The following is a 144,179-nucleotide window of genomic DNA, read 5'->3' on the forward strand; positions in this document are numbered from 1 at the left end:
CTGGATGGTGTCAAGCTTCTTAAGTGTAATTGAAGCTGCACCCTTCCTGGCAAGTGGAGAGTGTTCCATTACACTCCTGACTTGTGCCTTGTAGATGGTGAACAGGCTTTGAAGAGTTAGGAGGTGAGTTATTGGCCACAGGATTCCTCGCCTCTGACCTGCTCTTGTAGCCACAGCATTTATATGACTAGCTTAGTTCAGTTCTTGGTCAATGGTAACCCCAGGATGTTGATAGTGGGGGATTCAGCAATCGTAATGCCATTGAATGTCAAGGGTCAATGGTTAGATTCTCTCTTGTTGGAGGTGGTCATTGCCTGGTACCTTGTGTGGTGTGAGTGTTACTTGTCACTTGTCAGCCTAAGCCTGGATATTGTCCAGTTCTTGCTGCATTTGTACATGGGCAGCTTCAGTATCTGAGGAGCCGTGAATGGTACTGAACATTGCAATCATCAGCGAACATCCCTGCTTCTGACCTTATGATGGAAGGAAGATCATTGATGGAGTAGCTGAAGATAGTTGCACCTAGGACACTACCCTGAGGACCTCCTGCAGTGATGTCCTGGAACTGAGATGATTGACCTCCAACAACCACAAACATCTTCCCTTGTGCTAGGTATGACTTCAATCAGTGGAGAGATTTCCCCCTGATGATTATATGACAACCAGCTGTACAAATTAGGAAGGCTGGATTAATGTGCAGCAACAAAATACTCAACCTATTTTTGTTTACAACACCCCACATCAAGATGCTTTTGTATTAAAGATTAGAAGCTATGGAATGATTAATTACCAAAGATCCTTGGCCATTCTGACACACTGCTGCCATGAAAAAAGAATATCCTAGAATTTATATAGTGCCTTTCACAACCTTAGGACATTCCAAAGCACTTTATAGTCAGTTAAGTACTTTTGAAGTGTAGTCATTGTTGCGGTGTAGAAATTGGACAACATATTTGAACATGGCAAGTTCCCACAAATAACAATGTGATAATGACCAGACTAACTGTTTTTTTGGTGATATTGTTGAGGGATAATTACCAAGGCACTGAGGAAAACAGTCCTGGTCTACCTGAAATGTTTACATGGACATTTTTATGTCCACCTGAGAGAGAAGGAAAGGCCCAGGTTTAACATTTCATCCAAAAGACCGCAACTTCAACAGTGCAGTGCTGCCTCAGTACTGTGCTGGACTGTCAGCTGAGGTTTTTGCATTCAAGTCTTTGGAGTAGGACATCAACCCATAGCTTTCTGACCCAGAGGAAAGAATACTGCCAACCGAGCCACAGCTGGCACTTAACTGCCTTCACTGGAGTTGGAGCATGCAGGAGGAACAGCAATTAGATTGGACCTGAAATACTAGGTCCAGAACTAATGCCAGGATTTGCATGGAACCGTGTAAGGAGGACCCTCCCTTCACCCCTTATAAGGCCACGTATACAGGAGGATACTTGGGGACAGCAAATCACAACAGTGAAATTACCTTTGTCCTTAGAGTTCAGAGGGACCCAATGGAGCATTAATGAAAAAAAATTCCAGTGTTAGTCTTGTTAAGACCACATCCGCTGTCAAAGAGCACATGTGGGCCCCACCTTGGGGTCTGGGTTGGGATAGTCTTAATCCCTGAACGTGGATAAGTTTTGTGAGGGGGTGGTGTGGGGGTCAATTTTAGCTCCCTAGAATGAGAAAAAAGTCAGAAGGTTGTTGACACCCTGTCTACAGATGGGCAAATTCTGTTACACAGTGCAGCTACAGGGGGATGCTGGCTGCCCCAATTACAGCTTCTGTGCGTAGGCACCAACTGAGGCTATGCAACTGAGGGGACCTTCCACTGACCTCACAAACTCCAGTCGGGTCGGTATGGAAGTTACCAAGCAGGTGCGCCCAAACAATTCTTTGGATTTTTATCCTCATGTATTTTTTATTAGGAAAATAATTTCCAAAGCAAAGCAATTAAGCAGAAGGGCCATTTTCACATAACAACTGGGGATATTGCATCTCATGGATAACATGGGCTACTTCTGGGTGAAGAGAGCAAGATGATTTCTTGAAGTGACTAAAGAGTGATACTTCAGGTGTTTAAGCTTCTCCGGGAAGTCACTAACTCCTTCAGAGCAATGACAGCCTACCATTACTAAGAAGGTCACTGAACTCTTTCACTTCCAGTATCTTCCAAGCTGCCATAGGGAACATTAATGAATAGTATCAGTCAATCTGCTGTCCATTGGTGTATAGATGGCCAATGTGTTGTTTGCAAGATAAATATCTTCTTTCCTTCTCTTATGGCTTTCCAGAAGAAGCAGGAAAGGACCTATGGTTTACATAGATTGCAGGATTTCCCACATTCCAGGATATTCATAACTTGCATGCCTAGTTGCCCCAATTTCTCCTTAGCACAATATTCTATTCTTCATGATTGCAAGAACTTCCACTTTGCAAAACCTGCACAAATCATGCTAGTAACCTTTCTGGCAGCTCTTATGATGCCGCTATTATGCCAGTCATCCATCCCCCATTGCTTGACTCTGGATAATGAAGAAACCTGCTTTGGACACCATGAAATTGGCTTTGTAAGCTAGAGTCTATCAGCAGCGAGTCTTTATTAACAACTCATAACTATATACATATATACAGTAGAGAGTACAGGTGTGGAGCTGACTCCATCCTAGGTCTTTACACATCTCTATCCATCTTTAGACTGACCCCGGCTCTGGATCATGTGTCTTCTTACATTACTGTGTGGGCGGTACTGTACTCATTATGTACCATATTAACCCTTTATGTACCAGACCCTAATACAACACCTCCCCCCAAATCTTTATGCTGTGGATATAAGGTTACTTTAGGTTACTTCAAATCTTACATTATTATAAGTCTTGTGCATTTACCTTATTGTTACACCCTTAACACCATTCCAACATTATTGCTATTGCAGAATTAACATTAACAACAGTCTCACTACCCCATCTCCCCCCTTCAAATCCTTGAAGTTAGAAGTTTAGGCAGTCTGGAGGTCTTCAAGAAATGCCTACCTTGAAGAAGTTTTGCTCTACTCTCCGTCAGGATTTTTGTATCTCTCTTTATAACCCTACCACATTTCATTGCCATCCTGTCAGGAGAATGGTAGGCTCTGGTGGTTCTTGTTGTTGGCTTGGAAGTTGGACTGGCATTTGGGTATGGTTTCATCCATTTCTTCCATTGCTTGATGTTAACCATGCCTGGTTGGTCTGGTTGGTTTGATGGTGCATTGTTGTGTCACTCTTGATTGTTTCTTAAGGGGTGGATGAAAATGTTATTTCTCTATTTGTGGTGCCTTTCATTCTTTTTCCATTTGGGTTGTTGGGAAGCTCTCTGAGGCTAAGGAAGGTTATTCCTGTGGCAAGATGAAGATTGAGTAGCATGCTCACCTCTGTTTTTTTGTCATTGTTTGTGCGAGACTGCTACGAGGTTCCAGCGTTCCTTGTGGTTCTGACACACTGGCTGGAAGTTGCCATGTGTGCACAGTGGTTGGTGTGTCTAACCGTACCATTGTCATAGTTGGAGGGTGAGGCTCCTCAGACTGTTGATCCTTCTCTGGTACCACTTTCCACTGAAGGTGCAATGGTAATCTTGTGTACAGTTGGTACGTCTGACTATTGGGGACTTTCCAGGACTTGGTATGATGATGGACAAATCTGCTCTGCAAAAAGAGGAAAGATCACAGGTGAAATCAGAGTCTGAATACTTTTTCATGTTGAGAACTCAGGACTGCGTTGTTTTGGCTGGCTAACAACAGTGGCTGTATTGACATCTCTGCCATCTGGAAGAGATCTTGGGCTATGCAGGCATCTCTGCTGAGAAGAGAGAAAGGCTGATTCTGGACAACATACATCAGCTCAAAGATCTGTTTGTTGCCATACCTCAGTGGTTCAAGCATCATGCCAACGATTGAGAGTTGAACTCCCTCTACTCCGTAAAGTGGACTGTCCATCGTTCGAACCCAAAAGCCTTGGAGTTATGGTTCCTCATCTGACAACACTGTCATGCTGGCTCCTGAATCTAATTTAAAGTTTGTTAGATGACCATTTACCAGGTTATCAGCATTCCAAGATGAAGAGCCGCATTCTCTGATGTCACCCGAGAAGCACGTCTGTGTGTCTTCAGGGTTTTCGGTCTTGACCTCGTGGATGACCTTTGGGACCACCGGAATCCCCAGTGCTGGGGTTTTGACTTGTACAGTTTACCAAAGTGTCTCTGTCGGTTGCATTGGAAGCATTGGGCAGTTCTCGCAGGTCCCGTGAGGGCGCTTTGCACTGCAGCACTGGCAAGGTCGCTCTGCTGGGCAGTTCAGGAGTTGCCATCTGTGACCTGATAAGCTGGACTGAGGGTTGGTTTCTGCCTTAATTAGTGTTCTCTCTCCTTAGTATGGTCCTGTGTAGTTCACATAGCTCAGACAGTCTAACTAGCTGGATTGCCTTGTCTATGGTAAGATCATCTTTGGTTTGCAGGATGTCAGAGAGTGAATCGTCCACAACACCAAATACTATCCTTTCTCGGGTGAGCTCAGACTTTAACTCGCCATATTCACGTCCTTCTTGCCAGCATGTAGAGATTGTTTAAGAAGGAATTGACCGGTTCCCTGGGCATTTGGACTCCTTGATTAAATTTGTCTCTTTCCAATATTTTGTTGGATCTCCATGTTGCAATAATCGTCAAAGGATTTTAAAACATCATCAAATTTGATAGATGACTTATTGATAGCTTGTCATGCAATGATGTCTGAAATTGGCCCAATCGAGTAAACAAATGTATTGACTTGTGCAATATTTTTGGATTTGGGCCCACAGATATGTAATTAGGCAGCTGAATATTTGTATGTAATTTTAAGATAATTTATTCAGTTTATTAAGATGCAACAGTTTAGATATGATACATTATCTAAATAGACAGAGAAAGGAATACGACCCGTAACAGCTTGTGATAACAGCATTCCACTCTCTAATCAGTGTTAGGAAACTCTTCCCTCAATCTCTCGATCTTACTTGACCTCTGCTGGTCCATCTTCCATGTGAAGAAGGCAGCTGCCTTACGAGCACTGCCACCTCACCAGAGCCTCAGCCTCTCACCAGCACCTCAGCTGCACCTCAGTCTCCTACCACCAGTATGACACCAATTTATATACTCTTTTCGGGGGGCTGGTAGCTTATCCAGCATCAATCATCTAACTATTCTGACCAATGGATACAGGACAGGTACTCAAAACATCAGGGTGGTTGCCACCCCCCCGCTTGTGTGTCACCCAGCTTGAGGTTTACATCTTGCTGAGGCTCGTATCCTGGTCCTTTTTAAACAATTGTATAGATAAGTGGGTACAGAAGACGCCACCTTAACTTAGGAATGACAATATGAACTCAGTGACCTTATCTGTTTCCACAGACTGCTTAAAAATTGTTGCCTTTTTAGAAAGCTTTTTAGGGGGGGCTGCTATATTATGCAGAAAATATATTTTTATTCAAGACCCCAATTTCTTACACATGTTGTGTTTCTGATTTTTCATTGAGGCCTGTAGCAGTGCTGTATCTTAAAAATCTTTTCCTCCAAAGACTCCAATTCTGTGACTGGTCTGGGCCATGAGTGAATCCCAGTGGAGCTGGAAGAGTGGAATTGTGATCCATTTTGAATATTTTCACAAGTGTGGGTAGAGCTTTAAAAGATTCCAGGCTTCCAAGGTGGCATTGCTATTCACTGCTGAACAATGGATGTCCCTGCACTTGCCACTTTTTGGCAGGCTTTCCAAAATGGCAGCAGGATGCTTCTTCTTGAAGAAGGGTCCGCAATAACTGTGTGGGTTGGCTGGCTACCGACAACTTAATCGGTGGTATAGCAATGCGAGTCAGAACACGTAGAGAAGAACCTCAGAATTGCTGTTTAGGAAATCAGACAATCATGAGGTACCCAAGGTAGACAAAATTAATTAGTAATTTAATTGTTTCTTATTTTCTTTGCTGAATGCGGGAGCCGCGTGTTGAGACTCGAAGTCAGGGATCGGCATTAACGACAGGTTTCTTCCAAACGACGCTTCTGACTGAATAAAAGAAAAGAGGTTTCTCAGGACTGGCTCACCTGGAATTTAAAAAAATAATCTCACTCTTGCAGGCTGAGTTCTGCTCATTGAAGCTGGACTTCCAAGGGAGATTCACTGGAGTCTTATGCTGGAGTTAAACTTCTACCTTTTTGCTTCGAGGATCTTCTCTCTCTGGAACTTTTTCTTTCTGGTGAATTTTCTCCAAGTCTGTACATTCAGTTCGGTGTTTGTTTCACTTTAGAATCTGTTGAAGATGTCTTTTTCTTAGTTTTTCTGCATTCTTGTGAGGAAAGGGGTTTTTGATCCCACCGCTGCCATCATGAAGAACCCTGCTTTAGACACCATGAAGTAGGCTTCGTAGTCTTGAGTGTATTAACAACAAGTCTTTAACAATTCATAACTATATACCTATTTACAGTAGAGGGTACAGGTATGGAACTGACTCCATCCTAGGCCTTTACACATCTCTGTCCATTTCTAGACTGACCCAGGCACTGGGTCATGTGCCTTCTTACAACACTGTGTGGGTGGAACTGCTCTCAGTCCCATATTAACCCTGTATTTACCAGACCCTACTACAGATAATGGATACAGTTTGGTTCATTGCTTGAAGACCAAGGGTGGAATTTTCCGTGCCTGTTGGCATCGGGTGTCTAGGTGGGCATGAGCAGACAATATGGCAGGAAGGCCAAAAATCAGTTTCATGCCGTCGTGAAAGTAGTTTGCAATCGTCCACTCCACCCACCAATGGTTGACCACATTTCCTGCTGCCGCACATCAGGAACTTTATTTTCATACATCTGCATATAATTACAAACTGTGCTCATCCGAATCATCGGCCCATGTCAAATTTACTGCTCATATCGGTGGGAAAATATGCTGGTGCAGAACACGTCTTGACAAGCGTGACATGCAGAAGTCAGAACTTACTGCCAGGGTCTTGTTCTTATTGCAGGCATCCGAGGAGCAGAAGCTACAGGAGCCTGACAGCAACGAATTGTTGGAAGAATGTGCATCACATGCTGAGTGGATTCTCATGGCTCCACTGCGAAGCAGCTCACAGAAGATGGAAGGTCATTGCTGAGGGTGTGCTTTGGGACATCAGCGTCTTGGCTATGGTCTGCTATGGATGATCGTTGAGGGAATGGAGAGGAAGGTCCAGCAGTGAGTGGGAGAGGAAGGTGTACCAGGGGAGTGGGAGGTGGGACAAGAAGGTGTACTGGGCGGCGGGGTGGGGGGGTGGGGGTGGTGGTGTAAGGTTGGGAGGTGGGGAACAATGGAATCATGGGGGAGTGAGGTTGGGAAGGGAAGGGATTCCAGGTGGGGGAGGGTGTAATGGGGGGAATGCGGCAACTGGAAAGTTGGTGTAAAGGGAGATGAAGGTGTAAGGGAAGGAGTTCGAAGGGGGGGAAGGAGGAAGGAGTTTGGAGAGGGGATGAACTCCAGGAGGAGGAAGGAGTTCATGGGGGCAGGACTTTGTGAGGAGGAAGGAGTTTGGAGGGAACAGGACTTCGGGGAGAGGAAGGAGTCTTGGGGGAGGAAGGAGTTCGGAGGGGGGAAGGAGGTTGGGGGGAGGAAGGAGTTGGAGTGGGGAAGGAGTCCAGGGGAGGAAGGAGTCCAGGGGAGGAAGGAATAAATGTAGGAAGGAGTAAGTGTGGAAGAAGGAGTAAGAATTGAGGAAGCAGTAAGGTAGGGGGTAATATCCAGGTGAACGTGCAAGGGAGAGGTCTGTAGAGTCAATGACTGCCTCCTGGGCAGCAAAATGAAAGTGGGTGTGGCAGGAGAGAATGGTGAGAATGAGTGAACCGGTAGGTTGGGAGGGTGAGGGTGCGATGGTAGCAGTAGAAGGGATGGTGATGGTGGTTGATGGGCATTTGATGGCGGAGACGGACACTGGGGGTGGGAAGGAGGAGGTTGGGGAGGTTGATGTGGATGGGTGTTGGATTCTCAGGAAGGTAGAGAATATGCATGTTCACCTGGATATCCCGGGAAGAAAAGGGTTCTGGCTGAGGGTGACCATGGGGAGGTGGAAGGTGATGCCGGGGGGTCAATAGTGATGGAGGAAAGGACATGGGTGACTGGGAGAGGGGAAAGAATGGGGGAGCTAAAGTCAAACTTCACCAGTGCCATGCTTCTAAAATCAAAAGTGAGAGGAGCCTCATATTTGACGGGCACAGGTGCTGCATGGGAGTACGATCAGTGTGTGGGCGGAGATGCAGGTCAGCTCAGATGGACAACTGAAAGTGAACCCTAGCAGGCAGTATTGAAAATGCTCAGGACATTGAGATGAGCATGATGGAGCAAGGATCTGTGTGTGTGGAAGAATGCTTGATCAAGGCTCCGAAAGACCCTGCCACACTCACACTTCCTCCTCCAGGATCGCTCATGGACCAACTGCAGAAGGAGAACTTGTGAAGCCTGTACATGAAGCTGAAAGACACCATTACACATTTTTCAGGAAAAGTGAAGATATTTTCAGATTATAGTGACATTATGTGTTAACCTGTACAACCACTTGTTATCAGGACTTCTTAAATTTTCTAGACCTAACACTTCTGGGTGCTGCCCAGAGATCTGCAGCAGGGGTGGAGACAGCCTGTGCAATGTTTGGCCCTGTTGCCTCTGATGACTTTGGCATGGGTCCTCTGAAGAGCTGAGGCCTCGGGGTTTGCTTTGGCTGTCCTCCTGTGAGCCAGCTGCTCTCTCTGTAGTGACAGAGGATGAGATTGTGACAGGCAAAGGAGACTCGAAGGGAGAGGACAGCCTCTGACATTCCTGAGTGGATGACCTGGTTACTGTTCCTCCTCCCTTCTGGTGCCCGAGTGCCCTGGCCTGACACCTTGAGGGGAAGGAGCACCTGGAGGAACGTCGAGGTGCCCCATTTCCTTCTTGCATTGCCACAGCAGGAACTCACCCATGGCTGCTGCAAGGGACTGCAGGTCTGTGCGCATCTCCACATTCTGCTGGATCAGGGTCTCCATAGAGTCCACCATTCTTCCCATGGAGACCTCCATATGTGCACACGTAGGCACAACTTCATCAGAGAGCAGGCAGATGCACTCCTCCAATTCACATGCCATTCTGTTGAGGGCTTTCTGAGTGATGTTTGCCCGCCTTCCACTGACTTTCCGCGAATGGGTTGGAAGGCAGAACCCAGAAGCTCAGCAACTGACTCGGACTTCACGGATGCTTCTTCCCCAGCAGTCCTCCAAGAGCCAGAGAGCATGGTTGAACCTGCTTCCTCCTGCTGCAGATACGTGTCCATGTGGTGACCACCAAATTGTGAACCTGAGCCGGGTTTAGATCTAGGTCCCACTGAGGTGTGTGTCTCTGTGCTGGTGGAGGGTGTGGGTAAGTGTGGGTGTGACGGATCTTCCTGGCTGCTAATTTCTAGCTCTTCAATGGAGGGACCTCTCCCTGCCGCTGTGAAACAGATGGGGGAGTGTGAGCCGGACACTTGGCACTGCTTGGGATGTGTGGTGAGCGGAGCCTTGGATGGGATGAGGACACGAACTCCAGAAGATATGAACCTGACAGAGATGTGAGGGTGTGTGTGAGAGTTAGTGGTGTTGGCCCTTGAGGTGTGAGATCCCTGTGGATGTGTGATGGGTTTGTGAGTGTGTGTGTTGAGAGTGATGAGAAGAGTGATTACCCTGGTTGAATGGACGAGACCATTCATCCTCTTTCGGCACTGGGTAGCTGTCCTCTTTTGCAGGGCCTTGGTGCTGACCACCGCTGCGACCTCCTATACAGTATTGATGACCTTGCTTACTGGCCTTTGCCCAGAGCCCAGGTAGAGGATATTGTGGCGGGCCTCCATTGCGTCCAGTAAGCATTCGAGAGTGGTGTCACTAAATCTAGAGGCAGCATGTTTCCTTCTTTTGGCAGCCAATGGTTTGCAGCAGCTTCCTATCCCTTTAAGAGTGCTAGGTCTTTGCAGGAGCGGCCTTTAAATAGGGTTTACTAAAGGCCTGAGGTAAAGGCTGGCCAAGAAAATGAGAGGCATGTTCCCCATGGATGCATGATTAATGAGGCCAGATTGGGACAATACAGCGTGAACAGCCGCCATTGTAGCCAGTGGGTAAAACGTTCTTTTCCCAGCTCACTAACGCACAGTGCAAATCTGGAACAATTCTGCACTAAAGCTTCCCAATGTTACCCTGGTTCATGTCATCCACAGGCACTTGCTGAACAAATGTTTGAAATCCATCTTCAAGAACAGAACAGGAATTGTGAAGTAACAACTTGAATAAGACTTGAATTGTCCAGGGGATTTTTCCAATGCAGCCAGTCAAAATGACTTGCATCATCATGTTTTGCTGTAAGACTTTATGTGATGAGGACTACACATGCAATATTCAAGAGAAAAAGACCTTCAGCCTTATGTAGTGGAAGACACATGCAGCTTTGAGGATACTGACAAGGCTGCTAACGAATGGCAGTTGTCAACTGTCAGAGCCACCTAGCAAGATTTTATTAATGAGTCCTTCACATAGTGTCCCTAGGCCCCTTTATTAACCACTTTATCCAATACTGCAAATAAATGCCTTCTCCTCCACAAGGTACACATACTCTACAGTTTTCAAACAAAGCATTTATGATACATAACACTTCAGTCGACAAAGGGGAACGGTTTCTTGTATTACCTGGTCACCACGCAGATGAACTGCCAACTGATTGTTTTGTCCTACATCACTATTGTTTATCACCCCAATGTTTAGCTCTGGTGCTCACTGAATCTAAGATGCTTCTATGAGGCTCATAGGCTCATAGACGTTTACAACACAGATGGAGGCCATTCAGTCCATCATGTCTGTGCCGGTCAACAAAGATCTGAATGCACTAATCCGATTTTCCAGCGCTTGGCCCATAGCCCTGGAGGCTATGGCAACACAAGTGAATATCTAAACACTTTTTAAATGTTGCAAGAGTTTCTGATTCAACCACCATTTCAGGCATTGAGTTCCAGGCTCCTACCACCCACTGGGTGAAAAAATTTCCCCTCAACTCCCGTCTTAGCCTTCTACCCCTTACCTTAAATCTTTGCCCCCTGGTTATTGACCCCTCCACTAATGGAAAAAGTGCCTTCCTATCCACCCTATTTATGCCCCTCATAAACCTATAAACCTCTATCAGGTCCCCTCTCAATCTTCACTGTTCCAAGGAAAACAACCCCAGCTTATTCAATATTCCCTCATCGCTCAGACCCTCCAGCCCAGGCAGCATCCTGGTAAATCTCCTCTGCACCCTGTCCAGTGCAATCATATTCTTCCTATAATCTGGCGACCAGAACTGCATACAGTTTGTGCTGTTCTTCTATTGGTTAAAGCATGGGATTTGGTAAACTGCTATGTTTCACAGAAAAACTCCTGAGATGAGGATATTTTTTGATACAAAAGCAAAAATACCTGGAAAAACTCAGCAGGTCTGACAACATCTGTGGAGAGGAATACAGCTAACATTTTGAGTTCGTATGACTCTTCACCAGAACTAAGGAAAAATAGAAAAGAGGTGAAATATAAGCTGGCTTAAGGGGGAGTTGGACAGGTAGAGCTGGATAGAGGACCAGTGATAGGTGGAGATTGCCAAAAGATGTCAGAGACAAAAGGACAAAGGGGTGTTGACAGTGGTGATATTAGCTAAAAAATGTGCTAATGATGACATTAAGGGAAGAAAGTAGGACTAGAAAGGTACAGATAGCCCTAGTGGGGGTGGGGTGGGGGGAAGGGCTCGAAATATGCTAAAAGGTAGAGATGAAACAATGGATGGAAATACATTTAAAAATAATGGAAACAGGTGGGAAAAGAAAAATATATATAAATTATTGGAAAAAGGGGGATAGGAAAGGGGCTGGGGATGGAGGAGAGAGTTCATGATCTAAAGTTGTTGAACTGAATATTCAGTCCGGAAGGCTGTAAAGTGCCTAGTCGGAAGATTAGGTGCTGTGCCTACAGTTTGCGTTGAGCTTCACTGGAACATTGCAGCAAGCCAAGTACGGACATGTGGGCATGTGAGCAGGGTGGAGTGTTGAAATGGCAAGTGACAGGGAGGTCTGGGTCATGCTTGTGGACAGACCGAAGGTGTTCCGCAAAGCAGTCACCCAGTCTGCATTTGGTCTCTCCAAAATAGAGGAAACCGCATTGGGAGCAGCGAATGCAGTAGATTAAATTGAGGGAAGTGCAAGTGAAATGCTGCTTCACTTGAAAGGAGTGTTTGGGCCCTTGGATGGTGAGGAGGGGGGAAGTAAAGGGGCAGGTGTTGCAACTTCTGCGGTTGCATGGTAAGGTGCCGTGGGAGGGGGTTGAGGTGTAGGGGATGATGGAAGAGTGGACTAGGATGTCCCAGAGGGAACGATCCTTGCGGAATGCCGCTGGGGGGGGAGGATGAAGGGAAGATGTGTTTGGTGGTGGCATCATGCTGGAGTTGGCGGAAATGGCGGAGGATGATCCTTTGAATGCGGAGGCTGGTGGGTTGATAAGTGAGGACAAGGGGGACCCTATCATGGTTCTGGAAGGGAGAGGAAGGTGTGAGGCCGGATGTGCGGGAGATGGATCAGACATGGTTGAGGGCCCTGTCAACCACTGTGGGTGGTAAACCTCAATTAAGGAAGAAGGAAGACATATCAGAGGAACTGTTTTTGAAAGTGGCATTATCAGAACAGATGCGACAGAGGTGAAGGAACTGAGAGAATGGGATGGAGTCCTTACAGGAAGTAGGGTGTGAGGAGCTGTAGTCAAGGTAGCTGTGGGAGTCGGTAGGCTTGTAATGAATATTGGTGGACAGTCTATCACCCGATATTGAGGCAGAGAGATCAAGGAAGGGAAGGGAAGTGTCAGAGATGAACCATGTGAAAATGATGGAGGAGTGGAAATTGGAAGCAAAATGAATAATTTTTTCCAGGTCCAGACGAGAGCATAAAGCAACACCGAAGCAGTCATCGATGTACCAGGGAAAGAGTTGTGGGAGGCGGCTGGAGTAGGACTGGAACAAGAAATGTTTCACACACCTCATAAAGAGACAGGCATAACTGGGGCCCATGCGGGTACCCATAGCCACACCTTTTATTTGGAGGAAGTGAAAGGAGTTTAAGGAGAAATTGTTCAGTGAGAGAACAAGTTCAGCCAGACAGAGGAGAGTAGTGGTGAATGGGGATTGTTCAGGCCTCTATTCGAGGAAGAAGCGGAGAGCCCTCAGACCATCCTGGTGGGAGATGGAGGTGTAGAGGGATTGGACGTCCATGGTGAAGAGAAGGCGGTTAGGGCCAGGGAACTGGAAATTGTTGCTATGATGTAGGGTGTCAGAGGAATCGTGGATGTAGGTTGGAAGAGACTGGACAAGAGGAAAGAGAACGGAGTCAAGATAGCAAGAAATGAGTCCCGTGGGGTAGGAACAGGCTGACATGATTGGTCTGTTGAGACAGTCCTGTTTGTGTACTTTGGGTAGGAGGTCGAAGCAGTTCGTCCGATGTTGGGAGACTATGAGGTTGGAAGCCGTGGAAGGAAGATCTCCTGAGGAGATGAGGTCAATGACAGTCCTAGAAACAATGGCTTGATATTCAGTGGTGGGGTCATGGTTCAGGGGGAGGTAGGAGGAAGTGTATTTTTCGATATCTGTAAATATAGGCCTGAGAAGGTTTCGGCCCATGCTGCTCCATTTCATTGGTTGCCAGTGTGGTCTGGCTACATTTGTTTTGCCACCAGTGAAGGTGCTGTTTGAGGAGAGCTCAAAGGTACAGAGGTGTTATCATTCATAGAAGCAACATTATCATTCATGACCTTTTTTAAGCAACCCCTGCTACTGGACGCTGACTCAACATAGAATCATAGAATGATACAGCACAGGTACAGGATATTTGGTCCATTGGAGCCTGCTGACTCCTAAAAGAGCTGTCCAATTAATCCCATTTATACTGTTCTTCTCTCACAATCCTACATCTTTTTTCCATTTCAAATATTCTTCTAATTCGCATTTGAAAGTTTTCATTGAATCTGATTCTATATCCTTTCAGGTAATGCATCCTAGGTGATAACAACTCACTGTGTAAGCATTTTATTCCTCATGCCCCTCTGTTTTTTTTGCCAATTAACTTATACCTGTTTCTCCTGGTTACCAGCCCTACTGTCACTGGAAACAGTCTCTCTTTGTCTACTCTTATCAAAACTGTTCACAACTTTGAACACTAGCAACTCGCTCCTTAACCTTTCCTGCTCACAGAATCACAGAATCACAGAAACACACAGTGCAGAAGAGGCCCTTCGGCCTATCGAGTCTGCACCGACAGAAACACCTGACCATCCAATGTGGGACCTTGTCAAAGGCTTTGCTGAAATCCATATAAACTACATCAACTGTACTACCCTCATCTACACATCTGGTCACCTCCTCAAAAAATTCAATCAAATTTGTTAGGCATGACCTCCCTCTGACAAAGCCATGCTGACTACCTTTGATCAAACCTTGCCTCTCCAAGTGAAGATAGATTCTCTCCTTCAGAATTTTCTCCAATAGTTTCCCTATCACTGACGTGAGACTCACTGGCCCTTAGTTCCCTGGTTTCTCTCTACAACCCTTCTTAAATAGTGGAACCACATTAGCTATTCTTCAGTCCTCTGGCACCTTCCCCGTGACCAAAGAGGAATTAAAAATTTGGGTCAGAGCCCCTGCGATCATCTCCCTTGCCTCCCTCAGCAGTCTGGGACACAAATCATCTGGACCTGGAGATGTGTCCACTTTTAAGCCTGCCAACACCTCCAATACCTTGTCACTCCCTATATCAATTTGCTCAAGAACCTTGCAGACTCTCTCCCTGAGTTCGATATCTTCATCCTCATTCTCTTGAGTGAAGACGGATGTGAAGTGTTCGTTCAATACTCTATCGATGTCCTCTGGCTCCACCCATAGATTGCCCCCTTGGTCCCTAATGGGCCCTACTCTTTCCCTGTTTATCCTCTTCCCATTGATATACTTATAGAATATCTTGGGATTTTCCCTACTTTTACTAGCCAGAGCTTTCTCTTATCCCCTCTTTGCTCTCCTAATTGCTTTCTTAAGCTCTACCCTGCACTTTCTATACTCCACTCATGCCTCCGCTGATTTGCTTCCCTTGTACCTGCTAAAAGCCTCTCTTTTCCTTCTCATCGTATCCTGAATATCTCTGGTCATCCACGGTTCTCTAGGCTTGTTACTCCTTCCTATCACCCTAGCGGGAACATGTTGAGCCTGTACCCTCTCCATTTCCTTTTTGAATGCCCCCCCGACTGCTCCTCTGTAGATTTCCCCACATGTAGTTGTTCCCAGCATACCTTGGCCAGATCCTGCCTTATTTTACTAAAATCCGCTCTTCCCCAATCCAAAACATTTTTTGCAACTTGTCTATTTCTTTGTCCATAACAAGCTTAAATTGTACCATGTTGTGGTTGCTATCACTAAAATGCAGCCCCACCATCACCTCAGCCACCTGTCCGGCATCATTCCTCAAAATTAGGTCCAGCACTGCATCGTCCCTTGTTGGACCCTCTACATACTGACCTAAAAAGTTCTCCTGTACACATTTCAAGAAATCCACTCCATCCAAGCCCTTAGCACTATGTTTATCCAATTAATGTTAGGAAAGTTGAAATCACCTAATACAATTACCCTATTGTTATTATTTTTACACACCTCCGCAAATTGTGCGCATATTTACTCCTCAATTTCCTGCTGACTATCTGGGGTCCTATAATAAACACCTAACAATGTGACTGCCCATTTTTATTCCTAAGCTCTACCCACAAAGCTTCATTCAATGCCTCCTCCTCTTTTATACCATCCCCTGTCTCGTTTGAAGATTCTATATCCCGGAACGTTGAGCTGCCAATTCTGCCCCTCCCTCAACCACGTCTCAGTGATGGCTACTGTAATCACAATTCCACTTGTCAATCCTCACCCTTAACTCATCTCTTTTTCCTGTAATACTCCTGGCATTAAAGTAGAGGCCATCCAGCCTTGCCTTACTCCTTTGAAACTTAATGCAGCTGTACTCCCTCTGACTTGATTGTTTTACTCGATTGTTTTTACTTGATTGCTCGAAAAAGAATATCCCTAGTTTCTCTAGTCTATCCACATAACTGAAGTCTTTTAGCCCTGCTACTATTCTAATAAACCTCATTTGCACATCCTGTAAGATCCTGACACAATACTCCAGCTGGGCCTAATCAGTGTTTTATGAAGGTTTAGCATAACTTCCTTGCTCTTGCACTCTAAGCCTCTATTAATAAGGCAAGGATCCCATAGGCTTTTTTAACATCTCAACTTGTCCTCAATCTTCAAAAGACATGGATACATAAACTTCGCCATTTATCACCAAGACTGCCAATATCCACCACCAAAACATCATCTGGCTCTGCTCCACCTCAGTTAATCTGCAGATGAAATCCTTATTCACCTTTCTGTTGCACCAAGAGGCTATTCCATTGCTTTCTTGGCTGGCTCCCCATTTTCCACACTACATAAACTTCAGCTCATCTAAAACTCAGCTGCCCATATCCCAATCTGTATTAAAGTCCATTCACCCATCATGCCTGTGCACGCTGACCTACATTGGTTCCCGGTCTGGCAATGCTTCAATTTTAAAATTTTCATCCTTGTCTTCAAATCTATAAGACCATAAGACCATAAGACATAGGAGCAGAAATTAGGCCATTCGGCCCATTGAGTCTGCTCCACCATTCAATCATGGCTGGTAAGTTTCTCAACCACATTATCCCGCCTTCTTCCTGTAACCTTTGATCCCCTTACCAATCAAGAACCTACCTATCTCGGTCTTAAGTACACTCAATGACCTGGCCTCCACACAGCCTTCTGTGGCAATGAATTCCATAGATTCACCACTCTCTGGCTAAAGAAGTTTCTCCTCATCTCTGTTCTAAAAGGTCTTCCCTTTAATCTGAGTCTGTGCCCTCGGGTGCTAGTCTCTCCTGCTAATGGAAACATCTTCCCCACATCCACTCTATCCAGACCTTTCAGTATTCTGTAAGTTTCAATCAGATCCCCCCTCATCCTTCTAAACTCCATTGAGTATAGACCCAGAGTCCTCAAACGTTCCTCATATGTCAAGCCTTTCATTCCTGGGATCGTTCTCGTGAACCTCTTCTGGACCCTCTCCAGGGCCAGCACATCCTTCCTGAGATACGGAGCCCAAAATTGCTCACAATATTCTAAATGTGGTCTGACCGGAGCCGTATAAAGCCTCAACAGCACATCCCTGTTTTTATATTCTAGTCCTCTCGAAATAAATGCCAACGTTGCATTTGCCTTCCTAACTAACGATTCAACCTGCAAGTTAATCTTAAGAGAATCCTGGACTAGGACTCCCAAATCCCTTTGTACTCCAGATTTCTGAATTCTCTCTCCGTTTAGAAAATAGTCTATGCCTCTATTCTTCCTACCAAAGTGCATCCTTCTATGGTCTCCCCTCTCTCTATCTTTCTATCCTCCTCCAGCCCTACAAGTCTTTGAAATCTCTACACTGGTACAATTCTGGCCTCTTGCAAAACCCCAATTTTAACCCCCGTACCACTGGTGGCCATGCCTTCAGCTGACTAGGCTCAAAGCTCTGGAATACACTCTCTAAATTTTTCTGCCTCTACCCCTTTTTCCTCCTTTAAGATGTTCTATAAAATCTACTTCTTTGATCAAACCTTCCATCCTCTGACCTAATATTTTCTTATGTTGTTTGGAATCCAATTTTCTTTGACATCACTCATGTAAAACTCATTAGGTTGTTTTATTATGTTAAAGGTGCTATATAAATGCAAGTTGTTGTTGTAATCACAACTGAAAAAACATGGAGAAAGTACATCTGGAACAGTGCAAACTTGTCCATGAACACATTCAGCAGCACCATTTTCAAGGCAGACCATTTCAACAGTTTGGTCTGTCCATAAAACTCTCTAATGGGATAAAAAATTACACACCCTTCAAATTAAGACAAAGTCACAAATGTAAAAATACTATCTTAAAGTAGAGGACTTTTTGGAACTTTAAGACTCCTAATCTCACAGATTACAGTGTGATTTCAATCAGATAATAAATGTTGACTTTATTTAGACATACTGGAATTACAAATCTTGGAATAAACAAATCTTCTTTAGCAAGATTATGTAATGTCTTCTTTGTCCTGAGTTGGCAGCTATGACATGCTGTGTCAGTGGCTGCATTATACCATCATAAACCCATTGCTTTATTTTTACACTGGTATGCTCCCTACATGCTGCAGGGCCAAGTTTGTGTTTGAAGTACCAGGGTACTAAAGGGCAGAAACAATCGCTGATGTGTCAGTACTCTGTACAGTAATGGTATGAGTGAGCTTGTCGATGTGGTATCAGTGTAAGTGTGGTGAAACTATGTATACAATACTGCAGGTTTGAATTTAGACCATCTATTACAGAATATTGGGTGTGAAGTTACTCAATGCAGTGCTCTGGCTTTGTAGGGAGTCCATACAGTGCTAGTGTGATTGGTGTAAAACTGGTTTAGAGAATGTCAATGCTGTTGCCGAAGTTATGACATATGACATTCCAGTAATGTTGGAGCGGACACTGGTCTGTACTCGTCCGTAGAGCATCAACATTGCAAGTGAAAACAGGCAACAATGGTTCTTGCAGTGCTGGTAATATGGAGAGAGAGCCAGTGTCAATGTTTCAGGAAAAGCTGTATAGAGTGCACTTTATTGGTGCAATGCTGAGTAAGGGAGCAGAACAGGTCCATGTGGTGCCAGTACTGTTGGAGGTGTATCAGACCTCACACTGCTAGGTAGAAGGGATGAAGTTTATTCTGCATTGCCAGAGCTGTTATCAGCAATAAGCAGCAATGTACAGAGGTTGTGTTGTGATCAGCAATTAGCAGAGTGGGTTTGTGCAGTGCCAGTGATGTGTTTTGTAATAAGCAGACCGGGTCTGTGCAATGCTGGCACTGTGATCAGCAATAATAAGAGTGGGTTTGTGCAATGCCAGTTGCCATGAAGATAAACTTTATGCCAAATAACCTGAATTATATTATTAAAAATTAGGCTTTTTAAAAACAGACTAAAACTGACTTGAACTCAGAGTCCAAGATGGCTATCCAAATTTGCATTACTATTCAATCATAATTCCAATTCATTGGAGTGGGCTCAGTCTGTCTGCAAGACCCATCAAAAACAATGCCTTCAGAGGAGTATGAAAGACTCACATCTTTTGTTTCATTAACAAGACATCTATGGCAATCACCTGAGGTATTCAGTTGGAGATGGGCCATTAAGACTCATTGATTGGGCAACGGGTCCCTGGCTAAGTTAGCTTCCAGACATGAACTAACCAAGTCGCCTTTGGAATATATGGACAATGCTTTTATTGAATTCCCCTGGCACTTGGAGTAGGAAGGTCACATAGTAAACCAACTCTTCGTATATTTTAAGCACGTTTTTTCAGCAGATCTGAGGACAAGCAGCTTAGGAAGAAGAACTGAGTGGGGTCCCTCCTCCCTACTTTTTTTCTTCAACACTCCTGGTAAGCTTCAAGCCCTGTTTTCTAATTGTGATCATTCAGGGATGCAGTGCTCTAGACAGAGATTTCTCAAAAGCATCCCATCCAGCACTACTGTCTCCCAAAGAACAGCCAACTCAGTTATTTACATCTTTAAATCAGAAGCATCGAGAGCATCGAATTCATCCTGAAGCCAGAAGTCACCAAATTACATAAGAACTTAGGAGCAGGAGTAGGTCATTCGACCCTTCGAGCCTACTCTGCCATTCTATAAGATCATGGCTGATCTGGTTGTCATCTTAATTCTACTTTCCTGTCTCTCCCCACCCCCCCGCCACCCCTCACAGCCCTTGGCTCCATTGTATCAAAAATCTGTGTAACTGCTTTGATTCAATGACCCAGCCTCCACTGCTCTCTGGGGAAGGGAATTCTGCATACTAACGACCCTCTGAGAGAGAAAGGTTTTCCGCATCTCAATCTTAAAAAGGAGACCTCTTATTCTTAAACTGTGTCCACTAGTCGTAGCCTGCCCCACAAGTGGAAACATCCCCTGATTATCTATCCTCAAGTTTCCTCATGATCTTATATGTTTCAATAAGATCAACTCTCATTCTTCTAAACTCCAATAGGTGTAGGCCCAACCTGTTCAACCTTTCTTCACAGGATAAGCTTTTAATCCCAGGAATGAGTCGAGTGAACCTTCTCTGTGCTGCTTCTAACACAAATATATATTTTTTCAAATATGGAGACCAAAACTGTACACAGTATTCCATATATGGTCTCACTCTGTACTGCTGCAGTTTTCTCTCATATTCAAGTTTCTTCCTTCATTACAAAACAAAATCAAAAACAGAATTACCTGGAAAAACTCAGCAGGTCTGGCAGCATCTGCGGAGAAGAAAAGAGTTGACGTTTCGAGTCCTCATGACCCTTCGACAGAACTTGAGTTCGAGTCCAAGAAAGAGTTGAAATATAAGCTGGTTTAAGGTGTGTGTGTGGGGGGCGGAGAGAGAGAGAGAGAGAGGTGGAGTGGGGGTGTGGTTGTAGGGACAAACAAGCAGTGATAGAAGCAGATCATCAAAAGGTGTCAACAACAATAATACAAAAGAACACATAGGTGTTAAAGTTAAAGTTGGTGATATTATCTAAAAGAATGTGCTAATTAAGAATGGATGGTAGGGCACTCAAGGTATAGCTCTAGTGGGGATGGGGAGAGCATAAAAGATGTAAATAAATAAATAAATAAACAAATAATTTTTTTTTCTCTTTTTCTCTTTTTATAATGGAAATAGGTGGGAAAAGGAAAATCTATATAATTTATTGGAAAAAATAGAAAAGGGGGAAACAGAAAGGGGGTGGGGATGGGGGAGGGAGCTCACGACCTAAAGTTGTTGAATTCAATATTCAGTCCGGATGGCTGTAAAGTGCCTAGTCAGAAGATGAGGTGTTGTTCCTCCAGTTTGCGTTGGGCTTCACTGGAACAATGCAGCAAGCCAAGGACAGACATATGGGCAAGAGAGCAGGGTGGAGTGTTAAAATGGCAAGCGACAGGGAGGTTTGGGTCATTCTTGCGCATCTGTTCCGATGATGCTACCTTCAAAAACAGTTCCTCTGATATGTCCTCCTTCTTCCTTAACCGAGGTTTTCCACCCACGGTCATTGACAGGGCCCTCAACCGTGTCCGGCCCATCTCCCGCGCATCCGCCCTCACGCCTTCTCCTCCCTCCCAGAAACATGATAGGGTCCCCCTTGTCCTCACTTATCAACCCACCAGCCTCCGCATTCAAAGGATCATCCTCCGCCATTTCCGCCAACTCCAGCATGATGCCACCACCAAACACATCTTCCCTTCACCCCCCCTATCGGCATTCCGTAGGGATCTTTCCCTCTGGGACACCCTGGTCCACTCCTCCATCACCCCCTACTCCTCAACCCCCTCCTATGGCACCACCCCATGCCCACGCAAAAGATGCAATACCTGCCCCTTCACTTCCTCTCTCCTCACCGTCCAAGGACCCAAACACTCCTTTCAAGTGAAGCAGCATTTCACTTGCATTTCCCCCAACTTAGTCTACTGCATTCGTTGCTCCCAATGTGGTCTCCTCTACATTGGAGAGACCAAACGTAAACTGGGCGACCGCTTTGCAGAACACCTGTGGTCTGTCCGCAAGAATGACCCAAACCTCCCTGTCGCTTGCCATTTTAACACTCCACCCTGCTCTCTTGCCCATATGTCTGTCCTTGGCTTGCTGCATTGTTCCAGTGAAGCCCAACGCAAACTGGAGGAACAACACCTCATCTTCCGACTAGGCACTTTACAGCCATCCGGACTGAATATTGAATTCAACAACTTTAGGTCGTGAGCTCCCTCCCCCATCCCCACCCCCTTTCTGTTTCCCCCTTCCTTTTCTATTTTTTCCAATAAATTATATAGATTTTCCTTTTCCCACCTATTTCCATTATAAAAAGAGAAAAAGAAAAAAAAATTTATTTATTTATTATATATTTTTTACATCTTTTATGCTCTCCCCACCCCCACCAGAGCTATACCTTGAGTGCCCTACCATCCATTCTTAATTAGCACATTCTTTTAGATAATATCACCAACTTTAACTTTAACACCTATGTGTTCTTTTGTATTATTGTTGTTGACATCTTTTGATGATCTGCTTCTATCACTGCTTGTTTGTCCCTACAACCACACCCCCACTCCACCTCTCTCTCTCTCTCTCTCTGCCCCCCACACACACACCTTAAACCAGCTTATATTTCAACTCTTTCTTGGACTCGAACTCAAGTTCTGTCGAAGGGTCATGAGGACTCGAAACGTCAACTCTTTTCTTCTCCGCCGATGCTGCCAGACCTGCTGAGTTTTTCCAGGTAATTCTGTTTCTGTTTTTGTTTTGGATTTCCAGCATCCGCAGTTTTTTTGTTTTTATTTTTTTTCTCCCTTTATTAGTTTGTTATTCTTTGTGGTTCTTAAAATCTGGACAATTTTCCAAACAGGCTGTATACTCTTTTACTTCTTTTATGAACTCTAATTTGGTGTTAGTGCAATAAGCAAAGTGGGTCTGTACAGTGTCAATGCTATGATCAGCAGTAAGCAGAGTTAGTCTATGCAGTGTCATTGCTGTGATTAGCAGTTGGTCTGAGTTGTGCCAGTGCTGTGATCAGCAGCGGGTCTGTGCAGTGCTAGCGCTGTGATCAACTGCGGATTTGTGTAATGCCAGTCCTCTGATCAGTGGTGGGTCTGTGCAGTGCCAATGCTGTGACCAGTGGCGGATCCATGCAGCGCCAGTTCTGTGACTAGCGGCGGGTCCGTGCAGAGCCAGTGCTGGATCTGTGCAGTTCCAGTGCTGGGGGAAGGGGGCGGTGCTTGGCGCGGGGAGTGTCACGTGATGCAGTGTTTACATCCTCAGCTGTTGGAGTCTGAGTTCAGGAAGAGCAGCGGTGGAGAGAGAGAGAGAGAGAGCGGGGGGTTGGGGGAGCAGCAGCTGCGCATTGTTTTCATCCTGATACAGCTCCGTTCACACGGTGTGTCTCCGGCTCGGTTTATTCAGGTGCTGTCGAGGGGAGCAGCCGCTTTGCCGGTCGCTCTCAGGGTTCTGATCCTGGGGTCCGGCTGACGCTGGAGTCGACGCGATGAGTTCGCCTGGACCATGGGACTGAGAAAGTGAGCCAGTGGCCTAGGGCCGGAAAATACTGGTCCGCCGCCGGGCCGGCTGGCCCCCCCTGCTGCTTTGTGTCCGAGCTCGGCGGGCGGCCGGCGCTTCGCAGTTTGGGCCCGGGCCTGGAGCGCGGGGCCTGCGGACTCGGAAGCGGCTGTTGAGAGTGTGAGGAGCAGACTCACAGGCTCCTTTTGTCTGGTTTGCTGCACAATGCTTCAGACTGATAACCAGAGCCCAGTAATCTCTCTCCACTGACCAGCTCTTCCACTTATTTCAAATTGTCCCATAATCAGCTGCTTTCTGTATTTGATCTTATCTGGTGATAAGGTTTTGTTTTATTAGTTGCGTATTATAATTTCCTTTCGCTAAAATCGTGCAGAAAACTTTATTTAAAATGGATTTGCCATGGCCTCTGATGCAGTCGTCATTGTTTTTGTGTGGCAGAGCTCTCAAATGTGGTGCCCTAGGAGTTAAACTTTTAAAGGGACTTATTTGCTTATTTTACTGTCCACGCAGTACTGGAAAGAAACATTTGAGGGGAAAAAAGGTTTAAAGAGTGCCTTCTGTTGTTTTTGTCGGTAAACTAGGAAATCGACATTTTTTTTGTTCCTTCGTTGTTGGCAAGCTTGAAGACCTATGTAGAAATGCTGCTGACATTTTTTCAAAAACCTGATTTTGAGACTTGCTTCCAAACTTCTAGCATGTACCTTGCAAGGTTAATTTGCTGTTAATCATACTGTTTTAAGGACGAACACTAACTAAATGCACTTATTGGTATAAGCATGACTGAGGTTTTGTGTGTGATTTTCTAAAAATAAATGGAATACATAAGATTTTTTTCACTGAAGTTTGTTGAGTTCACATTCATATGTTGCTGAAAATATGTGTGGACATCATAGTTCAACTGGCTTCTTAGTTCCGTTTTTTTAAAAAACTGCACTGTCTCCTGATCACTAGTTTCGTGATCAACAAGACTGCAAAGAGCCTGTCTGATCTGTTGCATATGGCGTGAAAGTTCCTCTCTGATCTCAGTGGGAATTCTATTGGGGATGCTCAGCTTGGAATTCAGATTGCTACCTAGTGACCCTGCTGGTAACAGCACACACTGTTGTTCCTCTTTCAGTCAAATAGCTTGTCAACAAACCATTATTAGGACTCACATGAAGAATGATTGCTTGGATAATAGAAAGCTGCTGCAAGTCTAGAGGTCTTGCCTTCAGGGGCAATGGAAAAAAGAAAAAACAAACTGAAGGGCCAATATTTGTTCTTGCATGAGCTTCTTGTGCTTGAAGCACATATTGGAAAATGGCAGACACGATTATTTGCTACCCGAGAAATTAGTAGACAGTGCACCTGCAGCTTTTTGAAGTGCACACTCAGCAGGTAAGGCCTGGATCATGGGCACACATTCAGAAAATTGGCCCATGCACTCCCCCTGAAGAGAATTACTTCTTATCCCAGGACTTTAGGTGGTGCTTAAGTTTGTTACTTGGTTTTCTCCTCTTGTTATAACTCTAAAACCATTCCAAACTGGAACAACTTATTTCCATGTATCAGTATACTGAGGGAGGAATAGTACAATGCTAGAGAGAAATATGCAAGGAGAAAAAGAACAATGCAGTGAATCTGAATTTGTATCCTGTATCTGGAAAATAAAATGGCGGGGGGTGGGGGGGCGCTTCTAACTTTTAAACAGATCTGTATGTTTGAACTTTTTTGAGGGCGCATTGTATCTACTTGCTATGAAGCCATGTTCTCTACGTAATTTTGTCTTGTGTGATGTGAAGAGCTTAAAATGTATTCAGATTGCAGCTGACTAGAAGGTGGTTTTGTTCAAAATGGTATAAATGGCCAACGCACTTCAGGAAATGGTAGCTTACAGAAAATAAGATTTGAAGTGATACTGGAAATGAGACTTGAATTATACATTAAAAGATTTTGGACAGCGCAGGAGTGTTGATTGAGCCAAAGACTTTGTCACCATGCACATTAATACAGAGTATCCAGAAATCAGAACCAAAGATTTCAAAAAAACCCTTGATAGCAGAAATGATTTATCAGGACAAATTAACTGGATGATATATTTTATTGTGAAGATACATTATTACTTGTATATACACTTTGCTATACTGTGTGTATTATCCCCTTGTGTTCTTTTCATGATTTAAAAAAATACATCACATTCTAATCAAATTTTTATGGAAACCTGATTGCAAATAATAAACATCTCATTATAGTAGCCTGTACTGGCAAAAAATGCACTAGACATTTTGCTTTAACTTCTCTATTTTTAATCTATTGCCTAAAGGAAATGCATTTCAGAGGCTTGGGATATAGTCTATAAATTATCTCATAAGTAACCCATGATAACTCAAGCACTACAATCTATTAGATCTGTTGCAGGTTATTATTTCTTACTAGAAATGCATCATGATGGAATTGGGGGTGGGAATTGGCACATGCAGTTTCTTTGAACGGCCAAGCTTAAAACTGAATACTGCACATGAATTTTGAAATAGCCACATTGCAGCATCTAAATTTCAGATTTAAATCTATGTTACAATAGGCTTTGAATACTATAATTCACAATCAAGTTTGAACATAAGAACCGGAATAGGCCATTTTGCTCCTTTAACCTGTTCTTTAATTCAGTTGGAACATAGCTGATATATACCTCAAATCTGTTTACCTTTGTTCCATATCTTTTGATACTCTTGCCCAACAAAATCGGTCAATCCCAGTCTTGAAAGTTACTGAGCATGCACTGCTGTTTGGGTGATTGGTTCTTGCTGACAGCAACCAAAAACAAATCAGATTCTATGTATGATGATAACCAGTTCTACCTCACAGCCATCCCTTGATCTTCCTGCTGTCTCTGGTTTGCCATTGCTTCTTGTCCAACATCTGGTATTGATTGAGCAGAAATTTTCCCCAATTAAATTATGGGAAGACCAAAGCCATTGTCTTTGGAATAGTCAAGTCTGGAGTTAACAATGCTCCTCTGGCTAGCCACCCATTGTTCACCTTGTAACTTGAATTCTCTCCTCAATCCTTTCTAGTGCTCTCATCTTTTAAGGCACTCCTTAAACTTACCTCTTTGACTTGGATTTTTGTTGCTTGTTCTAATATCTCCTTATTTAACTCTGCATATTTTGTTTGATAGTTCCAGTGATGTGCCTTGGGATGCTTTATTGTGTTTAGGTTGCTATATACTTGTAAGTTCATGTTTGCTGAGATCTAGATTTCCACTCTCCTGTCTGTGGAAAAAGCACCTCCTGAATTTTCACATCTAAATAGCCTGGCTATAATTTTAAGATTCTGGTGCCTTGTCTGCATTCTCCACCAAAGGAAATAGTTTCATCATTTTAGAGACCTCAACTTTCTAAATTCAAGGAATACAAAATTTGTGTAACCTGCCCTCATACCCTCATATATTTTAACTCTTTAATAGTCAGCATTTTCTGTGCTGTAACTCTCCAAGGTTAATATATATTTCCTGACATCCAAGGCTGAATGCAGTATGCCAGGTAGAGTCTGAACAAGGACGCACAACTGAAGCATCACTTCCTTTTATTTTGTATTCCACCTCCATTAACACAAAGGCCAGCATTCCTTTTGATTACTTTTTGTAATGGGGGACCAACAATGAGGTATGTGGGGGCAGAGGTATTAAATGAGTATGTTGCTTCTGTCTTCACTAGGGCAGAGGATGCTGTCAATGTAGCAATAAAGATGTTGGTGATGATATTGGATAGGATAAAACTGGATAAAGGTATTTAACAGAGTGATAGTTCTCCAAATAATAGTTAACTGGTCCAGATGGGCCACATCCCAGGGAAGTAGGGGTGGAAATTGCGGAGGATCTGGCCACAATTTTCAACCACTCTTTGATATGGTGTGTTGCCATAGGAATGTAGGATTGCAGGTTTGACTCCCTTGTGTTTTTTAAATTGGCAAGAGACCAACAACGGCCAGTCAGCCTAACATACGTAATGGGGAAACACAGATACAATAATCCAGGACAAAATTAATTGGCCTTCTGGGAAAAATATAGGTGAATAAAGTCAGCAAGAATTTTTTATCCTGTTTGATTAACTTAATTGAGTTCTATGATGAAGTAATAGTGTTGTTGTGGGCAGTACGGGTGATGTCTAAATCGACTTTGAAAATACTTTTTGTGAAGCACCACATAATAGACTTATTAGCAAAATGAAAGTCAGTGGTGTTAAAGGGACAGTGGCTAAAGTGCAGAGTGGTGAATAGTTTTTTCAGACTGGAGTCTGTAAATAGTGGTTTTCCCCAGGGGCAGGTATTAGAATCATGATTATTTTTGGTTATATATTAATGACTTGGGTATGCACAACACATTTTAAAAAGTTTTCAGATGAGACAACAGTCGGTAATGTAACAAATAATGAGGACAATAGTAACCCTTCAGAAGGACATAAACCAACTGGTGGACTAGGTGACATATGAAATTTAACACAAGTGACATATTTTGGCAGGAAGAATGAGGAGAGGCAATGTGAACTAAATTGTACAATGTTAAGGGGGATGCAAAAACAGATACCTGAAGCTGTTCACAAATTGTTGAAGGTGACAGGGTAAGAGAGAAGGCTTTTTTAAATTAAAAAAATGGATCTTGGCTTTATTAATAGTGACATAGAGTATGCAAGCAAACATCACTTGAGTCCCAGGAGGAAGTATTGTGTTAAATTTTCAGTACACACTGTAGGAAGGAGGCCAAAGCTTGGAGAGGGTGCAGAACAGACTTACTAGAACGAGACCAGAAATGGGAGACTCCATTTTTCTGGAGAGAGTGGGGTCGGCCTTAGAGCAGGGAAGGTTAGGTGGAGATTTGATAGAAATATTGAAAATTATAAAGAGTTTTGATAAAGTAACTAAGAATAAATTGTTTCCAGTAGTAGAAGGGTTGGTAACCAGTAGTTGGTATAACAGATTTAACGTGATTGGCAAAAGAGCCAGAGACAACATGAGACTCTTTCCTTATTAATGAGTTGTGGTGATCTGAAATGGTGATGGAAGCAGACTCAATAACTTTCAAAACTGATTAGTTAAATACTCAAAAGGGAAAAAATTATAGGGCTCTGGAGAAGACTGGAGGCAGGTGCGAGGTAGGTGGGTGGGACTATTTAGGTAGCTCTCCCAAAGATCTAGCACAGGCAAGATGAGCTGAATGGCCTCCTTCCACGCTGCACGTTGTATGATTCCGCCTCATTAACTTTCGGTGATTTGTGTACACTTTTTTCCCCCCCGCTCCACAGCTTCTGGCCTTTCACTATTAAGAAAACATTCTGATTTTTCCTTCTCAGAACCAAAGTGAATAACCATATACTTAACCACATTGATCTCTATCTGACATTTTGTTCTCTTCCTCCACTGTAAAAACAGATCCAAAGTACACATTCAGCGAGTCTGTCATTGGGCTAAAACAAGGCATTGATTGATTGCTTAACCCCAGAAATGGATCCTGTTTTCTTGTCAGTTCTTAAACCTTTTCTTCTAGAAAATTATCCTGAATGCATTTGAAAAATTCATTGGCTTTACAACTTGAACTATTCCTTTTCTCCCACTGTCTGCAAAAATTAAAATCTCCCATTAGAGCTCTGTTTATGCTGTATTTATGTATGTAGTTATACATTTCCCCCCTACAGCATTTTTAAGATGACTGTTGTCTAAAGAAATATGTGGAAATAAAGGATACGTAATTGTTAGTAATAAAATTAACTTTTTTTTTGTTGCAGTGAAACAAGTAGCGGCACTGTAGAAATGCTCCTACAGTTCTTAGAAACTCATTTTTGGGAATCGTTTGCCTTTGGAGGTGAAAGTAGGCCCAATATCAGCCTAAATAGAATTCCTGTTTGCCAGCTATACTAGCTTCACATCAATTCTGACTTCGGGGGTAAGTTTCCCAGCATATTCAACTCCCAAGGTACATTGTGAATGCTTCTTAGATTTTGATAGTTTCACCGTTCAGATTTTTTTTGCTTGTGTTCACATGCTGCTTCATATCTGATGTATTTCTCCTTCACTTAGTTTTTTCATTTATGCCAATATGGATTAGATTCCACGTTGCCAAAAGTAAGTCATTTTGAAGTGCACTCTCGCCACAAACCACCTGAACACTTTCCAATTAACACTTGTAATCAAACCTGGGACTTTTGGGTCTGCATGCCTAATTCTATGTTGCCTCTATCAACCCTGTCTAAAACTAGCCCAGAATAATATGTTAAACCACTGAATGTCAAAGAGAATGAAGAAATTTGGGAGGATAGGTAGAAAAATGTACAAGAGGAGGGCAGGAATGCTGTTGACCAATTTGTAAATGGAGCAACTACACTGCAAAAAGTAGCAATGTAGAGTACTGAGTCTAACTTTTTTTAACTGGATCTCTGTATAGGATTGGGACCTGTGATCATGGGTCTGTACCCCCTTTCTGTTTCCCCAGGATTTTGGGTGGTTTTCACAAAGGTGACGATTATATCCTATGTGATAATAGTTGTAGGCTGCTTCTTATCTTTGAAATGCCAGGGGGTCACTTCCACACACTGGCAGGCAGGGCCTCGGTTTTACATGCCATGTGAAAGACAGCACTTCTGGCAATATATTCAGTTACCAAGCTTGTGCAACTATTTGTTTTTGCATTTGGGTCTATTCTTTGGTTTTGGGGGAACTGTTTGAGCTTTTTGTTTGAAGCTGTTGATCTTCTGTTGCTGGGTTTTTTAGGTTTACTGTACCTGGTGTTAACATAAGGGTCTGGCACATACAGGGTTAATGTGGGAGTGAGTACAGTACCACCCACAGTGATGGAAGAAGGCACATGATCCAGATCTAGGGTCTGTGTGGTGTTGAATAGGGACATGTAAATACCTAGACATGGAGATAGCCCCTTGTCTTTACCCTTTATAGTTACTAGTTAAAATGGACTTGCTGTTAACATACTGAAGACTTTAACAGGTACATTCTGTAACCAACACTCAGTGCAGATAGCACCTAGTGCAGGTCGGTAGTAACCTTCTCAGAATAAACTATTTGCCCTATTTTTAAAAAACACTTTTTATTGTGATACTACAATAGGACCAGCATGTAGGTGATCTCTTGTTTGATGGAACTTTGAGAAACGCTCTGTGAAGGCTTTACATGATTCGAAAGTTCCGATTTTGAGCCTATTAAAGAGAACTCTTACGATGGCAAGTCACTTGCAATGCCAGCTTGCAAATTGCTGCTTTGTTCCAAAATTATTTACTGAATGGGTCAGGATTGTAAAAATTGTAGCCCAATGCAAAATTGTGATGCCAACATACTGTTGCACGATTTCTGAATGGAGACTAGTGATGAATTAGGTATATTAAACCAGGAAGATGGTATTGCAAAGCTGCTGGTTTGGTTACCTTTAGTAGAAACTGATTGCAGGTCCTCCTGCATGTTAGACTTGCTAAGTAACTGTATTGAAACAAGTGGAAGTGCAGTTTTTGAAAGCATGTATATTCAGTGTCTGAATTTGGCAGTCCTACTGTAGCTGCAATAATCAATGAACTGTTTTGTATGAATTTTGATGATTATTCCAATCAACAATTATTTTAGCCTGTATTAATATCATGGGCTATTTTGAATCAATTCAAATTAAATGCACATACCAATGTAAGTGTGACAGCAGAAATTTGATCAGAGTGAAAGAGAAGTACAGCTCACAACATGAGTTACTTCCTTTTTTGGTAACTTAAGTTTTCAGATATAGATTACAAATGGCTTCCTTGTTTCTTTACTAATAATTTTTGTCGTTTAATGTCTCCAACAGCAAGTAAAATGGAGTTTGTGTATTGCAGGTACTGTCGTTGACTATTGTTTGCTTTTCAGTTGAGCTTAAAAACTGAGAAATAGTGAAAATTGTCATTGTTCATAAATGGCTAATATTTATCCTCTTGGAAAGGGTTAATTATTTGAAATAATGTGAAGAAATCCTTGCAGTATTTGGCAAAGCATCAATATTAACTAAGGCAAAAAATGACTTTAATTCTGCTTTAAATTGCTGATTCTGTTTTCTTTAAATACCTGTAATAATTTGCATTGTTAAATTGGTCATGATGTGGCCTTTTTAATGATGCAAAGTAACTGTTTCCAATTAGTCAAAACTTGGTTTTCCTTTTTGGTCCCAAAATACCTTTTTAACTCCTTGCTTACCTGCCGGTTGCATGTTGAGCCGTTTGATCAGTGCTGCTCTCATTTCCTTACCCCATGCAATGAAGATGGAAATTGCTGCCTCAACATCCCTTGGTCTATAACATAGAGGATATTCTCATATCTTATTTTGTTGATAGGTTGTACAGGCATTTTGCATGTTGATGTATAATTACCTTCATCGCCACAAATTTAATCAGTGAAGAACCGCAAGCTTTTATTTTTCCATTTTTCTTCTGTCCTTACTACTGTGTGATTCCATTGATACATCAGCCCTCTTCATTTAACTAGCCATTCTTCATACATGTAGCTAGATACTAAGCTTTGACAGGAATTTGCTGTGCATTATCCTAAAATTTTATTCTATACTCCCGACATTTTTTTTTGTACTTTGCATCAGGGCATGTCAAGATGCAAACTGCCTGTGACACCTACCAACAAAATAAAGTCGGGGAATCTTGGCTACTCTGGTGAATTTATTTGACCTTTATCCTGGGAATTCTAAGGGCAAGTATAATGCCTGGTTAAAATCAGTGATTCCAACACAAACTAGAGTTTGAATCTATGATCTTAGTGATTTGTGTGGTTCACTGCAATATTCTGTGTAGATTTATCAAGTTATAATTCACAGTTAACTAGAAGATGAAGTATTTATGATATACCTTACAAAAGGATTAGTGTCTATTGATAGCCAACAAGTTGGAGGCAGGGCAAGATGTGGTGGGATTTGCAGCAAACAATTTTTTTTACAGCAAATAAAGTCGATTCAGAGTCTGTTTAAAAAGTCTGAGCAGGCATTACTTGTGACTGAAATTGCAGCAATTTCTAATAAAAAAACTTTCTCCAGCAGAATGCACTGACTGAAGGATAGTTACATTATAGCAATTATATGTGTACAGTCAATCCCAGTCACTTGCAGCAGTGTGGCATTCAGGTGTGATTAATGTGAGAAATTACTTAATTATCTCCTGTCTGGCGAGGGATGGTGGCATTTGCACCTCACAGGGATGCATTGATCTAGCCATTTCAATAGAAGACCTCCAGGCATGGGGGCAGTTCTCCCGACATTGTAAAGTTCGTTTCAATTAAACTTGCTGAGCAGATTTGAAGTATGTATAAGCTTTGCTGATAGGAACAGTCCAGTGCTTTAATTCATGGCATTAAATGGTATGAAGATTGACATGATGCAGAAGCCTTGAAACTGGCTACGAGCCTCATGCCTCCTCAAGAACATTTTCTATTGTGAGTGAGGTTGACTAACTATAATAAGCTGATTAGTAATTCCTTGATAGATGGAAATGCAGATGTGTGGCCGCAAGTATGTTTTGCCATGGGCATTTTAAAATATAAATTCACCTCTTAAATTCTGTACTTGGTAGTTCCAGTTCTCTTGAGAAAAGCAAACCCAAGAGCAATTCAATTCAGTGCTGTCTTACCCTCTGTGAGATCTTGCAGAGATTTTTTGAAGCTTGTTTGCCTCCCTGATCAATTTAGCCATTTAATCTCCGATATAGTTCTGGTGAACTTGCGCTGCATTACCTCCAACCCCAATATGTCGAAAACTGAATGTCGTTAATAATATGTAGGATGCTTTTGTAGACATTAGGGTTACAGCTAGATAGTGTTTTTTCTTTAAAAAATACCTGAGTAAAACCTGAACCACAGCTTTTGGGCTCTCTAGTTTTATTGCAGACCCTGTTCCAATTAGAATCTGCAATTTAAATTGATTGTTGCAGAGAAGTTTCCCAATAATGGCAAGCACGTCAGAAATTTGTATTTTTTTTTTCATGCTTGTATATTATAATCAACTCCATGAGCCCTTATCTTGTGTATTATCTTTTTGTGGAACACTTTTATCAAATTCCTTTTAGAAATCCAAGTGCACTACTTCAACTGGTCCCCCTTTACCTTCCCTACCAGTTACATCCTCAAAAAGAATCTAACATTTGCGACATCACGATTTCCCTATTGTAAAGCCATGTTGACTTTGTCTAATCATACTGAGTATCTAAGTGCATTGTTAAAACCCGCTTAATAAGAGATTCTAGCATTTTCCTGATGACTGATGTCAGGCTAACTGATGTGTAGCTCCCTGTTTTCTCTCTCCCTCCTTTCTCGAATAATGGAGTTACATTTGTTAACTTCCATTCTGCTGAGACCATTCTAGAATCTAACCGCCACATCCACTATCTTCGTAGCTCCCTGTTTTAGAACTATAGAATGTAGGCCATCAGTTACTGGGGATTTGTCAGGTTTTAGCCCCTTGTGTTTCTCCAGTACTTTTTCTCTGATGTTAACTCCCTTACCTTCTACATTCATATTAGTTCCTTGGCTACCCTCTATTTCTGGGGTATAATTATAGTCTGCTGCTGTGAAGACAGACAACATATTTGTTCATTGAGAACAGGAAATAGCATCAATACCATCATTGATATACTGGAAAAGTGAGGGAGGGGACCTGAGGAGGATTGGAACAAAATGTTCCAGATATGTTACAAAAAGGATCCATATGAGTTCTTATAGCAACACTTTATTGTTGGAAGTGAGTGGAGTTGATGAAGAAGTTGTTCAAGCTGGTAACAGGTTCAGCCAAATGGAGGGTGGTGATGAATGGGAACTGGTTGTGCCTCCGTTCAGCGAGGAAATGGAGAAATCTCAGATCATCCTGGTGGGGGTTGGAGGTGTAGAGGGAATGCATGCTCCTGGTGAAAAGGAGACTGGGTCAGGAAACTGGAAACTTTAAATTGGTGAAAAACATTTGAGGTGTCGCAATCGTACATGGAAAGAGACTGGACAAAGGGAGAAAAACTAGAGTCAAGATAGGAAAAGTATTTTCTGAGGGCCAAGAGCAGGCTGAACTATGTAGTTAACCAAGCAGTCCTGTTTGTGGAACTTGGGAAGGAGGGCGAGCAAGCTGCGAGGGGTTTGGAGGCTTTGAGGTTGGAGACCATGGAGAGCAGATCACCAGAGGAGATGAGATCAATGATGGTTTGATGTCTGATAGTGGGTTAGGGGCAGGAAGAAGGAGAAGCCAGCTGGTGTTCAGCCTCTAAGTAGATGTCAATTTGCCAAGCAGCAGTGCCACTCTTGCCAGTAGGTGTGCTGGCAGTGAGGGAGCTGGACCTTAGAGACCAGGGTTTTGCAAATTCAGAGGTCAATAAGTTAGTGCGCATGAGGGTGGCAGAGATTTTGACATTGAGAATTGCTGGTGCAAATCAGTAATGAAAAGATCTAGAGAGGGTAAGAGACCAAAAGGAAATGTCCAGATGAAGTGAGAATTCTGAGACTGGAGAAAGGGTCTGTTGTCTCGGGAGGAGGGGGGAATTCATGGCCAAATAGGCATGGATGTGTAGGCGATGGAAGAACTTGGTATCCTATTGAATGCAAAAGTTATTGACATGTAGGAATAAAGAGATACAGCTGAGGCCTTTGCTGAGGACTGATTATTTGGATCAGAGAGGGCATAGTGAGAGAACAGCATGAGGTGAGATTGGAAGAAAGAATGGGGGGTCAGAGGAAAGTGAAGGGGTGTTTGTATGGTTCTCCATCTGAAAGATTAACTTGTCATTTGTCATATACTGATACGTTTTGTGAAAATTTGCAGGATGTACAGCTTTTCATTGTAACTTAGATGTGATAGGTTTTTATTCTTTGTTCCCAATTTATTCACAATAGTGGAGATAGGATGATCTTAATAGATCTCTTTTCTCTTGTGATTGTTAGCAACATAGAAACAGGAGTGGGCTATTACCTTGAACCTGTTCTGCCATTCAGTGCGATCATGAATGATCTGCAACCTAACTCCATCTATGTCTTTGCTCCATATCCCTTAATACCTTTTGACTATCAAAAATCTATCCACCTTGTTTAAAATTGACAATGTAAAATCAATTGCAATTTGTGGAAGACTATTCTAAATTTCTACCAACTTTGTGTGAAGAAATGTTTTGAATTTTATTCCTGAAGTGTCTGTCTCCAATATTTTTTTGACTTTGCACCCTGGTCTAAGACCCTGCAACGAGTGGAAATAATTTCTCTTTATCCACCCCTTAATTTCTTTAATACTTTGATCAAATTTAGGGTAAACAAGAGAACCTCCTGCTGCATACCAAGTATCCCCCCACCCCCCAAAGGGGCTGATGAATCAACAATCCTCCATGTTGAACACCACTTGGAGGAAGCACTCAGGGTGGCAAGGGCACAAAATGTACTCTGGGTGGGAGACTTCAATGTACATTATCTAGAGTGGCTTGGTAGCAGCAGTACAAACTGAGCTGGCTGAGCCCTAAAGGACATAGCTGCTACACTGGGTCTACTGCAGGTGGTGAGGGAGCCAACAAGAGGAAAAAACATACTTTACCTCACCCTTTACCTAACCCTCACCAACCTGCCTGCCACAGATGCATCTGTCCATGATGGTTTTGGTAGGAGTGACCATCGCACAGTCCTTGTGGAGACGCAGTCTCATCTTCACATTGAGGATACCCTCCATTGTGTTATGTGGCACTATCACCAAGCTAAATGTGATAGATTTCAAACAGGCCTATCATCTCAAGACTGGGTATCCATGAGGTGCTGTGGGCCAACAACAGCAGAATTGTACTCGACTACAATCTGTAACCTCATGGCCCGGCATATCCCCCTTCCTACCATTACCACCAAGCCAGGGCATCAACACTTGCTCAATGAAGGGTGCAGGAGAGCATGCCAGGAGCAGCCCAGGTATACCTAAAAATGAGATGTCAACCTGGTGAGGCTGCAACGCAGGATGACTTGTGTGCCAAACAGCATAAGCAGCAAGTGATGGACAGAGCTAAGTAATCCCACAACCAATGGATCAGATCTAAGCTCTACAGTCCTGCCACATCAAGTCATGAATACTGGTGGACAATTAAACAACTCACTGGAGGAGGAGGCTCCACAAATATCCCCATTCTCAATGATGGAGCAGCCCAGCACATCAGTGCAAAAGATAAGGCTGAAATATTTGCAGCAGTCTTCAGCCAGGAGTGCCAAGTGGATGACCCATCTTGGCCTCCACAGAGGTCCCCAGCATCACAGATGCCAGCCTTCAGCCAATTTGCTTCACTCCACGTGATATCAAGAAATGGCTGCAGATGCTGGATACTGCAAAGGCTGTGGATCCGGGCAATATTCTGGCAATAGTTGTGTGTAGCTAAGCTGTTCCAGTACAGCTACAACACTGGCATCTAGCTGGCAATGTGGAAAATTGCACAGGTATGTCCTGTACGTAAAAAAAAAACATGACAAATCCAACCCAGGCAATTACCGTCCCATCAGTCTACTCTTGGTCATCAGCAAAGTGATGGAAGGGGTCACCAACAGTGCTATCAAGCTGCACTTGCTTAGCAATCACCTGCTCACTGACTCTCAGTCTGAGTTCCTCCAGGGTCACTTAGCTGCTGACCTCATTACAGCCTTGGCTCAAGTATGGCCAAAGGAGCTGAACTCCAGAGATGAGGTGAGTGTGACTGCCCTTGACATCAAGGCAACACTTGATTGAGTGCGGCTTCAAGGGGCCCTAGCAAAACTGGAGTCAGTGGGAATCGGAGGGGGGGTGGGTGGGGGACGTGGAGGGACTCTCTGCTGGTTGGAGTTAAACCTAGCTTAAAGGAAGATGGTTATGGTTGTTGGAGGTCAATCATCTCCATTCCAGGGCGTCACTGCAGGAATTTCTCGGGGTAGTGCCCTAGGACCAACCATCTTCAGCTGCTTCTCCAGTGACCTTCCATCATAAGGTCACAAGTGGCGATGTTCATCGATGATTGTACAATATTCAATACCATTCACGATTCCTCAAATACTGAAGCAGTCCATGCCTAAATGCAGCAAGACCTGGACAATATCCAGGCTTGGGCTGACAAGTGGCAAGTAACATTTGCGCCAGGCAATGACCACCTCCAACAAGAGAGAATCTAACCATCATCTCTTGACATTCAATGTCATTACCATCGCTGAATCCTCCACTATCAACATCTTGGGGGGTTACCATTGACCAGAAACTGAACTGAACTAACCGTATACATCTGGCTACAAGAGTAGGTCAGAGGCTAGGAATCCTGTACGAGTAGTCACCACCTGACTCCCCAAAGCCTGTCCACTATCGACAAGGCACAAGTCAGGAGTGTGACGGAATACTCTCCACTTGCCAGGTTGAGTACAGCTCCAACAACACTTAGGAAGCATGACAACATCCATGACAAATCAACCCGCTTGATTGGCACCCCTCCTACAAACAATCACTCCCTCCACCTCAGACATACAGTGTCAGCAATGTGTACCACCTACAAGATGCACTGCTGAAACTCACCAAGGCTTCTTAGGCAGCACTTCCAAACCCACAGCCACTACCATCTAGATGGTCAAGGGCAGCAGATACATGGAAACATCACCACCTGGAAGTTCCCTTCCAAGCCACTCACCATCCTGACTTGGAAATATGTCGCTGTTCCTTCACTGTTGCTGGGTCAAAATCCTGGAACTCTCTCCATAACAACACTTCGGGTGTGTCTATGCCATGTGGACTGCAGCGGTTCAAGAAGGCAGCATCCCACCACCAATTGGGGATGGGCAATAAATGCTAGCCAGCGATACCCACATCCCATAAACAGAACCATAGAAAAGTTACAGCACAGGAGGTGGCCATTCAGCCCATCTTGTCCATGCCAGCCTGAGGACACCCAGGTGCCCTTTCTAATCCCACCTCCCTTCACCCGGCCCATAGCCCCGCAGCTTACAGCATTTAAGATGCAAATCCAGGTACTTTTTAAGAGTTTAGAGTTTCTGCCTCTACCACCAACTTGGGCAGCGAATTCCAGACACCCACTACCCTCTGCATTAAAAAAAAAGTTCTTCCTCATGTCCCCTCTACACCTTCTGCCACTTATCCTAAACCTATGTCCCCGGTTCTAGAATTTTCCACCAAGGGAAACAATTTTATCCTGTCCACTCTATCTCTTCCCCTCATAATTTTGTGCACCTCAATCAAGTCACCTCCCAGCCTTCTTTGTTCTAAGGAAAATAACCCCAACCTATCCAATCTCTCCTCGTAGCTACACTTTTCTAACCCTGGCAACATTCTTGTAAACCTCCTTTGCACCCTCTCCAGAGCTAGAATGTCCTTCCTGTAATGTGGTGACGTCTATACCTCTGCCAATGAAGGAGAGCATTCCATATGCCTTCTTTACAACCTTGTCTACTTGAACTGCTGCCTTCAGGGACGTGTGTACCTGCACGCCAAGATCTCTCACTTCTTCTACCTCACTTAGTATACTGTGTAATCCCTGTAACTGTTTGACCTCCCTAAATGTATGACCTCACACTTCTCTATTTTAAAATCCATCTGCCACGTTAACACCCACTCCACCAACCCATCTATATCGTTTTGGAGATTATGGCTATCCTCTACACTATCCACTACTAGGCCAATCTTTGTGTCATCTGCAAATTTCCCAATCATGCCCTCCACGTTCACGTCCAAATTGTTAATATATAACATAAACATCAAGAGTCCCAACACCGAGCCCTGTGGAATACCACTTGAGACAACTTTCCATTCGCGAGGGCATCCATTAACCATTACCCCTTGTTTCCTGTTACAAAGCCAACCTTTTATCCAGTTTGCCACATTACCCTGAATCCCATGGGCTTTTACTTTCCGGACCAATCTGCCATGTGGGACCCTGGCAACATTCTTGCTAAAATCCATGTACACAACATCCACTGCGCTACCTTCATCAACTGTTCTTGTCACTTCCTCAAAGAATTCAATCAAATTTGTGAGGCAAGACCTTCCTTTAACAAATCCATGCTGACCATCCCTGACTAGTCCATGCCTTTCCACATGACAGTTAATCCTGTCTCACCACCGATGTAAGACTAACTGGCCTATAATTGTTTGACATTTCCTTTGATCCCCTTTTAAACAATGGAACTATGTTTGCATTTCTCCAGTCCTCCGGTACCTCCCTTGGATCTAGTGAAGATTGGAAAATCATCCTCAGAGCATCTGCTGTCTCCTCCCTGTCTTCCTTCAGCAGCCTCAGAAACAATCCTTCTGGCCATGGTAACTTCTCAACTTTCAAGGATTTCAACCCTTCGAGTACTTCCCCTCTCTTTATGACTATCCCGTCCAATATCTTGCAGTGTTCCTACTGGACTACTATATCTACATCCTCCCTTTCCTTTGTAGACACGGAGACAAAATATTTATTCAAAACCCTTCCCACAGCCTCTGCATCTACATTCAAGTTTCCATCTTCATCTCTGATCGGCCCGCTTTTTCCTTAACTAATCTTTTAGCATTAATGTATTGGTAAAATGAATGAAAAAAAACCAAATCGCTCTTTAACGCACTTCCCTCAATTTAGTCTACTGCATTCGCTTCTCCCAATGCAGTCTCCTCTACATTGGAGAGACCAAACGCAGACTGGGTGATCGCTTTGTGAAACACCTTCGGTCTGCCCGCAAGCATGACTCAGACCTCCCTGTCGCTTGCCATTTCAACACACCACCCTGCTCTCATGTCCACATGTCCATCCTTGGCCTGCTGCAATGTTCCAGTGAAGCTCAATGCAAACTGGATGAACAGCACTTCATCTTCCGACTAGGCACTTTACAGTCTTCCGGACTGAATATTTGGTTCAACAATTTCAGATCATGAACTCTCTCCTCCATCCCCACCCACTTTCCGATCCCCCTTTTTCCAATAATTTATAATTTTTTTTACAATTTTTTTTTCTTTTCGCTCCTATTTTTAAATTTATTTCGATCTATTGTTTCATCTTCACCTTTTGGCCCATTTCAATCCCTTCCCCCCACCTCACCCACACTAGGGCCATCTGCCACTAGCTTGCTTCCCTTAATGTCCCCATTAGCACATCCTTTAGATAATATTACCACTGTCAACACCCCTTTGTCCTTTTGCCTATGACATCTTCGGCAGTCTCTTCTAGGCCTCCACCTATCCCTGGCCCCCTTTCAAGCTCTCCTGTCCCATCCCTTTCTGCCAGCTTATATTTCATCTAATTTCTTTATGTCTTATTTCTGATGAAGGGTCTAACGGACTCAAAATGTCAACTGTATCCCTCTCCGCAGATGCTGTCAGACCTGCTAAGTTTTTCCAGGTATTTTAGTTTTTGTTCTAGACTTCCAGCATCTGCAGTATTTTGCTTTATCATTGTTTATGATACAATTTAACTTGGTGTCATCAGCAAATTTAGCCATGTGGCTTCTTATCTCATCTAGGTTGTTGAGGGATGCAGTGGATAGTTGAGGTTCCAAAACAGCAGATCCTTGTAGGACACATGGGCCTGAATTTTATAGTGTTGCATCGGGTGCATGGCGGCCCCAATCTCATAAATTCAAGCGAGATAATGTTGGGGACCACAAGGATCTTGGAAGCATGCCTGCCAACAATTAAAGGGGCAATCAGGCCAATTAAAAAGACAATTCACCAGGCTTTACGTGGCCCGTGTGATTTGCGCTTGCGGCACGAGTCACTCAGCCAGGCAACCATCTTGTTTTTAATTAAAATTCGATCCAGGGCAGGATAAAAAGCAAACAGGATCTTGGTAAGTTGATTTGGTAGGAATTTGACTGTGAATTGAATGGAGGTGGTTTTCAGACAGTTCATTGCATTTTCTCTGTTCTGGAGACTCTGGTTTATCAGCATTTCAGAGGCTTACTGCCGAGTTCCGCAGGGGTCAGTGTTGGGACCACAACTTTTTACTTTATACATTAATGATCTAAATGAAGGAACTGAGGGCATCTTGGCTAAGTTTGCAGATGATACAAAGATAGGTGGAGGGACAGGTAGTATTGAGGAGATGGGGAGGCTGCAAAAGGATTTGGACAGTTTAGGAGAATGGGCAAAGAGGTGGCAGATGGAATACAACATGGGCAAGTGTGAGGTCATGCACTTTGGTAGGAAGAATAGAGGCATGGATTATTTTCTAAATGGGGAGAGAAGTCAGAAATCTTGAGTGCAAAGGGACTTGGGAGTCCTAGTCCAGCATTCTCTTAAGGTTAACTTGCAGGTTGAGTCGGTAGTTAGGAAGGCAAATGCAATGTTGGCATTTATTTTGAGAGGACTAGAATATAAAAGGATGTGCTGCTGAGGCTTTATCAGGCTCTGGTCAGACCGCATTTAGAATATTGTGAGCAATTTTGGGCCCTGTATCTCAGGAAGGATGTTCTGGCCCTGGAGAGGGTCCATAGGAGGTTCATGAGAATGATCCCAGGAATGAAAAGCTTAACATATGAGGAATGTTTGAGGACTCTGGGTCTATACTCGATGGAGTTTAGAAGGATGAGGGGGATCTGATTGAAACTTACAGAATACTGAAAGGTCTGGATAGAATGGACGTGGGGAAGATGTTTCCATTAGTAGGAGAGACTAGGACCCGAGGGCACAGCCTCAGAGTAAAGGGAAGACCTTTTAGAACAGAGATGAGGAGAAATCTCTTTAGCCAGAGAGTGGTGAATCTATGGAATTCATTGCCACAGAAGGCTGTGTGGAGGCCAGGTCATTGAGTGTATTTAAGACCGAGATAGATAGGTTCTTGATTGGTAAGGGGATCAAAGGTTGCGGGGAGAAGACAGGAGAATGGGGTTGAGAAACTTATCAGCCATGATTGAATGGCGGAGCAGGCTCGATGGGCCGATTGGCCTAATTTCTGCTCCTATGTTTTATGGTCTTATGGAGAGCTCCCTTCAGTGCGCTATCCTGTGCAATCTGTATTTCAGCAAATAGGATTGTTTACTCTGCTGGAGGGACCTCCTCAGAAGATGGGGAGAGGAGGCCAGGTGCCCGCAGGCAACGTCCCAGAATGCAAACTGTGGGAAGAGAAATGGAGCCAGAGGGGTGCAGAGCCAGCAAGAAGTGCCAGGCAGAAGGGACCACAGAAGATGCCAATGTCCTGCAGCCAGAGTTTATAGGCAGTCCTCTTGTTACCTGGGCATGTCTGAGGTCCAGTGCTGAATGAAGTTCCACTTCTCCATGACCCCTGCCTCTCTGTAACCTCCATTTGCCAGAGTGAGGCAATATCTGGGACAAACTCTGTAGGTGGCCACCCTGTGCTAGTGGCACTTAAGGTTACAGTGGCACTGAAATTTTTCTGGTCAGGTTCTTTCCAGGGCTCAGTGGGAGATCTATGTGGTGTTTCCCAATCCTCTGCCTGCAGCTGTGTCAAGCTGATCACTGTTCAAATGGGTCAGTAACTTCATTAATTTCTGGACCAACGAAGCCAATCAGGCTGAATGAGCCAGAGACTTTGCTGCAGTTGCTGGGTTTCCCCACATCTAGGAAGTCATAGATTGTATGCATGTGGCCATAAAAGCGCTAGCATGTGAGCCGGCTGCAGTCTTCAACAGAAAGGGGTTCCATGCCCTAAAAACCCAGCTTGATTGGGACCACAAGACTCAGATATTGCAGGTCTGTGCCAGGTACCCTGGCAGCTGCCATGATGCATACATCCTGTGACACTTCCAGTTGCCAAGTCTATTCGTCGCCCCCAACTTGGTTGGATGGCTGGCTCCTGGGGGACAAAGGCAACCCCCTGAAAAGGTGGCTCATGATGCCACTCGGATACCCAAGGGCAGAAGCAGAGGAGAGGTACAATCAAAGTCATCCCTCTACGTGGGCATTAATTGAGAGGACCTTTGACTGCTTGAGCTGAAGTTCTGATGCCTCAACCAATCAGGAGGAGCACTTCATTATCCTCCAGAGCACAGCTCACTTGCCGGTGCTGTGCAGAAGGCAGCAGATAATCTGGCTATGCCAAGGGTAGACCAACTGGAGAATGAAGACAGCGATCCTGTTCCACAAGCTGCAGGGAACAACTCAAGTGCTGTGCCTGAGCACAAGGATGAGGATCCCTATTGGAGGCAGGGAGACCTTGATTAAGAACTTACAGCTAGGCATCCAATGCAAGGAGCCAAGGGTGGTGCAGCCTTAATCTTTCCTGATGAGACAACTCTATCACCCTTAAGTCAAGGTCGACCTCTGAAATAAAGTTTGATCCCTTCCTCTGTGTCACATGCAACCCTCAGGCCTATTCCCTTTCCACTCCATTTAGCACAATAACTCCATTGCACATAATCTTTTATAATAGTGTCACCATGTGCCAAGGAAACATAAATCACCTGTGATAGCCCCTTTTGTGATCATAGTGACTTTAGCTTCCATTTGCTAGTGCTACATCTTGGTTCTGCGCCCCTCCCCGGGCACTCCTCCCCTCACTGGCAGCTGGATTGGAGGCAGCCTAGTGACTGATGCCCTGTTGACTTTGATGATCTTAATGCTGTCCTTGGCCAGCAGAGCCTGAGCAGGTGCCATCTGGGCAGGAGAGTTCAGTGCCATGGCTGCCTCAATCATCGCAGTCTCATCAGATGTGACAGCCACTGGCTGGAGGAGCTGCTGCAATCATCCACACCGCCCTGAGAGGAAGTTTCAGATGTGAGCTGCAGCTCGTCTGCCAACATGAGGTTGGTTTGAACCTGCCTGCTCACCATTGATGGGCAGGCAGCTAGCAGAGTTATAGGTTCCTCATCCATCTCTCACCTGCTGAGGTCACTGCCAGTGTGTGGGATTGCAGGTCAGAACTCAACCTCTGAGTTCCTGGATCTGCCTCTCCATGAGAGTTGCCACTCTGAGGGGAGGAGTGCCCGGGGAGGGGCGCAGAACCAAGATGTAGCACTAGCAAATGGAAGCTAAAGTCACTATGATCACAAAAGGCGCTATCACAGGTGATTTATGTTTCCTTGGCACATGGTGACATTATTATAAAAGATTATGTGCAATGGCGTTATTGTGCTAAATGAAGTGGAAAGGGAATAGGCCTGAGGGTTGCATGTGACACAGCTCTGGCTCAACGCAGTGCTCATGCTCCACGTGGACTCCTCCAAGACAGACAACATGACATGCAGACCCTGAGGGATCTCTGCCAGATCTTCCCATGTATCCCGCCGGGCATCCAGCATCTGCCGCCTGATGGTTGACTCCCATAGGCTCATCACCTGTCTTGGACTCAGCACCGTTCGGGTCTCAAACAAGCCTCCGTCTGTCAGCATCCCCTGAACTCTCTTACCTCTGCCAACTCCTCAAGCGAATATGATATGCTCTCGCCACTGTACAGTAGCATCTGACCTGACATGCTAATTCCCACTGATGTGCCTGCGTATGTGCTGGTGCTTGGTGCAGAGGGAGGATGTGATGCGGGTACTTCTGTGAGCGGCTCCTCGGGTCAAGGGAGGGTCCTCGGGGATTGCCCGGCATTGAGGATGGCACATCTGAGGGAGGAAGAGAAAATGTCAGTAGCAGACATCATTATGAAGTCACAGTGCATGCACTGGTTGCTTCTCAGCTGGACAACTGCCTCGCAAAGGCATTGTGAATCGGCGAGCCCCCCACCCCCGCCTCAGTCTCTTCCATGTCCCCTGGACCCTTACCTTCCTTTTGAGACCCCTGCCTCTCTGTGACCTGTGGATCTGGCTCCATGCTCACAGGCCATCTCCAGGGCTCCTTCCTCTACCTGTGTCAAAATCAGGAGGTTGGGCACACTTCCACCCATTCGTGCTCGCTCTTGAGCATTATGACTCCTCTTCCCCTACAAAGACAAAAGTGCTTTCATGATTCCTTTTTATATACCAGACCCATACCAGCTACCCCAAGAGGTGCTGGTGCCCATTACATTGGCAGCCGCACTCTTGCATACATCCAAGCCAACTGGGCACATTTTTCAGTCCTTCAAGGCACAGAGGTATGTACCATTGGGCACTCTGCATTTCACACCCGTGAGTGCTAACAAGTCCTTCCATCCACTAAGACATCTATACAGAGTTTCCATAAGGACTCTGTACTCGTCCTGGCAGAGCGCAGAAGGTCACTGAATCTTTTCCTGCACTGGAGCCAAGTGTGGCATACAACATCATGGCCACTCACCTGGGCAGCCACCTCTGTCCACGCCACCTTGGTTTGGTGAGGTGGCCTCTTATCATGCTGCTGTGCACTCACTGCCTCCAGAAGAACATGTAGGCATTCATTTGGTTAAACAAGGAGCAGAGTGCCCATGAGCATTGCCTGGCATAAGATGCAGGTCCTGAGGCTATAATTACTGCTCTGACATGATATCATTCCAGGTACTGACAGACTCACATACAGCTCCCTGAGGTTTGACCATATCTTGGCAGCCATCAGGGAGGGAGCTCTCTGTCCACTGTTAAAGTCCATACCCACCCCTTCCACCTGGGAACCCCACTGGACTCAGCGCCTGCCTTGCTCCCTCCCCTGCTGGCAACTCTGAGCCAGCACTTTTCACGCTGGCCAGCCGTTAATTGGTCACAGTGTGAAATCTGATTGGAAACGGATATCACTTCCGATTCTGGGCCTACTGATGACACTCCCTTGCCAACTGTAAAATTCAGACCATGCTGCCAATTTAGAATACCTGCAAGTTATCCCTATCCTCTGTCTTCTAGAATTAGTTCAAAGGTGATCACAGCGAGAAAAGCATAAGCAACTGTTAAGACCGATGCAGTTGGTAAAGCGGAGTTACTTAAAAGCCCCAGAGGGAAACTTTAAACAACTGTCATAACCCAATAACTTTAAGTGTTATCTTTGAGATACGACTCTAAACTCAGAGATCAGACCACTAGTTCTAAGGGTTTTACATTAAACTAAATGAAACATTTTATTAATTTACACAGGTTAAAATATATGTACATATGGCTACAAATTACTACTATTATAACTTTTAACAAATTCCAAAACTAATCTCCATTAAGGCAACAGCAACAAATAAACTTAATCAAACACAGGCAAAGGTTTTTCACCTTACGAATTCAAAATGTGGTTCCTTTCACTGTGGAGCCATTTGGAGGCACTGCCTTTTGATCTTACATTGCCTCTACCTGCACACCTGAAAACTACTGAAGTTATACCGACCACCGATTGAATTCAAATTCTCATTGTCTGAACAGTCCCTTTGAACTTTACCTTTTTAACAATGAAATCCCATTTATTATACCAATTTTGAGTAATATAAACATATTGCTTGGTAGCTGTTAGAAAGGCATCAAATTTTCAATTCACTTCTTGAATGCTCTATTCAAAAAATGCACGCTATCTCTCTTACATATCAAAACTAGTACATAATCCAATTAAGACAAACTGGCAGACTAAAACTCCTTTAAAAGAAAATATTTTCCAAAATATTATATACATTAATAGCTTCATGACACAACTCTGTACCTGGTTTCACCACTTTTCGGAGGTAAAATGAAGAAACAAAGGAGGTGTGGAAGCAGTGTTAATTAGAGACAATGGGATTGATTTTTCTCATCACCCCCACCTGTGCCAGTTTCTAGTGCATTATGATGGTGCAAAATGGCTAAAGAACTGTTCCACCAGCCCATAGTTCCAATTAAATATGATGCACAGTTATACAAATGTAACAGATGGATGAGAAAATTTCTATCTGGGGGAAAAAATACACATTTAAATATTTAGTGTCAACCACTTAAACAGAATGCAAAAGTTGGCAATTTGGTGCAAGTGGAAATTCAATTCCAAGGTGGGAAAGGAGGTGTTGCTTTTTGTGCCCAATACTTATAGTGGGTCATGTAACCACAAAGTAGTAAGTATTTAACATTTTTGTCAAGTGTTTTAGTACTTAGTGCAAGTTAGAAATATAGAATAGAATCCGAATGGTTACGGCATAAGAGGAGACTATTCAGTCCTGTTGAGGTCATGTTGGCTCTGCAAGAGCAATTCAGCACTTCCCACTCACCTTCCTTTTCGCTGTAACCCTGCACACTTTTTATCTTCAGGTGTTTATCCATTTCACTTTTTGAAAACCACAATTGAATCTGCCACCATCACCCTCTCTAGCAGTGCATTGCAGATCCTAACCACTGGCTGCATTTAAAGGAAAGTTTATTCATGTTGACTTTGGTTAGTGTGTAGAAAAAGAAAAAAGTTATAAACTTAAAAAGTAGATTTAAAAAAAAAGTAGAGTAAGATATGGCACTAGTTGTGTTTGGAATGGTGAATGTGGGAATTCATAGGCTATTCAGAGTGCACACATCTACAATAGATGCCTCTGTTTCGAATCTCTCTGGTTCAAAATCATTGGGCAGCATTGTAATTGGAGACACTCCAACATCTTGGGGAAAGGAAACCATTTCTGGACAGTTTGCTCCAGACTTTGCTCACTTGGAGAGATGCAGATTTAGAGGTGGATGTGACAGATACTCCACAGAATAAGGGGAACTTGGGTAAGTTAAAGAATGAGGATCCACAGAAGCTGATTCTATCCAACAGGTACATTGTATTTTTTACCTGTGAGGGTAAGATTTTAAAAAAACTGTCAGAAAGATGGCCAGAATGCATGCCATGGTACCCTGGAGCAGGAGGCTGTTCCAAAGGTGAGGATGGGAGAGATAGGGAGGATAAGGTAGAGAATGCAGTGGTTGTAAGGATTTCAATAATTAGAGTTGGGGGAGGCTGTGCAAGGAGCAGATAGCACCCTTTTTAGGCATGATCAAGTATCTCATTTGGTACATTGCTTGCCTGATGCCAGGTAAAGAAGGTTTGAAAGTATATTGGAGAGGGAAGGGGAAGATCCAGTCATTGTGATCCATGTTGGAACCAACAACCTTTTTGGGGGGGGTGGTGGTGGTGGTGGGGGGTGGGGAGCAATCGGAGAATACCAGGAATTGGGGGGTAAATTAAGGAACAAGATCTCAAGGGTTATAATCTCTGGATTATTGCCCAAACAATGTACAAATTAGCATAGAGTTTGGGGAGGCAGTGGTGTCATGGTAATGTTACTGGACTAATAATCTAAAGTCCAAGGTAATGGTATGGGACACGAATTCAAATCCCACCATAGTAGCTGGTGGAATTTAAATTCAATAATAAATCTGGTCTCAGTAATTGCGACTGTGAAACTATCATCGATGGTCGTAAAAGCCCATCTGGTTCACTAATGTCCTTTAGGAAGGAAATCTGCCGCCTTTACCTGGCCTGGCTACATGTGATTCTGGACCACAGCAATGTGGCTTTCTCCTAACTGCTCCCTGCAATGGTCTAGCAAGCTACTCAGTTCAAGGACAATTAGAGATGGGCAACAAATGCTGGCCCTGCCAGCGACACCTACAGCCAATGAAAGAATAAAGAAAGCAGAATAAGGAGGTGAACATTTGGCTGGAGGTGTGGAAAAGAGAAGTTCCATTTCATGGGACACTGGCACCAGTATTGGAGCAGGAAGGAACTATACTATTCGGGCGATCTAAACCAGATTGGTACTGGGCCCCAGTGGAGAGGATAAATAGGGCGGTGATGAGGGCTTTAAATAAGTAAACGATGGGGGGAGGCGTAGGTGGTGCTGTGGTAAGCTCGGGTGAAAAGGTAGTATTAATAATTCAAAAACAAACGAGTTGAATAACAGACCTTGTGCTTTAAGCACAATCGATAAAGGAAAAACAAAAAGATGTAAAGTCACTAAACAATGAAAGAATTAAGAAACGTGAGTAAAACATTAGAGTGGAAAGACAGGTTAGGGTGTGGCCGAAATAAGCGTTCTTTATAAAAACTCTCAGAACATTAGGAACAATTGGAACAAATTGCAGGTGCCAATTCAACTTGGAAATGACTTGCTAGCCATTACTAGGACATGTCTGCAAGGTAGGATTTATCTACTGAAAGTTTCGGAAAAATGATGGAGGGATAGAGTAACTTTAATGATGAGAGGCTATAATGAGAGGTAAGCAGGCAATGTGGATAGCATTAAGAAATGGTAAAGGATTGTAATGTGGGTTGTGCATAGGCCTCCTGGTTGTAGTTTGTATAATTGCTGAGGTTAAAGAAGCATGCAGCAAAGGCAGACTGGTTTTAATGAGGAATTGTAACTTATACATTGGGATAAGCAGCCGAGCACATCACAGTAAGGTGAATTCCTTGAGTGTATCCAGCCCAATTTTGTTCTCTTGTCTTTTATATATTACCCTAATTTGGTCGATCATCCATGTAGACTGTAACATTACAGCTTTATTTCAACCGATGGGCTTGGGAACCTGTTCTTATATTGCCTTTTAAGATTCTAACTAAAAAGTTATACATTTTTTATATAAGTTGAGGCTTCTAAGTTGATTTTTTTTTGTACATTGCATTCCTTGTTATACTTTCTGTATAAATCGATGCATTGCAGATTTTTCAGGAAAGGGCCAAACAAAATCTATTTTTACAAGATTGATGTTTCCAAGCTCATGAAGCATTAAAAACACTTAGAAAATGTTTGCCCTTCTATACTAAACCTGAAGAGGGAAAACTGGCTAAGCAACCTGGGATTGGCGATTTATGGAAAGCTTTTATTCTTGGGATGCAAGTCTGCATCAGTGTTTATTTTTTAGCTAGTTTGTAGAACTTGGCAGTTGTGGTTTGAGAGTGTTATTTATCTCCCAACTTGTTGCTGTCATCTATAGATATGGCATTAGCTGCCATGTGTATGCTGATGACAGTGAGCTTTATCTCTCTACCACTTTCCTTAAACCATGAGCTGTTATGTGCTGTCTGCTTACATGTTCAACATCTAGTTTTGGATGAGCCCCAATTTCTTGCAGCTGAACTTTGGAAAGATGGAAGCTGTCATATTCAACCACCATTGCATTGCCTTTCCACCAACACCCTGGTTACTGTCGCAGGCTATTCACCACCTTGGTGTCCTATTCAAGAGCTGTTGGGCAGCTGACCTGTAGCCTCTTCATTAAGAAATAGTAAAGGATCTAAGATTTTAATGTGGGCTATGCATAGGACTCCTGGTAGTAGCTTTTAAAGTTGTAGTTTATATAATTGCTGAGATTAAGGAAGCTTGCAGCAAAGGCAGACTGGTTTCCCCTTCATCACAAAGATCGGTTTCCACCTTTTCACTAGGTCAATGCTGTTTTGGCTAACAAATTTGCTGTAATATTCAATTTGGCCAAAACACATGCTGCAATAAGCTCTCTTTGCCTTTAAAATATTGTCTTTGTCTTTGTTGATTTATGTTTCATCTTAATAGTCCCACCTGCTTCTCTTGCTACCGCATCTGCAAACTCTCCATTTCTCCATTCCTTCAGCCTCAGCTTGGCAATTTCCTTCATATGCCTGCTGTACCTTGTTGGTCATGAACAGCCTAGAAAAGGTTTCAAGAAAAGATCTTGCAAAATTTGAGGGGATGCTAAGATAAAATCCAGGTGGTTGTGTTTAAAGCTCAGCATATTTTAGCCCCGCTCCAACTATTGTAAATAGGGATTAGGTAGGTAGATCAGGTGTTTCTCACGTGTCGGTACAAACTCGAAGGGCCTTTTCTGCACTGTGAGATTCTATGAATGCATTTAATTACATAGTTCATTTTCATGTACTGTAATTGTCTTTTGCAGGTTTCTACACATAACACTGTGTTGTGGTACTGCGATGCTGTCCTAAGGCCCCAGTATCCAGACTTGTGAAGTGCTACACTCTTATCATCGTCTGCTCATGCATTACTATTGCACTCAATGTTCTAACATTTCGTGGGTCTAATCTGAATTCCAACACAAGAAGTCATGGGTGGAGCTGTGAGTGCTGGTGAAGACAATGATGATTTAATTGACAACTTAAAAGAAGCCCAGTACATTCGTACTGAGAAAGTGGAGCGAGCCTTTAGGGCCATTGATCGTGCAGATTATTATTTGGAGGGATACAGGGAAAATGCTTATAAGGACTTGGCTTGGAAGCACGGAAACATACATCTGTCAGCACCTTGTATCTACTCTGAAGTTATGGAAGCACTGAAACTTCAACCAGGATTGTCTTTCCTGAACCTTGGCAGTGGAACTGGCTATTTGAGTACAATGGTGGGCTTAATTTTAGGTAATTCAATTTTATGTTTTTCAGGTTCCATTTTAAAATTTAAATTCAATGTTGTCATTGTAGAGTTGCCTAGAAATATTAAGGTGGTAAGCAATAACTTATTATAAAACCTAATGTCACTCGGTTTAATCATGTTGGGTTAGTCTTAATCAATAGTTTCATGGTCACCATTATTGAAACTAGCTTTAAATTCCAGGTTTGTTTTATTAATTGAATTCAAATTCCACCAGCTATTGTGGGTTTTGAACCCATGAATCCAGATCATTAGATTGGGCCTCCGGGTTGCTAGTTCAGTGACCTTACCACTATACCACTGTATCCCCCTGTAATTATTGATCTGTGGTATCCATCTCAAAGTAACTGCAAGTCTTTTCTAAGATATTTAATCTCGGCAGGGGAAAGAACATTGGCAACTATATAAAAAATAATATTGAAATAAAAGCAGAAAGTGCTAGAACTACTCAACAGGTCAGGCAGCGTCTGTTGCTTTTGTGAGAATAGCATTGTCTTGATTAAAAAATAATGTAAAGTTTCATTTCAGTCATCTGAGCTTCTGACCGTTTAATATATTTTAAAGGGAATTAATTGCGTTTTCATAGCTTGTACAATTGTGAGCCCACTGTTCTACATTTTATTCCACTTAATGACATAATATTTTTGAAAAATTTACTTCTTATCTCCAGTGTAAAGTTAATTACATGTTGAAATGGGTAGTTGAGAAATGTGTGGAGATAGTAGCATAACGGTAATAACTAGTAATTAACAGGACCAGTAATGCCACAATGTCTAAGATTCCATATTGTCATGATATTTAAAGTGCCACAAAATGGTGCATCTGAAATCTAAATTGCTTTCATCCCTTGCTTAAAATCTACAATTGGTTCTGTACCTGCCAACAATTTTGATGTTTAATCCTGTTTTAAGAGGCTTTTAAAATGGAAGACAATCACTAAGACTGCCTTTTTTCACCTCCGTAACATGGCTCAACTTCATTCTAATTCAACCTGTTGCTGCTGAAACCTTCTTCCATGCCTTCATTTCCTCTAGACTCCACAATTCCAGCTCCCTCTTGGCTGGTCTCCCACATTCTACCCTCCGTAAACTTGAGGTCATCCAAAACTCTGCTGCCTATGTCTTAACTTGCAGCAAGCCCTTTTATGCTCACTGACCTACATTGGCTCATGGTCAAGCAATATGTTGATTTTAAAATTCACATCCTTGTTTATGAATCCTTCCCATAGCCTTGCCCCATCCTCTCTGTGTAAACACCTCCAACCTCACAACCCTCCAAGATACCTGTACTCTAATTTTGTGCATTTCAAATTATAATTGTTCCATCATTGGTGGCTGTGTCTTTATTGGCCTAGATCCAAGCTTTGGAATTGCCTTCCTACACCTCCCAGCTTCAAAAGAGAGAAACTATTTGATAGTTTAGTGTATTGAGGCGTGTTTTGTATTGAAGTTTGCAATAAATAAGCACAGATAATATGTTACCAAACAAACCAATGTTCCAAAGGAGTTTTTGCTCCTCATGGGTTGGACCTATTCTGTTAGCTTGAAGCATCAGCACTTGGGAACTACTCGATCTTCAGTCACTTGCTCATTCATTGGATAAATTCTGTTTTGCCACTTCCTTTGATATTGAAATTTGTATTATGAATAAGCTAGATAAAAAATAGACATCTGTGTAAGATGTATTTCTTCAAAGATTGCAGTCTGTAGCTGAAAACATATATTGCATGATTGATTACACATGGAGGTGGCATAAATGTCTTCAGAATCAGCTTATGTAACAAAAGCCCTGCATTATTTTAAAATAAGATTGTCTGAAATAATTGTTCATTCTTTGTGCAATTTTTTCATTGTAAGTTTTTCTTCAGACCTCTGCAGTAAGCTTCTTTTAAATAAATTATTTATACATCACAAAGATGTGGATGCAACATCCCTATATTTGCTGATGGCTTTAAAACCTGAGAGGTTGGGTAATGCCATGAATTTGGCACGCAATGAATTTTTGTGTTGTAAGGTTACCAATGGTTGATTGTAAAGTTAATCAAGCCTTCTGTTGATTTGAAGACTTCTGAGTTTGGTGAATGTTGTAATTTGTACTAAAGATTGTTGGATGCTGTATTTTTCAAAACAAAAGTCATATTTAATTCCTTTCTTGTGATTTGTTTCTGGTGCTATGCAGAAAGAAATTGGGTATTTAGGGCTACTGACATGCTTGACCCCCTGCTAATTCCTGTTGCTACCTTCTTGCTTTCCCCACTTCCCCCCCGCCCCACCAGCAAACAAGTGATTTGTTCCAAGTCCCAGGACTTCTTTATCTTCTTCGGTAGTGTCCACTGATCGCTTTAGCATGGAACCATCATGAGAGTTACCTCAGACCTACAATCCACCTCTATTAGATCTCCTGTAGAAAAATGGCAGTAAAAGTTAATGTAATACTATATATTCTATTCCGTACATAGCTTTTAAGCAGCTTTGAGTGACATATATGACAGTCGTCAATTGGCCACTCTGCCTTTTTTCTCCAAAATCAGCACAGATTTTGCAATTTGACTATGAACCGGGCGCTTCGAGAGAGTAATATGGTCTTTCAGACTGACTAATTTTCCTATGTCCATGGGGCTCACTTAGCACTCGAACGCAAGTTCTGTCGAAGGGTCATGAGGACTCGAAACGTCAACTCTTTTCTTCTCCGCCGATGCTGCCAGACCTGCTGAGTTTTTCCAGGTAATTCTGTTTTTGTTTTGGATTTCCAGCATCCGCAGTTTTTTTGTTTTTAAGTAGCCAGCATTTGTTGCCAGGAACATATGAGTGCATGCTACTTGGGAAGATGCAATAAAAATGCTCCCACATTCCATGAATGATTTTTAAAAAAGCCCCAGTTGGCTTCTTTTGCTACCCTCTGTACTAGTGGTTCCTTATGCCACTATAAAGCCTAAGAATGTCCAAGCAGCTAATGTACCGTGTGGTTCATGATATCACCCAGATTGTGGTGATGCAAATTGTCAGTACTCTGAAGGCACACTTCAGGATGTTTGGTTAAATTGGTGGGAGCTCTCTAGTACATCCAGTAATGATCTTGCACATCACAGTTGTCTGCTGTACACTCTACAGTGTCATTTGTAATTCCAAAGAATTTGTGCATGGAGGCAAAAGCAGTTATGTTCAACATGTTTGACAACATGGGACTGTGGTCAAACTGCTCCCTAATGCTGGATGGAGGCAGCAGCAACTCAATGGGGTGACATTGTCAGAAAACGATCCAGGACCTTCATGACAGAAGTTTCAACACAACCATGTGTTCTTGAGCAGCTCTAGCAGGAGCACCATGCTGAAAGCATTCTGTGTTTACTTCATTTAATCAATCAGAACAAATGTGATCAAAGAAAGTTGTACTGTAGTACAACAAATATAGTTCAATTATTTCCTGTTCAACCATGCATATCCTTGCCTATCTAGTGGCCTTTAAAACCCAACTTTTGGCTTTTCCTCCAGGTCTAACTGTTGCAGTAGATTGAGAAGTGACTGGTTCAAGTATTGCAGTAGAATCATCTGAGGTGAGCCTCACCTTAAAGCAGCTAAAACCCAAAAGGACCAACTGTTAACCGCAGTTCATCAGGCCAACCTGATGCTCACTGATTTCTATTTGCAGCAGTTTTTGAGGGGCTGGCAAGAGAGTACACTTGCAGCATTATTTTGCATCCTTACACCTGCCAGCCTACTAAGGCTGAAGATACTGATCTCAGCTATGTTCAGGTTTATGTAGGAACACATAGAGGGAGGTCATTCAGCCCCTGGAGCCTGTTTGGCTATTCAGTCAGCCCGTGGCTGACCTATACCGCCCAATTCAATTTACCTGTCATACTGTTATTGATTCCTTTTGGAGGAAGAGTTGGCATACTTCTGTTCCAGAATTGGTCACAGTTCCTCAAGATCCTGGACTCTTTCTACTATACTTGCCATAATTTCCCTTCCTAATCTGACGTTCCTGATCTGGCCAGAATGTGGTGATCTTATTGTTCTATCTTCTGGAACTCCCGCAATGGCACCTGACTGCTAATATTTGCTACACTTGTTCATGTACGAACTACGATCGCAATGATTTGGTGTTCCCCTCATGAGAGATTCTGCGTCTACTCTGTTATCCATCTTAACTAATCCATCTAGAAGAAAATAAAAGCAGGGCTTTTTTTTTTTTACCTTCATGGGGTGTGGGCATTGCAGGCAAGGCCAGCATTTGTTGCCCACCCCTAACTGAGGGCCATTGAGGGTCAACCACATTGATGAGAGTCTGGAGTCACATGTAAGCCAGACCAGGCAAGGACAGTAGATTTTTTTTCCCCAAAGGGCAATGGTGAACCAGATTGACTTTTTTACAACAAACAAAGATAACTGTCATTGTCACCATTACTGAGACTAGCTTTCAAATCCAGGTTTATTAACTGAATTCAAATTCCACTATCTGCTGTGATCGGATTTGAACCCATGTCCCCAGAGCATGAGTCTAGGCCTCTGGGTTACTAGTTCAGTGACGTTACCACTATGCCACTGTTCCACTAAATTACAATTGCTACTTACTCTGTTTGCCTTAGGCACTTACCCTTGAAGTTCTGATCCTGATTATGTCCTACATTTTTTCTTGTTGGCCGTTTTTGATTTGGTTTGGCTGGTTACTGTGGCCCATCCAGTCCTTATTGTGTGTGGAATTTCATAAGTATTAGAGCTGCTGGTACTACTAGTATGGAGGGCAATTGTTCTTGTGCATACTTTCTCCAATGTGAAGAGGGTGTGTCTAGAAATTTGGTTACCTTGGAAATCCAGGATATTAAGCCCTTTCTTACAAGGCATCAGTGGGAGTCTTACCAGCAGAGAACTCTGACTTAGGTTGTTGATCCAGAAGTGTCTTGATTACCTTTATTGAAGAAAAAATGCAGCTGCAACCTCTCCTAGGATTTTGAAATTGTTTACAATGAGTGTAATCTTGGCCTGGGAGAGGACATCGAAGAAGACCTTTGACAGAACCTGTGGACCTCTGTGCCTTCCAGAGTGGATTAGACTGGGTCCTCTGATGTTGGCTTGCAAGTGCAGTGGCTTCCACAGGCTGTAAAAATGACCTCATCCCCACAATTTGGAATGGAGTCCATGGATGCAGAGGGCAAGAGTTTCACTCCATTACACTTGTGCCAACTGTGTGGGAATCCTAAATTTTCAATCCTTCATCTTCAAAAATTGATCAAATCTTCAGATTTGATAGAGATGTACAAAATCTAGAGGGGTCTGGACAGAATAGATGGGGGAAAACTGTTCCATTGGTAGCAGGATCGAGAACAAGAGGGCACAGCTTTAAGTTCATTGAGAAAAGAAGCAATGGAGGCATGGCGAAACTTCACTTGGTGAGTGCATTGTCTGAGTGTGTGATGGAGACATGTTCAATTGATGCCTTTTGGATGGAATTGGATTGTTACCTGAAAAAGAAGAATGTGCAGGGCTACAGGGAGAAGGCATGGAGTGGTGCGAGATAAATTGTTCCATTGGAGAGCCAGCACAGAAACGATGGACCAATGACTGCCTCCTGTGCTGTAACCATTCTGTTATCCTCCAAAATACTTGAGCATTAAAGTAGGTTTAATTCACCAATACTTCAGTGCTGCACTGTGTTCTTTCAGCTGTCTTCTGCCTTCACTGACCTTTACCTTGTATAATCAAGTCCTCAATCTTGTCAACACAAACAGCCAAAGTAAATACAGGTATGATTTCTAAAACTGCCAGTCATCAAAAAGAAATTGCTCCCAGTCACCAGTATTGCATAGAATTACATAGAAAGTGCAGCACAGAAGACTGGATCACACCAGTGATTAGACTCACACAAACCTCCTACCACCTGTCGTCATCAAGCTTTATCAGCATAACTACCTGTTTCTTTTTCCCTTGTACGTTTATACATCTTTCCCATAACTGCATCAATGCTATTTACCTCAACTACCCTTTGTGCAAACCTCTTTCTGCCTACTCTACTGAATCCTTTCACAATCTTAAAGATACATTAGGTCACCCCTCAGCCTTTCAGAGAAAAAAACCCAGCCTACTCAGCCTTTCCTGATAGTTATCTCTCGGTCTTGTTCAGTAGTTACGAATAGGTATAATCTCTCAGTACTTTCGCATCTAATGAAAGGCTGCCAATAAAACTAGGCCAGCCAGTTATTGCAAACAAACACCATTAACTATCAAAAATTAGTCTTGACCCACTCTCTACAATTTGGGTCAAACTTCCTGTGTTTACTCAACGTTTTTTTTTGCTAATTGATTAAATCCCATTTTTATGTGATGTTTGGCTTGCCTGATTGTTCAATAGCTTGTTGTGGGTGTCCCATGTTTGCTGAGAGCTGGAAAGTGATATTTAAGTGGCCCTTCTGTAAACTTCTCTTCCGTGTGGAAGGCAGGTGAAAGGAATGTTAATGCAGGAGAGCACAGTACATATAGTATGATACTTATTTAACCATATATCATCAGTACAAAGCAGCTATTTGATACAAGGATCATTTTCTCTATGGTAAAAAGAGGATACTTGTTAATCCATATTGCTGCTTTGCTGTTCTTGTATGACTTGGAGGCTGGTTACTGTGGCCCATCCAGTCCTTATTGTGTGTGGAATTTCATAAGTATTAGAGCTGCTGGTACTACTAGTATTTTGCTGAGAGGTGAGCATATTTCAGAAGTATCACTTGTTTCTATTAGGAATTCCATTATGGTTCTGTCTGGAATATGAGGAGCAGCTGTAGTGAATGAGTTGGCAGACATGTTCAGTTCTTCTGTGAATTTTCAGGCTAGCACTGCTGGAGATATTTTGGGTACCTTGGATGGAGCAATTAACAATACAGAAAGCAAAAAGACTGGCTGTTAGCTTTGTGCGGTGACGGAAACGAGGCTGAGGTGCTCTCTTGGGCATGGAGGCCTTGTGTCCGACCAGGTAGATGTCTCTTCTGTTTCTTGTGTTATTTGTTTAAATCACCTTGCCACATGGCTTAAGCACAAATTGACATTGGGTCCCAGAATTGAGGTGTCGGCTTCAACATTGCATTGATGCATAAATCCCCAACTGCATAAAATCAGGCTATCGAGGCTTCTTCCCCTATGGAAAGTTAGAAAATAATGCATGAGATTTCTGGAGGTAACTATCAGACCTGTGGGGAGTTTGTGGCCAGTATGCATTTTATTTTTGTTATTGTACGATCAGAAGCTACTTTGGTTTGCCAATCAAGCCTTTCAAATGCTTCAAGTTTACAGGCTCAAGTTGCATGCAGAGAATTGATTTTTATTGCAACTGAGTATATAGCTTGAAGTGAGCTGTTGCCTTTCCTTACATGATAATCAGAACTTCACTCTTACTGTTTTTCATTTGCTGCATAAACTTGGCATAAACTTGCTTTGTTCTTGGCAATGAAGACATTGAGACTGACAAGTATGAACTCATGTTTTCAGAAATAATGGCCCTTTGAGCTGTGCAGCGTTGTACCCAGTGGGTAACCTAAAGATGTGCTGGGGGAACCCCCCCACCCCTGGAAATCCCCATGTAAGGATTGCATGGTGATTGCCCAGGAATCACAGAATCACAGTGCAGAAGAGGCCCTTCAGCCCATCGAGTCTGCACCGACACGTGAGAAACACCTGACCTTCCTACCTAATCCCATTGACCAGCACTTGGCCCATAGCCTTGAATGTTATGATGTGCCAAGTGCTCATCCAGGTACTTTTTGAAGGATGTGAGGCAACCTGCCTCCACCACCCTCCCAGGCAGTGCATTCCAGATCGTCACCACCCTCTGGGTAAAAAAGTTTTTCCTCGCATCCCCCTTAAACCTCCTGCCCCTCACCTTGAACTTATGCCCCCTTGTGACTGACCCTTCAACCCTGTCCATGTCCCTCATAATCTTGTACACCTCGATCAGGTCCCCCCTCAGTCTTCTCTGCTCTAACGAAAACAACCCAAGTCTATCCAACCTCTCTTCAAAGCTTAAATGTTTCATCCCAGGCAACATCCTGGTGAATCTCCTCTGCTCCCCCTCCAGTGCAATCACATCATTCCTATAATGTGGCGACCAGAACTGCACCCAGTAGTCCAACTGTGGCCTCACTAAGGTTCTATACAACTCCAACATGACCTCCCTACTTTTGTAATCTATGCCTTGATTGATAAAGGCAAGTGTCCCATATGCCTTTTTCACCACCCCACTAATGTGCCCCTCTGCCTTCAGAGACACACACGCCAAGGTCCCTTTGTTCCTCAGAACTTCCTAGTGCTATGCCGTTCATTGAATACTACCTTGTCAAACTACTCCTTCCAAAGTGTATCACCTCACACTTTTCAGGGTTAAATTCCATCTGCCACTTATCTGCCTATTTGACCATCCCATCTATATCTTCCTGTAGCCCAAGACACTCCACCTCACTGTTAACCACCCTGCCAATCTTTGTGTCGTCCGCAAACTTACTAATCCTACCCCCCGCATAGTCATCTATGTCGTTTATATAAATGACAATTAATAGGGGACCGAGCACAGATCCCTGTGGTACGCCACTGGACACTGGCTTCCAGTCAATAAAACATACTTCTGTCATCACCCTCTGCCTCCTACAACTAAGCCAATTTTGAATCCATCTTATCAAATTACCCTGTATCCCATGTGTATTTGCCTTCTTCATAAGTCTCCCATGTGGGACCTTGTCAAAGGCTTTGCTGAAATCCATATAAACTACATCAACTGCACTACCCTCATCTACACACCTGGTCATCTCCTTAAAAAATTCAATCAAATTTGTTAGGCATGACCTCCTTCTGACAAAGCCATGCTGACTATCCCTGATCAAACCTTGCCTCTCCAAGTGGAGATAGATACTCTCCTTCAGAACTTTCTCCAATTGTTTCCCTACCACTGAACTGAAACTCACTGGCCCGTAGTTCCCTGGCTTATCTCTACAACCCTTCTTAAATAGTGGAACCACGTTAGCTGTTCTCCAGTCCTTTGGCACCTCCCCCATGACCAGAGAGAAATGAAAAATTTGGGTCAGAGCCCCTGCAATCTCCTCCCTTGCCTCCCTCAGCACTCTGGGACACAAATCATCCGGACCTGGAGATTTGTCCACTTTTAAACCTGCCAACACCTCCAATACCTTGTCACTTCCTATATCAATTTGCTTAAGAACCTTGCAGTCTCTCTCCCCGAGTTCGATACCTTCATCCTCATTCGCCTGAGTGAAGACGGACATGAAGTATTCGTTCAACACTCTAGCGATGTCCTCTGGCTCCACCCATAGATTGCCCCCTTGGTCCCATATGGGCCCTACTCTTTACCTGGTTATCCTCTTCCCATTGAAATACTTATAGAATATCTTGGGATTTTCCCTACTTTTCAAACTCCTGTTGGGCAATTGCCCTGCAGTGGGTACCATCTGAAACTGCAATGTAAATTGTAAACTTCGGATGGCTCTGATTGTCTTGCAGCAATAATTACCCAGAAAAAGTGAGAAGAATTAAAAAGCACTTCTAACTCCTAGGCAACTATATTACTGACAGTCCCTACCACCCCATTGCCCCCCTTCAATTCTGTCCACTCACCTTACACACTTGCCTTCTCTCTGCCTTCCAAAAGTGGCTGGGCCTTCAGCTCCCATAGTGCAGGTAGGTTTAGTGCTATAAAAAAGAGGACGTGTCTTCCTTACCTTCGACTTAGCTGCCCTTGACATAAAGCCTTGGGAACTTGCTCTACTGAACCCAGCCTGAGGTGTGGCTGCATTTCAGGGTAAGGACCTCGAAGCGGAGTGGCAATCTGACTGATTTGCCACTCCACGGAAGTTACACCCAAAAATAGACTAATTGCTGCACATTTTAGGGTACTTTTCATAAAAATAATTGCAGCTACAGAACAGATTGTACTCTTTTTGATAAATGTCACTCGGTATTTCAACTGTAATTGCGCCCGTTATAATTTACAAAGCAGTCATAAAGGGACCAAACAAAGAAAATGGGCAGAAATAAAAGAATTTGGGCGACTAGATAAACACACTCACTATGGTGTGGATTTTCCCATTTCTTCTTTTTCCCCTACTCATCACCTTCCCCCACCCCTCTGCCCCCACACCCCCCACCATAATAGACTATTATTATCCAGTAATAGTAACCCTTGCAATTATATGATGCTGTCTACATTAGAAATAACGTGTATTCTACAAGTTGGGATGAAATGTTTACACTAACTTCTGCCTAAGGCTTTTAACATCCAAAAATGTAATAAGCTCACTGTCAATGGGAATGCTTGATGTCTTAAATGCCTGCTTGCCACCTAAACTTGGCTGCTGACACGTTTGGCATGGGCTTTAAGATTGCACTTAGTACAGGAGCTTAATTGCTCATTATTTTAGGTTTATCATGCTCATGTCAACCATACCTGCAAAATGCTTGCTCCTAGATGTTTTCAATTCTGGAAGGTTTTTTGCACCAACCTCAACAGCAAGTTTCAAGGCACCCCTTACCCCAAGGCAAATCAGTGTTTTTTAAAAAAAATTGTTCATGGGATGTGGGTGTTGCTGGCTAGGCCAGCATTTACTGCCCATCCCTAATTGCCCTTGAAAAGGTGGTGATGAGAGCCGCCTTGAACTGCTGTAGTCCATGTGGTGTAGGAACACCCACAGTGCAGTTAGGAAGGGAGTTCCAGGATTTTGACCCAGTACAATGAAAGAATGGCAATATAGTTCCAAATCAGGATGTTGTGTGACTTGGAGGGGAACTTACAGGTGTTGTTGTTCCCATCAACCTACTGCTCTTGCCCTTCTAGGTGGTAGAGGTCATGGGCATAAAAAATTGTTGTCAAAGAAGCCTTGAGAAGTTTGCTGCAGTGCATCTTGTATATGGCACATACTGCTGCAACTGTGTTTTGGTGGTGGAGGGAATGAGTGAATGTTTAAGGTGGTGGATGGGATGCCAATTAAGCAGGCTGCTTAGTCCTGAATGGTGTCGAACCTCTTGTGTTGTTATAGCTGCACTCCAGGTAAGTGGAGAATATTTGATCACACTCCTGACTTCTGACTTGTAGACGGTGGCAGGCTTTGGGGGAGTTGGGAGGTGAGTTGCGCTCTGCCGAATTCCCAGCCTATGACCTCCTGTAGCCACAGTATCTATATGGCTGGCCCAGTTCAGTTTCTGGTCAATGGCAACCCACAGGACGTTGATAGTGGGGAGTTCAGTGGTGATAATGCCATTGAATGTGAAGGAGAGATGTTTAGGTGATCTCTTGTTGGACGTGGTCATTGGTACCTGTGTGACATGACTGTTACTTATGACTTATCAGCCCAAACCTGAATATCATCCAGGTCTTGTTGCATATGAACATGGACTGCTTCAGTACCTGAGAATGATGCTGAACATTGTGCAATCATCAGCATACATGCCCACTTCCGATCTTGTGAAAGGAAGGTCATTGATGAAGCAGCTTACGATGGTTGTGCCTAGGACACAACCCTGAGGAACTCCTGCGGTGATGTTCTAAGACTGAGCTGGTTGACTTCCAACAACCATAACGATCTTCCTTTGTACTATGTATGACTCCAACCAGTGGAGATTTTTCCCCGATTCCCATTGACTTCAGTTTTGCTAGGGCCCCTTGATGCCACACCCAGTCAAATGCTGTCTTGATGTCAACTCTCATCTCACCTCTGGAGTTCAGCTTTTTTGTCTATGTTTGGACCAAGACTGTAATGAAGTCAAGGGTTGAGTGGTCCTGGCAGAACCCACACTGAGTGTCAGTGAGCATGTTGCTGTGTTAAGTGTCACTTGATGGCACTGTTGAAGACACTTTCATCACTTTGCTAATGATGATCAAGAGTAGACTGATGGGGCGGTAATTGGATTGGCTTTGTCCTGCTTTTTATGGACAGGATATGCATGGCCAATTTTCCACATTGCTGGGTATATGCCAGTGTTGTAGTCACACTGGAACAGCTTGGCTAGGAGCGTGGCAGGTTCTGGAGCACAAATCGTCAGTACTTTTGCCAGAATATTGTCAGAGCTCATAGCCTTTGCAATATTCAGTGCCTTCAGTCATTTATTGATATTACGTGGAGTGAATCGGATTGGCTGAAAATTGGCATCTTTGATGTTGAGGACCTCCAGAGGAGGAGGCTGAGGTGGATCATCCACTCGGTATGTCTGGCTGCAGATGGCTGCAAATGCTTCAGCCTTGTCTTTTGCACTGATGTGCTGGGCTCCCCTGTCATTGAAGATGGGGATATTTGTGGAGAATCTTTCTCTTTTAGTTGTTTAATTGTCCATCATGATTCACGACTGGATGTGGCAAGACTGCAGAGCTTAGATTTGCTCTGTTGGTTGTTGGATCACTTAACTCTGTCTTAGCTCTGTCTATTGCATGCTGCGTTTGCTCTTTGCCATGCATGTAGTTCAGTGTTGTAGCTTCACCAGGTTCACACTTCATTTTTTTAAGTATGCCTTCCTGTGCTCTTCATTGAGCCAGGGTTGACCCCCCAACTTGATGCTAATGGTAGAGTGGAGGATACGCTGAGCCATAAGGTTACAAGTTGTGGTTGTATCCAATTTTGCTGCTGATGCCCCACAGTGTCTTATGGATACCCAGCCTTGAGTTGCTAGATCTGTTCGAAATCTATCCCATATAGCATGACGGTAGTGCAACATAACACAACACAATGGAGGGCATCCTCAATGTGAAGACAGGACTTTATTTCCACAAAGACTGTGCGGTGCTCACTCCTACCAATACTGTCATGGACAGACGCATCTGTGACAGATAGATTGGTGAGGAAGAAGTCAGGTAGGTTTTTATCCTCTTGTGCCCTTGCCACCTGCTGAAGACCCAGTCCAGCAGCTATGTCCTTTAGGGCTTGGTCTGAGCCACTCTTGGTGATGGATATTGAAGACCCCCAACTAGAGTACATTCTATGCCCTTTCCACCCTCCATTCTTCCTCTAAGTGATGTTCAACATGGTGGAGTAGTGATCCATCCCCCCTCAGCTGACGAAAGGTGGTAACCAGCAGGTGGTTTCCTTACCCTTGTTTGATCTGATACTATGCGACTTCATGGAGCCGAGTCGATGTTGAGGGCTCCCAGGGCAGCTCCCTCCTGAATGTATGCCCCTGTGCCACCACTTCAGGTGGGTCTGTACTGTTGGTGGGACAGGGCTGGTGATGTTGGTATCTGGTACATTGTAAGGTATGATTCCATGACTATGACTATGACAGCTGTTGCTTGACTAGTCTGTGGGACAGCTGTCCCTATTTGGCAAAAGCACCCAGAAGTTATTTATAAGGTTGACAGGGCGCAGTGTGCCGTTATTTCCAGGTCAATGCTGGCAGCCCTTTCATCCCTTTGAGACTTTGTAGTGATTTGATACAACTGAGTGGCTTGCTGGCCATTTCAGAGAGCAGTTAAGAGTCATCCACATTGCTGCAGGCCTGAAGTCACATGTAGGCCAGACAGGTAAGGATGGCAGATTTCTTTCCCTAAAGGACATTAGTGAACCAGATGAGTTTTTACAAAATTGACAATGGTTTTTGGTCTTAGACTAACTTTTAATTCCAGGTTTGTTAATTGAATTTAAATTCTACCAGCTGCCATGGTGGGATTTGAACCATTAGCCTGGGCCTCTAGTTCCTAGTACAATGACATTGCCACTATGCCCTTACATGCCATTGCCAAAATTCCTTGATTTGATGTATGAAAATTGGCTGCCCTAAAAATAGAATGACCAGCCTGAATCTTTTGACATTTGCCAGTTGAACAAATAATCTAAAGGTATCCCTGATGTGCAATATCCCATGGATATTATTCCATGCACAATGATTCTCTCAGCTGATGTACGTAGTTGAAGGGATTTTGGCAGGGAATGGCATGCATAGGTTAGAATTGCTTTCAGCAATTTGTGGCAGCTTGAGAAACAATGTCTAATAATTTAGCTTTCTTGGAAGTTCCAGGCACCCTTGTCCTCTTTTTGTGAGATGAACTGATAGAATTATTTATAGGCTTTCTCATGGTGGTGGTATTGTCTACCAAAATTGGCAAACTATTGCCCTTGGGAACAATGGAAAGAGCTCATTCTGAGCAAAAGAATGCTGATCTCTTCTCCCAGTACTTTGTAGCTCCCACAAATACACAGGACTTCATCTGATACTAGATCTCAGGGTATTCCAGGTACTATTTTAATGCTTTTTTAGCTGCCTCTCGATGTCTAACCTGTGAAACTTCAGCTTATCTAAAGTTCAACTGGCCAGCTGTTGTTCCACACCAAGTCATTCTTACCCTTCACTGGTGTCTTTGGTGACCTGCAGTGCTTCCCAGTCCTGCAGCACTTAAAAATTGTCATCATCGATCTTGACTTTTCTTCACCACCCCTCAATAGCCCAACAACCTGTCCCTGAACTGTGCTCATCTGACTCTGGCTTCCTATAGATTATCCTCCTTTCTCTCTGTGAACGTATGGACAATCTTTGCCCCATCGCTGGTGGTTGTGCCTTCAGATCTACAGCCCCAGGTCTAGAATTTTCCCCAGTGAGCTCTTCTGCTGCTTCACCTTCCTCTCCTCCACTCATAAACTCCCTTTGAAACCTTTCACCAAGCTTTTGGCTGCACTTCTAATATCCCCACCTTTATCTCCAGCTTTTTTGATTTATGCTTCTGTTAAGCACTTTTATCTTTTCTACCTTAAAAGCACTATGTAAATACTTGTTTTATTTAATTCTCAGAAGAGGAAAGTTTGTATCTTAAATGTTATTCAAATAGTATGTTCAGGTGACTCTTGTCATTACAGATCTTAAGGATTGAAAATATGGGTCAGAATTTGGCACTGCAATTTCTTGGGCTTCATATCAAATACAAAACCAATAGAACAAGATACTTAGCTTGCATTAAGCACGCAGGTGTTACATGGAATGCGTTCCTTGTCTCCGGTTAGATGCACCTTCATTTTTCTTTATATCTGGTTTAACAGTCCTTAGCAGGTGGTTATTGGCATAGTCAAGAAGCAGATATTCAGTGCAATCTAGGAACTTTTCTTTGTGCGAATTATAAAAAGACTTCACCCAAGCAAGACACAATGGATTTGAAGGCATTATTCCAAACTATTGAACAGGGCTTCCTGCTTCTAGATCTGCTTGCAGTGCCACAAAATTTGATATCCTTACTGCAGGAAACAAAAGTATATTCAGGCCTGAAATTATATGTGAATTCTTAAAAAAAATCTGTGAGTGTGGTGTTGCTAGCAAGGCCAACATGTTGCCTATCCCTAATTGCAATGAGAAGATAGCAGGCAATCTTGAACTGCTTTAGTCCATGTAGTGAAGGTGATCCCACAATGGAATCCATGTTGGTGTAAGACTGGATTCATCTGTAGACAGACTGGGTAAGGACAGCAAGGGTTGAATTTCTATTTACAGATCGGGATCCTGATGTTGGGACCATTTCTGGGCCCAGACGTCATGTTGCATTGATGCTTGGTTCCAGAGCAATTTTCAAGATTATGATCAATTAGTGGCAGATGATGCGTTTGCCATCCAATTAAGGATGACTGGCTCCTGAGGTTGAAGGACCAGTAGGCGCTATAATGGAGCACTTGCTCCCTGGTCTGCTGCCAGGAGATTGCCTCCATTTATCGGCCAAGTTTTGGCCTCAGCAAGGGCTCACTGATGCCAACTGGAAAATTCCAGTCGGTGTCAGGAGAGTGGCCTTTAAAAGGCTGTTTAGGTAGCCTACCCTGTTGCATGTGCATGGGGAACGCCCTCACCTCACCACACCCCCCCACCCTCCCCAAAGCAGCCTCTTCTGAAAATGGCCTGGAGGTGGGAACATGATGGCAAAGCAGTATGCTGCTCTTTGCCCCCATGTCCACCTCCAATCCTGCCTGTTCAGCTGAAAATTCAGCCCCCCTGCCCTACTCTCAGGGACATTGGTGAATCAGTTGGGATTTTGTGACAATCTGAGTTTCATAATTACTTTTTTTTTCCCACTGGTACCAGCTTTATATTACTGGAATTTTAAAACTGAATTCAAGTTCTTAAATTGCCATGGTGGGTTTGAATTTGTTTTTTCGGGACTATTAGCCCAGGCCTCAGGATTATTAGTCCAGTAACAATCACTACACTAGTATATTGTCTTTGGCTTCTGCTTGTTTGAGATACTTTAGAAGTATCATCTTAGTTGGTGTTTTTTCTGGCATTCTCCCATTTCTTGGTAAACAATATTCGGGCTTAACCTCTAGATCTTTGGTTATGGTTTGGGAGGAGAATGTTTTTGCAAGGATTCTCTTGCAGCAATCTTCTCTACGACAGGCAGCAATACCAAACTTTACTCTCTCAGGGTGGATAACTCATTATTGCTTGTGAATATAAAACAAATGTGCAGTAAAGGCAATTCCCAAAAATAAAGACCTAGATTGACTATCTCCATAATAGCTGATTTTTGGGTTGGAGGTAAAGTGCCATGGAAAAATAGGTATCCTTTGTCTTGGGGCTGAGAGTCACTTTATGCTGTTGTTGCAACAATTTCCTTCCCTTTCATCGGAGATGCATGATCTGGTGCATGCAGAAATACTGCCAAGCATCCCCCAAATATTTAAGTGAACCTGAACCCAGAAGATCTGCCTGCTGGCAATCTGGCAGAAATTCAGCCAGATATGAAAATCTAGGCCAAAGAGTTTTAACATCCCACTGTGGTTAAGTTCCATGTCTCAGCCTAATTTGATGCAGCTGTTGAGGACAGTTTGGTCTGGCTTTCTAACTGAGGAAAACAGCCAAGGCACATTCAAACAAATGCACACCAGGTGAATTGTCCAAGAATGTATGACCAGCAGCTACTCTTGAATGTATCTTGCAGTTAATTGAAATCGTGAAAGCCCAGGCAACTGTTTTCAAGGGTATTTAAAAAGCTGAAACTATTCAAGCTGAGTTGAGTCATGTCAGTTTGAACCTTTTGGTACTTAGATACTTTATTGAAAAATAAAGAATCTGATTGGCACAAGATGTAAATGTGTTATAAATAATATTTATTCACTTATCTCTTCAATACATTGATAGCTAATAAACTAAAACCAAGGTATGATGTTGTAATGCTTTTTGGAGTAAACACCTTTCTGGGCAGGCGCAGAGTCCCAGCAGCTAAAGCAGTTAACAGCATGGTTTTTTGTTCGTCGTTCTTTGCTAAAGGGGACTTCCTTATGGGAATCTTGCTTATGGGAATTACGAAAAATTAAAAAAAAATCTGAAGTACTTAAAATAAGGGAGAAAAGGCTCAAAACGTATATGAGCGCTGTCAACATAGAAAATAGGAACAGGTAGGTTATTCGACCCTTCGAGCCTGCTCCACTACTCAATATGATCATGGCTGATCCTCTATCTCAGCACCATACTTCCGTGCTTTTTTTCATATCCCTTGACACCTTTAGAGTCCAGAAATCTATCTGTTTCCTCCTTAAGTATATTCAGTGACTTGGCCTCCACAGCCTTCTCTGGTAGAGAATTCCAAAGGTTCACTACCCTCTGAGTGAAGAAGCTTCTCATCCTCAATCCTAAATGGCCTACCCCATATCCTGAGGCTGTGACCCTTTATCCTAGACACACACACACACCAACCACCCCCCCCGCCCCGGCCAGAGGAAATATAATCCTTGCTCCCAGTCTGTTCTAATGTCTGAGTACATGATTTGCAGTTTCAACAATTTTTAAAATTCTTTCACAGTATATGGATATCACTAGCTGTGCTGGCATTTATTGCCCACCCCTAATTCCCTTTGCGAAGGTGCCGACGAGCTATTTTCTTGAACCACTGCAAGCCATATGATGTAGGTACACCCGCAGTGCTGTTGGGGAGGGAGTTCCAGGATTTTGACGCAGTGACAGTGGAGGAACAGAGATATAATTCCAAGTCAGGATGGTGTGTGAATTGGAGCAGATTAAAGATGGTGGTGTTCCCATGCATCTGCTGCCTTTGTCCTTCACAGTGGTAGAGGTCACTAATTTGGCAGGTGCTGCTAAAGGAGCCTTGGTGATTTGCTGCAGTGCACCTTATAGATGGTACACACCACTGCCACTGATGGTGGAGGGAATGAATGTTTAAAGTAGTGGATGGGGTGCCAATCAAGCTGGCTGTTTTGCTCTGGATTCATGAGTAAAATAATTTTTCCTGTGTTTTATCTGCAACGAGTTCACTGTGACAACATTCAGAGCTTTAAGCTGCTGTGACACCAAAATTGAGTGTCTTCAAAAGTTGAGCCTGTTATTTGTTTTCCAAAGCATAAAGATCCAAGGCATGCTAATAATTGAGCTGTGAATAAATGGTGACTGGAGGGCATTTTACATTGGTACCATCTTTCAGGAAAGAACAATAGTGAAGTTGAAAATCCAACCCACTCCCTAGAATTTCCTGGTATCGCTAAATCAGTTACAATTGTAAGGCAGCTACCTAGAATAATTTGCGCATGCTTGCAATGCATTATTATTAATCGGTTGATTTGTTGTGCATGATAACATTATGGGCCCGACTGTCTGGCAGTGGATGTTTTGTATTTTCTGTAGGGACCCCTGTCATCCCTTACTCTGTACCTTTTGGATGGTGGATTATCTATCTTGTTGGATCTTCTTTGGTATAGGTTTTTTAATTGGTAAGAGATAACAGGGCCCCACAGCTATAGGTTTAGGAGTTTATGGACACTTTCATTAAGTTTTTCACTTCATATCAGAATAAATTAGCTCTACAGCTGCATTGAATGGTAGGAAATAGCATGTGGCAGTGCCTATCCCTGACATGACAATTTTTTGTGTACTAAAATCACATGGTTTCAAGGAAGCCAATCAAGCTAAGCTTTAATTCTGTGGTGTTCGGCAGATTTACATATTCAAAAAAAATGACCCTACTCCTCTCTGAGCACTGCTTTTCTTTGTTGTCTACTTTTATCTTAACATACGTGTGGTTTTGAAATATGTGTTTTTGTTCCTGCTCTTATTTTTGCTCATTACCAAATAATTAAATTTAATTATATTGTGACCACTAGTCTCTAATGATTCCACTACATTAGGGATGTTATCCTAGTTTAAGGAAGCCAAGAATGGATGAAATATTAGATTTTAATACACAATGGAATCTTGTATCACATTTGGTAGTTCTTAATCTGTTGCCACACTATCAATAGGGCTTTCCAAGTTTGAGTGTTTATGATTGCTGTAAGAAACTCTTTCATAAGGCTATTTTGATATTGACCTAAATTTGTTGCTTCCAGAAATTTGATCAGTGCCCACTGAGAAATCTGTAGGATCTGTCTTGGTTGCATATGCTACGTAATGTCCAGTGGTGTGTTCGATCAGTTTGCCTGTTAGAGGCCCCTAACTAGATCATAACAACCCCCATGGGGTCGCTGGGAGAGCAGTTTGGGTCATGAGCTCTGAGGCAGCAATAGTGGCTGTGGAGCGGAGACTGAGATTTGGCAGAACTGGCATTGGCTGCAAGGTCCTTTTAAATTTGTGTTATTTTTGCCTATGGGTGTGGCCTAATCCATTGAGCTTTGAGGAGCGATTGTTGATACCAACAGAGCCTGAAAAATGGTGGTCTTATTTTTTATGCCTGTTTCCCTGCTGTTTGAATCCCCACCCTGTTGAACCACACTCTTCCCCACACCCTTCAGTTTTCACCCTGGGGTCATATCAAGAATGAAGCATTAAAATGGGTCAGAGCAGAAAAAAAGTTTGGGTACGCTGAGTTATGTATTTATTTGATCACTTGTTAAAATTTTAATTGTAAATTACTGAATTAAATAATTTACCATGCCTTCCAGAGTTGGCATAACAGAACAACAAACACATTTGATTACTTGGTTTTTTATTGAATTTTTCTGATGTATAAATAAAACATGAAAGCGTATTGATTCATTGAAATTATAAAAAATTACAATAAAATTGAAGGAAGCTACTCAGCAAATTGTGGCAGTGCCAGCTTTTCAGTGGGAACTTTCTAATTACATTTCCTCTGTTCCCTGTAGCCAATGAATTCCCTTTCAGATACTTATCTAATTCTGTTTTGAATAATATTTATAGTTTTTGCATTACTAGCTACTTGTCACATTTTTGCCATGATTTATTAACCATTTTTACGTGAATATAATTTCTTCCTCCTTTTTGTTCTGTTAGGTAGTTCTGAATTAGTGATTTTCTTATTCGCCCATCAGCTTCCTGGCACCACTAAATCAGGTTACAGTTTTAAGGTGGCCACACATATTAGTCTTGGCTGAATGCTTCAATCTTTCATAAACCTTTGATTATTTTGAAAATCCCCATTAGATCCTACTTAACCTGGGCTTCTATTTTAAAAGTGGTGCTAATATCAATCAATAATGTTTTATTCATTACAATCTCAAATGTTCAGGTAACCAAGGTTCAAATCCCACCACCAACCCCCCACCCCACCCAACTCCTACCAATATTTTGATCTTTAAAAAAAATGGATACACTAAATGAGCATGTTTGTAATCACTCTAACAATTCCTTAAGAAAGTTAGATACTTTTCTTGGGTTGGAGCAAGTCATATGCTAAGAAATACTCATAGGAGTTAATGTTTGAGTAAAGAGTTTCTTTAATTTTGAGGGATGAGTTGAGAAAAAGAGAAGAGCAGGTAGAACATTGGATCCCAAATTATGCTGATTGGTTGGACGCTACCCAGCCGATGAGGTGGAACACACAGAGTAATCATAAAACCAGTTATCAGTAGTAGGCAGGCATTGAAAACCAAGAGATATTCATGAATGCCAGAAACATTGGAAACATTATGAACTTCAGGCTATTGTGGCAACTGGAAACTGAAGTCTGAACGTTAGACTATGAAAAAAGTGTAACATATTGGTATAGGTGTTGAAAAGAGTAAATAGGAACATAGGTAGTATAATTGTAGGAGACCTCCCTGAAACTGTTGCCTGATTTAGTGGTGTCAGGAAGCTGATGGGCAAATAAGAAAATCACTATCTCAGAACTACCTGCTAACAGAACAAAGGGGGAAATGTGGAAGAAAATTCGTAGGAGGCTTAGGGCTCCATTTGAAATGGAAAACTATTTAAGAAAAGACGTTGGGAAGCTAACACAATGGTTTACCCTCCTTTGTCTACCACAGTTACCCCAGGAACCTGACAGAACGTTTATGACTAGTCATAGTGAAGCAATAACAATAGTCAATAAAATGAGTACATAGAATTACAAAGCTAATGCAGCGCACTGACAGGCCATTCTGCTCTTTCAGTCCATGCAGTGTTCGTGCTCCACTTGAGTCTTCTCCTGTCTTTGCTTATCTTGCTCTTTCAGCATCTATTCCCATCTCCCACATATCCTTATCTAGCCTCCCTTTAAATGCATAAAAACAAAAAAACTGCGGATGCTGGAAATCCAAAACAAAAACAGAATTACCTGGAAAAACTCAGCAGGTCTGGCAGCATCGGCGGAGAAGAAAAGAGTTGAAGTTTTGAGTCCTCATGACCCTTCGACAGAACTGAGTGAATCCAAGAAAGGGGTGAAATATAAGCTGGTTTAAGGTGGGGCGGGGGGCGGGGGGGGGGGGGCGGTTTGGGGTGGGGGAGAGAAGTGGAGGGGGTTGGTGTGGTTGTAGGGAAATATAAGCTGGTTTAAGGTGGAGGAGTGGGGTTTGGGTGGGGGGAGAGAAGTGGAGGGGGTTGGTGTGGTTGTAGGGACAAATAAGCATCTGTCGAAGGGTCATGAGGACTCAACGTCAACTCTTTTCTTCTCCGCCGATGCTGCCAGACCTGCTGAGTTTTTCCAGGTAATTCTGTTTTTGTTTTCCCTTTAAATGCATCTATGCTATTTGCCACACCCATTCCCTGTGATATCAGCTTCCATGTTCTCACCATTTTCTGGATAAAGAAGTTTCTTCTGAATTCCCAATTTGATTTATTGGTGTCTATTTTATATTGGTAACCTCTAATTATCCTCTTACTCACAATTGGAAGCACCCACTCCGTGTCTAATCTGTCAAACCTTTTTATAATTTTAACCTTCTGTTTTCAAGAGAAGAGAGACTTAGTCTATTCATGCTTTCATGCTGGATATAACGTTGCATTTCTGCTACCACCCTTATAAACCATTTTTGCTTTTACATTTCTGTACTACATGGCAACCAAAACTGTACACGGTATTCCCAAGTGTGGTCTAACCGAGGTTCGATAGAGATTTTGCGTAACTTCTGTACTTTTCAATACTGTTGCTCTATAAATAAACCCTAGAGCTTGATTTGCTTTACTTTTAATCACCTTAACCTGAGTTGCTACTTTTTAGTGATCTATCTATTTCTACTCCCAGATTCTGTTTTTCTATCCCACTTAGATTCTTACTTTCCTAGCAATATGTGACCTTATTTGTTTTACCAAGAATTTATATCTTATGGTTGTATTGAAATTCATTTGCCAATTATGTGCTCATTATGCACTTTTATTCACGTTGTCTTGTAATTTGATACAATTCTCTTCTGTAGGAACTAGCTTCCTCGCCCCTGAAAAAAAAAATTGACGTCCTCTGTAAATTTAGAAATTGTTTTTTGTCTGAAGTCTAAATTGCTAAAAACAGTAAGCTACGTCCACAACGTACAAATCTGAGGATATCATGCTGAAACTGTAGGGTATTGTAGTTAAACTGCATCTGGGTACAATGCCTAATTTTGATCAACAAAGTACAGATGAGACATTCAAACCCTGGAGGTGTGATAGAGCAATGAGACTGATCCCTAACTTCAGAGCAAATTAATTATGAGGAATGATTATAGATACCTCATTTTTTTCAACCTTGAAAGGAAGTAATTGATAAGTGACCCCGTTGAAGTATACAATCGTAAATGGTTTAGAAAAAATAAGTCTACTTCAAATTACAATGTGATAGTTGGACAAGTGTGTATTGGTTCAAGCTGGTGAAAGGCAATATTAGGATTAATATCAATGTTCTTGCTAAATTATCAACACAAGGAATAGACATTAGGACAGTGCAGTGGAGTGAGGCAAGAAAGAGTGTTACATTTTCATAGGTGGCCTGAGCAGAATAATGTGCTAAAAGTCATTAATAACTAATTAATAATCTTATATAAAAGCTTATTGTTTAGCCAATGTGGTTATGTAGGCAGCAGCACATTTGTTCCTGGCTAATTTAATGTATTTTTGATGGTGTTTATTGAGAAAGAGAGATGGCTAGAAAACCTGAAGAATTTCCAACTCTTTTTCAAAAAGTCTCCTAGGATCTTTTTAAGTCCACCTCAGAACACCGGTGGAACTTCAGTTTACTGTCTAGCACATAAAAAAAGACCTCTAATGATGCAGTTCTCACTCAGTATTACACTGGAATGCCAATCTGGGTTATTTGCTCAAGCCTTGCAGTGGCACTTGAAGCCACAATCTCTGACTCTGAACACACTAGCACTGAGTCAAGGTGGGTTTTTTTTGGAATTATTTAAAATTATGGATTTGTTCTGAATTCATAAAGTAAATACATTAACTGGCCTTTCTCATCCAGATGCATGTTGTAAAAAGAGATTGTTTCAATTTATTAAGGTTTGCAATCTTCTGATTTTTTTTTATCCTTTGCTTTCTAGGCCCTTTTGGGATAAACCATGGAATTGAGATTCATGCTGATGTAGTAGATTACGCCACAGAAAAGTTGGACAATTTTATAAAAAACAGTGATAGTTTTGATAAGTAAGTATTGTAAGTAAGTGTGATCTGAGTTTTCCTTGACCTTTTTTTCTCCCAAGCTCCATTAAAATCTGATTTTTCTTTCCCCCAAGATTTGGATACATATCCATTAAGTGGAACTGTTTTCTTTGTGCTTGGTTTTGCATAAATTCCATGTTTTGTAAGTGTAAACTTTTTGTGAAAGGATGTAATTACACTACATTCTTGTGGCAATACGCTGAGATATTGTTTTGACCTACCAAGTACAGTACAGCTATGACAATATAATTCTTGTTTTAAAGCAAGGGAGAATTTAAGGATTAGCAAAAACAACATCTATTTATAATGCTCTTTTATTATATTGAAACATCCCAAGGTGCTTCACTCAGGTATTATCAAAGAAAAAAATATCAACCCACATCATGAGACATTAGAGCAGATGACCAAAAGCTTAGCCACAGAAATAGGTTTTAAGGAGTAAATTAAAGGAGGAAAGAGAGGTTGAGGGACATAATTCCAGAGCTTGGGTCTGAGACATCTGAAGGCATGACCACCAGTGGTGGAGTGATTAAAATCGGGGATGGTCAGGAGGCCAATATTAAGAGCACAAAAATGTTAGAGGCTTGTGGGGCTGGAAGAGAGATTACAGAGATGGGGAGGGGCCAGGCAATGGCATGATTTGAAAACAAGAATGAGCATTTCAAAATGGAGCTGTTTTTTGACCTAGACTGGCTCCCAGTTGGTGAGAAGAAAGTTAGTGGGTGAACGGCATTTGGTACAAGTTAGGACATGGGCAGCAAAGTTTTGGATGATTTCTTGTTTAGCGAGGAAGGAATGTGGAGGTTGGCCAGGTGTGCATGAGAAAGCATTGATGAGGGTTTCAACAGAAGAATTGCTGAGGTAGAGGTGGACATGGGCAACATTGCAAAGGTGGAAATAAATGACAGCAGATATGTGGTTGAAAGCTTGTCTTAGCCAAATGTGTCATTGAGGTTGTGAGCAATCTTGTTTGACCTCAGATACTTGTCGGGGAGAGGGATGGAATTGGTAGTGAAGGAGGGGAATTTGTCTCAGGGACCAAAGATAATGGCTTCAATGTTGCCAATATCTAATTGGAGGAAATTTTGGACTTTATTTATAGAGCGATAATATAAGCAGCCAATTTTGAGACAAAGGTTTGATAAAAGTGGTGGTGAGGTAGGGCTGAGTGTCATCAGCCTATATGTGGAAACAACCTTGTTTTTGGATGATATCACCAAGGGGCAACATGTAGATGAGCAATAGGAGGGGCCCAAGGATAGATGGGACACCCCCCTTGGAGGACACCAGGGATAGTGATGTGGAAATAGCGAAAGAAGCCATTGATGACGATTCCTTAGGTATGCTTAGGTATTTTAGAATGGAACCAGGCTAGTGTAGTTACACCCAGCTGGACAATGGTAGAGAGCTGTTGGAGGAGGATAGGGTGATCAACTGTATCAAAGACTGCAGATAGATCAAGAAGGAAGGAGAGAGGTATAAGGTTGTATTTTATGGGGTATGAGAGTTCCCCTTTGTGAGTAAGTGAGGAATGGGCTTGCCTTCATTCTGGAAGGTCTCCCTGCAGCTACTCAATGGCTGCCAGGCTATAAATTGGCATGAGCCAGGCCTTCTGCCCCATCTGTGGAGGAAGTCCAGCCTCCCAGAACTGAAAGCCAATCAAAAGGTTGGCTGCTCTCTGGTCCCACCAGTACGACCAGAAGCAGTGGCCATTGCTGGGATTGCAGCCAGTCCTCAACATTGAGGAGCAGGGAATGGTTTTGGTGAAACTAGGCAAAGAGGGCAGGGGTGGACAGGGCAGGGAAGAAGGAGATAGGAGGGGAATGGGGTACAAGATCTTTGTGGAAGGGGAGCCTTCTCTAGCAACCCGCTCTCTCCCTCACCCCCAATAAATCTTGCCCACCACCAGCCCATGCAATCAGGATGCTTGGCATGGACATCTCACACTGACGGCACTCCAACTATTTGGAAATTGCGGCAGGGCGGGCAGATAGGTGATGAACACAACTCCCATGGCATTTTACGGGAACCTGGTCTGTTATCTTGACTCCGTGGGTTGGGGAGCTGTGAAAACCAGCCCATAGTTTTCCTTTGTCACAGTCACATAGGATGTCATTTCTGACTTTAGGAGCCACTTTGATACAATGGCAGGAGTGGGAGTCTGATTGAAGGGATTTGACATGGAAAAGATGGGAAAGATGAGCACTAATTTGGGAAGTGACATTATAGTTTGCACGGAAGTTGTGGTAAAGTTTTATGATCTCAGTAGCGACCAGTAATAATTTTTTTTTGGAAAATTGAAAAACTCAGGTATTGATGAAACAATGACACCACAAGTTTCACTGTTTAAAACAATAGAATTTTAATATACAAAAATCAAAGAGCATGAATACTCTTATCTTCATTAGTCATTACATAAAGATATTAATGTACAATGAACACTGTTATTTAATCTCTCAACCTAACTTCTTAACTCAAATTTCCTCCTACATCCATTTGACTTATACCCCCAAAACTCTCAAGTCAGATACTTATCTCTTGCTTGTTTGCTCTTGCTCACTCACCTGCTGGCTTGTTCGCCACTGGCTCATTTGCACGCCTGCTCACCCTCTATCTTCTCAGCTTGGTCACACCGAGAAGTCCAACTGTTAGTAGAATCCTTCAATTATCAATGGTTTTAAACCTTTTGAGCCAAGACGCAGAATTCCAACTGAATTCTGCTTGAAAAAAGTTGCTCACTGCAAGTAGCTTGTTCTAAACCACACCGTTTGAAAACTGAACCATCCACAGGAATCTTCTACTTGCATACCCTTTGCTTTCCTATTGTTTATCTCCCAAGCACCTCGGCCGCATGATAAATTACCAAACTAAAGTTGCTTTTTACAAGAAATCATCTTGTAGAAGAACCTAGTTCTTAAAGGGATCAACATATAATATAGGCTTTTTCCCCCAAAAGCACATAGAGCATCATATAAGATTTTTTTTGAGGAGAAGGATGGTGACAACTGATTTGAAGGAGGGATCCAAAATCTGAGGCGAGAGAAATGTTAACAAATGTCAGCAATCATGGGAGCCAGCAAGGGAAGTTGGATAGTCAGTAGTTTGGTGAGAATAGTATTGAGAGAGCAGGAGATGGCTCTCTAAATATCATCAAATACAAAGCTAATTTCTAAAATACTAATCAATTTAATGCTCTCTCGACTCAGTTGGTCATTTTGGAGGCTGTATTAAATTCTTCCTTGCAGTTTGCATTCCACTTGAAAATAATTTGTAACCATGCTTTCCCTAGTGGTACAGAAGTTTTTTTGAGGAACAGCATCGCAAATACTACTGTGCAATTTTGTGCATACTATGCCATAATTCCACAAAATAATTCCAAAGAATTTTAATTTTCATTGGAAACACTTTTTTAAAATTGCAGATCCAACAATTAATTCTGTGTATATTTCTGGGGGGAAACAACTCCTCCAAAGTCATTTACTTGCGAACTGTCTATTCTTGGATCTTGAACCTTTAATCCTGTCCTTGGGTTCAAAATCAGTAGGGGTCGGGACAGAATAGATAGGGAGAAACTATTCCCACTTGTGAAAGGATTGTGTACTAGAGGGCACTGATTTGAGGTAATTGGTAGGAAAAGCTAACTGATATGAGAAGAAATTTTTTCATGCAGCGAGTGGTTAAGGTCTCGAACGCCTCGCCTGAGAGTGTGACGGAGACAGGTTTAATTAAAGCATTCAAAAGAGAATTAGACTAGACTAGTATCTGAAAAGGAAGAATGTGCAGTGTTACGAGAAGAAGGCGGTAAAATGGCACTAAGTGAATTGCTCACTCGCAGAGTCGATGCAGACATGAGGAGCTGAATGACCTATCCTGTGATAGTTGTGATTCTGTGAACCCACCAGCCAAAGCTATCATCCCTTTATCTCGAGACTCAACTTTTCCAATGCAATTTTAGCTGGCATCCAGTGTCCACCTTTAGTAAACTTCAGCTCATGGAACACTGCTCATATATCCTGCACCCAAGTCCTGTTCACCCATCCCCCTAGCTCTGCTAACCTATATTCGCTTTGAGTCACTCATATTAATATTCTAATCCTTGTGCTAAATCCCTTCATGACCTCACCCCTCCCTATCCTCATAATCACCTCCGGCCTTGCAGCGCTACCCACTTGCTGCATATTCTCCATTCTCCTAACTCTTAGCCTCCTGTGCATCCACACCCCCCCCCCCCCCCAACCACCACCAACACACACACACCCCACATACACACACACACCCACACACCCTTCCTTCACCTCACCATTTCCTGCCACGCCTTCAGTTGCTTAGACCTAATGCTATGGAATGCCCTCTGACTTTTTTTTACCCTTCCTCTAGTCCATTAGAAACATCCTTAAGCCCACCTCCTTTGAGTTAAAGTTTTGATTTTCCCTTCCTGTTGTATGCTGAGACGATTGAAGATACTTTTCTTTCTGTTATGCAAAATACCTTAAAATAATTTTCCATATTTTTAAGGGATTGTATAAATGCTGCTGCTTGTGGTGATGCCAGCTCGTTAATGTAACCAAACTGAAAGCCCAAGACCTGAGAATCATTTCCTCCCACCTGTTTTGGCTTTGCTGCTATTTTTAATGTTTTATACTGGGACCAAAACCAACAGAACACCAGTACCCATAATAGTCAAGAATTCTTTCAGGTTTTTTGAAAATCACTGTTGGTTCAGATAACATATTTCCTTATTACTTTCTTTGCCACTCCAGAGGGCAAAACCTTAAGATAGCGCTTAAAACCCCCAAAGCCAGGTGGTCTAACAGGAAAGAAGACAGAGCGAGCAAAAATCATTCGTGGGACATGGGCATCACTGGAAAGGCCAGCATTCATGGCCTATCCCTAATTACCTATCCCTAATTGCCTTTGAGAAATTGATGGTGAGCCGTCTTTGTAAATCGGTGTAGTGAAGTTGTTCTCAGTGTTAGGTAGATAGGAAGTTTGAGATTTTGATACACTGACAATGAAGGAACAGCGATATATTTCCAAGACAGAATGAAGTGCAACTTAGAGGAGAGCCTACAGGTGATGGTGTTCCTTTGCATCTTCTACCATTGTCCTTTTCAGGTAGTAGGGATCGTGGATTTGGGAGATGCTTTTGAAGAAATCCTGGCAAATCGCTGCAGTGTATCTTGAGCTTGGTACACAATACAAGCACTTTGTGCTATTGGTGGAATGAGTGAATGTTTAAGTTTATGAGGTACTAATCAAGGGAGGCTGTTTTGTTCTGGATAGTATCAAGGTTCAAGTAGTGTTGGAGCTTGCTCATCCAGGCAGTGGAGAGCATTCCATCACACTACTGACTTTTAACTTTATAGGTGATGGAAAGGATTTGGAGAGTTAGATGATGAGTCAGTTGGTGCAGAATACCTGGCCTCTGACCTGCTGTCATAGCCACGATATTTATCTGACTGGTCCAGTTCAGTTTCTGATCGGTGGTAAGCCCTGAAGATCCCGTTGGGGGATTTGATGGTAATGCCATTGAGTTGTTAGACTCTGATGGCTGTCATTATCTGGCACTTGTGTGACATGAATGTTACTTGTCGCTTATCAACCCGAGCCTGAATATTGTCCAGGTTTTGCTGTATATAGGCACAGACTACATCATCAACTATGGAATTGGGAATTGAGCTGAAGACTGCGATCATCAGCAAGTATGTCTTCTTCAATGACCTTCCCGCCATCATAAGGTCAGATGAAGCAGCTGAATATTATTGGACATTGAGGAACTTCTGCCATAATGTCCTGGGACTGAAATGATTGGTCTCCAACAACAACCTTTTTTGCCAGGCATGACTTCAGCCAGTGGAGAGTTTTCCACTGTTCCCATTGACTTCAATTTTACTAGGGGCCCTCGGCATCAAAGACAGTCACTCTTAACCTCATTTCTGGAATTCAACTTTGTTGTCTCTGATACAAAGTTAGATGAAAAGTAGGCATTGAGAGGTGCAAAGAGGCTGCAGGGGAATATAGGTTCCAACAAAGTTTCACTAGACTGATTTATGGGATGAGCAGGTTGTCTTTTAAGGGAATATTGATTAGACTAGACCTTTATTCCCAGGCATTTAGGAGAATGAGGGTGATCTAATTGGGACAAATTAATTTCTTAAGGAAAAAGAACCATACAGACTCGAAACGTTAACTCTATTTCTCTCTCCATAGATGCTGTCAGACCTGCTGATTTTTTCCCACCATTTTCTGTTTTTATTTCAGGTTTACAGCATCCGCAGTATTTTATTTTTATCTTACTGTTTAATTTACTGCCACTTCTCTTCTAGGAATGCCTAACTTGAAGTATTGCTCTTCACTTCGACAGGATTTCTGTTTGTCTCTTCGCCCTGTTCACCTTCATTGCTTTCCATTTCCCTTCTGGTGTTTGGTAAGGTGTTTACCAAAACTGGCTGTCACAGCCATATTTCCTTCCTCAATGACTGCCTCCATCTCTGACTTACCCTACGTGGATTCCAACTGAAGTTCCATCCCTCATGTTTCGAATCCCACTAGGATTACAGGTATCTCCGGGACATACAGCATTCCTCGGACTGCTGTTCTCGCCACATTCTGAGATCCACACTCAGTGCCATGCGCTGCCATATGAACACACCCGACCTCTCCTTCCAGCAGCACCAACTCATCCTATCTCAAAGCTATCCTTGTCCCCAGTTTCATTTTATTCTTCGTCTCATCTGACGCCTTAACAAACTTTTTCCCTCCCTTTCAGGTGCTAAGGAACGCAAGCTTCAACAACTTATTGTTACCAACGTCCACCCAGGACCCTCCACCCCTTCCCGACCCTATGACTCCATCCCTTCTCCTAATCCCAGCCCTTGCCGTGTATTCACTATAACCTCTGACGTTTCCCTCTCTGATGCTGAATGTTCTGCACTCAGCAAAGGACTCAGTTTCATATCCTTACACCCTCATCTCAATGAATTTTGGGCTCAGCAGAATGCTGAATTCTTCTTCTGCCGCCTTCGTCTCCATGCTCACCTCTTTAGGCAGGAGTCATCCCCTGCTCAACGGATCCTTTCAGCTGCCTCCAGTATATTCTCTCCACCTGGATTCCTCCCTCTGGTCTCTGGCCCGCTCTTGATCTTTTCATTGAGAACTTTCAGTGTGACATCAGCCGTCTTAATTTCTCTGCTCATCTCAACCACTCTGCCACCTTCTGAACTTGCTGCACTCCATTCTCTTAGTTCCAAACCTGATTTTATCAAACCTGCCAACAAGGGTGGTGCTGTTGTTGTCTTGCAGATGTTGAGCACCAACTCTCAGACACTTCTTCCTACCTCCCCCTGAACCATGACCCCACCACTGAACATTCACAGTTTCCAGGACTGCCACTGACCTCATCTTCTCTGGAGATCTCCCAACCTTAGACAGCCCATTTCTACCTCCTTCCCACAATCCACAAACAGGACTGTCCCGGTAGACCGATCATGTCAGCCCCACAGACTTTATTTCTTCCTAACTTGATTCCATTTTCTTTCTCCTTGTGCAGTCTCTTCCGACTTAAGTCTGCGAATCCTCTGATGCCTTATGTCATATCAACAATCTCCAGTTCCTTGGCCCTAACCACCTCCTCTTCACCATGGATGTTCAATCCCTCTATTCCTCCATCCCCCACCAGAATGGCTTGAGAGCTGTCCGAACAATCCCCATCCACCACTACTGTCCTCTGCCTGGCTGAACTTGTTCTCTTACTGAACAATTTCTCCTTAAGCTTGCCTCACTTCCTCCAAATAAATGGTATGGCTATGGGTACCTGCATTGGCCCCAATTATGCCTTTCTCTTTATAGGGTGTGTGGAACATTCCTTGTTCCAGTCCTACTCAGGCCCCCTCCCACAACCCTTTTTTTGGTACACCAATGACTGAATTAGTGTTGCTTCATGCTCTGTTCTGGACCTGGAAAAATTGATCAATTTTGCTTCCAATTTCCACTCCTCTATCACCTTCACATGGTTCATCTCTGACACTTCCCTTCCTTGACTTCTCTGTCTCCATTTCTGGTGGTAGATTGTCCCCCAAAATTCATTACGAGCCCACTGGCTCCCGCAGCTACCGCGACTACAGCTGCTCACACTCTGCTTCCTGTAAGGACTCCATCCCATTCTCTCAGTTCTTTTGCCTCCATCACATCTGTTCTGGTGATGCCACCTTCCAAAATGGCACTTCTGACATGTCTTCTTTCTTCCTTAATCGAGGTTTCCCACCCACTGTGGTTGACAGGGCCTTCAACCGTGTCGGACCCATCTCACGCACCTCTGCCCTCATATCTCCCATTCCCTCCCAGAACCATGATAGTGACCCCCTTGTCCTCACTTTTCACCTCACCAGTCTCCGCATACAAAGGATCATCCTCCTCCATTTCCGCAACTCCACCATGATGCCTCCGCCAACTCCAGCATAATGCCGCCACCAAACACATCTTCCCCTCACACCCCCATCATCATTCCATAGGGACAGTTCCCTCTGGGACACCCTAGCCCACTTCTCCATCATTCCCAACATCTCATCCCCCTCCCATGGCACTTTCTGATGCAATCGCAGAAGGTGCAACACCTGCTCCTTTACCACCTCCTCCCTCCTCACCGTTCAAGGCGCAAAATGCTCCTTTCAGGTGAAGCAGCGCCTCACCTGCAGCTCCTTCAACTTGGTCTACTGCATTTGTTGCTCCTAATGTGGTGGTCTCTACATTGGGATGACCAAATGCAGCCTAGGTAACCACTTTGCGGAACACCTTCGGTCTGCCCTCAAGCGTGACCCAGACCTTCCTGACACTTGCCATTTCAACACTCCATCCTGCTCTCATGCCCACATGTCTGTCCTTGACCTGCTGCAATGTTCCAGTGAAGCCCAACACAAACTGGAGGAACAGCACCTCATCTTCCGATTAGGCACTTAGCCTTCCCGACTTAATATTGAGTTCAACAACTACCGACCATGAACTCTCTCCTCTATCTTCACCCCTATTTAATTTTTAAAAATTTTTTTATTCATTTATTCATTGTTTTATCCCTTTTTTGTCCCCTTATCACTTTTCTATCCTTTTCCCCCAACCACTGTGCCCTCCCCCCACTCCAACCCCCCCAAGGGTAACTATTACCTGTTCCATGTTGTTCTTTCACAGACTGCTGTGCTGACCCTTGTTCTGCTATTCACACATTCTGTCTTATCTTTATGCCACTATCAGCACCTTCTTTAGTCCTTACCACTACCATTAAAACTCCCTTTGTCTTATATCTTTTCATATCTTTTCATATCGTGATATCTTTATCAATCTGCCCTTAGCCCCCACTTATCGCTGACCTTCTATCCAGCTTCACCTGCTCCACCCCACTTAACCAGTATAAATTTTGTCACATTTCTACTTCTCTTCAGCTCTGAAGAAGGGTCATATGACTCGAAAAGTTAACTCTGTTTCTCTCTCCGCAGATGCTATCAGACCTGCTGAATTTTTCCACCATTTTCTGTTTTTTATTTCGTATTTCTTAAGGGGCTTGCTGGAGTAGATGCTGAGAGTATAGGTTGGGGAATCCAGAACACAGGTTCACAGTCTTAAAATAAGCAGTTAGCTATTTGCAATCAAAATAATTTCTTCACTCAAATGGTTGCTGAATGTGAGTGCTAAGTGATGCAGAAAGTGAGTAAGAGATTAGGTGGGAGTTGGAAGGCTGCTGGAATTGGCAAGGTTGAGGAAATGGTGGTGGAAATAGGAGAGGTAATAAAATTGCTTTTGTAAGCTTCTTTCATTTCTTCCTACTCTTTTGTTGATCGCCATAAATTTCCAGGGGTCTTTTAACCACTAAGAAATGTCTAACTCAAATTTAAAAATGCTGATATAGAAATACATTGTAGGAAACAGACTATTTGGCCCAACCTGTCCTGACAGCATTTACCTTCCACCCAAGGAAATAGTTCTAATCATACTTACCCACCCTGTTCCCATATCTTGAAAATGTTGGCATGGTTTTTGCTTCAGCCTGAAGGCTCAACCATGTGTAAAGAGGTTTCTCCTACTCAACTTTATATGTTTAATCTTTTATCTTTGGCCCCCGTTCTTGAGCTCTCAAAAACAGGAAACAACCTGCTTCTATCTATCCTGTTCCATCTTTTCATCATTTTTAAAAATTCTGTTACATAGCCTTGTAATCTGTATTGTTCTAACAAAATGGATCCAATCTTTTTTAAACTCTTTCTTCATATTTGTACCTCCCCATATAGGTGAACCTGAATTAAAAACCTAACTAAAGAATTAGAAATATAACACCAGAAAACAATTAATTTGTCACCTTGTAATATGTTGTGGTTTGTGGTGTAGTTCATGGAGACCTTTCTTCTCACCTCGCCCCCTTGCTTGTAGCAGAGTGACCAACTGTCCCATTTTTTTATGGGATCGTCATCCCTTAATTTCACTTATAGTCCTGCACCCCTTATTGTTGCTTCCTGTGACTGTATTTGCCCAATATTTTTAGTTATTTGCACAATCATGCTCCTGCTGTCGGCCACAAGGTGGTGTTGGAATGGAACCCCCAGAGAAGCATGCACGGCTGCCATCGTTATGGGGAGGGTGGGAGCAGTATGCAACATGAAGCGGCATGTGCAGCCATCCTGGGCCATGAAGCTTCACTGAGTCTTGTGTCTCCGGAATATGGAGAACTTGACTGAAATCAAGATATTTAAATGAAATAATAAAATTTTTACCAACCACTTTAAAGCACAGATTTTCATTGTTATAATTTATTATATTTTAATAGTTTGAGAAGCACTTTGGAAGCTCGTTAAGGTGATTTTACCCCAGACCCGCTCTCATGGAAATCAGCCCCCTGCTTTCATGGCCACCAAGATTCCCACACCACCACCCTGCCACCAGCACACCTCCACTCAATGACAGTGCCATAACACGCCCACCACCCCTGTCTGTATCTCTTATTTTGAGTTGGTCACCTTGGCTTGCGGAGTGGTGTTCCTTGAGCTAATGTATAACCAATTGCCTCTGTCTATTAGAAAGAGATGCCCATGATCCTTTGTGGATTATGACTAATTACCTGTGGTGTTGGATCTTACAATGCAGCAAATTATTTTTATTTTTCAGTTTTGTACTGTCCAAGAATTTTCAGTCTAAAGCGAGTCACTTTATCTTAATTTTTCTTCCACCTTTTTCTTCCCTCCTTTCCTGGAGACTTTTTTTGGGGTTCCATGGACAGCAGCAGTATGTGAGTAGCCAGTCTTCATGTGTGAGCCAAGATGGTTGACACCTTGTTTAACTGTGGAGCGTATCCCAACAAAGCAGAGTCTTATTCCCATTATTTCAATTGTTATAATGCGTTAAACGTTACTGCTGACTATATTTAGCTGCTCATTTTAAAAAGTAGCATTTCAATCTTGCACATCCAAGGTATTGATGTTGTTCTGCTATATTTTGACTTGAAGTTACCTGTAAAATGGGAGGGCATTGTAAATACAATCTAGTGGCAAGTTTATATCCATTTATCAAAAGCAGTGTAACTTTTTCATTTTGTTTTTAATATTTTTAAATTATAGGTTTGAATTCTGTGAGCCAGTGTTTGTGGTTGGGAACTGCTTGGATGTTTTGTCAGACAATCTTCAGTATGACCGCGTTTATTGCGGAGCTGGAGTTCAAAAGGATCATGAGAATTACATGAAAATATTTCTGAAAATTGGTGGAATTCTTGTAATGCCAATGGAAGATCAGGTACTGTTGCCCTTTAAAGCAATGTTCAATTATTTATTAATTCATTTTATTGGCTCTCATTCATTCAGCTTCTAACATAAATTAGTATCCATAAAAATCAGTCAAAGCCTATTGTCTGTGAGACCTGTGTTCAAATCCAGCCCAAAATAATGGATTGAAAGTTGCCTTTGAAAGGAATGAATGTAAAATGACTTTTAGCAACCATAAACTAATTTCTAATGGGCATGGCAGAATTAGGAAGTGTTCTATTTCTCACCACTAATATTCCTTGCCTTGAGTACAAAAACATTTTGCAAACTGTAGCCTTGACTTGATGTCTTTTTCATTTTCCTCTTCATCTCAAATGCATGCTGCACTCTGACCTAGATCCTAAATGCTTCTGTATTCCTTTTTCTCCCTGTTGTCACCAGTATCTTGCTGCTGTTATCTACCTTGAAAAAGCCTTGGGGCTAGAAATTTGCATCTGACAGTGCTGCAAAAAGACCAGCATTGAAGGCCCTTAGCTTGTTCCTTGAACAGAGGCCTGAACAATCCCCATCCACCACTGCTCTCCTCCGTCTGGCTGAACTTGTTCTCACACTGAACAATTTCTCCTTCAACTCCTCTCACTTCCTCCAAATAAAAGGTGTGGCTATGAGTACCCGCATGGGCCCCAGCTATGCCTGTCTCTTTATGGGGTATGTGGAACATTCCTTGTTCCAGTCCTACTCCGGCCCCCTCCCACAACTCTTTCTCCGGTACGTCGATGATTACTTCGGTGCTGCTTCATGCTCTCGTCGGGACTTGGAAAAATTTATTAATTTTGCTTCCAATCTCCACCCCTCCATCATTTTCACGTGATCCATCTCTGACACTTCCCTTCCCTTCCTTGACACCTCTGTCTCAATCTCTGGTGATAGACTGTCCACCAATATCCATTACAAGCCTACTGACTTCCACAGCTACCCCGACTACAGCTCCTCACACCCCGCTTCCTGTAAGGACTCCATCCTATTCTCTCAGTTCCTTCGCCTACGTCGCATCTGTTCTGATGATGCTACCTTCAAAAACAGTTTCTCTGACATGTCCTCCTCCTTCCTTAACCGAGGTTTTCCACCCACGGTCATTGACAGGGCCCTCAACCTTGTCCGGCCCATCTCCCGCGCATCCGCCCTCACGCCTTCTCATCCCTCCCAGAAACATGATAGGGTCCCCCTTGTCCTCACTTATCACCCCACCAGCCTCCACATTCAAAGGATCATCCTCTGCCATTTCCAGCATGATGCCACCACCAAACACATCTGCCCTTCACCCCCCTGTCGGCATTCCATAGGGATCGTTCCCTCCGGGACACCCTGGTCCACTCCTCCATCACCCCCTACTCCTCAACCCCCACCTATGGCACCTCCCCATACTCACGCAAAAGATGTAACACCTGCCCCTTCACTTCCTCTCTCCTCACCGTCCAAGGGCCCAAACACTCCTTTCAAGTGAAGCAGCATTTCACTTGCATTTCCCCCAACTTAGTCTACTGTATTCGTTGCTCCCAATGCGGTCTCCTCTACATTGGAGAGACCAAAAGTAAACTGGGCGACCGCTTTGCAGAACACCTGCAGTCTGTCTGTAAGAATGACCCAAACCTCCCTGTCGCTTGCCATTTTAACACTCCACCCTGCTCTCTCGCCCACATGTCTGTCCTTGGCTTGCTGCATTGTTCCAGTGAAGCCCAACGCAAACTAGAGAAACAGCGCCTCAGGTTCCGAATAGGCACTTTACAGCCTTCCGGACTGAATATTGAATTCAACAACTTTAGATCTTGAGCTCCCTCCTCCATCCCCACCCCCTTTCTGTTTCTTCCCTCTTCCTTTTGTTTTTTTCCAATAAATTATATAGATTTTTCTTTTCCCACCTATTTCCATTATTTTTAAATAATTTTAAATCTTTTATGCTCCCCCCACCCCCACTAGACCTTGAGTGCCCTACCATCCATTCTTAATTAGCACATCCGTTTAGATAATATCACCAACTTCAACACCTGTGTTCTTTTGTTCTTTTTCTGTGACATTTTTGATGATCTGCTCCTATCACTGCTTGCTTGTCCCTACAACCACACCACCCCCCTACACTTCTCTCCCCCCGCCCAATTCTCTTTCCCCCCCCCCCACCACCACCGATGCGCGCGCACACACACACACACACACCTTAAACCAGCTTATATTTCACCCCTTTCCTTGGATTCACCTAGTTCTGTTGAAGGGTCATGAGGACTCAAAACGTCAACTCTTTTCTTCTCCGCCAATGCTGCCAGACCTGCTGAGTTTTTCCAGGTAATTCTGTTTTTGTCTTGGATTGTCTGCCCATTATACACAGCGCATGATGTTAAAGTGCATTGACTACAATGGAACTGAATATCAGGCACTGTGTTTAACAGGCAGCCAATCCAATACTGTATATTTTATGCCATTGCCTGAGACAAATTGCTAGCCCCAAATGTTTCCTTTTTCTTCGATTTGATTACTTAGCTGCTTGTCTTGCATTTTTGCTGCATTTGTGTACAGACTGAATTTGAGGGAACCTTTCTTGTTTTTCACACCCTTCTTTTGACTGACTTTATTAGCTTATTTTAGTTTTTGAATCTGCTAGTCTTTTAGTTTTGGATGCCTCTTACTGAATATCTCTGCCCACAGTTATTCAAAGTGACTGTTGTATTGAGACACAAATATGAATAATGCGTGATGAGTCTTTGGCAATTGCAAGCATATTTAAGCAGTAGGAGAAGGGCATTCTTATGGAAAATATAGGTTCCTGGATACAGTTTTTCTTGCTGTCCAGTGAACCTCCATAAAGTTGAGGTTGTAGGAATAATGCTTTGGTTCAAAGATGAACTTCCTGTGCAAAATAAGACATTTTTGTGCAATTATGTTGTTTTAGTACTTAGCAACCTAGAATTTTCAATATGCCCTCAGGCCCCAAATAGCCTTCCATTTCCTCATTCTGCTTTCTCTCTTCTCATCCTTTTCCTTCCATCAGCTTCTCTTGTATAATTCATTTTTACGCCTGCATTACTGTACCATGTCAATTTTCTCACCTTGGAACCTGAAGCTTCTTGGAACTCAAAATGAACATTGTGACTTGTTATTCAAATTGCCATACAGTTTATATTCTCTGATCTCAAATTACTTCAAACTTTAACTTATTCAAATAATTTTTAGACCATTTTCTGAATGAGTTCTCTTGAACTATGGAGTCAAAGTATGAAAATCATATTGTAATTCACATAAATTGAGAAATAACATTATTGAAAGTTATGAATTATACAAACTTGTCTGTTACTGGATTTGCACATTTTCCTTCATCTCTGGGGCTAACTTCAAATTGAATTCAACATTTACAAAATCTAAGACTTTCATCTACAGTGAGTTTGGGCAGTCTTCATTCAATCCTTAATTGATATAATTCTACAGAATAAGCCTGCCTATAATTTTACACCAATTAGCATTAAACTTTCTGTCTATCCCTTGCCTAGATCACTGATTAGGAATTGTGTCGGGGCAGAAAATAATATTAATGAAATAGGACCTGTCATATCAGGTCCATGCTCTACTTTACTCTGGAGCATTTGATACAATTACTGTATCAAAGTGAAAAAGCACCCTTTACCTAAACATTGACATAAACATAAAAATTACCGCAGAACGTAGAAATAAGCATTATAAAACATTTTTACTCGTTTACTTTAGCAGGACACAAGTGCTCTTGCCTCATCCTTTGCCTGAGAGCAGGTCTTTTTTTTTAACTTCTCATTCACTTAGTTTTCATGACCTGTTAACTAATGCAACTGTCAGTATCCCAAGAGGCAGTCCATTGCGTTTGAAATATTGACATGGTAAATAAAAATAGCAAACTGTAGGGTAGACATGTGTATATTGTTGCAGAGTTCAAGATATCTATTGCCTAAATAAGTATATAATTGCCAAAGATTTGCTCTGCATTTATAAGTACCCAGAGATAAAAAACGGAGTTTCGTGACAGGCACTATTTTTAAGGCAGAGGTGGATAGATTCTTGGTAACCAAGGGAGGTGGTGATAGGTTGTCGGGGGTAGACGGGGTGCAGATTTGAGGTTCCTATCAGATCAGCCATGATCTTATTAAATGGCGGAGCAGGCTCGAAGGACCAAATGGCCTACTCATACTCCTAGATTGTATATACTAACAGCATGTCTTTAATAACTGATAGCAAAGCACTTGTGTTTGCTGTGTCCTAAATGGGATTAATATGTGCCTCTGTTTATGACCCTCTTATCAGTGAAAAATGGATCTTGTACAAAATACAATGTCTTCTACAAATTCTTGTATCACTTATCCAGTGCCGTCCTTCTCTACAGCTTACTCAGATAATACGCACAGGACAAAATACATGGGAAACCAAAAACATATTGGCTGTTTCATTTGCTCCTCTTATCCTACCAAACAGATCTGATTGCTTCAAATCAGAGAATGTAAAACTACGTAAGTATTGAAAATCCTTATTTTTAAACAAAAAATATTAGTTGAGCTAGCTAATATTTTGCTGTTCAAGCAATAGATGCATGAAGAATGAATGTTTTATCAATAATAGGACCTCCTGCCCCATACAATTGCACAGACTCTATATTTTAAAGTTTAAATTCTCACTCCATCATTATAACGATTTTAGCACCACGGGTGAACTACTGTTCCTTGCAACAAGGTGGATAACATATTGGATAAGATATCTTCTATTTTTGTCAATCACTTCAATATGCCCACTGCATTGATGATATCACCCATCACTTCTAACAAAAGCTCCATTAGATGCAAATATAACGGGAGGCAGGGTGTAGCAGTCACTGTCAATTTTTTATTCAGAAATCAATGAAGGGAAAGTGAAAGATTGCAGTTATTGGGTTCATAATTTTACTGAAAATAACTTTATTTGTTCACTTAATTTATTTGTTCATAGTAAATTAAATTTACAAGTCTAAACTTTTAATTTTTGGTAGACAGGTTAAGATTGTTTGCGTTTTCTTTTAAGATGTTTATTAAAAATGAGTAATTAATTATCTCCCACCTTAACTGTAACTAGCAATAGTTTCCTTGGTACTCAATTGTTTTCTCTCACAATAGGAATAATTATTTAAATTTTTTATTACCATGATGCAAACTGGTATAGGCATCAGTCTAAGTTCCATTATTATCAAAACCCCAGTGATCTTATTTATTTTGTATTTTAGACTGAATAAGTTTAACGCTGGAAAAATGATCATTCAACTGTATTTTAAGTGATTTAACTTTTCTGTTTGTAATTCTTTTTGTAAACCCAAATTAACCTTTGTTAGGATTACAGTGGAGTTTTTAAATTAAAATTATGGTGATTCTTTTAGCAATTGCAATTTATTTGCTTTATAATAATGTTACACGTTTTGGCAAAATCATTAATGCAGGAAGCTTTGCACTAAAAATGACCGATAGATGTTTGGTCCTCCAATTACATTTAACAATGCAGTCTAACAATAATGTTCAACCTTTTGATGCTTTACTATCATGAATCATTTTTGTGCCATGATAATAGAATTAGTAATATGTAAGCAACAATGTTTTTTTTTAAATCATAGTCCTCAATTTGGTCCTCCTATAACCTCAGTCACATCTGGAAACTACATTTGTGTATTTCAATTTGCGTTTTTTTAAATAAAGTATGGCTTTCCTCCTCATTGCCATTTTCAGCATTGTGTGTTGACTGTAAGTTATATCGGGGTCAGTTCCCACTTGGTACAGTTGGGAAAATTGGTCACAAGTTGTGTTTAAAATTGTGCTGGTTAGTTTAAAGCTCAAATTTCCACTAAAATATATTTGCATAATCACAATCGTAAAATATTCCATGATCTAGCACAATTGATCAGTACAATAAAAGTAATTGTTTTTCTTTGCATTAAAAAAATTCTAGATATATTTCAGTGCTAATCTGATGTAGTTTTATTAATCCAATTGAAAATGGTTCTATCACAAGAAATAAGCATTGTTAATAAGTGTTTAGTCCTCCATCTGTGAGTAACTTGATTTTAAATCACTAGAAGTAACAGTTATTAAAAAAAACTACTAAGTTTCATAGGCATACACCAATCAGCTTTTTAATAAATTAAATATTTCTTAATAAGCAAAAACTTATGAAATATGTTTACTAATGCCCAAGTTCAAATTGAAGCCCATCCTTGAACAATGGCAATTGGCAGAAACTCAGTATCCTCCTCATTTCAATCTCTGGTGTGTCCAGATTTGTATCAGGGCCAGCTTCAGAAGATATAATTATTAAACCAGCATTAAAGATTGCAGAAACCTTTTAAGTTTAATGTTACTTGCATTTAAAATTTCCATTTTGTTTTGCACTAGTTTGGCCAATTCACCCTGATTGTGCTGATAATACTAGCAGAAACTCTTATATCATGTGTAAATGGCTTAACTGAACAAATGGAGCCAAAAGATAGACCTAATCAGGAGGCCAGCTAGTTCATCTATATTTTTGAATGGATAATTGAAAGCAAGGTTATTGTAGGGCTTTCATCAGCAATGCTTATGCACAACATTATATAAAGTTTAATACTAAACAGAAAATTTACAGAACAGAAGGAGACTATTTGGGATATTGTGCCTGTGCTGGCTGAAAAACAGCTATACAGTTTAATCCCATTCTTGGTCCGTGGCCCTGAACGTTACACCACTTGATTGCATTCCAAGATTTTTTTTTAAATATGAATAAGTTTTCTGCCTTGACTATTCTTGACATTGTGTTCAAGACCCCAAACACCCTTTGGGTGAAAAGAATTTCTGCTCAACTCCTCTCAAATGCACCTGACAATGACTTTAGGTCTATGCCCCCTGGTTATTGACCTCTCTACTAAGGGAAGTTAGTCCTTCCTTTCCACTCTATCTTGGTGCCGGGCCCCCATCTTGGCCCAACCACCCCCAACATAAATTTGTACATCTCAATGAAATCTCCCTTCAACCTCCTTTTTTCCAAAGAAAACAATCCCAGCCAATCCATTTTTTTTCTCATAGCTAATCGTTCTCCATTCCTGGCAACATCCTCGTAAATCTCCTTTGTACCTTTTCTAGTGTAATGCTGTGATCAGAACTGTGTGCAGTACTCTGGCTGTGGTCTAACTATTGTTTTGTATAGTTCTCCTGTAAAGTCCCTGCTCATATAGTCCTACACCTTAATAAAAGAAAGCATCCATGTGCCTTCTTAACCACCTTATTTGCCTGTCTTGTTGCCTTCAAGGATCTGTGAATATGCCCTCCAAGATCACACTTTCCCTACACTTCTGAGCATCCTGCCATTTCTTGTGTATTTAATAAAAACAGGAAATGCTGGAAATACTCAGCAGGTCAGGCATTTGAGGTGAAGCACTAGTTGCACCATGCTGTCCTGAAAATGACCCATTTATTCCTATTCTGTTTTCTGTCTGTTAACTAATTCTCAATCCATGTTAATATATTTTCACCAATTTCATGAGCCCTAATTTTGTGAAAAAGCCTATTGTGTGGCACCTTATCAAATGCCTTCTGAAAATTCAAATAGACTCATCCATTGGTCCCTGCTTATCTGCCCTTCAATCACACCCTCAAACTCGATCATTCCCTTTCATAAAACCATGTTGACTCCAAGTGTCTTGTTAATGCATCCTTAATAATAGTTTCTAGCATTTTCCCTACTACTAACTGGCCTGTAGTTCCATGTTTTTGTTCTCCTTCCTTTCTTGAACAGCAGGATTGCATTTTGTTACATTCCAACCCAAGGCAACAGTTCTAAAATTTAGAGAATTCTGGAAGATCAAAACCAATGCATCCAGTATCTCTACCGTCAACTCTTTTAAACTCTTAAGATGCAGGCCATCAGATCCAGGGGATTTGTCAGGCATTAATCCCATGAATTTCTCCAATACTTTATCTTTTCAAACATTAACTTCTTTAATTTTCTTGCTTTAATTAAATCTCTGCTTCCCTACCATTTCCAAAACACCTTGTATGTTCTTTGCCTGTTTTCACAGTAAAAAAAAAAAATTATGGGAAGAGTTTTCACTCCAAAGAGTGAGTGGGTTTGGGAGCAGTTGGATAGGTTAAAAACACTGAAATGGACATCACGTCAGAAAGCTCTGGTTGCAGAGTACCCATCAGTGACACTGCTCTGTCTTCGGAGGTGTTGGTAGTGGTGATCTGTGCCAATGCTGCACAGAAGAGGTTTGCCACCCACTGCAGAAAGAGGATAAATGATTTCATCTGTGCTGCATGGGTAAGGCAACCATCTCAATACTCTAAACTCTCTCACTTACAAGGGCATCACACATTCACTGGCATCTCTCACTGCTTTAAGGGACACCACACTCTCTCTCACACCCTCACATCTCCATCTGGCCTGATCTCCTCTGAAGACTGCCTCCTTAGCCCTCACCCTCTTGAGGACACTTGCATAGATCAACATGTGTCCCCACACACACCTTGGGATACCCCCCTTCTCCAGTACAGCTCTAGCCCTTGCCTGAGGTCACTTCTTCCCTTTTCCCAAGCAAGCCATAGCCTTGAAGCTGTTGAAAAGCCACCCCCGCCTTACAGATGGTCTTATAAGTAGAGACCTGTCCATGAGCACCCCCTAAAATTGATGTGCTGCCTCTGAAGCCTTGTGTTGATGACCGTGAGTGCTGCCTGAAGCAAGGTAGGCAAACCAGTCTTCGCTTCAATTGAGGTGCAGCTCGCCAGATGCACGTCGCATATGTTCAGTTGTGAAACATATCAACCTGCAATCACGCTGAGGTGCCCGGATGATCCAGCTTGGGGGAATGATTCCGGCAAGTAGGGCTTATAATGATATGCAGGTGTATTAAAATGGAGTTCCCAATGTGCGGCGGTGTGAAATACGCCCTGACATTGATGGGTGGAGTGAACGCTTGCAATCTAGTTTCCTGACGGTGTGAAACCAATTTTTGGCCGCCTTTGAACTTCTGATGCATTTGTCCTGCATCAGTCCAACCCCCCTGAGATCTTACAACCCTTGAATTGATTTACCAGCTGACTGCTTGCAGACTATGACCATCCGCTTTTAAAATCTGGCTGATGACACCCATGAGGAGCCTTGGCAATAAAGCCCAGGAATGCTCCAATTGTATAGCAGTTTGCTCAATGGCAAATGATCAGGAAGCTGAAGATGCACTTCAGGTGTTTGGAAAGATCTGGAGACATCTTGAGAATGTTCATGGTGTGCTGCATTCTGTAGAATATTGTGCTGTAGGAGCAGCAAGACAGAGTGCAATGCCTCTACGGAGGCGGGGTGGGGGGTGGGGGGGGGTTGTCATGTGGTCATGGCATCAGGAACAGCACATATCACTGCCTGGGATGGCTTCATTGGTAACAAAGGGTGGAATTTTCCATACCCGCTGGCATCGGGCGTCATGGCAGGCGTGAATGGATAATGGTGGGAAGGCCAAAAGTTGATTTCATGCCGTTATAAAACCAGTTTGCAATCATCCATTCTGTCTTCATTATGGCAAGGTTGCACCCATCTGTCAGCTATATATAGAACTCATTTGACCCCTAACGCAAAACAACACTGCAATCAACAAATTATCCCTTTCACAGATACCCATAGCTCAGCTTAGAGTCCTGTCTTACCAGTCATCATAAGGCCACCTGCTAGGCAGCAAGCAAAAGTGGCAAGATGGAAAGTGGTGCAAACAAATAATTTTTGTGACTCAAAAATTAAATAGAGGAACAGTATAACATGCAATACACTGTTGTGCAATTAGAAGTCTTTACCTTTTTCTACTGCTCCTTTGTGGTGTAACCTCAATGGCTTCAGCAGAGGTAGAAGCAGGTTGCTTAACCCTGCTCTGACTACTGAGATGCTTTTGGCAGACATGCTCTGGGTTTTGGAGCCCATGAGGGCCCTGCATAAAAATGCCACACCTGCTCCTGTACAGGGGCAAACTTGGCCATTGGGACAGAAGGCAGTGTGATTGAGGCTGTGATGGGGGTGCCATTTGGTGAAATGTGAAAGCACATTGAACAATGACATTGCTCCCATGTCCCCGCACCACCATTATCACCTCTTCCCTCTTGTAGCCCAATTACCACCCAGTGAACTGAGGAACACTTAGCTGCACGTCAATGGGCTGCTGAAGGGCCACGTCTAGGTTTTTGATCTATCTTATTTAAGGTACTATTCAGAGTGTGCAACTCAATGATGAAGGTCAGCATGCACTCACTTGATTGCTGCATTTAATCCTCTATGCAAGTGGCTACTCTGTCCATGGATGTAACAACAGTACAGATATCCGAAACATTATGCCACTCATGCTTGAGACTCCTCCAGATCCTCCACAAGCATGCACAATGTGGCTGGAAAAACCTGCCAATACCTCAGGGTTTTTTTTTTGTTTGCTGCTGTTTGCATTATCCACTTTGTTGGCAGCCCTCAAGGTTCAGCATTTAAAGCCAGCTGAACAAAGCTTGACACATCCATCTTCGCAGACTCACCACTTCTGTTCTTGTTTCCACCATCTGCTGTTACCTACTTGTGATATATGCGACACCCAGGTGAAAACACGCTGATCTGTCTTAATAGTCCCACCAAATTTAGTGTAACTAAGCTGTTGCATGGTCTGCATGAGCCTTGTGATGGCACACCCTCAGAGTAACCGACCGATCTCTGAGAAGCCTTTGTCGTCCTGCACCAACTCCTTCTGGATACTTGATGGGCTGATGGAAGTTTAAATGTGTGAATTAGAACTGTCGAGGTAAAAAGATGTCAAGTCAACATTGTGCACATAATCATATTTCACTGGTTGCTGACATCAGGTCAATGCGAGTGTCATATGTCATGTCGCTGTATGATATTTAATTCTGTTAGCTGAATGGCCCCCATCTATCCATCTCTAATGGTCCAGGTGCACCAAGACTCAGATTATTTCCAGGGTTGCCTCCTCTGCAGCTATCAACATTGGGATGGCTGCAAGGCCTCCTCCAGATCTCTGCCCCTGAGCTTTCCCCTAAGCAGAGAATGAAGGGACCTATAAATAAGAGTAATGGAAAGTATCAAACAAGTGATTGAACAATGTTTGTTGAGAGTGATTGAGGGAGAGGTGTGATACTGCATTATGATGATGGTGAATGTCAGTAAGATAGTATTTCGCTGCAGGCCCTTGCACATTGTAGCATCATGAACAGGGAGGCATCTGCGAATCGAGGAGAAGCCTTGTCATGTTGAGAATCTATGAGTACTATTTTTTACTCTCTCTGCCTCCAGAAGATTGTGACTGCATCATATGAGGTTGTAGCAATGGAATGTCAGGTGTGGAGATGTCACCATACTTAGTCGGAATAAAGGAACAGCTAGAGACAATGGCAGGCCTAGTCAAAGAGACTGAGTATTTTGGACTTAACATAAATGAGGTAAAGACCAACGTTATGGCTCTAAATAGCAATGGCAAAGTCCAGTTTGGTAGTTGTAAGAGGCAATGGACAAATTTAAGTGCCTTTGCTCAATGATAAACATTAAAGTTGCATCCAAGAAAAAAAATCCAGGTTAAGTTAGCTATGGCACGAGGCATGCCAATTGATTTAAGTAATATCTGAAAGTCCAAAAGCATCAGCATGAATCTGGAAAACGTCTAGTGCAGTCAGTAGTGTGGAGCGTTGCACTCTGTGGATGTGAGAGTGACTCTGAAAAAGAATGAGAGGAGGATTATAGGTTTTGAAATGTGGATGTGGTGGAGGATGCTCAGAATCAGCTGGATGATCAGAAAGACAAATGAGTGGGTTAGATCAAGAGTAGAAGTTCAGGAATCAAAAGGCTAGCTAAGGACAGTTGGAGAGAGAAAGATAGCCAAGTATGGATGTTGAAACTGAGGACCCGACAGCATTGCCCTGTCACCAACTGAAGGAGAAATGGAGGGTAAAAATAGAAAATGAAGAAGGAAAATCAGATGGGTGGACAACATTGAAACATCAATTGAGGGAAGCTTCGAGAAAGCCAGAGAAGAAGCAAGATGATGCCAACAGCCTCACAAAGGCTATGATGAAAAAGAACAAAAGAATGTTAGTAGTAGATGGTCAGATGGGGATGTATAGGCAGAAGGTGGATGCACCTGCATGGTAAGTTGGTGTGAGGAGTGATGTGGTAGGCTGGGGAGGGCAGAATAAGGGGGTTGGGTAATATGTACATCAGGCTGTAGTTGAATGCACTCCCTCTTTCTGCCCTGATTAGTAATTTAAACCACTTCTGGCACTATTGAGGAGCATGGCACCCTATTGCTACTGCTAAGCTCCTCAGCAATCTCCAGTTACATCTTTCCTTGCTGTCTGAGGCTGGCTGACTCTTCCCATTGGCAGAGTATTTCCCTGCAGGCCTTTGCACATTGTAGCATCATATCTAGGGAAGCATCTGTGAATTAAGACTCAGCCTTGCCACATTGGGAGTCCAGTGGTACTATTTTTTTTTCTGTTCCCCTGCCTTCACAAACTTTCAACTGATCATGGCTATTTTAAATAGTTCACCTGAAGTAGGCTCATGAAGATCATCATTATGCTTGTTCACGCTTATTGGTCGGGAAACCCAGAAGTCACATGCAAATGCAGTGGCTTGGTTAAAAAGCCATTGACACCAGTGCTACTGAAACTTCCAGAGTCCCGACACTACCAGGCTCTTCTACTTCTGACAGGTCAAAAAGTTAAAATTTTCACCCAAATATTTTTGTTGTTTCTGCCTTTCCTTTATACTTCATCATAAATTCTCCTGTCTCTTGTGAAAGCTCTTACAGTTTGTTTTTTAACATTTGTTAGTTTACTCTGATTCTATTTTCTCCCTCTTCATCAGTTTCTTTGTCATCCTTTGCAATTTTATTAAACCACATTCTTCAGCCACCCACCCCCACCAATCTCCTGGCTCAAGTCCTCAGGCTTTCAGACTTGCTACCTATTTGAGAAAAACCAATGCTATCCTCAAAAGAAATGTATATTTGTTGAGAATTGTGATGCTTAAAAAATATTTGTCATTGTTTATTTGCAGTTGTATCTTTAATATAATTTTCCAGTCTACTTTAGCCAACTTGTCCCCATGCTTCCATAATTGGCTTTGTTTAAATTTAATCTCAGTTTTGGACTTAACCACATAATTTCGAAATTATCAAAATCATTATATTATGGTCACTCTTCCTCAGAGGATCCTCTTCTGTAAGATTGCAAATTACTCCTCGCTCATTGTTCAGTACTAGACCTAAAAATAGCCTGCTCCTTAGCTGGTTCCTTAACATATTGTTCTGAAAACTATCTTGAATGCATTCCATAAAATCATCATCCAGGGTCCTTTTAATTATTTGGTTTGCCCAGTCTATATAAAGATCAAATTACTCCACAATTACTGCATTACTCTTATTACACCCTCCTTTCATTTCTTGTTTTTACTTTCTTTCCACACTATAATTGCTGTTGAGGGGTCTATAAATGATTTCCACTAGTGGTTTTTTGCATTTAGTTAGTCCTTGGTTCCAGCCATGCTGATTCTACTACTTGACTTCCTAGGCTAAGATCCTTTTTTCCTATTGTCTTTAGTTGACCCTTTATTATTGGGGCTACCCACCTCCTTTTCCATTTTGCCTAACTTTTCCAAAAGACAATTACCCTGGAATATTTAATTCCTAACCTTGATAACCCTGCAAAAATATCTCTGTAATGGCTACTAGATCAAATCCATTTATTTCTATTTGTGCCATTAATTAATTTGTCTTAGTATAAATGTTTTGTGCGTTCAAGTATAGTGCTTTTAATCTTAACTTTTCACTATTCTTCCCCCAATATGGCCATTGTTACGAATGCTCTGCCCCTTCTTGACACAATCTGCTTGATTTTTGCCCAAATATTTACTTTTCTCTTAAGACTTATAAATTTATCCTTATCTGAACTCTCCTGACCCTTATTAATTTAAAGCCTTATCTTCTCCCCTAGCTATTTGATTCAGCAGGACACCTGGTTTCAGCCTGGTATATCAGTATTGCATCTTAAATCTCTACCCTCTGAGTAAGTAATGCAATTGAAAAATGTATACACTTCTCACTTCAAAATGTGATGCTGTAGTTGGGCCAGGACTTCCAAGGAGTGGCAATCACAGTCAGATTGCTACTCCGCTCCTTTTTTACTTACACTAAAATGCTGCTGCACATTTCTCAGCTGACCTACCAACTCGGGCAGGGTGAGAATAGTGCAGTGCAGTGGGTTCCCAAAGCCTTCAGTCGGGTGCAGTGGAATCAGATGAAAGAAAGCCACAGTCCCTTTTTTTAATGACACTTTCTGCCGCAAAGCGGGTAAGTTTTTAAAGGTCCCAGCCACTGCAGAAGCCGGGTTTGGGGGGTGGGTGGTCAGGAGGTCCAGTCAGATGTTGCGTGGGGACATTGCTATAGTTACCCAGGAGTTAGAAGTGTTTTAATTCTTCTAACTTTTCCTGGGTAATGATTCTGTGAAGACTGTCAGAATCATCCAAGGTCTCTGATTTAAATTGGAGTATCAGATGCTTCCCTGTGCAGAATAATTTACCCACTGGAAGTTTGAACTTCCATGGCCTTCCATGCGGTCTTTGCATGGGAACTTCCAGGGGGTCCACCAGTGTATCTTCTGGGGTACCTCCCAGGTATGCCCTCCCTTGGAGATCGGAAGTTATGGGCCATACACTTATCACTTCGAAAAATGATGCTATAATTGGCCAGCCACCCTCTGCATTCTATTCAAACCTGAACTGAGCTTCTGACTTCAAATTCCTCTGTCGTAAATTTGTGTACTTCAACCTTAATTACTTTTGGCTGCTTGTGACTCTCCCACAATCTTCTGTTAAAATCCTTACCTGTGCCATTGTCACTTCTGGATTTGGCTCTTCTATTGGCTGGCCTTCCAACCTGCTGCATCCTCAAACTTCAATTTGTCTGAAACATTATTGTCCGTATTTCATTCCATGCTAAATCACCAGTGCTTGGTAACCCACGTTGGCTTCTAGTCTCCCACTGAGAGTCAGATTTAAAAATCTCATCCTTGTGATTAAATCCCACCATGCCTTAACCGCACCTATCCCCTCCACTGTAACCTTCCTCCTTTGAAAACTTCATAAATCTGACTCTGGCTTCCAATGACTCTCTTCCCCTGCCACATCATTGACAGCTGCACTTTTATTTAACACTTTCATTAAACATAGAGAGTCATAGGGCAGAATTTTACATGTGGCGTGAAGGCGTGTGCCGGAAAGTAAAATGACGCACGATAACGTCGGGCGTACGTCCCAACATCATCGTGAACTCGTGCAATATCTTGTTCAGCCGGCACATGCCGGAGTCAACTGTGCGTCCACTGATAACTGAAAGGCCTATTAAGGCCCTTAACAAAGTAATTGTTAACACAGAATTTTACACTGCCCATCCAGCCTTACGGTTGGCGGGCAGGCGAAAAGGCCAAGTGGCCTTTATGTTTTTAGGAAACCTCATCCACGAGCGGGATGAGGTTTCCTAAAGCTAATAATAATTAAATAAAAACTTTTGAAAATAAAATCATGTCCCATCTCATGTGACAGTCACATGAGGGGACATGTTTCATTTAATTTTTATTGTCTTTATAGTTATTTTTTAAAAAAGTGCTTCAATCTCCCTGAGGCAGTTCCATGCCTCAAGGAGATTGAAGCACTCTTTCGAGCACACATGCGAACTGCATGCTGGACCCACCCTCACTCCCCGCCCCACCCACACAGGCAGAGCTCAGCACTATCACTCGCGATCCACGCAGGGTGGGCCTTAATTGACCCGCCCGCGTGAAATCGCAGTGCGGAGTCGATCGGCAGCGGTCAGCTCTGCGATCGCCCCTGCCTGCTCCCGCCGAACCTGCCCAACAACTGGAAAATCCACTCCATAGTTGCTGTTTATAGTCATAAAATTGACTTTTATGGAATTTAAGGTTGTACTACTTAATTTGCTAAGAAACTTGAAGCCCTCAGGACAAAAACATCAAAATAAAAAATAATTATTTTCGACGCTGAAGTGGTGCTTGGGAAACGATGCATGCTTTGTTGGATCCTACCAATCAATATTTACAACTGATTCTTATGGTTGGATTAAGATTGTGTCAGAGGTTAAAATTTAGAAAAAACTTAAGCAGGAAACCTGCCTGTATTGTTGTTTTAATGGAGACGGGACAAGGGATGATTTCTCATTCCCTCTTAAACAGTATAAAACCCATCACATTTCTACTCTTTAGCTCTGAAGAAGAATCATACGGACTCAAAACATTAGCTGTTTCTCTCTCCTCAGATGTTGCCAGACCTGCTGAGTTTTCCAGCATTTTCTGTTTGTAATTCTGATGGTTTCTCATGTTAACTCCCAGGTTTAGGGGAAACCTGTCAGTTGAAAGGAGATGAGAATGGCTGAAAACGTGATCAAGTGCATTTATGGCACAACTTATGGGCCAGGAGGAGCAGAGACCCAACAAGCTGCTCAGTAAAACATATACACCCACCATCTCCACCAACTCCCCCCACCACCACCACAATCCCTGCTCGCCTCACCCGACCATCATCTGCCATTTGCTCACCAGCACTCCCCCATCTGCTCAGCACCGCTCTCCCCTCAGCCCCCACCTAGACCTACCTATTCTCCTTGATTGAAGCCTTGTGATGTAGGCTCCTCCCTGACCCAGGATGGCCCTCAAACCTGCCAATCAGGCTGCCTGTGTGCAGGGAACAAAAATAAAAGAATTTAGAAGAGTCCTGCAGTTAAAAACTGTACAGTAGGCTGTTCAGGAAACCCATTTATTCATCCAGGTCCTCTGACCTCAGAACAATCCCCATGTATGGAATGTGCCTCTGGGTTAAAATCCAGACCTTTAGTGTTAAAATGTTGGGATCAAATGTCTTTGCGTGTTTCCACTCCTTTTCCAAGAGCAGTTAGTGCATCTCCAGAAATTGCTGCTTTTTCTGCCTAGATTTAGCAGCCGAGGGTACTAAAAAGATCTCTCCTTGGTCAAGTCCACTTCCTCCTCCTACAAGCTACCACTCTATAGTGATATTATTTGCAGACATGCAGTCAGTTTGTGTGTGTACACTGATACTAAGCTGTACTCTTTACTGCATTCCTTGACCACCTCTGAGCAATGTTTCCTTTGATTCCTGTTTGCTGTGTGCAACTGGCTGTTGTTGCATGGCACAGCTTAGAGGGAATATTGCCTTTAATATAAATTTACAATGAGCTAACTGAAGTGATCAATTTTGCCCTCTGCTATTACTTTTCTCCCTTGCCATTGAATTCACCCCTTAACTACTTTCCTAAGAATATAATAAGTTATCAAATCATTAACAAAGTACTTTATATAGTATCCAGCTTGACTAAACTTAAATGTGTACTAACAAATAATTTTGAGCAAGTGCAAGATTTTTATGACAACATTTATAGTGGAAAGTGGTTGTGTAATCTTGCTGAGCTGTAACCGCAACCTGCCACACTTCCCCAATACCACCACCAGCAGGACAATATAAATAGTGTGGCAAGTTTATTTGGTCAATTTCCATTACAGACAGGAATTAGGAGCAGAGTAGGCTACTACACCCTTTGAGCCTGCTCTGCCATTCATTAAGATCATGGCTGATCTGATTGTAACCTCAGCTCCACACTCCCGTCTACCCAGATAACCCTCCGCCCCTAACTTATCATGAATCTATCTACCTCTGCCTTAAAAATATTCAAACAATCTGCTTCCACTTTCTTTTGAGGAAGAGTGTTCCAAAGGCACTCAACCCTCTGAGAAAAAATTTCTCCTCTTCTCCGTTTTAAATGGGCAACCTCTTATTTTTAAACAGTGACCACTAATTCTAGATTCTCCCACAAGAGGAAACCTTTCCATATTCATCCTGTCAAGACCCTTCAGGATCTTATGTGTTTCAATCAAGTCGCCTCTTACTCTTCTAAATTCCAGTGGATACAAGCCTAGCCTGTCTAACCTTTCCTTATAAGACAACCGCCCATTCAAACCTTCTCTGAACTGCTTCCAATGCATTTACATCCTTCCTTAAATAGAGACTAGTACTGTACATCGTATAGGAATATCGTATAGGAATTTATAATAACAGGTAATATGAATATAAGGACAGAATGAATAACTTTAAAATGGAGGCTAAATTACATCTTCATGGCCTGGACTACTTATTCCGCTACCCTCTAACTCCACTTCAGCTGAAGACTATACATAGTCCTTGCTTGCTGCATGTAACACCATAGGCGATCAACTAATTTATAGCAATCAAATAAGAAAACTATTTTTTATCTTTTGTAGCACCGGTAACTGTACGATGCCTGCAGGACTTGGCAAGAATTTACATTCGCCGTAATCTTAGAAACTTGATAAATCAAGAGATTCAGGCCAAAGGCATTCCTCAGAAGGTTGCACCAAAACGGAAGCGCAAGAAGCTTCGCAGGCGTAAAATTGATACCTATGTATTTGTGGGCAATCAGTTGATACCTCAGCCGTTTGACAGTGATGAGGATGATAAAATGGAAGAAAATAGGGAAGAAGAAGAAAAAGAAATGAATGAAGATCTCAAACAGGAAGAGGCTTCTCCAAATTTGCTTCGTGAAAGAATTCTGAGTCTGCCACTTCCAGAATCTTTGAAAGCGTACCTAACCTTCTATAGACAAAAATAGCACTGAACAAAAATAATCCTGAAGGTATCTATGTTAACTGATATCTCTTAATTCTTCAATGTAGCATTTTCTAGAGTAATCACTCCAAAAAAGACATTTGCTTGAATATAAAGCAGGTTTCAATATTGAAAGTATGATTAAATTGGTTTGACTTGATTACTTTTAATTCATTGAGTATGAATAACTTAACCTTTACCAGTGAAGGGAATCATTATGTTCAGATGCTGAGCTCACACTTAGAGATTCAATCAGAATACTTCAGATTATACATATTAATCTTGAGATTTCTGATGACACAATAAGAACATTTTGAGACGATGGATTTCACATTTTCTATGAGAAGATAAAAAGTAGGTTATTTTTAAAGTTGCATTAAGGTTTTAAACATTTAAGTGGTGAGTACCATTTAATATAACTTGATTAACCAGATTTGCTAGTGCAATTAGCAATTTTTACTTACTTTATTACCACTTCCCTTCATAAGTCATGCATGCGCAACCATACAATGAATAACGGACATAAAGCAATGTACTTGTTTAACTTTGAGAACTATATTAACCTGAGGAAATATTTTCTGTGACAATGCAAAAAATATATATGGCCTCTCAGAACAATTCAGTACAAAAGTGGATTTAGCTATACCAGCAGTAATTGGTAATTGTACAACTACTTAATTATGTGTTTACAGCCCATAAGTTAATAACTTGGCAGGTCCTTTAATTGGGCATTGACACAAGTAAAGGTTTCATATTATTGAGGATGAATAAGGTTTAGACTTAAAGTATCATAATGTCCTTATACAGCAGATGCACTTTAGAATTTAGGAAAAGTTTGCCAAGACTTTTAAACTTTTTGACAAAAACTTGCTTTGTGACTTATTATTTTTTTGAGCTTCATTCTTCTAGTGTTAGGACAATGAAAATGCTGTTACCTTTTTCACTTTGAAATTACTTTGGGATAGTAAATACCTTTAAACAGTACTCTGGGACCTTAGGGATTATGTAGCAAATTTGCAAAAAAGTAAGGCAATATACCATGGCCACTGATTTGCTTACTGTAGTACTTTGTTCATTTGCACCTCTCCTGAATCATTAGTTTGTGTACGGCTCAGGGAGAGGACACTGAGGGATCTTTTCTTGATAACTTGTACAGTAGGTTATACTGGTGTACCAAGATGATTAATCCATGGTGGATTGTGAACTTGGTGATGATACTTGGAGTGATATTCAGGTAAATATTAGACTTTTTGTACAGACATTGAAAAATCTTTTTTCCTGCACTGTTTGTCATTTGACCTATTATATACAGTAGTTAAAAAAATAGATGTATTTTCATAGAAATGTAATTTTCTGCAACTTTGATCAAGAAATATAAATTCATCTTTAGAAGTGTTGCTTTTTGGTGTCAAAAATATGGTTTGCTTTGTTTCATAGAATTACTAATTGCAAACACTTGCAGTTCAGTGAAAGTTCAATTTAAATGAATATGTTTGCTTCTGTATACATTTATTTGGGGAAATATTTTGCAATAAAATTGATATTGTTTGTCATATCTGTGCAGTAATTTTATATGGTCTGCTTTTTGATTGTTTGGATTTAAATAAAATGTTACCATTATTTCAAAAAAGATGTATGTGCAGAATGGCACCAACAAAACGGCCTGCCTTTTAATGAACTATTCCTTTTTCTAAAAATTGCAAATAGTTATTCGACAAAAGCTTTGTAAATATTTATTCAGGCAATAGCTAATGGGCTTTCTTCACAGCACTGTTTAAATGCATATTTAGCTAGCAACCAGCACTAAAGTTTGTGAGCTTTCTCATCAGTTTTGAAATAAAGTATTCAACTGCGCAGAATAAGATTGGAGCTGAAATTGCTCAATCTCACTCTGCTGGATTAAGTGGTAAAGCAGAAATCTCAATGTATGTGTGGTCACCACACCTGACCCTGCTAGACCATCTGTAAACTGAATGGGGTTGCCTAATCTTAATAGAGTGTCTGTGCTAACATGTATGTATTGTAGGCAGCCGTTAGATGTTGAGGGGGTGGGTGGGGGTAAGGGGAGCAAGATGCTGTGCTGTATGGCCGCATAGGAACGCTGCAGGCAGTCCTGCAAAAAATATTGACGTTCAAGTATTTGGCCAAAAATTTTTTCAAGGCTCATTTCTGGAGCCATTAAGACCATGACTTAGGTATAAAGACATTATGGACCTCACATATATCTTTTATGATAATGTGGGACTCACTAGCAACAGGAGCCACATGCTATATCACCCTACCAGCTCTGCATACATTAGTAACTTAACTCCTGAGCAGGAGTTTCCTTTGGCTGCTTTTCTGTGTGGAAATGGGCTATTTCTGCATAATACCTGTTTTTTCCTATCCCTACCAGGATGCTCTGTCTCATCCCTCTGCTTTGACCTGTAATTGCATCACTGCTCTGAGGGAATTGAGGCCAATTAACCTTAAAGCATCGATGGAGCAACAGTGCAATTGGAGTAGGTAAACTTTGATCAGGGATATATCTGGAAATAATGGGCAGAATTTTCTGGCTGACGTGCGGATGGCATAGCCCACACGTCAGCGTATAAAATGTTGCGCGCTGACGTCAGCGCACGGCATCGCGATATTTTGGTTGCCGGGCGCGCTCAGTTTGCCTGCCATTAATTGAAGGGCTCGTTAAGGCCCTTGCCAATTATGCAGGATTTTGAGGGCCCCCTGCGAACTTCAGATCGGCGCATGGGCCCAACGGGCAGGCGGGTAGGAGATTATTTAAGAGAACGTTTGCAATGTTGGGATATGTGGACTCGGGCTGTTCATGTTTTACATGAAGTTATAATTGGTGAAAGTGTTTAAAACTTGTCTGGGTGATTGGTAATAGTTCTCATCAATGTCCAAGAGGTTTTTGTGTAATTTGAAACCAGTCTGCAGACAGCATTCTTTTCTGGCTTTGCAGCTTTCCGGAGGCCTCCATTTAGCCTGAGTCTATGGGTTCTGACCTCTCCAGTGGATGCAGCTCCCCTGAGGAGGGAGGGAGGGATAGAATAAGGAGGAAGCCAGGACTGAACAATCAGCCTCCAGGGGAGCCACCTTGGGTGTCCAGGTGCAGGCACAAGGGGCGCAGGGCCAAGAGGTTGTCCAAGTTGCAAGGGGCCACAGACGACGCCACTATTTTGCTGCCAAGGTATACAGGCGGCAAAGCAGCCACCTCAATATGATTGAGGTGCAGTGCCAAAGGAGGCTCCGACTCTCAAGGGAGACAGTCAACCATATCTGTCAGATGATTGGCCCTGAGACCTCCCTTAACTGTGTGGGAGGACACCCCATGCCAGCAGTTCTGAAACTTAAGTTGCCCTCCACTTCTATGCTTCTGGCTCCTTCCAGGGCTTAGTGGGTGATCTTTGTGGTGTCTCCCAATCAGTTGTCCACACTTGTGTCAAGCAGGTTACAGACTCTCTCTGTTTGTACAGGTATCCACCTTTATCCACTTCCGCTGCGACCAGGCAAGTCAGGCACAGCGAGCCAGAGGCTTCGCAGCCATTGCTGGCTTCCCCCGCATCCAGGGTGCTATAGACTGCACACATGTGGCCATCAAGGTGCCAGCAGGTGAGCCCGGTGCCTTTGTCAACAGGAAGGGCTTCCATTCCATGAACGTGTAGATAGTGTGTGATCATAGGATGCAGATTTTACAAGTCTCTGCAAGGTTTCCAGGCAGCTACCACGACACCTACATCCTCAGATGCTCCCAGGAGGCCGGGGCTCTTCAGTGCTCTGGCTCGGTTGGATGGTTGGCTGCTGAGTGACCAGAGCTATCACCTGCGAAGGTGGCTCATTATGCCACTACACCGTCCAAGAGCAGAAGCTGAGCAGCGGTACGATAGGAGCCAGGGCACCACAAGGGCTGTGGTGGAGAGGGCCATTGGTCTTCTCAAGGTGCGCTTCCTTTGCCTTGACCGCTCAGGGGGCGCACTCCAGTAGCCCCCAGATCGCATCTCTCTGATAGTGGTAGTCTGCTGCGCCCTGCACAATCTTGCGCTGGAAAGGGGGGATGGAATTGATGATGAAGACCTTGACGCCCTGAATGAGGCTGCACATGATGGCAGTGCCTCAGAGGATGAGGAAGCACAGGGCGATGATGAGGGGCAGCACACCAACCCGCTCCTACACCAAGGAGGCAGGGATACCCGGGACAATTTAATCCAAAGAACCTTCAGCTAGCTCCACACACATGGATCAGCAGGAACAGCATTGCCTGGAACTTCCACACGTAGCACTTACGTGCTACATCTTCCACCTTATAAGCTGCAACTAAGGCCTTAGTACAGAAACGTCAATCTCCACTCAAGCATTCATTATAATTATGTGAAAAAGAAAAAAGCACCACAATGAGAATACCCTCAGCCATGGTAACAAAGGTGGACTTTATTGTGTCCAAAATTAAAAAGCACATGATTTTTTCACAATGACAGAAAAATGGGTCCTATTCTAAGGCCAACACAAAATCACCGGTGACATACCCGGGGAGTGCCTAAGGTGCCTTATGCTTACATTTCTGGGTGCTATATCTACATGCCGCTCCATCGCTCGGAGTGGCCTGTGAGACAGCCTGCTGACTCTGCTGTCCTATTGGCCTAGATGACCTTGGTGGGCATCCTCTGGCCTGTGGAGCCTGTGATGGCCCCGCCTGGGAGGGAGTGGCCATTTCCTGAACTGGCACCTCCCCAGTTGTCGCAGCCTCAACGGAAGAAACGTTGACTGGCAGAGGGGTGGAGGAGCTGCTGCCCTCATCCAGAGCACCCTGAGAGGAGCTCGCAGGGACGACAGGCAGCTGCTGCCCTGACGTGAGGTCCAAATCTACCTCCCTGCTCACCGCAGATGCATGGGCACAGATTGCCAACGCTTGGTTTCCACAACAGCTTCCACAATGGGAAAGACCACCTGTGGCCAGTACTGCTGTGAGGGCCTGCAGGTCAGAGCATATCCCAATGATATTTTGATCCACTTGGTTAAAGCCCTCTATGAGAGTCGCCAATCTCTCATTGAAGGAAGCCTGAAGCTCTTCCCTGAGGGCGGAATCTTCACGTGCACTCTGCCTAGACTTCTCCATCGCAGAGAGCAACTGAACCATTCCCTCATGCAACCCTGCCAGATGCAAACGCACTTCCTGTCGCCTGTCCTGCAGTTGATGCAATGGGGACAACTTCAGAGGCACGTCATCAGTGCCGGACTCAGCATATGCCTCATCCCCTGCAGCCCTCCAGCTGCTGGAGCCATCAGCACTCTCTGCCCCTACCATCTCCTCCAGCGATCGTGATGTGCCCTCTCCACTGTGACCTGGGACACTAGCTGACTGCTCCTGCTCTGAGCCAAACATCAGAATGTCTCAGTCTGTGAATGAGCATTGTTGCAGCATTAACGATTGCAGCAACCATTAGTGGATTGGATGGTGGACAGACAGAGTGGATGGGACTGTGGACCTCAAATACCTACCCGCTGGACCCCAGCCTTGCCGCCCTGGTCTCCTGCCAAGCTCCATGGCCTGCTCCTCGAAGGGTGTGAGGCGCTGGAGGAGAGCACACCCGCCTCCAGTCCTCAGGCACTCCTGGGCATTGTGGTTACTTTTTGCCTGCAAAACAGAAGAGGATTTATTGCGGCAGCTCGCTTATGTACTCTGCACGTGCACGCTGCACTCCAGCCACATTGGCCAGTCTGAGGCCTCCAGCGGCTCCTGTCCACACTACTAGCGATGAATCCCCAGAAGATAGTACAGCTGGTCCCAACCTCCTCCTCCAACAGTCCCCTTGGACACATTCGGTGTCCATCACTTTGAATAGCACACGGGTCCTAGTGCCCATGGCAAGGAGGAGCAAATAGGTACGGCGCCGATGCCAGCAGATGAGACTTGCCCAAAAGACCTTGAGACACCCCTTGGACCATCTCATTACCATCAATGTGACGTGTTGGATTTCTGAGTATGTGTCTACCGGCCTCTTCTGTAGCTTGCCCCCAAACTACTCAATGCCACATAATCCAACATATGCTGCTCAGAAAGCCCTTCTTCTCCTCAACTAAGGCTGACGTAAGCATTGTCAGTACCCATTTGCCCACCCAGCGTGCGACAGATGCCCTATGCAGTAACAGCAGCCATACATGAGGTGGCGGGGGCGGGGGGGGGGGTCAAAGTCTAAGGCTGCCTTCTGGGTCAAATGGTCAAGACAGACATGGTACTCACCTGTCCGGAGTGCAGCAAATCATTGAATCGTTTTCTGCACTGTGTGCCAGTGTGTCGGACGTCATCATGGGCACTTACAGCCTCATCCACCTCGACCCACGCCTGGCTGGTGACATGGGGGGCCATCCTCCTCCCATCCTCAGGATACAGAATCTGACCCCGGTTTCCTACCTCTTGCAGGAGGACAGCAAAGCATGCATCAGAAAATCTGGGGGCACAGTGGCCCCCCCACTGGCCTCTCCTGCAGCCTGCCCACATCCTCCTCCACCACCTCCTCTGCCCTCCATCCAGCATTTCTTGATCTCTGAGTGGCCATGGTGCACTGCCTCAAGCAGGCTGCCTGGCCACTCTTTAAACAGGCTGCTGGCTCCCCATTGGAACCAGCAGTCTGAGGCCACCCGCCCCCCCGACTATTTTCCCGTTCTCCACGGAGTCGCAAGATGGTGGATTGGCCCGTTTCACCAGCGGCAATTGGCCGGCCGTCCACCGCCGAGTCGGTCGGGCCCACCTGACTGACAAACGGAAAATTCTGGCCAATGTGTTTGATTTTGGCAGTTAGAGGCAGGGAAATTTAATATTTTTAAAAAAATAGAAAGCAGTTTGCACTTTATTTTCCCAAGATCACTATAGAGAGACTTTTAACTGTGTGTGTATTAGATTTTCAGAGGTGAGGTTGGAGTAATTGCACTTGACATCAAGACAGCATTTGATATGTGGCATCAAGAAGCCCTAGTAAAATTGAAGTCAATGGAATAAGCGGGGGAAAACTCTACACTTGATAGGATCACACTTTAACAAAGAAAGATGGTTGTGGTTATGGGAGACAAATCATCTTAGCTCCAGGACTTTGCAGGAGTTCCTCAAGGAATGTCTTGGGTCCAACCTTTCTCTGCTGTCTTATCAATGCCTTTCCATTGTAAGGTCAGATACGTTTATTGCCATTCACAATTGCTCAGATTTAATAAAGCTGCCCATGCCTATATGCAGCAAGACCTGGTTCACATCCAAGTTTGACTTAAAGGGAACAACTAATACTTATGCCACAAAAGAGCCAGACAATGACCATCTCCCAATATGTTGAAGCCACTATCATTGATCCTGAGGGTCACCATTGACCAGAAACTTAACTGGATTAGCCACATGTATATGGTGGCTACAAGTGCAAGTCAAAGGCTGGAAATTCTGTGGTGAGTAAGTCGCCTCTTGACTCCCTAAAGCCTATCCATTAAATACTGTGGCCACAAGAGCAGGCCAGAGGTTCAGTATTCTGTGGTGAGTAACTCACCTCCTGACTCCCCAGAGATTTTCCACCTCCTATCGGGGGCATGTCAGGAATGTGATGGAATACTGAGCACTTGCCTGGATGAGTGCATTTCTCAACAATACTCGAAGCTTGACATCAGACTGAACAATGTAGCCTGCTTGATTTGCATCCCATGCACCATCTTAAATGTTCAGTCCTCCACCATGTGTGCAACATGGCTGCTTTGTGTACCATCTACAAGATGCACTGCAGAACTTGCCAAGGCTTCTTAAAGAGTACTTTCAAACCCATGACATCTACCACCTATAAGAACAAAGGCAACAGGCACATGGGAACTCCAGCACCTGGATGTTCCCTTCATAGTTACACATTCTCCTGACTGAGAAATATATTACCATTCCTTCATTGTCCCTGGCTTGAAACCCTGGCACTCCCTACTTGACAGCCCTGTGGGTGTACCTGTACCATACTCATTACAGCAGTAAGAAGTTAGATCAACACCACCCTTTTCAGGGGAGTTAGGAATGGACAATAAATGCTGGCCTTGCCATCAATACCTACATTCCACAAACAAATAAAAAATAGTAAGATTCTCTAGTAAAATCAAATCAGCTAGTTTTGTACTACATTTCAAATAATGACACTTGATGAAAGACAGCAAATTTATAATTTGGGGGAGGGATAGCTAATACACAGGTTTTTAGCAAGTGGATCTGCCTTTTTCACTTCTATTTAAAGATTTTGGGAAAAATATATTGGCCTGATTGCTCATTTATAGTTCAGATAATACCATAGCCCAAACGGTGCTATATTATTACCTAAAAAGCCAGCTAAGCAGGAACTTGTTGAGTATAAATCCTAAGATTGTAGATCTGTTCATTCAGTACAAAGGAAAAACTGTACTTTGGAGATGAGAAAACTGCGAGCAAGATAAATGATGGTTAGTTTCCTGAACTTTGAGAAGTTGGTTTAATCTGAGGATGAATCAAGATTCTTAAAATACGAATATTAATACATAAATTTAAACCAGATAAATTGAAAAGCTAGATTCACTCAAGAATTGGGAATTGAAAATAGTAGCATTGGGTTGGGAAGGAATTCAATTGTGATATCACCTGCAAGCTTGCCTCTGGGCTGCAGAGATTTGATTTAAAAAAAAAACAAAGCAAAAATGTCTCCTCACTGTTGAAATAAAGACTTTACTAATTGAAGAATTAATTTGATTTGCCACAATTATAAGGAACATATATTGATGATAATTATATGACGCCTATAAAGAGATAGCCCATGAAAAACTTTCATTAGCTTGACAAATGTGATATGTGGCTTTTACCAATTTATTTTGAATTATTTTAAAGGGACTGGACATGGCTGGAATTAAGAAAATGTCAAATGTTTGAATTTCTTCAGAAAATATGGGCAGAATTTTGCCCTCGGATGGCGTGCGAGCCCCACTGGCTCGGCAGCAGGTGGACAGCTGACCCCCGCCACCGAAACCGGGCCCGCTGCCATTTTGAGTGGGCGGGCCAATTAAGGCCCACCCAGCGGCCACCGCTTCCTGTTCCGGTGGTTGTGGGGGGAGGGAATCCTCATCTGTCAAAGTGCAAAAAGAGCTCACTGCTCCCTGAGGCAAAGTCCTGTCTCAGGGAGATTCATGACAGGTAAGTAAAGTCTAAAAATAGATAAATATTGAAATTATTAACATGACCCCCTCATGTGACTATGTACACGAGATGGGACATGTTAATAATAAACACGCAAAATTTATTAAATGTTTAAAAAACGGACATAAAACTTCATCCTGCCAGTGGATGAAGTTTCATGAATAATCTGGAGCCCGCTGGGGCTCCTGGCCTGCCTGCCAGCCTTAAGCTTGGATGGGCAGGTCTTTAATTATCTTAATTAGCCTGTCAATGGCCTCAATTGGCCATTGACAGGTCGGTGGGCAGACAGCTGATTTTGCTGTCCGCCCGCCTTCCTAAAAAGTTAAAGGGACCGGGATGACGTCAGGGATTCCTCCTGACATCATCCCGTGTCATTTTCCCCTCGGCGACCGGGCCCCACCCCCAAATTGCCGAGGGGAAAATTCTGCCCTATGATTTAATTCTTTGGGAATTTAGTTAGCCATATAATTGAAAGCAAATATTTAAAATTTAAATGTTCACTTTTTAAGGTGTACATATTAAAAAATAGTCAGGACCTGAAATTTCATCCTGGCACTAGGTGCATCTCTGATGGAAAGGAATCAGCTCTGTTGGAATTCTGACCCATGAGTGAAAGGCTGGGATTCAACTGGATGGATCTTCTGCCCATTGCCCTACATCATGGGAACGTGTCTTTAGTCCCTAGGAAAATCCATTTTGTCTACCATCTGTTTGGTGCTGCTGAGTTCCTCAGGAAGCTGTAGAGTTACCCAGCTGCTTAATTGTGTCGTTCATCCCAGGCCTCTACTGCTTCAGCAGGGAAGCATGGAGCTGCCCTGACATTCCAGGCTTCTACTATTGCAGAAAATGTTGGAAATACTCAGCAGGTCTGGCAGCATCTGTCAGAATGAAACAGAATAAATGTTTCAGATCTGTGACCTTTCATCAGAACTGGAAAAAGTTAGAAATGTAATATGGTTTGAGCAAGTGAAAGGTGGGAAACTGAGAAGAAGAGCAAAAAGGAAGGTAAGTGATCGGGTAGAATGCAGGAGAGATTAAATAACATAAGGGTTCATGGTGCAAGGCCAAAGGGAGCAGTAATGAGCCAAGTAAAGAAACCAAAGATGTGTCTAGAGTAGGTGTGATTGGCAGGATAGCTGCTGCCTAAATGCAGGATAAAGTGAATAAGGAAGAAATGAGAGAAAAACAAACCAGATAAGAAACACAAAAAATGAGGGCAGGGGTTATGATCTAAAATTCTTGAATGCAATGTTGAACTGAGAATGTTTCAAAGTCCCTAATCAGAGGGTGAGGCATTATTACCTGAGCTTCACTGGAACACTGTTGCAGACCAAGGACAGAGAGGTTATTGTAGGAGCAAGGTGGAGAATTAGCTCTCATACTGTCCTGGTGGGGGTTGGGGGTGCAGAGAGATTGGACATACATGGCGAAAACAAGGCATTAGGGCCAGAAAACTAGAAACTGCTGAAGCGAGGGAGAGCATCGAAAGAGTCATCGATGTAGATGGGAAGAGACTGGACAAGGGGAAAAGAAAAGTCGCAATTGGAAGAAATCAGCCCTGAGGCAAGAACAGGCTGATATGATAGGTCTACCAGGGCAGTCCTATTTGTGGATCTTGGGAAGCAGGTTGTTTAGGGTTGGAGAGCCATGAGCTTAGAAGTTGTGTAGAAAAGATCACCAAAGGAGATGAGGTCAGTGACAGTCCTGGAAGCAACGGCTTGTTGTTCGGTGGTGGGGTTATGGTATGGGGGAGGTAGGGGGAAGTTAGAGAGTTGGTATCCAGTTTCTCCTAGGTAGAGATCGGTATGCCAGACAGCAGTACCATACTTGTCAGCTGGTTTGAAGACACCATGAAACCTCATGTCATTTAATCTCTCCTGCCTTTCACCTGATCACAGCCCTTCACTTTTGTTGTTCTTCCTCCCCATCCACCCCCGCACCACCTCCCTCCCCCCATCCCCTTTCATTTACTGAAATCCTATTACATTTCTGTTTTTTCCCAGTTCTGATGAAAGGTTAAAGACTTGAAATGTTGACTCTGTTTCTTTCTCAGACGCTGCCAGACCTGCTGAGTGTTAGCAGAATTTTCTGTTTTATTTTCAGGTTTCCAACATCCACAGTATTTTGTTTTTGTGTTTGTGCAGGCAGTACCAATGTTCCCTTAAAGGAACAAAGTGCCCACTCTGAACATGCCAATAATCCCTTCCCCATGATTGCACTTTCTTAAACAAGTAATTAATTTGTTGTATGAGTTGAAACTCATGTTTAAGAATCTGCAATCTTGAAGGCTTTACATTTTTTAATATGCTATGAAAGTCAATTTAAAAGGGACAGAAAATACTTGCAGGTGTCAATGAGGATAATCTAAAAACAATGCTTAACAATTGCCAATAAAACACCAGAAAATAACTGTCTCTGCTGTGCTTAAGAATCTGGTCCTACTTTTACAAGAACCTCTGATGAAATGCCTCTGCAGGAATCTAATATAACAGGCTCTGTAACCGAGCGGCTTTGTCAGTTTTATGGGCAGTGATGCATTTGATAGCATAAAATACCATGGTGATTTAGGCCTATTGTAGTTATGAATTTAATTTGCTTATTCTCAAAGTTCTATGTTCTTTGAAGTCTCAGAATTGGTCCTGCACAGGTTCCTCAAGTATCTGAGTGCAAATATGGAGGAAATTCAGGATCTATCTTTCTAAGGTGCTAATTTTCTTGGAATGTTTTGGTTGCAAAATTGAGCTCTGTAGCACCTGTAGTTTCAGAGGAGCTCTCCAGTACTCACCAGGGTGTTCTGCTGGATCCTCCACAACTTTGCCATCTTGAGGACAGAGCCCTTGCTACTAGGAGTATGGTGAGCGGCACAGGAGGAGGAGGAAATGGAGCAGTAGGAGGAAGGGAGGAGGTAACCAGCACATCACCTATCAGGCCAGATTGTCTGTGATTTCACCATTCGATTACGGTTCCCATGAACACAGCCCTGAATCCCCATTGTATAACAGTGACACACCTTACTTTCCTGGTGTAATGGACCATCACAGTATCCTCTTGGCCACAATATTGAAATTAAAAACCACCCAAAACAAATATTCCAATACTCCATACAAAAGTCATCGCTGTCTTGAGTGCCTTTACTTGGCCCAATGATCCTGTGCACACCAGTGGCTGCAGCATGGCTGTGGAAGACATTCAGTGGGGGATACTGCAGAAGGCATTGTAGGATGACCTTGAGCAACTCTTGAGTTTAGAAGAACCTGCTTCAGCCTACACCACCTTAGCATTGATGACAGCAGTTTGAGCTGGCTGGCTGACAGGCAAAAGCAAGCGCACTAAAGGGCAGTGGGGGAAGCACAAATGCTGTCATCCTGAGAGAGGGCAAGAGGGTCATGTTCTTTGGAGCCGCTATTACTCCCTTGGGGCAGCGCCTCAGCAAACTGAGTAGTCTGCTGGAGGACAGATTGGGACATCTCTGTGAGACTTTGGAAGCCCTTTTAAGTACTGGTGGCCGCAGCCATTTTGGGAACATTCTGAGGCTGCATGGCACCAAGTTGGATTTGCATGGCTACGTGCTGAGATTTCATTATCTCAGTGTGAGTTGGCTGCATTTGACTGAGTGTGGCATCAAGGAGCCCTAGCAAAACTAGCGTCAATGGGAATAAGGGTGAAAGCTCTCCACTGGTTGGACTCATACCTAACACAAATAAAGATGGTTGTAGTTGTTGGAGGTCAATCATTTCAGCTCCAGGGCATCACTCCTACCGATACTGTCATAGACAGATGCATCTGCGGTAGGTTGGTGAGGATGAGGCCAAGTATGTTTTTCCCTCTTGTTGGTTCACTCACCACCTGCCTCAAAACCAGTCTAGCAGCTATGTCATTACTCGACCAGTTCGGTCAGTAGTGGTGCTACCGAGTCACTCTCGGTGATGGAATTGAAGTCCCCCACCCAGAGTACATTCTGTGCCCTTGTCATCCTCAGTGCTTCCTCCAAGTGGTGTTCAACATGGAGGAGCACTGATTCATCAGCTGAGGGAGGGCGGTACATGGTAATCAGCAGGAGGTTTCCTTGCCCATGTTTGACCTGATGCCATGAGACATCATGGGGTCCGGAGTCGATGTTGAGGACTCCAGGGCAACTCCCTCTTGACTGTATACCACTGTGCCGCCACCTCTGCTGGGTCTGCCCTGCTGGTGGGACAGGACATACCCAAGGATGGTGATGGTGGAGTTTGGGATATTACCTGTAAGATATGATTCTGTGAGGATGACTATGTCAGGAAGTTGCTTGACTAGTCTGTGAGACAGCTCTCCCAATTTTGGCACTAGCTTCCAGATGTTAGTGAGGAGGACTTCGCAGGATCAACAGGGCTGCGATTGTCGTTGCCGTTTCCGGTGCCTAGGTCGATGCCAGGTGGTCCATCTGGTGTCATTCCTTCTTTGTGTCTTTGTAGTGGTTTGCTACAACTGAGTGGCTTGCTAGGCCATTTTACAGAGCATTTAAGAGTCAACCACTTACGTTCAGTTGTGAAACACGTCAGTGTGCATTCACGCCAATGTGCCCGGGTGATCCAATGTGGTGGAATGATTCCAGCAAGAGAGCTTATAATGATATGCAGATGTATTACAATGAAGTTCCCAACATGCAACGGCGAGAAATAAGGCCCTTCCATTGACAGGCGGAGCGGACGATTGCAAACTGGTTTCAAAGTGTCGTGAAACACAGTTTTGGCCTTTCTGCCATATTGCCCGCCATGATGCCCGAAACCAGCGGGCATGGAAAATGCCACCCTCTGTGACTGTGTGAGAGGGGATAGTGTGAGTGTGAGTGTGTGTGTATGAGAGGGGTGAGTGTGAGTGTGTGTGTGTGTGAGAGATGAGAGAGGGGAGACTGTGTGTGTGAGAGGGGAGAGTGTGAGTGTGTGGGCAAAATTTTCTGCCTGTCAGGCGGGCGGGCCCGACCCAATCTCCAGCGGATGGGGAACCGATCCCTGCCAAAGAAGCAGGCCCCGCCGCAATTTTAAGTGGGTGGGCCAATTAAGGCCCGCCCGGCGGGAAGTGCTATGCGCTTCCTGTGCGAGTGGGGGGGATTCCCCAAAAGCAAGAGTGCGCTCTTTTGCGCATGCGCATGAAAGAGCACACATCTCCCTGAAGCTAAATGTTACCTCAGGGAGAGCATTGAAAGTTGCACAAACATTCAAAATAGAGAAAAAAAAACCTTAACATGTACCCCTCATTTGACAATGTCACATGGGATGGGACATGTTAGTAAATTTCACACAGACTTTATTAAACTTTTTTAAACCCTACATGAAACCTCATCCCGCCGGTGGATGAGGTTTCATGTTTTTTCAGAAGCCCGCCGGGGCTCCTGGCCTGCCCACTAGCCTTAAGGTTGGACGGGCAGGTCCTTTAATTGTTTTAATGATCCTGTCAATGGCCTCAATTGGCCATTGACAGGTTGGCGGGCACACAGCTGATTTGGCACTCATTTGCAGGACCCCAAATAGCCTCCCCTGAAGCCAGAGGACTGCCAGGCTCCAGATACACCTGCATCACACCAGGCACCAGTACAGATACCAACATCTCAGTGGGCTAGAATGTTGGTGCACAGCGATGAAGGCACTTCACACTCGCTTGACGTGCAAGCGGAGGACTGCAGTAGACCAGGACGATGCTGAGTCAAAGGCTGATGATGAGGCTCTGGAGTTGTCCATTAGGAAGAAGATGCTGGATGTCCAGCAGGATGCACCAGCGGGAGGACCTGGCGGAGATCCATGAGGGTATGTGTGCCATGGTCTCTGTTGTGGAGGAGTCCATGCGGAGCATAAGCAATGCGTTGACCCTCATGGCCGAGCCCACTGCATCCTCCACTGACAGAGTGGCGACCCTCATGGAGAGGCATCTCCAGGGACAGAATGGGATTGCGCCCAGACCTGCAAGCCCTCACACAGGCAATGACCTCAGGCGGTCAGTGCCAGTGTGTGAGATGGATGGGGCACCCAGTATCCCAGCTCAGTGCCCATCCATCAATGGCGAGCAGGGAGGTCCAGAGCGACCTCACGTTGGTGCATGAGCTGCTTGTTGTCTTTGTGGACTCCTCTATGCACTCTGGATGACGGCAGCAGCTCCTCTGTCCCTTTCCCAGTAATCATGACATCTGATGAGGCTGTAATGACTGGGGAGATGCCAGGCATGACACTGGCCGCACCCTCCCAGGTGGGGTCAACAGAGACTCCACTGGCCAGAGGACAACCACCAAGATCATCAAGGCCAACAAGACAGCAGAGTCAGCAGGCTGCCTCCAATGCCGGTGCCAGCGAGGGGGAAGCACAGAAACACAGCATTCGCAAATGTAAGTTAAAGGCACCATGAGCACAAGAGGGACTCGTCACGGGTGATCTTCTGTTCCGGAATGCTTTGTTTATGTTTATGTTTACTGGTTTGGTAATGAACACCAGAAGTGGTAATGTTAATTTGTTTTGATTGTGAAAATTACATAAATTTTGTTTTTGTCGTAATGGCCTAAGTATGCTTCATGTTTTTTTTGGTGCAGGTTATGCCAGTATGTAATGCTGGACTTGAGTGGCTTTAAACTTTATTGCACAGGCACTGAATGGACTTTGGGTTCAAATGAAAGGGTCATTTCAAACATCCGGGATGGAGGTGGCAGCCCTGGCATGAGGTGGAAGCAGATTTTAGGCAGCCTAGCTGAACGAGCGTTGGGTCAAGGTGTCCCTGGTGTCCCTGCCTCCCTGCAGGTTACCGAGGTCTCACACCCTCACTGTGCTCTTCTTCTGACTCACTACTGGATACACCCTCTGTGGACAGTGCAGCTACCTCAAGATCCCCTTCCTCCAGTGGGTACCCCCTTGCCAGTGCCAGATTGGGGAGAGCACAGCATTCAGTGCCACCCACTCTGGAGGGTATTGTGGTGTCCCCCTGAACAGCCCAGGCATTGGAAGCGCATCTTGAGAAGACCTATGGTCCTCTCTATCACTGCCCTTATGGAGCCATGGCTCCTGTTGTACCGCTGCTCAGCCTCTATTCTTGGGTGACGGAGAGGCGACATGAGCCACCTTCTGAGGCGATAGCCCTTGTCATCCAGCAGCCATCCATCCAATCTGGCTGGAGTACTGAAGAGCCCCGGCACCAGGGACTGTCTCAGGATATAAGCGTCATGGGAGCTGCCAGGGTATCTTGTAAAGACTTGCAGAATCTACACCCTGTGGTCACACACTATCTGCATGTTCATGGAGTGGAAGCCCTTCCTGTTGACGAAGGCACCCGGCTGACCCGCTGGCGCCTTGATGGCCACATGTGTGTAGTCAATGACACCCTAGATGTAGGGGATTCCAGCAATCACTGCAAAGCCTCTGGCTCGCTTAGCCTGGCTAGCCTCATCCATATGGAAAGGAATAAATGTCATTACCCTCCTGAACAGAGCTTCTGTCACCAAATAGATGCAACTTTGGACAGCTGATTGGGAGACTCCACATGGATCCCCCATTAAGCCCTGGAAAGACTGAGATGCATAGAAGTTGAGGGCCACTGTGACATTCAGAGCCACTGACATGGGGTTTCCACCCACACAGTCGGAGCTGATCTCAGGCCCAATCATCTGACAAAGGGAGGTCACATTCTCCCTGGAGAGGCAGAGCCTCCTTCGGTATTACGCCTCAGACATATTCAGGTATCTGCATCACTGCCTATAAACCCTGGCAGCAGGATAGTGGCATCTTCTGCAGCCCCTTACACCTTGGACTACCTGCTGGCACTGCACCCCTTGTGCCTGAGTCTCTCTCCCCACAGGTCCGTCCACTGGAAGCTACGTTGGGACACATGGCCTCATCCCCCTTCTGTCCCTCTCTTCCTCCTCAGAGGAGGTGCCTCCAGCAGTGACCACAATCCCCATTACCAGGTTTACAGTTGATACCAGGAAGGGTCCAGACAGTCAAAATCCTCTGGGGGCCTTGGAGACACCAACGAGTCCTGAAATGATGACTAGAAATGTAAAGAAAGAAGCTCAGAACAGAGATGAAGCTGTCAAGTTCAAATAAGCAACCAGCAGCAAACTATCTTGTAAATTCCTCACTACTCACACTGGTAATGATGCTGACTCTTTTTATCTCGCCCTTGGATGAGATTTTGCAAAAAGTGGGCTGCTCGCCTGCCCGTGCAACGAGTGTGAAATCGCATAGACAATGTAAAACCTGGATCAATGGCCTTAATTGATTGGTGGGGGGAGGGGGGGTGGGGGGCGCAGGTGGCTCTGACCCCTGCGTGCGCCGCCAACCTGAAGATTGCACGCATGCTGGATGACGTTGAGACACTCACCTGGTGCCTTCTCGCATTATTTCCACCCCATCGCCAGCCTGCAAGGCTTAAAATTCTGCCCTGTATGTGTGTGTGCATGGGTGGAATTTTATGCCGGTGAGTTTATCCAGCCCCACCAAAGTCAATGGACTTTTGAATGGGGCACTGCATTTTACAGCCCCATCTTCATTGTGACAGGGCCATAAAATTCCCACCAGTGTGTGTGTAAGAGAGAGAGAGGAGAGTGTGAGTGTGTGTGTGAAAGAGAGAGGGGAGAGTGTGAGTGTGTGTGTGTGTGTGAAAGAGAGAGGAGAGAGTGTGAGTGTGTGTGTGAAAGAGAGAAGGGACAGCGTGAGTGTGTGTGTGTGAAAGGGGAGAGTGTGAGTGTGTGTGTGTGAAAGAGAGGGGAGAGTGTGTGTTTGTGTGAAAGAGAGAGGAAAAGTGTGTGTGTGTGAGGAGACGGCAGTGTGTGTGTGTGTGTGTGTGAGAGAGAGATGGGAGAGTGTGTGTGAGAGGGGAGAGTGTGACTATGTCTGTGTGAAAGAGGGGAGAGTGTGAGTGTGTCTGTGAAAGAGAGAGGAAAAGTGTGTGTGTGTGAGAGAGACGGCAGTGTGTGCGTGTGTGTGTGTGAGAGAGAGGGGAGAGTGTGAATGTGTGTCTGTGAAAGAAAGAGGGGAAAGTGTGAGTGTGCCTGTGTGTGAGAGGGGAGAGTGTGTGTGTGGGAGAGAGAGGAGAGGAGAGAGTGTGAGTGTGTGTATGTCTGTGAAAGAGAGAGGGGAGATTGTGAGTATGTGTGTGTGTGAGAGTGACAGGGGAGAGTGTGTGTGTGCGTGCATGCATCTGGCTCACTCCCAGTATCAGCATTCTCATTCACTCTCACCCCACACACCAACATGCGCTGTCACCCACCCTCACCCTGAGACTGGGAGTGAGCTGGACACACACACACATTCATACACACACTCACCCTTTCACACTCTAATCACCCTATCACACTCTGATCATCATCTTTATATATTACTTACTTTTTAAAAATTATCAATTTATTGGTTTGACATTGTTTTTCTTCCCAGCAAGTTGTTTCTTTTCATGCGCCAGTCTTGTTTTGAAATGCGTGCTTAATGTTGTGCCAACCTTTCTCTTCCTGAAATTTGCTCATCAGCCCCTTGAGAGAAAAATATTGAAATGTGACCCCCCTCCCCCCACCCCGCCCGCCCCCACCACCCCGGCCACTTGAAAAGGTTGGACAAGCCTGCGGAAGCATCAAGCAGGTCACTGCAACCTTAAGGGAGCTGGAGTTAATAGAGAGGGCTTAGCACTTCTACTGATTACAGGAAGTTATTGATAGTAGCCATGTTGCTATCAGGGTGGTGACCAGCAACCTGTGGTATATGTCACCTGGATTTCATTTGATGAGTGAATAGGTGGTCTTGGGCCACCACGTTCAAATAATGCTTGTAACTGCCAAGACATGATGCTTTCACCTTGTGATAGTTGATGGTTCCATAACTCTTTGAAGGAGCAATATGAATGGACTGATGGCTGCTGGCATACTCACTGCTATCTTAGTGCTTAACATATTTCCTAACTGATGCCTTTGAAATAGAAAGCCTTTCTGGTGTTTTAAAAGCTTTAGGTATAATAAAAGTTGTATTCTTAATGCGATTGCAATGAATGGACTACTGTTTAAATGTCAGAAAATCAGCAGTTGGACAAGTCAGGTATAAATTATTTTTGCTCCATTATACTGTCAAAAAAAGTTGCTTAACTAAATTACACACTGAAATCACACTAATATTGGTATGGAATTTCTAACCACCAATGAGGCTGCTGTCAATGTTGAAAAACAGCACCACCTAAAGGCAAAACTGCAGTAAAATGTTGGCCATGTCAGCAGGAACTTTCCCATGCCCTGAATTTAAGGTTTGTTGGGCGAGCACGATGAGTGAGACCGGAAGCAGATGTGAAATCTGCTCCCGCCTGCAATTGGCTTCCAAGAGCGATTTTGTGCTGGCTGGCCAATTAACAGCCGGCCAGCATGAAACTTGCATTGAGAGAGAGGCTCAGAGTTGGCGGGGACTGGTGGGGAGTGGTTGGGAAGAGGTTAGGCACTGGGACGAATGAGGGCGGGGTGGGGCATTTAAAAGGAGCTCCCTGAAGGCTGACAATCATTGCGGAACTGCCTCAGGGAGCTGCTGTGATTTTCCAGGGGTCAGACTACTTTTATTAGATATTGTGTCTGCAATAAATCATCCGCACCCTGACACCATGCCAGGCAGGATGGAAATGGCCGGAGCCAGTCTGACCCCCACTTTTCTGATGAGTGCCTGCGGATTCTGCTGGAGGCAGTCAATATCTGACAAGAGATATTGCTGCCACAACATGGAACGAGGAGGCCACACTTAAAAATGGCATGGACGGAGGTGTCAACTCAGGTCAGCGGACATGATGTAGTGCAAAGGACCTGGATGCAGTGCAGGAAGAGGTTCATTGACCTTCTTCGCTCTGCTAGGGTGAGTACTGATTCCAGATGTAACCGTGGAGGTACGTGTTTGTTGGCATCAGCAGTTGTTGCTGTTCTTGGATAAGAAACCTCAAGTTTAAATTGAAAAATTATTCCTGCACTTTTAAAGACTACGGGAGTAATCATCCCAGATTTTCACTAAGTGCGAAAGTGGGCACAAGAAAGGACATTTTGCCTGCCGGCCGCAATGGTGGCTATTCAGGCCATATCTTCCCAATTCTGCCTCATTAATCGTGCATTCCCAGGAAACGCCGTTTCAATGGCGGACGGGCTCTCATCTGCCCGTCACGCCGTCACCTCTCCCTTTTGTCACACCAAGTGCCATATTTAAAGTGCAGCCGCATGCACACCTCTCAGTCCTCCCAGCCCATGACAGCTGCACAGAAGACATGGCCATGAAAAGCAGCAGACTGCATCCCCCCAATTCAGCAACGCATCCCTGGAAGGCCTTTTGGACACTGTGGAGGCCTGCCATGATGTCCTCTGCCCCAGCCATGGCCGCAGGAGGGGCACCATTCCAGCTTGGTAAGCAATAGCAATGGTGATCAGCACCAATGCTGCATAGAAGAGGTTGGCTATCCAATGCAGATAGAGGATGAATGATCTCATCTGTGCCGCCAGGGTCTGGCAACCATCTCATCACTCTAAACTCTCACACTCACAAGCCCAACACACATTCACTGACATCTCACTCACTGCCAGCTCAAGGGACATCACCACTCACTCTCTCACATGCTCCCTCACATCCCCATCTGGTCTCATCTCCTCTGGAAACTGCCTCCTCAGCCCTCACTACCTTGAGGCCACCTTGCACAGATCAATATGTGCCCCCACACACAACCTAGGAGACCCCCTTCCCCAATACAGCCCTCACCCTGCATCCTCTTCCTTTCCTGAGGCCACTTCTCCTCTTCCCCCAAACAAACCATTGCCCTGCAGCTGTTGAAAAGCCACTCCCACCTAATGGCTGGTCTGGTAGGTGGAGACTTACCTGTGAGCCCCACTAAAAGTGATGTGGTGCTGTCTGCGAAGCCTGGCACTGATGACTGTGAGCGCTGCCCAAAGCAAAGTAGGCAAACAAGCCTCAAAGTCCTGAGCGAAGTACAGATCGGCAGGTGCATATTGCTTATGTAGTCGTGAAACATGTCACGCCGACGTCCTCGGATGACCCAGCCTGAGGGGATGATTCTGGAGAGCTGGGCTTATAAATATATGCCAGTGTATTACAATAAGGTTCCTGATGTCGGACAGTGGAAAACATGGCCTGCCATTGATGGGCAGAGCAGATGATTGCAAAATGATTTCACAACATCATGAAACCGATTTTTCGCCTTCTCGCACACTGCCAAACACACCTACTGACAAGGGACATGGAAAATTTCACCCTATATGTCATTGGACTGGATGGCTGGCATTTATGCATGGGTGAGGTCCAGCAATTTGACTGGCACCTGAATCTTTGGGTGGGGGAGGCTGGGGGGGTGTGCGGCACTAATGAAAGCATTTTTGTTCTTACAGGAGAAGAGGAGTCACAATGTGCAGGAGCAAGGACAAACAAGTGGTCATGTCCCTAATCTCCTGATATTAAGTCAGGTGGATACTCAAGATGGCTTGTGAACTTGGTTCACTGATCATGGAGAGACATGGGTCTCAGAGGAGGGTAAGAGTCTAGTGGACAAGGAAGAGAGTGGAGGAGGATGTGAGTGCTATAGGGCAGCGGTTGTAAGACTGACAGATGAAATCCATTAATTTCAGTTCCTTGTCCATTCAAAAGTCTTCGCTCAGCCAGCTGCCCATTCTGAGAAGCAACCAGACCACATGCACTCTGACTTCGTAATGCTGGTTGAGACTTATATTTTTCTTCCCTTCCTCAGATGGAACATCCTCTGGACCCTAGAAGGACCCTGAGGACCTTCACTTGACACCAGAGGATGACCTTCAGCCAGATGCATCCGCGTCACATCCTCTTTCTGCACCATGCACCAGCACAGATACAGGCACATCGCTGGGCATGTGTGTTTCAGAGCAGATTGCTATGTGCACTGGGAAGGCATATCACACTCGCTTGAAGAGTTGGCAGTGGCAGAGTCCCTAGGGCGCTGGCAGTCAGAGGATTACTGGAGACCAAGACAATGCTGAACTCGAGGCAGATGATGAGTCTCTGGAGTCATCTATTAGGTGGCAAATGCTGGATGTCCAGCAGGATGCACATGAAGATCTGGCAGAGATCCCTGAAGGTCTGTCTTGGAGGAGCGTGAGCACTACATTAATCCGCAGCTCTGAATGCACAGCATCCTCCTTAGAGAGAGTGGTGACTCTCATGGAGCGGTAGCTCTGGGAACTCAATCAGGGGCTTCTGGGGTTGCGTTCAGATCTGTGAGACCACACCCTGACAGTGACCTCAGCAGGTCACTGCCAATGTGAGAGATGGATGAAGCACCTAGTGACTCTGCTAGCTGCCCATCCATCTATGGTGAGTAGGGATGTTCAAACAAACTTCATGTTGGTAGATGACCCGCAGCTCCATGTATCTGGGGGCTCCCCACAGGGCGCTCGGATGATGGCAGAAGCTCCTCAGCCCCTCTGCCGGTGACCGTCAAATCTGAGGAGACTGCGATGACTGAGGAGTGCCCAGACATGGCACTGGACTCTCCCTCCCAGTCGGGGCCCACACAGGCCCAGGTGACGAGAGAGTGGCCACCAAGGTCATCAAGGCCAAAGGTTCATCAGAGTAAACAGCCCACCTCCAATTCAGCTGCCAGTGAGGGGGAAGCACCAAGACGTAGCACTCGTAAGTGGAAATTTAAGTCACTATGATCACATAAGGGGTCTCACGGGTGAATCATTTTTCATTGACACATGTGTAATGGTGTTTGTATATCTCACACTTCACAATTAAAATGTGAGATCATCTCCATTGGCCTTGGTGTGCTTCATGCAATTGTTAGGGAGGAGGCCTGGAGTCTTGTGGCACATGAAGGCTGGGCTGCGAAGTTTATTTCAGGGGTAGAGACGTGAGTGGAGGATGACAGTAGGGTCTCATCAACGTAGATCAGTAAGGTCTCCTTGCCATTGTCCTGGCTCATGGCTTTAGAGTCCGGATTAAATGTCCTCTGAATCAAGGCCTCCCTGGTCTCCCTGCCTTCCATAAGCATCCTCAATTCGGGACCTTGCTCCCCATCCTGGGCTGATCAGGTCCGCCTCAGGCTCAGCACTGGAATAGTTGCCTGTGGCCTCTGGAACAACATCGCTGTCTTCATCCTCCAAAGAGTCTCCGCTTAAGAGAGCCAGATTGTATAGGGGGCAGCAGATTACAACAATGAGGGAGATGTGGTCCAGAGGATATTGGAGTGATTCCCCTGAGTGGTCCAAGCAGCAGAACTTCACCTTGAGCAGGCCTATTGTCCTCTCAATTATTGCCCTTTTGGATGCATGACTGCAGTTGTAGCACTCCTCAGCTGGAGTCATAAAAGCGCATGGGCCATTCAAAATCACAATCAACTGGGGATTTAATGGGCTTAGTTATTCTTTTAATTGTCAGCAGGCACGCTTCCAATTTCCCCACTTGCCTACCAACCAAAATATCGTGAGGCAGCATAATGACACCAAGACACCCTCCTGGCTTCCTTGCACCCCATTTCACAAAGCATCGGGCCTGCCACACACCTGCACGGCTAAAGTAAAATTCTGGCCCATGAACTGAGCTTTATATAAACATAGGAACAGAAAGTAGGCCATTAAACCCCTTCAAGCCTAAGACTTCTCAATATATTTTGAAATGTAATGTGACCCACAATGTGATTTTAAATATAAATAGATCACACAAGAGAAATGAGGGAGGAATGCCAGAAATAAAACTAGAGTTTGGGGGTGAATGCAGTCTGAAAATTTAAAAAATCAAAAGATTTGGGAGATTTGCTGAAGGTAAATCAGGATTCTGCCTCCATAAGCTTTCACCTTAGGATTCTGAAGATATTTGCTCAAATGATTGGCTCAATTGTCCCAGATGATTCAAAAATAGCAAATGTGACCCCATTTTAGAAAACAGGTAAGGGATGAACCATCAAATCACAAACCTGAATGTCCTACTGCCACTGTGGGAAAATGTTTGAATATATTATGTGGAATAACAGAATCTTGAGGGGCATGAGATAATTTGAAACAACATGATTTTAGGATTTGGGGGTCATGCTTAAGTAATATATGATTTCTTTGAGGAGATAGATGGAGGAGAGAGTAGAGGTAATTATAAACTTATATTGCTAAGAGAAAAATGATGAATAGGCTTCCGAATGTACCTACAGCCTCCTTTTGTTTTCTTCTCAGGTGGGCTGCAAAATGGGTGGGTGTGAAATTTGCTGTCGCCCCATTTTCTGCCCAGTGATAAAAAAAACTTATCTCTAGTGATGTTGTCTAGGTGGAATTTAGGAAGCCATTTGACACTGTTCCACATTATAGGCTACTACATAAAATCCAAGCCCACGGGATAGAAGACTGAGAAGAGATACTGTTGAAACATGGACAAATTCGACCCAAGTAAGTTGTTCTGTCATGTATAGAATTTAATCACAAGGACCTGTATTTACAAATTATGAACAATAAAATTAAATTTTGCACTGCAGAAAGATTTTTTTACTAAAAAGGTGCTAAGTTTGTAGGGCAGATTTATTTGCCCCACTAACTAGATATCCTTTTTGAAATAGATTGAATGGGTGGTGGAGCAAGAAACTCTAATGGGTTTCAAGAAGGAACTAGACAGATTCTTGTCAGTAAATGAGATTCATTATAATTGCACCAAAGGAATACTGTGGCTAGATGGGTTAAATGGACTAAAGATTTCCCCCTGTCTGAAACTATTATTTTGTACTGCATACTTAATAGAAATTTCTTACACAAATACCCACCTTGAAAGGTTAAGGTATGCCAACAACAGGAGGTCCTAGCCGGGGAGCACTGGGGACGGTCCTTGGCAATTGGGAGAATGTTCAGGAGAAGGCAATAAATCAAGGCTTAGAAGGATGGTGGTGAAGAAGGTAATTAGAAGTGGGACAAGGTTAGAAATTGGAGTGAGAGGAGGAGGAGAATAGAGAGGAAATTGAGAGGTTGGAAGATCAGAGATCACAGCAGGGGAGAGAGAGAGGCCACGATCTGCATAAAGAGGCTGAAGGCTCACTTGAGGAGCTGAGGAAACATTTCTCTGGAATATCACATCTCCAAGCAGCAGCAGCAATATCTGTACTTACTCAAGCGGTACCTACCTCTGCAGGGCACTGCCTTAGTAGGTCCAATAACCTGTGTAGAAATAAACTTCTGCGTAAGTGAATTCTCTCTATATGCTGAATTTGGACAGAAGAACTTTTTGTACATTGGAACCCACCTCTCTATAGAAGTGATTTGAGAATCTCTGTGATACTGTGATGGCTATTAGGATGGGCTGCATTTCAAATGGTTCTACAGTTGTCTTGTGTTTCTTGGTGCAGTTCTGTTAACTCTTCATGTAAAAATGAACAAAGATTGCAGTTACTGCCAGACTTCTCAGGGTGCTCGAAACACTCGGAAATGAAATGTTCATGCTCAGATGGCAAATTCTTTTATATGTAGCCTGCATGTATTGCTTGTACTCCACTGGCTGGAGTCATACCTAGCACAAAGCAATATGGTTGTGGTTATTGGAGGTCAATCATTTCAGCCACAGGACATCATTGCAGGAGTTCCTCAGGGTAGTGTGTTAGGCTCAGCCATCTTCATCTGCTTCATCAATGACCTTCCTTCCATTATAAGATCAGAATTGTGCACCTTCTCTGATGATTATAGTGTTCAGCACCATTTGCATTGCTTAGATAGCAAATGTAACACATCTAATCAAGAAAGGAGGGAGCCAGAAAGCGGGAAACTATAGGCCAGTTAGTCTAACATCTGTCATTGGGAAAATGCTACAATCCATTATTGAGGAGGTAGTAACAGTTCAGGGGCTCAGTTGGCTAGATGGCTAGTGTGTAGTTTAATTCCTGTTCCTTAGGAACTGCCTCCTCATCCTGCCCCTATGAGTGGAAGGCAATGGCAAAGCAACACTGACAAAAATTGCCAAGAAAAATGGCAATGGGTAAAGCTTCAGCAGACAACGAGCCAAGGACCTGCCTTTGAGCAGAGCACTCATGGAATGGAATGGAGTAGCAGGATGATTCGGAAACCAAAATACAATCAGGCAGAGTCAACATGGTTTTGTAAAAAGGAAATCATGTTTGACAAATTTATTCAAGTTCTTTGAGGATGTAACAAGGGGTGTAGATAAAAGAAGAACTAGTATTTAGATCTCCAGAAGGCATTCAATAAGGTGTCACTTAAAAGGTTTCAACACAAGATAAGAGCTCATGGTGTTGGGAGTAATAAATATTAGCATGGATAGAGGATTGGATAACTGACAGGAAACAGAGTCAGGATCAATGGGTCACTTGCAGTTTTGGCAAACTATAACTAGTGGAGGACCACAGGGATCAGTGCCAGGTCCTCAACTGTTTACAGTCTATATTAATGAATTGGATGAAGGGGCCAACTGTATTGTAGCCAAATTTGCTGATGATACAAAAAGTAGGTAGGTGAGCTAACTGTGAGGGTGATACAAAGAGTCTGCAAAGGGATAAAGCTAGGTTAAGCGTGTGGGCAAATATTTGGCAGATGGAGTATAATGTGGGAAAATGTGAACCTGTCCATAGCAAAGCAGAATATTGATGCTGCAGTACAGAGGGATCTTGGTGCCCTTGTCATGAATCACAAAGTTAGCAAGCAGGTACAGCAAGTAATTAAGAAGGCAAATGGAATGTTGTCCTTTATTACAAAAGGAATGGATTATAAAAATAGGGGGCAGAATCATTCTGAGCCAGAAGCCTTACCTACCTTCAGCAATCTCCTAATTTTGTCCAGCCTTTTGATTTTTAAAATTTTCAGACTAGTCACCTCTAAATTCTATTTTTATTTCTGGCATTCCTCCCTCATTTCTTATGTGAGATTTATTTATATGTTTAATCACACTCTGGGTCACATCACATTTATTGAGAAGTCTTAGGGTGGAATTGTCCCAGATTTGCACTAAGTGCAGTAGCGGGCGGGTAAAACGATGTTGTACCCTCCGGCCGCAATGGCGGCTTCTCACGCCATATTGTCCCAAACCCGCCTAATTATGCATTCCCGGGAAACACGCTGTCTCCTTGGCAGACAGGCTCCGATTCACCCACCGCGCTGTCACCTCGCCGCTTCATCACGCCGCGAGCCATATTTAAAGTACAGCCACATACACACACCTCTCAGTACTTCCAGCCCAGGACTGCGGAAAATTAGACATGACCCCGAAAGGCAAGAAGAATGCAGCCCCCAGGTTTAGTGACGCGTCCCTCGAGTGCCTTTTGGATGCTGTGGAGACCCACCGTGATGTCCTCTAACCCAGCTCTGGCTGCAGGAGGGGCAGCAACAATACCACGCCAGCTTGGTCAGCAACGGCAGTGACGATCAGTGCCAATGCTGTACAGAAGAGATTGGCCATCCAATGCAGAAAGAGAATGAATGATCTCATCCGTGCCGCTAGGGTAGGACAACCATCTCATCACTCTAAACTTACAAGCTCAAGCCCATCACACATTCACTGGCATCTCACTGCCAACTTAAGGGATATCATCACTCATCCTTTCCCACACAACCTAACATCTTCATCTGGCCTCATCAGCCCTCACCATCTTGAAGCCACTTGCACAGATCAACTTGTGCCCCAACACACACCCTGGGATAGCCCCTTCCTCAGCAGAGCCCTCACCCTGGAGCTTCTTCCCTTGCAAGTGGCCACTTCTCCACCTTCCCCAAGCAAGCCCTAGCCTTGCAGCTGTACAAAGCTACCCCTGCCTTATGGCTGGTCTGGTAGGTAGAGACCTGCCCATGAGCCCCCCAGAAGTGATGTGGTGCTGTCTGCGAAGCCTGGTGCTGATGACTGTGAGTGCTGCCCGAAGCAAGATAAGCAAATGAACCTTGAAGTCCCAAGTGAAATGGTGCTCGCCAGGTGCATGTCACTTATGTGCAGTTGTGAAACACGTCGGTGTGATTGGGCAGCTGATCCAGCGGGGAGGGGGGATGAGTCCGGCGGGCTGGGCTTATAATGCTATGCTGATGTATTACAATGAGGTTCCTGATGTCTGATGGCGGGAAATGTGGCCTGCCATCGATGGGCTGATCGGATGATCGCAAACTGGTTTCACGATGTTGTGACACCGATTTTTGGCCTCTTCGCCATATTGTCCGCTCGCGTCACCAGCACACCTGACGCCAGAGGGCATGGATGATTCTGCCCTGGGAGATGTGCCACAACTGTACAGAGCATTGGTGAGGACAAACTTAGATAACTGTGTACACCCATGGTCTCCTTACTTAAGGAGGGATATACTTGCATTGGAAACAGTTCAGAGGATTCCTGGGATGAAGGAGTTGTCTTAGGAGGAAAGGTTAGGCTTATAATGATTAGAATTTTGAAGAATGAGAGGTGCTCTTACTGAAATATATAAGATTCCGAGCGGGATTGAGAGGGGAAATGCTGACAAGATGTTTCCCCTCATGGGGGAATTTAGAACTAGGGCACATTATTTCGGAATGAAGGATCTTCCATTTAAGACAGAGATGAGGAGGAATTTCTTCTCTCAGAGGGTCGTTAATCTTTGGAACTCTCTTCCACAGAGAGCAGCGGAGCCTGGGTCACTGAATATATTCAAGGTTGAGTTGGGCAAGTTGTTGATTGACAGGAGAGTCAAGGGGCGGAATCATCCCAGCTTTGCACTAAGTGCAGTAGCGGGCGTGAAAAAGAATGTTTTTCCCACCAGCTGCAATGGCGGGTTTTCATGCTGTACCATCCCAATCCTGCCTCATTAATCATGCATTCACGGGAAACAGGTCGTTTCAATGGTGGACAGGCTCTGATTCGCCCGCCGCGCCATCAACGCGCTACTTCAGCACCATATTTAAAGTGCAACTACGCGCACACCTCTCAGTGCTTCTAGGCCATGACTGCTGCACAGAAAGGCAAGAAGACTGCAGCCCAGATTCTGTGATACGTCCATGGAATGCCTTTTGGACGCCATGGAGGCCTGCCATGTTGTTCTCTACCTCAGCCCTGGCTGCAGGATGGACAGCAACATCACTAATCCAGTATGGGGGGCAGTGGTCAGCGCCAATGCCCTGCAAAAGAGGACAGCCACCCAGTGCTGCAACAAAATGAATGGTCTCATCCATTCTGCCAGGGTTATTACTCTTATAATTACTCTTCTCGCCACTCTCAACTCACACACTCACAATCCCATCACACATCCACAGAGATCTCACACCTCAAGGGACAACACCACTAACTCTCATGCACACCCTCACATCTCCATCAGGATTTCCTCTGGAGCTCGTGTCTTCATCGCAACCATGTCTCGCTCACTGCACAAACATTCCATGCGGTGCCAGTGTCCTGCTTATACTTTCTCCATCTCATTTCATGCAGGAGAACAACAGCAGGGAGAGGTCCCAGACTGGGGGTGGATTGGCCAACATTAGGCCCTCACTCACTTTGAGGAGTGTGCCATCGTGCTGACTGGTAAGGATGCGGACCGTGCCTGTAGTAACAGTGAGGTTGGTGATGAACATTCTCGAGAGGATTGTGCACCATATTATCCCTCTCTCAACGCAAATGCGAGTGCTCTCTCTCCTGCTTTTCACTCTGCTGCCATGCAATAATTATCTATACTTTGGTTCACAGGGAGCTCTGCCAAGCAACCGACACTTTCAGCCAACCAATCCCTCAGCTCCACCCATGTCCTCACCTCCTGCCAAGTGGACTTCTCCTCCAATAAAGAGCTGGAAATAAGCAGCCTGGAAGAGCCGTCACAGCGTTTACCCACACCCTCCACCAGCATGGACACACACCTCGGTGGGATCTAGATCTAGAGCAGGCTTGGGTTCACAGTCTGTGGTCATCGCATAGACACGTGTCCGCAGCAGGAGGAGAGAGGTTCGGCCGAGCTCCCTAGCACTCGGAGGACTGCTGGAGAAGAGGCATCTGTGAGGTCCGAGTAAGATGACGAGCCTCTCGAGTTGGCCTTCCAACTCATCCTGGATAGTCAGCAGAAGGTGGGGTAACATTACGCAGAGCTATTGGAAGCCCTCAGCAGAGTGGTACACAAGTTGGAGGATTGTGTCTAACTGCTCTCTGATGCTGCGGTGCCCACATGTCCGTGCATTGAGGTCTCCATGGGAAGGATGGTGGATGCCATTGAAACCTGGTCCAGCAGAATGCGGAGATGTCCGCAGACTTGGACTTCAGCGCAATAGCCATAGGTCAATTCCTGCAGTAGCAACATGAGAGGGAAACGGGGCACCACGAAATCCCTCTAGGTACTCCTTCCCCTCAAGGTGACAGGCTGGGGCCCTCGGGCACCCGAAGGGAGGAGGAGCAGCAGCTGGACACCCCTAGGTCATCCACTCAGGAATCTCAGAGGCTGTCTGCTCCCTTTGAGTCCCCTTTGCCTGTGACCCCCTCAATCTCATCCTCTATCACCATAGAGGGAGCAGCTGGCCCACAGGAATACAGTAGCAGCAAGCCAGGGCCCTCAAGGCCTCAGCTCTCCAGAGGACCCACGCCAAAGGCATCAGAGGCAACAGGGCCAATCATTGTACAGGCTGTATCTGCCCCTGCTGTGGATGTCAGGGCAGCACCTAGAAGCCTAAGGCATTCAAAAGTTAAGAAATTCTGATCACAGTAGGTTGCACAGGCGAACACATTTTGTCACTTTACCATCTGGAAATATATTCACTTTCACTGAATAATGCGTAATGTTGTCTTTCAGGTTCATTGACAGGCTTTGTGAGTCCTCCCACTGCATCCCCCCCACTAGCAGTTCAGCTGCACACAGCTGGCCCATGAGTGTGTCTGGAGGGAGAAGTGTGTGTGCGTGCGCATGTGGCAGGGTCTTTTGGAGACTCGTGCAGCCACTCTTCCACTCACACAGATCCTTCTTCCATCACACTCCTCTATATGTCCCAAGCATTTTGAATGCTGCCTGCTGGTTTTCACTTTCAGTTGTCCATCTGAGCTGACCTGCATCTCGGCCCACCCACTGATACACTCCCATGCAGCACCTGATCTCACCCACCACAACTGTCTTTTCTCTTTTGATTTGGAGAGCATGGTCCTGCTACATTTTTCCTGCATTCCCCCATCCTTTCCCCTTCCCCAGTCACCCATTTCCTTCCCCCCATCACTGTCGATGCCCTGGCATCACCTTCCACCTCCCCTCCATGACCTACAAGCCACAAACTTTTTCTTTCGGGATTGTCCAGGTGAACACACGTGTTCCATTCCTTCCTGGAAATTCCACCCCCATCCACATTCATCTCCCCGACCTCCTCTTTCCCACCCCAGGGTCCATATCTGCCTCTGAGTCCCCAACAACCACCTTTGCTGTCCCTTCTACCGATACCATCGCAAGCTCTCTACCACCTCACTCTGACCTCGGTCATTCTCACCATTCCCTCGTACCACACCCACTCTCAGTTCGCTCCTCAGGAGGCAGCCATGGACTTGTCAGATCCCTCCCTTTCACGTTCACCTGGAAATTCCCCGCTCCGGACTCTTCACCACCCCCCCCACCCTCAGAAGTTCCCCCCCTCCAGCTTCCCCCCTCCCCCTTAGTCCCTCCCCCTGCCTGGCTCTGTCAGCCACCTTTACTCCTTCCACCTTCCTGACTCCTTCCTCCACCATTATTTCTTCTTCCACCCTTATATCCTTCTCCTCTCTGGAATTCTTCAGACATCCTTACTCCTTCCTCCAACCTTACTCCTTCCTCCCCCCAGATGCCTTCCTGTCTCTGCACTCCTTTCTCCCCCCACCCTGGATTCCTTCCTCCACTTGGACTCCTTCTCCCCTCCGAACTCCTTCCTTTCCACCTTCCTGCACCCTTACACCTAACTCCCCAGTTGCTGTCTTCTCCCCCGTTACCACCTCCTACCCTGTAGTCCCTCCCTCCTTCCCAACCTCACTACCCCCACCCCATACACTTCTTCCTCTCCTGGTCAATCCTAGACCTTCCTCTCCCATCTCTGGTATATCTTCCTTCCCAAACGCAGCTGGACCTTCCTCTCCACCCCCTCAACCATCATCCATTGTAAGCAGACTCTTCCGTGGACTGCTTTGCAGTGAAGCGATGTCTAGAAGAATCCACTCAGCATGCCACGAATGTTCCTCCAGGGTCCCGTTGTTGTTGGGCTCCAGCATCTTCTGCTCCTTAGATGTCTGCAATGTGAGCAAGGCCCCAGTAGTAAATCTCAACTTCTGCACATCACACTTATCAAGAAATGCGGCCTGCCATTGACAAACTGGTGTGTCACCATTGACCAGAAATGTAACATGACCAGCCATATAAATACTGCGGCTACAAGAGCAAGTTAGAGGCTTGGAATTCTGCAATGAATGACTTGCTGCCTGATTTCCCAAAGCCTGTCCACCATCTATCGGGAGTGTGATGGAATACCCCTGTAGTAACCTGAAGTGGAATATACCTTTAAGACGAATGTTGTAATGGAAGATCACATGATCTTGGTACCCAATACCAGAGTGGTGCAGGCTACCTCTGTATTCAGTAGTCTTGAGTTAGAGTCTGAAGAGTAACTTTAGAGTTTTGAGTTGTAAACACACAAGTGTAGCTGCTGAGTTCCTTTTGTAAATAAACAAAATGTGTTTCTTCTAAGAACGGTCTACTGATCTTCTCTGTCTCTGGTACCAACTCGGTCACCCCGAGACAAGTGTGCAACCCGGATCCTTTAGCCCCAACAACTGAGGGTACAGGATCCTACAAACTGGCCACAAGAGTAAAAAGCAAGAAAAGACATGAAACAACCAAGTAAAAAGCAGGAATGAGTGAAAGAAATCACAAGAACCGAAATCGGACCATACCTCGCGTGGTAGTTGTAAATAAAGAAAAATTTTCTTCCTGATCATTGAAGCAACTCCCTTAGAGCATGCCACAATTTGGAAGAGCTGAGCCTTTCGATCCAACCTCAGATGACTGGTCTCACTATGTTGAACGCCTTTAGTTTTTCTTCCAGGCGAATGACATCGCAGGGGAGGAGAAGCATGCAAAACTGTTATCCACATGTGGGAGTAAGATATATGGATTAATTCAAAATTTGTTGGCATTCAGTGCCCCAGATTTGAAAAATTTTGATGACTTACTGAGCCCCGTAAAGAATCACTACCAGCCCAAGCCATTGGTAACTATGCAACAGTTCAAATTTAACTCAAGGAATAGAGTTGCAGGGGGAGACAGTTGCTTGTTATGTGGCAAGTCTGAAACAATTAACTGAATATTGTGAGTTTAGTGCATCTATCAATGATATGCTTAGAGATCGTTTGGTGTGCAGTATAAACAGAGTTGTGATTCAGAAGAGATTACTGCCTGAAATGAATTTAGATTTTCAGAAGGCATTGGAAATCGCCCTGGCAATGGAAGGTGTAGTGAGAGACTCAGAAGCCATACATGGAGCACAAAATGGTATCATCCTCCATGTTGGGCAGGGAGCCTCTGATAAAAAGAGTGCAAAAGTACAAAGCTTTACTCAGAAGCAGGAAGCAGCCACCTCCAGCAGAGAAATAAAAAGAGATAACTTAGCAACAAAAAATGGCATAATGGTAACAGAGGTGGAAGGAGACAAGCTTGTAATGAATCACAGTTTAAAAAGATTAAATGTTTTTTCCGTCATCAAAATAGGCACCTCCTGAGACGTTGTAAAGATAGAATCAGGCAGACTTTCAGACAAAATCAAAAACCCAATGAGATCGACAGCATTGAAAAACCTGAAGTAATAGATTCAGATATTTATTGGTTATACAATTTAAAGGTAGGAAGAACAGAACCTATTTATGTAACCATGAGAATGAATCAGAGGCCTATCAGAATGGAGGTGGATACAGGAGTGTCCACTATGGTGATAGATGAGCATACTTTTAGATACCTGAATCATGGCCAATGTAAACTAAATTTGAAAGAAACAGGTGCCAAACTGAAAATTTACACGGGAGTAGACATACAAGTCCAGGGCATAAGTAAAGTCACAGTACACTGTGCAGGTCAAACGGTGAAATTACCCTTGATAGTGGTAGCAGGCAGAGGACCAAGCATACTAGGATGAAACTGGTTGAGGCAAATCAACTTTGATTTGTCACAGAGACTCCAAAAGAAAAGTGAAAACCTGCCGAAAAACCTATCAGTTTCCCTCCTGTCTAACTATGTACCTCTGGAAAAATATGAAAAGAAACAGGAAGAGTTCTGCACTTATCTAAGTAAAATGAAGGATAAGTTGGCAGAGAAGACACGGCGATGCTTGATTTTCTGGGAGGCAGTACTCCAATGCAAAAAAGAGATGGACGAGCTGAAAAATAAGCTGTGTGAAACCAATGAGGCTTTGGAGGCAAAAGCCACAGAATTTTCTAAGAAGCAGATAGATGATGAAATTCTGGAAAACTCAACCACTGAGTTCACTTAAGTTGAGCTTACAACTGAGATTAATCTGGCTAATATGGAAGTCGAAAAGAAGGCCAAGAATAAAGTCAGTGTCAGAAAGAAGAATGCCCATCGAGAGGAGACACAGAAGCACATATAATACAGTTGATCTTGGCAGCGTATGAGTACACTTTCATTCATAGAACCGGAAGTCAAATTACAAATGCAGATGCACTCGGTCGTTTGCCCATGCAAATAAAAAATGAGGAAGTTCCAATTCCTCAAGAATTTGTTTTATTATTGAACTTCCTGGACTCACTAGACAGATTTGAGATTGTACAAATTGAGACCCAGTCTTATCCAAAGTGTAAGATCAAGTTCTTCATGGTTGGTCACAAGAACAAGAATCTGATAAAATGAAATCGTATTTCCAGAGAAGATATGAAATAACCAGCCAGGAAGGTATCTTATTGTGGGGAGTACGAGTGATTGCCCTTCCAAAAGGACAAAAGCCATAGTTATCTGAACTTCACAGGGCACATCCCGGAATTTCCAGAATGAAGGCAATAGCACACAGTTATCTATGGTGGCCTGGGATGGATGGAGCAATAAAAAAGTTAATGAGAAGTTATAGGCAATGTCAGCAAGTACAAAAATTACCTTCAACTGCTCCGTTAGACCCCTGGAAGTGGCCAGGAAGGCCATGAGTGCGATTACACATCGCCTATGTGGGACCTTTTATGGGAACAATGTACTTATCGTCAGTGCCACACTGAAAATGGTTGGACATATATGAAGTGAAGTTGCCGACATCTGCCACAATTGACGAGGTACGACAAAGCTTTGCAATCGACGGACTACCTGAAGTGGTCGTATCAGACAATGGAATGGCATTTATGAGTGCTGAATTTCACTGAATTAACAGCCTCAATGGTATTACTCATGTGAAAACTTCACCACATCTCCCTTCTTCAAATGGACTGGCCGAGAGAGCAGTTCAGACGTTCAAATCTGATATGAAGAAATTGTCTGGAGATTCTATAGTGACTAAATTAGCATGTTTTCTTCTCCATTATAGAACCTCCCCTCATATGACAACAGGTGTCACACCTGCAGAATTGCTGATGAAGTGCCGTCTCTGATCGAGATAAAGCCTAATTATGCTAAACTTGGGTGTGGGGAAGGTGGAAAGAAGTCAGGGAAGTTAGAAAATTGGACATGACTGTCACAGTCACGAGAGGATGTTTGACATAGGAGAGGAAGTATTGTGAAGAATTTTAGAGAAAGACCAACATGGTTGTTTGGTGAAATAAGTGCAGTAATGAGACCTCTGTCCTACCACATGAAAGTGGAAGATTGAATCATACGGAAATATATGGATCATATATGAAGAGAAGAAACAAAATACCCAGAAATTATTCTGCTAGTGTTCGTGACTGAATCAATGCCTCCTGTTGAAAGAGCTCAAGTAAGTATAGATGTGTCTGAAGGGCTGACTGTACCTGAAAGAGTCAATGAAACAGATTTGCAGGTACCTACTGAAGAACCAGATGCTCAGACAACTACGGTGAGGGAGATTCCAGATAAAACATCAGAAGCTGTACAGCTGATATGTTCTACATGCATAAGTAAACCCTCAGAAAGGCTGACTTTGTAAATTATTTATCTGTGTGAATAATTTGATATTTTGAGAAAAATTGTAAAATGTATTGCTGAGTAAAGGGGGAGGGATGTAGTAATTTGATTTGGAATAGACCTTTAAGACAAATGTTGTAATGTAAGATCACACGATCTTGGTACCCAATAGCAAAGTAACGCGGGCCACCTCTGTAATCAGTAGTCTTGAGTTAAAGTGTGAAGAGTAAAGACAGCGTTTTAAGTTGTAAGCACACAAGTGTCGCTGCTAAGTTCCCTTTGTAAATAAACAGAATGTGTTTCTTCTAAGAATGGTCTACTGATCTTCTCGGATCCTTTAGCCCCAACAAACCAGGCCACTGGATCCAACAATCCCTAACTTGCCAGGACGAATGTAGCTCCAACAACAAACAAATGCTTGATACCATTCAGAACAAAGCAGTCTACTTGATTGGCTCATCCACCATCTTAATCAGTCACTTCTTTCACCATCAGTGCACAGTGACAGCAAGTGTGCACCATTTCCAAAATGCACTGCAGCAAGTGCCAAAGCGTCTTTGACAGCATCTCTCAAACCCACAATATCTACCACCTCAAAAGACAAGGGCAGCAGGCACATGGGAACACCACCACTTGAAAGTTCCCCTCCAAGTCACACATCCTCCTGATTTGGAAAGATATCGCCGTTCCTTCATTGTCACTGGTTCAAAATCCTGGATCTACTTCATATCACTGTGGTGTTCCTATACCACATGGACTGGAGTCTGAAAAGCAACCGGGGAAGGACAATAAATGCTGAATAGGGCAAGATTCATCAGTTTCCTCTTTCTACATCACTATTTTCTCCTGCTTATTCATACTGTATTTGACCTAGCAATCCCACTGCTATATGCAGCCGATTCCAACCCCTCTCTATGATGGAGGTCCTATGGCATCTAATTGAATTGTTGTTATAGAGGCTTGTTATAGAACCACCACCCCCCCTTAAATGATCAATTTCCATGCAACCAGAGCATGCCTGTCTCCCGAATAACTTTCTACCTGCACAGTTCATGTCCGGCAACAATCACGAGGAATTGTATGCTCACTAATAAATATTCAAATAAAGCTCTCGTCTAGGAGCTCCTTGGGTCTACCTTAAGGCTTCTAACTACAACTTTACAGGCAGTGCAGCATGAGTTCAAGTAAGATTGATCTCTGTCACATTTTGACACTCATATTTCTATTTTGCTTGGGTTTCACCAGCATGACTGCCCAATGTACTAAACATTTAGCCCGTTATATCTGTGACAGAAATCTTTTTAAACAATAGATAACATTTTAAAATTTCTTCTGGGATGAATTTGATGAAACAGCTCAACTTTACAATTAATTGATGAGAACATTTGGGACATTAAGTGAAATTTTCTAAGAACTCCCATTATTGAGGAGACCTTGCATCAGAAAACACCAATGTACATTCTGCAATTTTCCATCTCTTTACTGCATTGTTCATGTATTATTTCCCAATAAGTCTGCAAATGAGGCCTAGATGGTGACACAGGAGGCTGAATTTTCAAACCTGGCTTGGAAATCTGATGCCCTGATAATATTCGGGTCCGAACTGGGTGCCGCATCAGCATCAGTGATGTGATGCTATTTTCAAACCTAATTGGCCTGGGGGTGAGTTTGACGCCCAATCAGCAGCACTGGGACCGGCAGCAAGGCAGGTCATAGGTCCAAAGGGGAAAAGGCGAGCTTAGCCATGACTGGGTTTGCTGTTTGCTGAGGAAATGTCACAGGACATTGTTGCTCAGGACGGTGCTGGCACAGACAGGTATTTGCAAGTAGCCCCAACGTTTTCTGATCTCTCCTCTCTGGTGTTGATGGACACTGTCGGTGAGAGGCAAGAAACTCTCTTCCTTGTTTACAACAGAAGAAAGTTGCCTTATGAGATGAAAAGGATCTGGACGGAGGTCAGCAATAGAGGTGTCACACAGAATATGTGAGCCCAGGGTTGCAAGAGGTTCGATGGCCTGATGAGATCTGGAAAGAAGAGTGACAAGTAACACCCAGGTGACAGGTCTGTGTCTCTGTATGCAGCAACATGCACACAAGCTGAGCAGACTTAGCGCCTATAGTTTTTCCTAACATTGGCCTAGATCTTCTGACCAGCGGCAATGCTGGGGCATATTGCCACTGCCTGCAAAGATTTTTCTGATCCCATCTGACAAAGAAATTAACAGCACAGTGTGTTCTGTCCAGTGAGCAGAATAGAGTCTGGGGAAGGAGAGTATACATCCTGTTTAACGACAGTAGCTGCTGTATTCAGGTACATTTTTAAAGGTCCAAGACTTTTAATGCGTAGGTAAGTAGGGGGACAGTTGGTTCGGGGTTGATTAGATTATGGAGTTACCCAGCTGTTCCACCAGCTTTTAAACTGTCAAACATTTCCAGGATAAGTATCCAGGAAAGTCACA

At 43.7% G+C, this 144,179-nt stretch overlaps 1 protein-coding gene across 8 annotated transcripts; it reads left to right on the forward strand.

Annotated features, from left to right (window-relative positions):
• Positions 1-22,961: 22,961 nt before the first annotated feature.
• pcmtd1 (protein-L-isoaspartate (D-aspartate) O-methyltransferase domain containing 1) lies at positions 22,962-107,128 on the forward strand. Of its 8 annotated transcripts, XM_041189542.1 has the most exons (9): positions 22,992-23,236; positions 28,997-29,154; positions 29,289-29,333; positions 31,831-31,900; positions 50,871-51,342; positions 74,988-75,090; positions 86,700-86,871; positions 91,219-91,360; positions 105,212-107,128. In XM_041189542.1, the coding sequence occupies exons 5-9, from the start codon at positions 51,036-51,038 to the stop codon at positions 105,577-105,579; spliced, it is 1,092 nt and encodes a 363-aa protein (XP_041045476.1). In that variant the 5' UTR covers positions 22,992-23,236; positions 28,997-29,154; positions 29,289-29,333; positions 31,831-31,900; positions 50,871-51,035; the 3' UTR covers positions 105,580-107,128. The 8 variants fall into 8 exon arrangements, with proteins under 8 accessions (XP_041045473.1, XP_041045476.1, XP_041045475.1 ...); XM_041189541.1 differs by lacking the exon at positions 31,831-31,900; XM_041189540.1 differs by lacking the exon at positions 29,289-29,333.
• Positions 107,129-144,179: the final 37,051 nt, after the last annotated feature.

Source organism: Carcharodon carcharias, chromosome 6, assembly GCF_017639515.1.
Source record: "Carcharodon carcharias isolate sCarCar2 chromosome 6, sCarCar2.pri, whole genome shotgun sequence".
Taxonomy (NCBI): domain Eukaryota; kingdom Metazoa; phylum Chordata; class Chondrichthyes; order Lamniformes; family Lamnidae; genus Carcharodon; species Carcharodon carcharias.

Bases quoted from the DNA above. Each gene is read 5' to 3' on its own strand.
- pcmtd1 (XM_041189539.1), top strand. From the start codon at position 51,036: ATGGGTGGAGCTGTGAGTGCTGGTGAAGACAATGATGATTTAATTGAC. The intron at 51,343-74,987 runs GTAATTCAATTT...TTTGCTTTCTAG, and splicing joins AATGGTGGGCTTAATTTTAG to GCCCTTTTGGGATAAACCAT. The intron at 91,361-105,211 runs GTAAGTATTGAA...TATCTTTTGTAG, and splicing joins ATCAGAGAATGTAAAACTAC to CACCGGTAACTGTACGATGC.